General features: G+C 38.7%; 2 protein-coding genes and 1 non-coding gene across 3 annotated transcripts; 1 reads left to right on the forward strand and 2 right to left on the reverse strand.

Moving 5' to 3' along the window:
• Window positions 1-1,342: 1,342 nt before the first annotated feature.
• On the reverse strand, window positions 1,343-3,003 carry LOC126965200 (ATP synthase-coupling factor 6, mitochondrial). Its single transcript, XM_050808641.1, has 3 exons — window positions 2,862-3,003; window positions 2,583-2,728; window positions 1,343-1,580 (listed from the first exon to the last, which is right to left on the reverse strand). The coding sequence occupies exons 2-3, from the start codon at window positions 2,726-2,728 to the stop codon at window positions 1,403-1,405; spliced, it is 324 nt and encodes a 107-aa protein (XP_050664598.1). The 5' UTR covers window positions 2,862-3,003; the 3' UTR covers window positions 1,343-1,402.
• A 2,135-nt stretch (window positions 3,004-5,138) lies between these two features.
• On the forward strand, window positions 5,139-114,676 carry LOC126965201 (integrator complex subunit 1). The gene is made up of 37 exons (XM_050808642.1): window positions 5,139-5,458; window positions 6,335-6,507; window positions 6,860-7,129; window positions 7,610-7,745; window positions 8,202-8,295; window positions 8,633-8,768; window positions 10,385-10,590; window positions 11,947-12,109; window positions 14,463-14,609; window positions 15,191-15,388; window positions 16,045-16,191; window positions 17,868-18,049; window positions 21,542-21,694; window positions 22,129-22,282; window positions 23,833-24,038; window positions 27,486-27,672; window positions 41,744-41,814; window positions 45,483-45,657; window positions 51,603-51,740; window positions 52,987-53,161; window positions 57,345-57,436; window positions 58,636-58,778; window positions 58,914-59,080; window positions 63,787-63,968; window positions 70,264-70,443; window positions 72,660-72,813; window positions 73,367-73,506; window positions 73,682-73,792; window positions 74,300-74,427; window positions 75,106-75,241; window positions 87,870-88,076; window positions 90,064-90,269; window positions 90,564-90,740; window positions 99,440-99,613; window positions 100,158-100,284; window positions 104,252-104,423; window positions 112,905-114,676. Exons 1-37 carry the CDS (start codon window positions 5,308-5,310, stop codon window positions 113,114-113,116), a joined length of 5,970 nt encoding a protein of 1,989 aa, XP_050664599.1. The 5' UTR covers window positions 5,139-5,307; the 3' UTR covers window positions 113,117-114,676.
• Window positions 42,948-43,019, reverse strand: Trnaw-cca (transfer RNA tryptophan (anticodon CCA)). The gene has a single exon. It is a non-coding gene; the product is annotated as a tRNA-Trp (tRNA).
• Window positions 114,677-144,179: the final 29,503 nt, after the last annotated feature.

Genomic DNA, 144,179 nt, shown 5'->3' on the forward strand with positions numbered 1-144,179 from the left:
GTATATTGAAACGGGTTTGTAACCCACACAAATGCAGTAGCAGTTTTTTTTATCAGAGGTCAATTCGGAATGAATCACCTCTGCCGACGAGAGAACTTGCAGGTCAATCTCACCAGTTTTGAGAAGAGATTTCCGTTTTGGGTATCTATTCTTATACGAGTATATCAGCACGTGTTCAGGCCATTAATACAGTTACAGTTTAAAAAAACAATAATATCGTTAAATGTCAAACAGGTCATAGGTACTAATCTAATATATATAAATTACGTGACACGTTGTTTGTCTGCGATGGACTCGTAAAGTAATGAAAGGATTTTAATGGGGATTACTCCATGGAGAGCAGTTTGGCCCAACTTGATAAGATGATAGGATGGTTTTTATTTCGATTTGGGACCCACAATTATTCTTATTTTCAATATTTGTTTTGTATGGACATATTTTCTATCAGAGAATTTAGTGACGCACGGTTTGACAGTACCGCTGTGAAACATTTCATTATAACAACAGGAAGCATTTTTTACGAAATAATTCTTGATGTGTTGAAATATTATTGGCAAATTCCTATAAAATAGTATTTTTTTATTATTTACAGTACAACGTCTGTCGGGTCAGCTAGTATATGATAATATAAGTAACGCTGTGATCAGCGTGAATACTTACAAGTCTTCTATAGAGTCCTCTCTGTAAAAGGTTGCGGAAAGGGGTAAAATGAACCTTGTCAAAATTAACCCTAAGAAGACTTAAAGTTAAGTTTGTGCGTTTCCCACAAAAAAAAACATTTTGCGCACCCCAGGCCCAACCCGAACCATTCGACCGCACTCAAATATGAAAACAAAATTTATGAGAGATGCTGGACTCGAACCCGCGACCTCTCACGCGCTCTTACAACTGAGCCGACCATTCGAGTGACGTATCGTTGATAAATCTTGTATGTTTTGTTCAACCCTCAGGTTGTGGCTTCATCTACAGGATCTACTTTACAGTTGATAAACTGCTCAACCTCAATTATTGCATATTAGGAAATTGACTTGAGATGTCGCTCTTTAAAATCTAAACAATTTTTATAGTTATTTTTTCAAGTGATAACCCTTGCTACTGGGATCAACTATACAAAATTTTATAAACAAAATTTATGAATGATGCGCGACTGTAATCTGCGACCTCTCGCGTTCCGCGCGAGCGCTCTTTCCACTGAGCCAACCGTTCGAGCGACGTATTGTTGAGAAATCTTAATTGATCAGTGTTGAACAAGATATAGACTTATCATTGATATATCACTCCGATGATGTTTATCAATTAATACTATATATTATTTTTAATTAGAAAAATAAACAATAGAACAACCACTTTACAATTTATTTATGATTTAACAGATTACACATTACTATAATACACTATTTATTCACTTTTTGGCTGGTGCTTGTTCATTGATAGGGTCTAGCTTGGGTTCTTCAAATTTGAATGTTGGAAATGCTGTCATGTCCACACCCTGTCCTCCTCCAAACTGACGCTCCAACTTCTCAAGCTCTGACTTCAGTTCCTTTTCAACAGTGGGGCTGGCACCAACAAGTTTACCCCCACTGTTAACATTGTTATTTATTTATATGACCATAAGTAATAAAATTCCTACAACTATTCACAATAATTTATGTATTATGCCTGTAGCATGAATCAGTTTAGACATTAATATTAATGAAGCTTAATAATTATGTAATTTACTTCAAAATGTATAAATTTCTTAACATTATAATATTTCTTTGATTTAAGCATTTTCTAGTTTAAGCATCATTTTTAAAGTGATTATTTTTTAAATTGTTTTTGTCAAAAATATAAGAACATAGTTTGCATATAGTGACTATTTTTAATTTAATTTAATTACAATGCCAAACTACCAGCTCCATCACCAAATCCGATTGATGAAACTATTTCCATTAAATTTTGATATATCACTTATATATCTTGTTACCACATAAGAAAAACCTTAACATTAAAACTTTCAGTAGCCAATTTGTGGTCTTCTTCATCAGTTCCACTTTCCCAATAAATTATACATTTGCCTGTTTTGCTGTTTAAAAAGAGGACAAATGCAAAAAATATATTTACTATTTTAGGATTCCCTCAATTATTTTTTATAGATTCCATCATTACAAATAAATACAATTTCTTTAACAAAAAAGGAGTGAACAAACTAATCAATATAATATTTTAGTAAATTATTTATGTCAGCTATCGACTGTTAACCATTAAGCTGATTGGATCTTGGATAATCGCAGACACATGGCAAGCCCAGTATTTAATCTAAACGTCTTTATCATTTTTTTTTTATTCTTTTTTTTGGAACAAATTGTGACTGTATTGTCCCAATAAACTAGCAGTCCAACTGTACCAAAACTACAGCAATCATCTCAAAGTTAGGAAATATGTTATACAGAAGAGAAGCAGTTCTCACTTGAGAAAGCTCTTCCTCAAGAAATGGATCTGATAACACATCAGATTATATTCTTAATAGACTGATGGAGATGTAAAAAATCTAGCATTTTCTCAAGATCATAAAAGACCCTAAGGAGATTTATTATACTTACGCGCTCTGTTGCTTGTATTCCCTAATTTTGTCTAGGAATAATTGTTGAATTGGGTCTGAAGCCTTAGAAGCTGCTGCTACATTTCTAGTAGCAATGACAGATACACGGGCAGCACGCAAACCACATAAAACCTTTGGGTTAATCATCTGAAAATGGGAAAACATAACCTTCATTATATTATATAACAATATTGTATGTCTAAAATATTATAAATCCAGGAGCTGAATCCAAAATCTCTAGTACCCTATTTTATTCATGACATAAAACATTTCACATTACCTTTATGTTTCAGCTATGTACTTAATTAATTTTTTTATTTATTCAAATCAATCTTCAACACCTAAGTTTAGGAATCAGAATTTGACCCAATCAAACCTGTCAACTGCCATATTTTCAGTAGTTTCGAACGTCAATGTCAAAACGGTTTTATATTTCATATATCTTGAGCATTGGTAACAAGACGATCAGCTCAAACCGAAATATAGAATACGGAGAACATTTAGGCACTTATAAGATCGACTCTACATCTATGAGTCTCCTATTATAATAATTATACTGAAGTAAAAGATCGGCAATGCGAAAGAGTCAGCCTGCAATGACCTGATGTTTGTTTTTAGCTAGTAGTAGTAGTAGTAGTAGCAGAGTAGAAGCGGTTGGAAATGGTTACGTGTGCTGTACCTGGAACTCATCCAAGAAATCAATTCCTCAGAATTACACATTGCACACGTAAGTACGATTTCAAATATTTAGCTGTTGAATGCAATATTGTAGAATATCGTATTGGATCGATTCGGGGTAAAAGCAGCCGGCAGATAAGTCAACAAAGTGGCTGTACGTGGTTAGAAGTTTCTAGTAAAACGCGCGGTAGTGGAATGCCAGGCATCAACGTGATGCGGGTGAAATATCGCATTATGATGTAATGTCCGTTGGTAAAATTTGACATTAACCTGAACAACTTCTATGAACAGTCCCCATGATATATGCTGTAGAAGATGCAGAGAGACTCCAAATTCCACGTAAAGCCAAATAATCAAGCCGATCGGCGATAACTTGATCGTCAATTATTCAGTAATTTCGAATCTCTACGTGATTAATTTAACATCCTTGCTTTCTGACCTTGTACATAATAGAATTAATGTGCCTAGGTGTTTTTAATTTTTGGTCTTATCCTATTAAATTGCCGGTCCGCATCAGTAGTATATTAATTCCGGGCGTGCGTTGGGTTATTGATTGTTTGTCTATTTATATCCAATATTCGGTAAGTTACTTTTGTTATATCACAATTTTATTGTATAAGACATCATATTATAAAATAATAATACTATGGATATATACTATTTGTTGATATAAATTAGACTTGAAATAGGGTACATTCAAATCGAATAACGATTGAATTTGAAGCCGACGACTTTGAAGCGTCGCTACAAAGTTTCTCCTTTCCTTTGTTTCTTTGTCTGTTATTTTCTGTTCATTTAGTTTGGAATATGTTAAAATTTGTTTACTTTACCTGGAAAATTATCGTAAAATATAAGTCAGTAATTATTTTTTCCAAATTATATTGTATATCAAATTTTCGAATTTGTTTCGTGAAATTCCTACTTTACCCAATATTTTGCGTATTTGGTTTGATAAATTAACCAAAGTAATATTATTCAATGAAAAGAATATTAAATTTCCTATCGTTCAGTAGATAAATATAAAGTCTAGATACTGAAAATCTATTCCCAAAAAGGTTTTCAATGTACGGTCACTAACGCGTGCAATCTCTGTTCATTGTCAATTTCGCGGGTGTCGGAATCTGCAGGAATATCTCAAATTATTACTATGAAGCATGTAAATTTCAATTTGGTGAAAAGAAAGAACTAATAAAGTTGATTATAAAACCATAACCACTTATATACAAAACCAATTGTTTTCCATCCTCGTTTATTCCAATTTATGTATATATGTATACTGTTTTTCAACTTTTGTCGAAAGAAAGGTCTGTTTGTTGAAAGTGAGTTTGTTGCGTCCGTTCTTCTCAGGTCTGAGGCATTCATTTTGGAATGGGTGGTAGTTTTTGACTTTCAATAAGTGATGTCACTTCCTATTTTGAATAAAAATATTTGAATTTCAAAAATCCACCATCGCACGATACGCGACAAATTAAGAGCGGCGGTACTCCACAGTGCGGTTTACAAGGAACTTTCTTACATGTACTTCTAAGATGTGGAATGAGCTTCCTGGTGCGGTGTTTCCCGGACGATACGAGACCTACGAGGTACCTTCAGAAAAAGTGCGTACGTCTTTCTTAAAGGCCGGCAGCGCCCCTGTGATTCCTCTGTTGTCGCAAGAGAATGTGGACGGCGGTGATTACATAACACAGGTGACTCGTACGCTCGTTTGTCTCCTTTTCAATAAAAAAAAAAGTTTAACAAGATAGGAATGAATGACCATAGCCGAATATTATTGTTAAATAGTAGGCTACGCTATTGCCAAAAGAAGAGAAAAAAAAAAATAGTAGGCTATCTATGGAAGGACCCATAGTTGACAGTGCACACTTGACAAATGTGAAATGTCAAATGACACTGGATTTCGGTATTCAAAACCGTGTGTTTAGTTGTTTACTGTTTACATACGTTCCGTGAATCGTGATTCGTATACAAGAAGTAATTTGTATAATAAAGAAAAGTTGAAGTATGAATTACTCTAATTGTTTCAACAAATGATAATTTAGGTTATTATAATGGAACGTGGTAAAATGTCTTCAAGCGGCCGAGGAGGCAAGAGTAAAGCACCGCAGCATCCTCAAGATATATTCGCTCTGGGCAGCAAGTCCACTGTTGTTGTCTCCAGAGACTCGGAGAAACGAAATATTCACAAACCTTCGACGAGTGGTAAGTCAGGTCTTTACGTTGCAAAATAATACAAGTCGAATAATTTATCACTACAAATTTATAGGAATAACTTATTATAAATATCATAATACTTTTGATTGGAGATGCTCCTTGCAAAGCTTTGATTGGAGCAATGAATAGTATAGAACTGAAAAAAAAAATTAATAAAACAATAGATAAAAATATCTTAAAGAAAATAAAAACAATTCACTACTTAAATTTTAAAAGAATAGGTACTATATGCCAATGATTGTGACCAAATATATTTAACTCAGTATTTCGATACTGTAATTCAATTATAGATGTACTGGTGTGATACCATTTGTGGTGGTTTTCAGTAGCCCTTACAGTTGAGTCCTGGAGTAGCAGCTGATAGTCATTTATTAAATTATTGATATTATATTTATAGATGATACTTTACTGAATAAAATCATTAAATAACTCCCAACAGTAATAAAAAATAAATTATATTGTTTTTATTTTAAGATCATAAAAGACTAAAAACAAGGTATAGTCTAAATTTCAGACATAACTACTCAAATAATATTTTATAAGCCTGTTATATATGTTTTAGTTTTTGATCTGAAATTTTTGATGCTACTATAGGTAGTGTGTCTTAATGTAGATGGAGTTTGGTGAAACTGAAAATATTTTTAATTTCTTGTTCGTTATTTTAAGTATACTCATCAGTCAACAATTTGACAAAAGAAACTGTAATCATTTTATGCCAGTATAAATATGTATAAATTTAATGCCAGTGCATTAAGCATAATTTCATTTAATTCATACTAATAATGAAGGTATTTTATAATCTCTAGATGATAAATAAAATGAAACACAAATAAGAACCTGTAATGATATGATTTTAAATCCAAGGTGTTGCAGAAAGAAAACGAGATGGTACAACTTTTGGTAGCCAGCCTCCAACAAAGAGATCTAGGATAGGTTCGCCAGCAGAGTCTGTGAGTGGGACATCTTTAGAAATAGATCCAGTAGATCTAGTTCCAAATGTATTGCAAGCTCTTGATACTCACAATTCAGACAAACTTGTAAGTAAAAATCTATTTAGTATTAAGTAAAGTATTTATCTATTTAGTATTAAGTAAAGTATTTATTAATTATCTTTTACTTGAATAGTTACCACATATATAGTGGCAAATCTATTTGCCACCGAAGAGAGACCACCCACAGCTTTTCCTATGTAGATTTTTAGGTATTATTCTAACAAATGAAATATATTTTTATTTGTCATAGAAAATACAATGTTATAGGCAGTTTGGCAAAATACATCAATAACCCAAAATTAAAATATAAATGAGTAAAGAATTAATATATATTATATATATTTAATATATATTTACTATTAATCTATATAAATAATAATGTTTAACAAACTTTCAGCTCGGTCTACTAACTGGTTCCATTCGCCTATTAAAGTCTCAGCGTTCAAAACCAGACCCAATACTGTGTATGAGCATGTTGTATTTAACTAAAATTAGGCCAAATATGTTTGCTCATGAGACTGTGACACAAACATTATGTACTTTGCTGAAGAGAGAACAAGGTGTGGCCTTCAAGAGTAAAGGCAATCCCTTGGTGTTTGTACTGGCTTGTAATATGCTGTATGCTGCTCATAAAGATAGTAATAATTGGCCCGACACATTCATAAAGGTAACTTGGTTTTATTACTTTAGATTGTTATATAAGTGTATCATTTTCAGTAATAATTTATACAGGTGCTTAAGAATTCTCTTACTAAATCTGTAAATAACCAAATAGTAAGAGTGAGGTGTGCTGGTCTAGCTCTAGTCGTAATAAGGTTGCAATTTCATGTTTCATAGTATATTTTATGATAATTTTTAACATAAAATATATAATACAACAACTTGTATTGCCAACTATCTCACACTTACAGCATAATTCTATAAAGACATTAGATCCTCTCTAAGGGTCCTTTCAGGGAGATATGTATGAAACTTCATTCAAAAAGGATTGTTAGATATACATGACTACTTCATATCTTTGAGATATATTTGCTCACAAAGGGAAATGTAATAATTTGGCTTATTGAAGTTAAAACTATAGGAGTGGGCTGCTGCATAAGATTATTTATGGTTTTTGTGATTTTTTTTTTTTAAATTTGTATTTCAGGTTTATATAGAGGATGCCTTAAATGAGAGATGGTGGGTTGACTGCACTTGGTGCAAGTGCTTAGTTGAGAATATTGTCACAGCATTCGGCACTAAACAACCTCCCTCACATCTCATACCCACAGATAGTGCTCTAGGTGAGAATTTAAACTGTAGTAACTGAAATATTAGTAGATGCTGATGATTTCCTTTAAAAATAATTAAAAATTAAGTATAAAGTTGAAACATAGCATAAAGGTTTGTTATGGTTTTAAAGTGATAACCCTCACTTCTAGGATTAATACACAAATAAAATTTGAAAAACAAAATTTTATGAACAATGCAGGACTCACACCCACGACCTTTGGTGTTCCATGCCAGTGCTCTAACCACTGAGCTAACCGTTCGAGTGACATATTGTCACAAAATCTATGCTTTGTTCAAGTCTCAGGTTGTGGCTTCATCTACAGGATCTACTTTACAGTTGATAACCTGCTAGTTCATAAAACTCCTATCATTCATAAAATTTATTTTTCAAATTTTATTTGTATAGCATAAAGATGTCTATGATAACTGAGGTTACCACCAGTGACAAAATTAATTATTTATTCTAGGAACCATGTCCCCATCAGGTTCTGGGTCACCTCTTATGGGAACAACTGAGGATGAGGTTGATACTACAGATTTGGAGTACAGTGTATTTCCGAGGTATTCGAATGAGTTTTTTTTTTATATTTCATTCCAAATTCAAATAGAACGTAGTGACCCCAGGTTCAAATTGTGGTAGGTGCTATCTGACTTTCTTATTCGCTCGCAATATGTGTTATCATAATCCTTAGTAGCCAAAACGTTAAAATGGCGATTTCTAAATTAAATTTGTTGGCGGCTTTTAGCGTGGGAGTATGCCCTTAGCTTTATACCGAATTTTTACAGCCAGTTGATGATTCCACAATGTGTCTGTGCGAGACAGATTTCTACTATTTATATTGTATTGTGGAAGTCGTCAATACTTCGGTTGATTCAACTTAATTTTATTTGTTGACAGGTACTCAAGTAGCTACGAGACAGTAGAAGCCCTGGTGCTGGAGGCTATAAAGGAGCAAATACAACGTCGCGCTGCGCCTGACGCGCTCGGGAAAGGGTTCCTCAAGTTGCTGTCGGCTACTTGCGGATTTCCTGAGGTTTCTAAATTTTGACTTTTTCAGACTTAGTTCTTAGACCAGTGGGAGGCTCCTTTGCACAGAAAGCCGGCTAGATTATGGGCCTATTTCTGCCGTGAAGCAGTAATGTGTAAACATTACTGTGTTTCGGTCAGAAGGGCACCGTAGCTAGTGAATTTACTGGGCAAATGAGACTTAAAATCTTATGTCTCAAGGTGACTAGCGCAATTGTAGTGCCGCTCAGAATTTTTGAGTTTTTCAAGAATCCTGAGCGGCACTGCATTGTAGGGTTGGTACACGTATCAATTACCATCAGCTGAACGTCTTGCTCGTCTCATCCCTTATTTAAATAAAAAAAAAATACTTAAAACTTGAGAAGGAAATAAACTCGTTAGATAATCCGGCGAGAGCAATCGGTGTCTAACCAGCCTGCTGAGCGGCACTGCAGTCTTAGACGAAGGCGTAAAAAAAATTATATAGTTTTATCTACTCATTTGTGAAGTTAAATAGTAGATGGACTATGATATCAAGAAGTTTCTCTTGTTGACTTGACGGATTAACCAAATTAAGCAATTGCCTAGGGCATCACGTCTGAGGGGGTACTGGCAGAAGCACAAAACAAATCCGTCTTTAGGGCATCACGTCTCACTCTCACGTCACCAAAACTCAACACCAAAAAAGCTTCTAGGATCAATTTGAAAATTTGCGCGTTTTAAGTTGACATAGAGTCCTAACCCCACTCCCGCTTGTCCACTAGCTGCCCGTTATATAATATAATATAAATAAGTATAATATATAATAATATAAATGCATATAAATATAATATAATATATTAAAAAATGAAAACAGGACAAAGATAATACAAGAAAGCGTTTGAAGTTGACATACAGTCCTAAGCCCACTCTCGCTTGTCCACTAGCTGCCCGCTTGTATAATATAAATGAATATAAATATAATATAATATATTAAAAATGAAAACAGGACAAAGATAATACAAGAAAGGCTCGATAATTTATCGATATTGTACATAGAGTCCGATATATTGAAAACCTTAGACGTTAATACTATCTTGCGTGAATGCAATGCTCGGAAAAGACGCAAGGCGCATTTCATTGAATTAATAAATTATGCTTTGGTTTTAATTGTTGTCGCCTACTCCACTTTTAAAGTACGTTACATCTTATTATCTTATTTTACAAAAATCTAATAATTTTAGGCGGAAACGGTTAAAAGACCGATTCTAGTTGACATACGGATAGGGGGGCCTACAGGCAAGGATGCCCTAACATCAAGTAGTTTTACGGCCGTTCCAAATATACTTTCGACAGATAGATATAAATTACTACCTTCTACTGTCAGTAATTAGCTGTCCCAATATACCCGATAAATCATTCTTATCGCCTTATATCGGGACGCGTGAATTGCAATTTCCATACAAACTTCTATCGCTGGGGAGCTATACGTCGTCCTATCGACAGACAGCGTGGACGGATAAGGTGATTTACCGTCGATAAGTTTATTGGGAAAGAAAAGTCAACGATGGTTACGATTTTATCTCAAGTAAGAGATAGACTGAATATTGGAAACGGCCGTTAATCCTTCACTGCCGGTACACATACATATTTTTTGTTGTTCAGATTCGCATGATAGCGGCTAATCGACTGGAGGGCTGGCTGCACTCCGGGAAGGTGTGGCGCGCGGCGCAGGAGTTGCTGGCCCACGTGTGTGTGAACGCGGCCGCCGCCGGCGCTAGCGCGGCGCGCGACCACGAGGTGCTGGCGCAGCTGGCTCGCATGAGGCTCAAGACCAAGCCGCTGCAGACCGCCTACCAGGCCTGTCTGAGGTACGGTCATTAGGAACTGCTGTTTAACACACACAATTTGTTATGTTTTTAAAGGGATAACCCTCAATTCTAGGATTAATACACAAATAAAATTTGAAAACAAAACATTATGACGATGCAGGACTCGAACCCTGAATCTGTTTAGAACGATTGTTGAGATTAACAACAGCGACATCTCGAGTCCTAATATGCAAATATTGGGGTTGAACAGTTTATCAACTGTAGATGAACTTGATCCTGTAGATGAAGCCACAACCTGAGAATTGAACAAAGAATACAAAATTTTATGACGAAACATCACTCGAACGGTTAGCTCAGTTGGCAGAGCGCTGGCACGGAACGCTAGAGATTGTGGGTTCGAGTCCCGCATCATTCATAAAAAAAATTCAAATTTTTATTTCAACACACTCACACATACTCACGCCTTGTTCCCATCAGAGTAGGCAGAGACAATAGAATGCCACTTGCTTGCAAACCTCACGCGCTTCCTCTACATTAATTGCTTCTTTCATACATGCTCTCCGGTTGCAGGCGCTTCGAATCTTTCCTCTTCTCAAAACTGACGACGAATGTTCTACGAGGTCTCCTGCGACCGACTTGCCCACACACACTTGCCTTATATATTTGATGCGTCATTATTTCTTCACTCATTCGCTCCACGTCTCCAAACTATCTCAGCATTCCTTTCACTTATCTTGTCACAACATCTTCTCTCAGACCACAGCTCGCTCGTATCACAGGGGCGTGCATACTACTTCGTATATTGGCAATTAGGCAGTGTCTACCTCGTTAAGAACCTACATAAAATATATGTAGCTCTAGTGTTAAAGTTTCTAAAGTTCGTTTAATTTGGTTTCGTTATTTTATAACCAAACTTTTATTGAGCGACCACTCAAAAAATTTTACCGTACGCTAGATACTAAATACCCACCGTAGGCAGTCCAAGATTGCATATTCGATATACAACTTCAATATTTAGACCTCAAAATTTAGTACTGTTGGACTAAAGCGCAACTACGATTAGTTAGATCTACAGTGCCTACCTTGCTAGAAAACCAATGCACGTCCCTGACTGTAACCATATCACATACCCTGGCCAATCACAAAACTTTCCTTGAGCTGCGTGCATGGTTTTAGGGAGCTCCGGAAATGTCAGCACTTCCCAAGAACTACATACTCTGACCTTTCGTCCGACACTGAATAGGGCAGCTAATACACTTAAGTATCAAAAAGGGGTTCTACACAGGTAAAGCAGCGCAGTTCTTTAGACCTGCTTATGAGAAATCAACGAATAGCGCTTTCTCTACCTCTGTAGGCCGTACTACCACCGACTTACACGCTATCGTAACGTTGCAGGGAGATGGTGTCGGAGAGTCCCGGCCTGCTACGTAGCGTGGTGACACACATCATCTACAACGAGCTGTCAACAGTGCGGTCGCCAAACAACATGGCCGTCCTCGCCGCGCTCATACACGCGCAGCCTCACCTCGTGCCGGCAGCCATGGCCGACACCTACCAGGTATCTATATTGACGACCCTACCTACAGAGCTAGCGATCCCGGGTTCGAATCCCGGTAGGTGCAAACATTTATATGATGAATATGGATGTTTGTTTCCGAGTCATGGATGTTTATTTGTATCTTTGTATGTTTAATCGTTATCGTATTAAATATATCGTTGTCTTGCACCCATAGTACAGGCTATGGCTAGTTTGGCACAAGATAATTTGTGTAAAAGTGTGTCAATATTATTATATTATATGTTCACGGTACCAGTCTAGAGAAAATTCAAAATAAATTATTGAAACAACTTGATTACCGCTCGAGAAATGTATTCAAAGACTCTTATGTTTCTGCTAAACGTAATATCTCATCACTAAACAGCCGGCGTAGACATTCAGACACTATATTTTCTTATATAAAACATTAAATAACATAACTTTCTAATAAATAAAATAAGTTTTAGATTTTATTTATTTATTTAAGCTGTAGTATATGTTTTACTTTTATACACATATGCACACACTCATCTCTCCAAATAGTATATAAGCAGTTGCATACTCTAATAAAGGGGCTTATTATCGCAGTCAGACTTATAAACATTTGAATATGGCGACCCTGCCAGGATTCGAACCTGGAATCTTCTGATTGAATAACCGAACCTCCAACATCGCAAAGGAAAACCAACATCTAATACAATTTCTATAGTTTAACAGACAGTCAATTACATGTTTTCATTATTTTTAACCGACTTCAAAAAAGGAGGAGGTTCTTAATTCGTCGGTATGTTTTTTTGCACAAATTCATGCTAATAACAAAAAACAATACCTAATGAAAAAAGTTGAGCGTTATGCACTGCCTTGCCTTGGAAATGCTTGTGGCAAATATGTCAACATCCAATAATCTACTTTCATCATTCACTTTTCTAAACGCCCGCACCATGTATGAGTTTTGCCTATAATTGCTACTAGCTGTAAGAACACCAAGTGAATATATCTAAGAGATTTTTGTGGTACACTAAAATTAACTTTATGTAGCAGAACGAATAATTTTTAACATAAATAGAAAGTCAGTTATATCTCGCCGTTTCCTTACTGGTAAGAAGCGAAACTATTTACACATTGTTAGATACCTTAAGTCTAAAACAAAAATATCACGGACTAGTAAAAAAATAAGGACTCCGTGTCACCTTACATAACAGTGTAGCACCAAAATAAGCCGATTAACGTGTAAATACATAGCCCCACGCACACACTTATACTACTACAGGCCGATAGGTGGCCACTATGAGAATTGTCATCGCTTGTGACAGAACAGTTTGCGTCTCAATAAAATATTTTAAAAAGCCGTCGTGCGTTGTGAAAAAGTGTAAAAACGATACTACATAAGTATTTGTGCCTATATATGATTATTTAAGGGAGTAAAAATTGTGTAACTAGTATCCCTCGTAACCGCACATATACTAGCATAACGGTGTTTCGCTTGCTAATATCACGGCGCTGAGTCTTTCTTTTTTTTACTCGTCCGTGCAAAGATATCTTAAAAATCACCGCTGAAGACTTTCTATATCCACTGTTCAAAACTAGAATTCAAAACAAATCATCTCGTTCGCGAATTTTTTTGCATATGTGCATATGTAGCATATCAATTATGCAAAGAATACTTATATTACTTCTAAAATTTCTTCAACTATTAACTTTAACAACAATACTCTTTTATAAGTTGGTATATTTCATCTTTCAATCGATAAATGTAAGATAAGTAGAATAAAAGAATAGTACTCATTTTAGATAATTTTTAAAATTGTAATAACCATAAGTTGCCCCTATATTTCAAAATTTTCTTTTGATTAAATTGTATGGGACTCATTGTAGATAATATTTTTACTTATAATATTATGTATACCATTTGTTAAAGAGTGTGTGTCCCCTGAAAATAAAAGAAGGTGCAGTTTTAGTAAACTGTGTATACAATTGCGTTAATACACTTTATTAAATGAAACACAACACTTTTTCACAGCAAACTTCTCATATTTAGTAGAAAATTTATTTATTTTTTATGGAAAAGGAGGACAAGCGAGCGGACGGGTCACCTAGGTAAGTGATCACCGCCGCCCACATTCTCTTGCCACACCAGAGGAATCACTGGAGCGTTGCCGGCCTTTAAGGAAGGTGTACGCGCTTTTTTTGAAGGTATCTATGTCGTATCTTCCCGGAAACATCGCACAAGGAAGCTCATTCCACAGCTTTGTAGTACGTGGAAGAAAGCTCCTTGAAAACCGCACTGTGGAGGACCCCCACACATCCAGATGGTGGGGATGATGTCGTAACTTGTGGCGTGTGTACGAATGTTGATAGCGGATGTTCTGGACAGGAGCTGCTGCTGCGCACGGAGGACTTCCTTCGACCGTTGCGTGCGCTCACCCGCGAGTGTATCCGCGCGGCGCGCTCCGACACGCAGGCGCTGCTGCCGCTGGCGCGCTCGCTGGCGCACCCGCCGCCGCACGAGCCGCCCGCCGAGGTCATTGTTATATATGCAACTGCTGTCTAATAAGGGGCATATTAATACCTAATTATCAACAGTTGCATACGACACTTTATCTACATCCATGCTTTAAATCGTCTATTAGAGTTTCTAAAACAGTTAACTCACTGCTAACACTAAAAAAGCCAGTCCTAGTATCCATTACATCATCCAGACATGTGTTGTAATGTTGTGCTGAATTTTATTACAACACTCGTTTGGATGATGTAATGGTTATTAGGACATTGGGTGTTTTAATGTTCGCATATTGCCAACTGTTTGAGAATCTTTAATAGAGGATTTAAAGCATGGGTGTATATTATAATAGTATATTACAACACACTTGCTCGTAAACTGAGCCTTATTACATCGTTCTTGGATCCATAAACCAAACTACAATACACACGTGAATAATAATATGTATTACACACTAGTGCATAACAGGATTAACCCTACAAAGTTAGTACCTAACTGCAAATTATATGAGAGTAAACAGATATTTTCAATTTAACGGGGTAATACAGTTTTTTGTAACAACAAAAAGGTTTTACATTTTCGGAACATCTGATTTCGTTTAGATTCGCGAGCGAGCATTCTCGTCAATAGCGGACCTGTTCTGCTGCTGCTGCCTGGTGACGGCGGCGCACCGTGCCCACTGCGCCGACTACCGCGCCCACCTGTGTGCTCTGCAGCAGCAGGCGCTGGCCTGGATGTTGGACACGGCCGTGCCGGTCTACCGCCCGCAGCGACACGAGTACCAGCTCGCGCTCAACAAGGTGACGTGCTAATCTACATACTTATCGAGCAATGATGCTAAACCATTACCACCCAATTAGTCGCAAGTAAGGCCTCCCCTCTTGCGGATGAAATAATGAAAACCTCGTTACACAAAGACACAGTCGCGAACCTACACACATTCTTACAAATGAATTACTAAATTAAATAGAAGATTACAGACCTAATAGTTTCCTTAATTACCAAGTTTAATAGCGAACAGTCTATTATAATTAAACAAACATATAAAATACATTATATATTTGTATATTATAATTTTCACCACTATAATCGTGGTGAAAATTATTATTGTAAAATTTACTGGCACGACGAACAAAACTATTTCCTACAACTAGAACAAGAATTTACCTACATGAAATAATTCGTTTGAATGACATGTGCGTTTTTGAGGGCGAGGTATTTTGTTCCTTTCTTACTTTCAGTACTGATGCTAAAAGAAAAATTACATTAACATTATTGTTGCTTTAACAAAAGATAAAACAAATGCCTATTATTTATTTACATGGTTAATAATAATTTTATTTTGAGTGTCAAATAGCAATGGTGCTGACGATCTGAGACATTATCAGTATCAGAGAACTTGGAAAAATGAGTGGTCCTTCTATACTGTTAATAATTGTTGCACGTTTGGGCACAGATAATGTTCCTGGAGCCCGCGGAGACGTACAGCAAGGTGGACAACTGGCCGCCCGAGTCGGAGCGGGCACTCACGTACCGCCTGTGCTGCGAGGCGCCGCTGCCGCAGAACACGCTGCTCAGGCTGATCTTCATCGGCATCTCCAAGGTAACCGAGTGTTAGTTGTGCCGGCAGCACTACCGCTAGGTACCGATATGCACCCACTAGTTGTGTTTCGGTCTGAAGAGCGCATAGCTAGTGAAATTACTGGGTTATTGAGACTTAACATCTTCTGTCTCAAATATTATGTGGAAATATTAGTTTTAAGCGTTAATCTTAATCGTTCATACACCGAAATATAATTTAATATAATGTAGATAAAATTTATTTTATAGTATAAAATACTATTTATATATCGAAATGACTCAGCCAATCAACTTGAGTAGTTGAGTTGAGTGTTTTTCCCAAAAACATTCGTATTGTCATTTCTGGTCAGCTAGTATACATTGAGTTTCATGCCAACAGAGTAATGAGAGATGTCTCCCCATGCTCCATGATTGACTATTACAGTTTGGAGAAAGATCGACTGGTCTGTAGATAATAGATTATTTATATTATGTATTTATCGTAATAAGAATAAATGCATTTTAAAAATTATTATATATTTTAATTAATTAAAGTTATCCTTCTTTAGGCGCGTAATGAAGAAATTATGAGGATGAAATTTTAAGATGCGCGCGCATCACTGTATCACAAAAGTAACAGGTTGAAGTTGCTTCCTAAAATTTTCTGACGTTTGCGTCATTCGTTATTTTTTTTCTTTGTCCATTACAGCACAGGCAAAGGGTTTCAGCCCATACAGCCATATTCATTATTTAATAATTAATTGTTAAAGCCATCTGCATGATTTTCACAAAACTGTTGTTTCTAAAAACGTAGAATAGTACGAGGAATAAATCATTTTAATGATTTTTGCTTTGTTATACCGCAGAAGCATATAACTTGTGGCGTGCATACATGAGTACACACACACTTTTTTATATTAATTATTTATTTGACGCGTAGGTTTGAGCATATTCCTTTTTTATCTTAATTCGTACCGCTGACCACTGTCGCTACTTTTTTCTTATTTATCGTAGTTTCATTCATAATAATTATGGAAGCTGTATCTCTGTTTACACGTAAGTATCTATCGTACTCTGTAGTATTGTTATTTCATTTAACAATATTTAGGACTAGCCGGTTCCGCCCGCTTCGCCTGGCAAATTTTAAAAGGAAATAAATTAATGAAGGAACGTTGAAATTCGAAAAATAGGTAAAAAGAAGAAGTATACCATAAACCATCTACGATAAATTTCGCATCGAATGGTGGTAGTTTCATGTCGATACGATCAGTGGTTAGGCGTAAAAGAGCCTCAAATAAAGAGCATTTTCATTATATATATTCAAATTCAAATATTTTTATTCAAAATAGGATGTGACATCACTTATTGAAAGTAAAAAAAAAACTACCACCCATTCCAAAATGAATGCCTCAGGCCTGAGAAGAATGGGCGCAACAAACTCAGCGGGCTTGTTTTTCATCAAAAATATTTTTTTTTTCGTTTGTATTGTATTTATATTATTAAATTGTGTATTTATAAGTTAATATTAATATTTATTGTAGGCGATAATAGTATTTCTTCTAACATGCCTCTGTGGACAAACCTCTGTGGTTTTTGGCCTGTTATATAATAATAAATTGTGATTCTATTTTTCATAATAAATAAAATAAAAAAAAATATATGTTGCGGCGATGGTTCAAAGTAGCAACATGTAAATTAGTACGGCGAGTGTACCAGCAGGACACGCCGGTGTCGGGCGCCGAGGTGTTCGAGCTGCTGGAGCAGCTGGTGCGGCGGGCGAGCGCGCTGCCGCCCGACGACTCGCCGCTGGGCCCGCTGCACCTCGACAAGCTGGAGATGCCCGACTACATCTTCCAGCTGTGCCAGTTCCACCCGCCCGACAACATCGCGCTGCCGCCCGGGTTAGTCACTCACACGTCCAGTTGTCCTTACACTTGTAAAGGCATAATAGGCATTTATTTTCTTAAAATTGATTCCTTTAGAATTCTTTTTGATGTCATTTCTAATATACTAGATACTACTACCGCTTCGGAAAAAAAAGACGCTCTGAGAGAGAAGAGGCGGCGCAAGAAACTCTCCCAGCATTATTTTTTTGCACTCTTTTCAATAAAATTATACAGTATTGTACAGTCATTTCTATCGCTATAAAATAATCATAATCTAGTCCCAGGCTGTCCGATCACTTAGATATTCAGCTGTGGAGTAATAGGATTTACGACTGACATTTATTATAAAAGTATATACATTTACCCTTAAAGTTATTATGTATCTAATGAAGAAGATCATTCATCTTATGTAGAATTGGTTGGTAATTTAAACGCACACAATAAAACTGTTACATCTGTATTTTAAAGTTTCCACACTTACAATTACAATACGTATATATTTACCATGAGTTCTATCTGCACTTGCTTATAAGGCACAAACGACTAGCTCTCGTCTAGCCCAGATCTGAACCCTCTACAAATTAGTCAGTTTTATAAGACATGACGTCTTAACCACACGACGACATCGAGTCGGTTGAAATCTCTATATACATGGGATTCAGGGGCAACAAATCGTTCTAGCTAGGTTTCAATTAAAAAAATGTAGTTTTATCCGTGTATTAATAAGAAACAGCTACAATAACATTAAAATACAGAGGTAAATTTCGCTGCTTTATACAAGACTAATAGCTCAGATAGGACCTTGGGTGATCCGGAAAGCAGATTAGTTGTTTTTCTTCAAGTTTTGTACATTCTTAAGAATCCGAGCAAGGCTTCAATTTATCGTCCGGATATTTTATGGATAGAAACCGATCATCTCATGGGCTGCGTTCAAGCGGCAATTGACGACGTGCTTGCACAGATCCCCTCCGCTGAAATCGTAGTCTTGGGTGATTTCAACGGGCACAATGTCAAATGGCTTAGATCACGCACCACAGACTACGCAAGGCGATCTGTGCATAATTTTACATTGGCGTATGGTCTGTCCCAATTGGTTGAGTCGCCAACGCGGCTCCCGGATGTGGATAGCCACATGCCGTCCTTATTAGATCTTCTGCTGACTACGTGCCACATCCCGATAGTTACCAGGTCTCTGTCGACGCCCCTCTCAGAACGTCCGACCATTGCCTGGTCAGGAGTATAGTGCCCATCCGACGCCAACGTCGCAGACCATCAGCGACCCGCCGCGTTTGGCACTACAAGTCAGTAGATTGGGATAAGATGCGTTCCTTTTTGCATGCTACACTTGGGGCAAGGTTTGTTTCCCTTTGGATGATCCTAGTGCCTGCGCCGTTGCAGTAGAGGATGTGATGCTGCAGGGCATGGATATTTTTATACCAAGCTCTGCTGTACCGATCGGTGACAGATCACAGCCCTGCTTCGATGCGTCAGTTAAAGCAGCATCTGACTGCAAAAACAGGCGTATCGAACTTGGGTTGCGGTGCTGGGTACAAAGGATCCGAACTGCAAAGTTCTTAAGAGGAAATAAACCCGTGCCTCCAGATTTTTGAAGCGGCAAATCGCCCGTGCGAAGTCTTAGCACGTCGTCAAAGTCGGCGAGCAGCTTTCCAGTTACCCGACCGGAACACGCAAGTTCTGGTCGTTGTCGAAAGCTCTTGGTAACTTCAACCAGCCGTCCATGCCGCCGATGCACATGAGGAATGGGTGTCCCTGGCCCATGCGGCAAAAGAGAAAGTCCTGTGCGCTCTTTTCGCCTCCAACTCGACTCTTGACGACAACGGAAAAACACCGCCGACCATCCCGCGGTGTCAGAGCTCTATGCCTGAAGTACAGTTCAGACAGAAAACTGTTAGGAGAACTCTGTTTTCGTTGGACGTCAGGAAGTCGAGCGGGCCGGATGGCCTTTCTCCAATCGTGCTTAGAACGTGTGCCCTGAGTTGTCGCCGGTGCTAACGCGTTTATTCCGGCACTCTTATTCAAAAGGCGTAGTCCCTGACTCATGGAAGACAGCCCTTGTCCATCCGATCCAAAAAAAAGGAGACAGTTCGGACCCGGTAAACTACAGGCCTATTGCTATTACCTCTCTGCTCTCCAAAATCATGGAGAGCATAATTAGCCGCCAGCTTTTGGTATACCTAGAGGGTCACCAGTTGATCAACGACCGACAATACGGCTTTCGCCATGGTCGGTTGGCAGGTGATCTTCTGGTATACCTAACACATAGATGGGCGGCGGCTATTGAAAGCAAGGGGAAGGCCTGGCAGTTAGCCTGGATATAGCTAAGGCCTTTGATCGTGTATGGCACAAGGCGCTCCTCTCAAAACTTCCATCATTTGGGCTTCCCGAGAGCTTATGCAAGTGGACCTCCAGCTTCCTCACTGGGCGCAGCATACAAGTCGTTGTCGACGGTTTTTGCTCGACTCCCAAGCCCGTGAACGCTGGCGTGCCCCAAGGCTGTGTGCTATCTCCCACGCTGTTTCTTCTGCATATCAATGATATGTTGGACACCGCCAACATACATTGCTATGCAGAAAACAACACTGGTGATGCCGTATACACGGGCTATACAGGTCTCTCTTGGGAAAACGTCGACCAGCGCCGGGAGGAACTTGTGTCTTCTATCGAGTCCTCTCTCGAGAAGGTCGCGGAATGGGGTCAATTGAACCTTGTCCAATTCAACCCCCAGAAGACTGTCGTATCACCGCTCTTCGACAACACTTCCCTTAAAGCCTCGCCTAGTATCGGAATACTGGGTCTCGAAATCTCGAGCTATTGCCAATTCCGTGGCCAGCTGGAGAAGCCGCGGCTTCGAAGAAGCTGGGCGTCATCAATGGAGCACGGCAATACTTCAAGCCGGCCCACATTCTAACGCTCTACAAAGCGCAGGTCCGGCCACACATGGAGTATTGCTGTCATCTCTGGTCTGGCGCACCCCAGTATCTGCTCGATCCATTAGACCGCGTGCAATGCAGAGCAGCTCGAATTGTCGGTGACCCAGTGCCCTGTGAACGGCTGGATCACTTGGCGTTTCGTAGAGACGTCGCTTCATTGTGTGTCTTCTACCGCATTTATCACGGGGAGTGTTCCGAAGAGCTGTTTAACCTGATTCCTGCCGCCGAATTCCACCTTCGCACGACACGCCACAAGTTAGGATATTATCCCCACTATATGGATGTGTGGCGGTCCTCCACAGTGCGGTTTTCAAGGAGCTTTCTTCCACGTACTACAAAGCTGTGGAATGAGCTTCCTTGTGCGGTGTTTCCGGGACGATACGACATGGGTACCTTCAATAAAAGCGCGTTCACCTTCCGTAAAGGCCGGCAACGCTCTTGTGATTCCTCTGGTGTTGCAAGAGAATGTGGGCGGCGGTGGTCACTTAACACCAGGTGACCCGTACGCTTATTTGTCCTATTCCATAAAAAAATACCCAAGATATGCAATGTGCAGGTACAGCCCGCCGGCGCTGGCCATCACGTCGCTGTACTGGCGCGGCTGGCTGGTGCTCACCATGCTTGCGGCGCACAACCCGCACACTTTCGCCGAGCGTGCCGCAAATGCGTACCCCACGCTTCGTGCGCTCATCGAGTGCTGCATCACCGGGTGAGTGGGAGGGGTGGGGAGGGGAATTGACGCGGCTGGCTGATCCTACTTAAAGCCTCAACCTGAGAGTTGAACTCGCTCAGTTGGCAGAGCTCTGGCACGGAACGCCAGAGGGCGTGGGTTCGAGTCCCGCATCGTTCATAAAATTTTGTTTTCATATTTTATTTGTCTACTTCTAGTTGTTACATTTTAAGTAATCGTTTGTATTTCTAGTTTTATATATATCTTCATTACGTTTATGTAATGTTCGCATTTACAATGTGTGTGGTTTGATACTCTCTTGTTTTTTTATATAATTATTTCACATAATTTATTTTTTCCTAATTGAGACTCTTATAAATTTCACGCTGTTTCTCATACTTTGGATTTGGTCATTCATGCTCATTTTTGGATTCATTTTGTACTTGTTTTAATATAGTGAAATATATTTGTAGCAAGCCTTCCATAGAGTGGAGCACGGTGCCCGCGGAGACGGAGCGCAGCGAGGCGGAACGTGCCGCCATCTTGCAGCTGGAGACACACCTGGCCGCTGCCAGCACCAGTGCCAAGCTGCCGGTCACCGAGCACTCCTCGCGCCTCCTCAGCCAGGTGTGGCCGCAGCTTACACTATCTATTAACTACTATAATATAGTTTCTGGCGCCGTTTCTATTGTATCAGTGCGCTATTGTTTCCGAAGCGATGATAAGACTTTCACTGACATCAAAACACTTCCAAAGGAATCAATTTTGAAATTATAAATACCTTATATGACCTTGACTCTAGAAAACAGATATCGTCACAGGTATAATATTTCAATATAATCTATTCATTCACTTATAAAGAATCAGTTTGTAACTTGTCGGTGCCACTGCCTGGACCGAGACATACGGGTTTAAGCATTTACTGGTATAGTACTGTTTCTTTATGCGAGCCAACACTGTACCGATCGGTACCGACTCGTACAGATTTGTCTGTACCGGAAACCTGTTTCTTTATGTCAGCATCCTTATAATAAGTAGGTACAGTTTTAGGTTTCTATGCCTACAACAACTATACCGACAACCCAAATGTCATCAGAAGAGGTAAGGGTCACGCGTTAGAAAGAGAGGGAACATCTAGGTGAATAACAATATAGGTTAATAGCGCTGTGCGATCTGAATTACACCTTATTGTATGGCAGCAAGAGTTCCTATTTCTTTCATTGATTTTGCGGAGTAAGACTTCTGTACTGTACATGTTCTTTGGTATGACTTAACTAACTTAACCGAGATTCTCGTAAACGACTTCACTGCATTTCCTCGAGGTTGGCCATTTTACCTGTATTTTCGGTGGTCGACACGTAAGCGCGCCTTAAGTTGGCTAGGATCAGAAATGACAAAGAGAAATTTTCCCGAGCGGGCTATTTTTTATTTATTTTTATTTATTTATCTTAGCGGAACACTTATTTATTCTTTATAACATTTAGATTATTATGGATTTCCGCGATAAAGGAAATCAGATACGAATATTATGTTCACCAGTGAGAGACTCCTTTGCACAGGATGCCGGCTAAATTATGGGTACCACAACGGCGCCTATTTCTACCGTGAAGCAGTAATGGGCAAGCATTATTATGATTTGATCGGAAGGGCGCCATAGCTAGTGAAATTACTGGGCAAATGAGACTTAGCATCTTATGTCTCAAGGTGACGAGCGGAATTGTAGAGCCGCTCAGAATATTTGGGTTTCCCAAGAATCCTGAACGTCTTGCTCGTCTCGTCCCTTACTGTCATAAAAAAAATATTTATCAGTTTAACTATTATTTCACCATATTCACAAGTTTAAACTACCACGTGATTGGATCGTGGCTAACGTATTCGTACGAGGTAACGGATAATTGGACGTAGTTCCTGAAAAACGTTCCAAGCCACAAACATCACATTTTAAGGAATTCCTGTTTAAAGTTTAAAACATATCAGTATTTTCCATACATGTGGGTCGGGCTACTAAGTCTAAGCTATGAAGTCATTTAAAGAGTGACAGTAGGGCTGCCATTTTTTGTCAGTCCGTTAATATAAATCACGTGACCAGTTTTGTGTTCTTAACTCAATTTCGACATGATTGTGGTTTGGAACGATTTTCTGGAATTACGTCCAATCGATGTCTGGTTTTGATGCAGCTGACACTGATGGAGCCGCTGGGCCCGGCGCGGCGGCCGCCGGCGGGTGTTCTGGACGCACTTCAAACGCTGAGCTCGCAGCTGCGCCTGGGCCGCCTGCTGTGTCGCCAGCCCGCGCTGCTGCTGCAGCTGGTGGAGCGACACGGCACGCGCCGCGCCATGCCCTGGCTGCACCAGCTGCTGCGCCACGAGCGGCTCGAGCTCAGGTATCATTATTGGTATTTGCAGAGGGTGGTTATAGAGCTAGTCCTGATTGAGTCCCGATAACACCGCGTCCAGAATTGAACCATTGTGTTCGCCACTCATAGCTCGTCGTCAAGCCCTGTCGCGTTTTCGAACCGCAGTATCTTCTTGACTTATTGCAAACAGCATTTGGGAGTATCAGCATCTGGGGTATAGTCGCCCAGGACGGTGTTACGCTTATGCATTAGTGCACCGCAATTGCAGAGGAGATGAAGAGACTTTTCATTGGCCTCAAGGCAAAATCTGCAAGTTCTTTCGTTTTTCATTCCGACCACTGAAGGTGCTTATTATCATACGCACCAGTATACAGCTGACCACGACTGACACTGTCAAATGAAGCACAACCTGAGAGTTGAACAAAGCATAGAAGATTTTATGACGATACGTCACTCGATTAGCTCAGTTGACGACGGTTAGCTCAGTTGGTTAGAGCACTGGCACGGAATGCCAGAGGTCGTGGGTTCGAGTCCCGTATCGTTCATAAAATAATGTTTTCCAAATTTTATTTACTGTCAAATCAAATCAAAATCTCTTTATTCATGTAGGTAACAAAAATTACAGTTATGAATGTAAAAAAAAAATATTTATGAATTGAACTACTGCTACTTCGTAAAGGGTTGAGCTAATGAGAAAAAGTGGCAAGAAACTCATAGCCACTCTTTTAAATCAACTTTTTCATCACATACAAATTTACATTAGCATTGTTTTCGCAAATTATTTCAATATAATAATAATACGTAAAGTGATACAGCAAACATACTCTAACGTCCAATAGTCAATGCCTTACACAAGTAAGTTAAAAAAGTAAATGTAAATTAATACAAAACAAAAGTTATTCAGGTATCCTGTGAGCATTTTATGAGCGATTATATATATAAAAAAATATATGTGAGCTATGTAGTCTTAGGCTTCTTGTACATGACCAATAGCCGCATCATAAAGTAAACATTTATAATAATGGCCCAACACCGCAACTGTGTTCGCATGTCATTAATGGCGAATTATAGAAATTGTGCACGCCTCATGCGTTTAATATTTATTTATTTTATTTATTTATTTAAGGAAAACCAACAGCTAATACAATTTCTGTAGAAACTTAAATAGTAACAGATAGCCAATTACAGGTTTTCACTAATAGAATTAATATTAAATATATACGTGAACACTATTTTTCGGCTCAAATTCATGACAATAAAGATACTTTTAAACAGATAACAAAAAACAATACTTAATTAAAAAAGTTGAGGGTTATGCACTGCTTTGCCTTGGAAATGCTTGTAGCAAATATGTCAATATCTAATAATCTACTAACATCATTCACTGTTTTACACGCTCGCACCATATATGAGTTTTTCCTATAGTTGCTACTAACAGCAGGAACACAAAGTGGAGGGCTATATCTAAGAGTTTTTTGAGGTGCATTAAAATTAACTTTATGCAGCAGATCTGGGCAATCGACATGATTGCTTATAATTTTTAACATAAATAAAAAGTCTGTTATATTTCGCCGTTCTTTCAGTGGTAAGAAGTTAAACTTTTTACACAAATCAATATAGCTATTAGAATCGTAAGATACCTTAAATCTAAAACAAAGATATCTTAAAAATCGCCTCTGAACACTTTCTAGACGGTCAACATACGTACTATATATAGGATTCCAAATTTGTGAAGCATATTCCAGATTACTTATAACAAAAGTACAATATAGTATCTTAATAGTCCTAATATTATTAAAATTCTTTGAAATTCGCTTAATAAAACCTAATGCCTTTGAAGCCTTGTTAACTATTTTATCAATGTGATCATTGAATAGCAACTTAGAGTCATGGTAAACGCTGAGATCCCTCGTACCATTGCATCTAGAGAGCACCTGACCTCTTAATGTGTAATTTGTTTGTAGGATGTTAATCTTACGGGTATATGTGACTACTGAACATTTTGATGTATTAAGTTCTAGTTTATTAGTAAGACAATACTCCTCTAGGCGGTTGAGATCCTCTTGAAGGGCAATCATGTCAAGGTTTGATGTTATTGAAGATAATATTTTCATATCATCAGCAAAGGAAAGTAAATTGGAAGACTTAAAACAGGAATCTATATCACCTACATAGATAATAAAAAGAAGTGGACCAAATAGTAATCCCTGGGGAACACCACTAGGAACTGGAACCCAACTAGAAATGTAGTTATTTAGTACAACAGCTTGTGAACGATTATCTATGTATGACGAGAACCACCGTAACAAGTCACCCCGTATTCCCGACTGAGATAGCTTACATATTAATGTATTGTGGTCGATTTTATCAAACGCCTTACTATAGTCGGTGTAGATTACATCGACTTGCATACCATTATCCATAGCGTCAGTAATAAAATTGTTGAGAAGTAAAAGATTAGAAACAGTAGATCTATAAATAATAAAAATAAAAATATATATATTTTTTTTATTTTATTTTATTATTTATTTGAAATTGGCGCGAAGAAGTAACTAAAACAGAAAAATTTTAAATTATCAGTTAGATAATTAGAATCATTTTGAAGGCATACATAAAATTAGAATCATTTTGAGGGCATAAATAAATTAATTATAAGTATGTGCAGTAAGGAAAAATATATGTCCCAATATATAGTAATAATACCTAAGCATAACATAGATAGAGAGAAGAAAATCTCTAACGGACATACAACAAAATAGAAAAGGTCAGCGAATCTATTGTAATGTAACCGATTTTGATTGTCAAGTTGTAAACGTTTCAGATTTCCATGCACACGCACACTTGAAACTTTGTACGCAAAAACTTACATATTATGTGCGCTTTCTAGTCAAGGTTACCAAGGATTTGCTAGTGTAGATTAGTAATACAGCTGTATGGTTAGGGCAGCTGCAGTAGAGGTTCACTTCAATACCACTTTTTATTTTCCCGTTAGATCAGTATTGCAAACAGTTTTTAAATTGTAAAGTAAAATAAGACTTTCACATTTCTAGTTTGACAGTGCAGTCGGCAGCACGATAGCTCTTGTGATGTGTTTTTGTTGTTTGTTTTATCGCTGAACATGAAATGGGTCACCTCCTGCGTCACTTGTGAAAACAAGATGGTCAACTCGAATCGGATTCGTAAAAGCATAACATAAATATTAATGATACATATAGTATTGGTATTAAAATAACACACTTGTCAAAACTTCGGCTGTATACATAAGCCCGCTGGCACATATACCGACGGACATGAGAAACTTAGTGCGTGCCGCTTGCTCGCTCCCGGCACAAAATCAAAGAATAATGAGACATCTCCTCTCCTCTCTGCTTGATCCATGAAGCTAAGCGGTATCTGATTAATTGTCAAAACGCATCTCCTCTCCTCTCGGCTTTGGTGGGAACCGGGCTTAACGCGGGCGTGTGGTGTCGGCAGTGTGCTGCCGGTGCAGTGCCTGTGCGAGTTCCTGTGTGCGGGCGGCGGCGACGGCAGCAAGGCGGGCGAGCTGAGCGCGCACGTGCGGCGCACGCTGCAGTCGGAGGAGGGCGCGCGCGCCGTGCTGCACTACTACCTGCAGCGGCTGGCGCACGCGCACAGGCCCACGCGGGCCGCCGCCGCCAGGGTGCGTGTACTCATTATATATTACTATCAGTTCCTGTGACGGCAGCAAGGCGGGCGAGCTGAGCGCGCACGTGCGGCGCACGCTGCAGTCGGAGGAGGGCGCGCGCGCCGTGCTGCACTACTACCTGCAGCGGCTGGCGCACGCGCACAGGCCCACGCGGGCCGCCGCCGCCAGGGTGCGTGTACTCATTATATATTACTATCAGTTCCTGTGACGGCAGCAAGGCGGGCGAGCTGAGCGCGCACGTGCGGCGCACGCTGCAGTCGGAGGAGGGCGCGCGCGCCGTGCTGCACTACTACCTGCAGCGGCTGGCGCACGCGCACAGGCCCACGCGGGCCGCCGCCGCCAGGGTGCGTGTACTCATTATATATTACTATCAGTTCCTGTGACGGCAGCAAGGCGGGCGAGCTGAGCGCGCACGTGCGGCGCACGCTGCAGTCGGAGGAGGGCGCGCGCGCCGTGCTGCACTACTACCTGCAGCGGCTGGCGCACGCGCACAGGCCCACGCGGGCCGCCGCCGCCAGGGTGCGTGTACTCATTATATATTACTATCAGTTCCTGTGACGGCAGCAAGGCGGGCGAGCTGAGCGCGCACGTGCGGCGCACGCTGCAGTCGGAGGAGGGCGCGCGCGCCGTGCTGCACTACTACCTGCAGCGGCTGGCGCACGCGCACAGGCCCACGCGGGCCGCCGCCGCCAGGGTGCGTGTACTCATTATATATTACTATCAGTTCCTGTGACGGCAGCAAGGCGGGCGAGCTGAGCGCGCACGTGCGGCGCACGCTGCAGTCGGAGGAGGGCGCGCGCGCCGTGCTGCACTACTACCTGCAGCGGCTGGCGCACGCGCACAGGCCCACGCGGGCCGCCGCCGCCAGGGTGCGTGTACTCATTATATATTACTATCAGTTCCTGTGACGGCAGCAAGGCGGGCGAGCTGAGCGCGCACGTGCGGCGCACGCTGCAGTCGGAGGAGGGCGCGCGCGCCGTGCTGCACTACTACCTGCAGCGGCTCCATCAGCTGAACATCCTGCTCGTCTCTTCCTTATTTTCATAAAAACAAAATTGCGCTGATGATTGCGAAACTGAAGTGGCAGTGGGCAGGTCACATTCGGACAGATGGCCGTTCGTGGAGTAAAGTCTTCAAATGGCGACCACGTACCGGAAGACGTTGGAAGTGTTGATAAGCCCCACACAAGATGGACCGACGACCTGGTGAAGATCGCCGGAATACGTTGGATGAGGGCAGCGCACTGTTATACCCCAGTTATGTAGGTATTAATGCTGACTTAATTGCTATTCCATCTCAACCAGCATTATTGGATCAGTAATATAAGCCCTAGCTGCGCGCGGGCAGCCAGTTCGTGCTCGCTTCTCATAAGTTACGGTTCTGCCCAAGGGTCTCTAAAACTATTATTGTATAATCAAGTCTTCATATTCCTTATAATATATTATATTTCTTTGTGTTAAATAAATGTTTTTTTTAAAAAGCGAACTCAAAAGAGACCCATAACATTTTTGGTGGCAGCGGTGGGATACGGAAATCCCCAGTGACCTTAAATTATTCATAAACCAATAAAAATCATTACTCATAAAAGTGTGAATCTGTGATCGTGAAAAGTGTTATTCATCGTGTAATCAAAAAATCCCCAGTGATCTTAAACTCAATAAATCAAAAATCGCTATTCATAAAACCGTGAACCTGTGATTGTGAAAAGTGTTATTCATTGTGTAATCAAAATCTCCAGTAATCTTAAATCATATACAATCCAATAAATCAAAAAGTCTCTATCCACAAAATCGTGAACCTGTGATCGTGCAGTGTCGTTCATCGTGCAACTTGCAACACAATCGTCGTGAAGGACTGAAGAGTCAGCATTTCGGGAATCACGTCTTATCGCATCAATGCTCGAGGCATTCGCCGTATTAGCCGCCTTATCGTAAGTCTTTTGTCATTGTTTTGTCTAGAGCTGTTTATTAGGGTCCCTCCAGACTATTTGTTAAAATTATTATAATCAATTAGTTTGTTAATTATTTTACAAGATCTTATATATTTTATGTCAAGCATCATTACACCTGCGACGTGTCGCGTGACGTAATATGCCCAAAGTCTCCAAGGTTGAAGATACTAAATTAAATATTAACATCCCCGAAGTGGACGAGGCCTCCACCGATCTAACTAAATCACCAATACATTCGCCAAGAATCACTAGAGCCACTCTCGCAGCAACAGTCATGGCTGAATTAGACCTAAATACCCTATTTAAATTTATTAAACCTTACGACGGCAGCCGAGAATCAGTCAATTCATTTATAATTAATTCTAATAACGCATATGAGCTAGCTTCCGACTCACAAAGACCAGTTCTTTTTAAATATATTCTTAGCCAGTTGCATGGAAAGGCAGAAATTGCTTGCTCTATAAAGGAATTCACATCCTGGGATCAACTCAGAGAATTTCTTAAAACCCAGTTTTGTGAACGCAAACATTATTCCCATCTTCTTACGGACTTACAAGAAAGTAGGCAAAACCCACAGGAAAACGTTAGCCAGTATTCGCTTCGAGTGGAAACTTGCCTCTCACAATTATTAACCGAAATTTCCTTGTCTAACACTAAAGCTAAAGAGTTACCTGGTCGTACAGCCGCTATGGAGGATCTTGCCCTCCACCATTTCCTTATGGGCCTTCAACCACGGGTCTCGAACATTGTGAGATGCAGGTCGCCTAAGAATCTTAACGAGGCCATAAACCTCGCGATATCTGAAGAGAGAATTCAACAAAGTATTTTCAAGAGAAATCCTAATAATGAGCACAAACCAAAACCTTTGAATCAGTATCGGCAACCACAAAGGTCACCAAATCCAAACACCAATTCACAGCCTTCAACTTCTAATTTTCGGGGATCAACAATCCCATCATCAAGTATCATTTGCCGATACTGTAAAATACCGGGTCACGATATATCAGTGTGTCGGAAACGCGACTATAACAATCGTTTCCGTAACCAACAAAATACCTTTCAGAAACAAGGGCCTCTCAGACCACCCTCACGTGTCAATTTCCTTCAAAACACATCTAGTGAAGCCTATGGCCAAGACGAGGTTGATGATGCTCAACCCGGTCAAGGTCAGGATTTAAACTAAGGCCTGGCCCGCGCTTGTGCCGTCCGGGCCGGAGATCTTCCAAAATCGACACAACACTCAAAAATCACAAATTCCTACCATGTACTAACCGACAGGGTAGCCAGCCCCAAACCGACAGTACTATTCACCTTAAATCCAACACTAACCGACAGGGTAACCAGCCCCAAACTGACAGTGTTACTACCATCTTACTATGTACTAACCGACAGGGTAGCCAGCCCCAAACTGACAGTACTACTCACCTTAAATCCAACACTAACCGACAGGGTAACCAGCCCCAAACTGACAGTGTTACTACCATCTTACCATGTACTAACCGACAGGGTAGCCAGCCCCAAACTGACAGTACTACTCACCTTAAATCCAACACTAACCGACAGGGTAACCAGCCCCAAACTGACAGTGTTACTACTATCTTACCATGTACTAACCGACAGGGTAACCAGCCCCAAATTGACAGTACTACTCACCCTAAAACCAACATCAACCGACTGGGTAGCCAGCCCCAAACCGACGATGTCTCCAATTTCATGTCTAGCCCAAATCAAGGAAACACTCACAATCAAAATATTTACGAAGTAAATATAGACACAACTAAAAGGTTGTTACCACACGTTCTTTTAAACGCGCAAGTTTCACATGTTCCCCTTACGCTCTTAGTTGACTCAGGATCAGCTATATCACTAATAAAACAGTCCAGTATATTATATAAACAACATCTAAAACGGGAATCGATTAATATTAAAGGAATTGATCCAGGTGAGGAAACTACACCAACACTTGGCCATTTTGGTCTAAAATTACAGCTGGCCGAAAAGAAAACGATTTGTCATAGGTTTCATGTCATATCGAATATAAATTTACCATATGATGGCATTATAGGTACCGACCTCCTTACATCATTCAGCTGTAACATCGACTATGACACAGACATTTTGAAAATAGGTAATTTTAAAATACCACTTCATTTTTATGATCCATACTATGTAATTCCACCTCGTACAGAGACTGTGATCGAGTGTTCAATTCAAAACACTGACCTTAAAGAAGGCCTAATCCTGGATCAACATCTTTCCCATAACCTACTTCTATCCAACTGCATAGTAAGAGTCAAAGATAACAAACGTGTTAACGTAACGGTCGCAAACATATCGGAATCCCCTATAACCATTAATCCAAACTTGAAACTTAATCTTGAACCCCTATATCCCTCAGCCTTGCAAATTAACAGTACCTTCACCGAGCTCGTTGACCGAACTACAGAAGTAATAAACTCTTTAAGGACTGGTCATTTAAATCATGAGGAATCCCAAGCTCTAATTGAACTCTGCTCACAGTACTCCGACATATTCCATCTACCCAATGATCAGCTCACTTATACTACTGCACTTAATCATCGAATCAAAACGAGCTCCGATGTTCCAGTTCACACAAAATCATATAGGTTCCCTGAATGTCATAAGAAGGAAGTCGAAACCCAAATTGATAAAATGCTTAACCAAAATATTATAAAACCATCATCATCACCCTGGAGCTCACCGATCTGGATCGTACCTAAAAAAGCCGATTCCCAGGGGCAACGCAAATGGAGAATTGTAATTGATTATAGGAAACTAAACGACATTACAATTGGGGAAACATATCCAATTCCCCAAATTTCAGAAATCCTGGACCAGTTAGGGAAAAGTAAGTACTTTACTACTCTCGACTTGGCTTCGGGCTTTCATCAGATCCTCATTTCCCCAGATGACGCACCCAAAACAGCCTTTTCAGTGCCTCAGGGCCATTTTCAATTTACTAGGATGCCATTCGGCCTTAAAAATGCGCCTTCAACTTTCCAAAAATTGATGAATAATTGTCTCTCTGGTCTCCAAGGTACTAGATGCTTCGTATACCTGGATGATATAGTTATCTACTCTTATGATCTAGCTTCACATATAAAAAACCTTACATCTGTTTTTGATAGACTCCGAAATTTCAATTTAAAATTACAACCTGAAAAATGTGAGTTTCTCCGTAAAGAAGTTGCCTATTTGGGGCACATCATTAGTGAAGAAGGCGTTAAACCGAATCCCGAAAAGACTAGATCAGTCTCCGAATTCCCAACTCCAAAATCCCCCAAGGATATAAAATCCTTTCTTGGGTTAGTATCGTATTACCGAAGGTTCATTCCCGATTTCGCTAAATTGGCCAAACCACTAACTTCTCTCCTAAAAAAGGACACTTCTTTCAGCTGGAATAATGAACAGCAATTGGCTTTTGAGTCACTCAAAAACAAATTGATTACTGCACCGATACTAGCTTACCCGGATTTCACAGAGCCATTTCTTTTAACTTGCGACGCCTCAAACTTTGCTATCTCTGCTATCCTATCCCAAGGTAACGTAGGACAGGACCGTCCAATTGCCTATGCATCTCGTACACTTAATAAAGCAGAGTGTAATTATAGTGTCACCGAGAAGGAGTGTCTAGCCATAATTTTTGGCACAAAAGTCTTTAGACCGTATCTGTATGGTCATCGTTTCAAAATTTTAACCGACCATAAACCACTACAATGGCTATTTAATTGTAAAGATCCGGGATCTAGACTCATCCGTTGGCGACTAAAACTCGAAGAATTCGAGTACGATATTCAGTATAAAAAAGGCAGAACCAATTCCAATGCAGACGCTCTCTCTCGTTTTCCTGTGAATCCAATTCAATCGACAAACCCCACAACAACTTACCCGAACGCCGAACAAAGATCACAAAATCTCGATAGAGATTTAATGGACCTACTCATCTCTCCACCCTCATTTAATCCTGAGGAAGATTTATTAAATCCACCTTCCAATATTCCTGACACCTTAAGGGATGAAATTGAACACGAACTACTTGACTTACCTCTTCAAAACTTAACTGACTTACCTCAACAAGAATCAGCTGACTTACCCCAATTAAACTTAGACGATCTACCCGACTGTTTAATAGAACAAGGTACACCTGAAATCCAGGTACATGATCCTATACCATCCACTAGTACATCCCCGGATGTGCCAATTGACGATTACTCAACTTTCCTAAAATCAATATCAAATAAGGATAAGACCTTCGACACTTGTATCGAAGAACGCAATGAAAGTTTGTTGAAAAGCCCATCAAAAATAATCCTAATCCCCACTTCAATTGACTTGGATGAATCAAACCCGTACATCTCAGAAATCCTAGGCAACTCAGAAAATTCCGATACTATTACTAGCAGTGAAAAGGAATTATTCAAATTTATAAAAATAAATAACGGCAACAAAATTTATTACCTCTTATTCACCAGAGTTCATCACTTTGATAATGCTACATATCCTGAAATCTATGAAACATTTAAACATATTAGAAACGAATTACTAGTAATTGAAAATATCTCCGAAATTAGCATTTCTGATTTGAAAAACCCATTTGAAAAACATTCCTTTATTAAAATCTATAATATGTTGAGTTATTTATTCCATGAAACAAACATAAAAATAGTTATCTATCATAATAATATTATATATCCTTCCCCATCCGAAATAAAGAAAATTATGTATGAAAACCACGACATCCCCGCGGCAGGTCATTTGGGATCCGTCCGTATGCTCAATAGGATTAAAGAAACGTACTATTGGAAAGGTATGCGTAGTGACATCGAAACATATGTCAAACAATGTAAATCATGTCAGGAAAATAAAGCTTTAAGGAAAATAAATAGAGCCCCAATGCAGATCACAAGCACTTCAACTGCTCCATTCCAACGCATATCTCTCGATGTCGTAGGTCCACTGCCTGAGGCTGGCACTGCAAGGTTAAAGTATATCCTTACTGTCCAAGATGACCTCACGAAGTTCTCTTCTGCATATCCCATGCGGAGTACCACAGCCGAAGAAACAAGCGAATGCTTGTTACACTTCATATCTATATTTGGTATACCCAAGATGATTCTCACTGATCAGGGTACCAATTTCACGTCAGACCTATTCAAAAAGACATGTGAGTTCCTTAAAATAAAAAATTTATGGTCTTCACCTTACCACCCTCAGACTCAAGGTGCTCTTGAACGAAGTCACTCAACCTTAAAAGAATACCTAAAATCATACATAAATAACGAACAGACAAATTGGCCCCGATACGTTTATACAGCCATGCTCGCGTACAACACATCCGTACACTCCACGACGCATTATTCACCATTTGAGTTAATGTTTGGCTGTAAGCCATTCATCCCTAACTCAATTTATAATGACGCCCCAGGAGCTACATACCCAGACTATGTCCGCATGCTCCAAAATCGCCTCAAGCACTCACGTGATAAAGCGTTAGAATTTATAAGGAGTTCAAAAGAGTCATCTAAAACCTACTACGACTCTCACACTCGTCCGGTCCAATATAAAAGTGGTCAATACGTCTACTTGAAAAATCACCTTAGACTCAGACGGGCACTCTCCCCGGTGTGGAAGGGCCCTTACAAAATAGTTAAAGTAAACGGAAATAACACTCTCACATTACTCATCAACCGGCGTCATGTTACACACCATGTAGATCAAGTGAAACCGGCAAATGTCGAACTTGACCCGTAGTGTAAGGATTACATAGTTGCATTATTTAAAATTAATCATATACTCACTATTATAATTTGTTTTTGTTTCTTTTTATTAGATACGATATTCACCTTTACCTAATCATACCGTTAGGAATAAGAAACACAAGTTAGCCTCTAGGTTTATTAGAATAATGTTTTATGTTTAAAATAATTACTAGTATACACCCATTACATTAAGTATATATATATATATATATATATATATATTATAATTTACAGAATACCATGTCAGGCTCGAAACCAACAAGACTATTACATACAACAGATAGATTCAAGCCCCGGACTTTATTTCGACTATCTTGGTTACCTGAAAATCAACAGCGGACAACTAAACGTCATAATGCCGTTTGACTTATCCCATTTCAACTCACATATTGAAAACATAAACTCAGCCCTGACCATAGCTCAAGATTTATGTAAAAAGACTGGATTGGCTCAAGTCGAAATAAGCTGTCATAATATGATAAGTCCTTTGGTTGCGCGATATTCAGATATGTATAAGGAATTTTCGTCCATTTCACATTTATTAGAGAAAAGATCAAAACGAGCTTTGATAGGTGGAGCAGGAACAATAATAAAACAAATATTCGGAAATTTAGATGAAACCGACGGTCTCCGGTTTAATGATGCCATTACTTCTCTACATGAAAATCAAATTAAATTGGCTTCACTGATGAAAAACAATATTTTATTAACTACATCAACAATCTCATCATATAATGATACAGTAAACAAAATAAGGGTCAATGAAATCAATTTAAATAAGGCTATCGACAAACTCTCAATAAAACTAGCAAACGTCACTAATGCAACAAATCAAATGTTGTTACATTTTAATATGTATCAAATTCTTAATAATTTAGAAACCTCAATCTTAACTTTATCATTCCAACTGGAAGATTTAACAAATGCAGTTCTATTTGGCGACCGAAATATTCTGCATCCATCAGTAATTACCCCGCAACAATTATTTAAAGAGCTCGTCGATAACCATCAATATTTGCCTAACGATCTGAAATTACCTGGAAAATTAGATTTAAGTTCCATTAATGTTATTGTAAATGTATCTAGGCTAATTTATCACTATACTAACAATAAGATATTTTTTATATTACAGATACCTTTAGTCTCTATCACTGAATATGTTTTATTTCACAGTGTTGCTCTACCAACGCCACATAATCTAGATAAGCCCAATACTTTTAGTCTCATATTACCCAGCTCTAAATACATAGCAATGACAAAAGACAAAACACATTATTGTACCTTAAATGATCTAGATATTTGTAAGAATATTGTCCCTGGAAACTATATTTGTGATATAACAAACATTTACTCCTCAGGAATGAAACCCATTTGTGAAAGTGAATTTATGACGAAAGTGATAAGTGAAACACCCAAAAATTGTGAATACCAATTTATTTACGGTCATTTAGATATTTGGAAATCCATAGAGAACAACAAATGGTTATTCATACAATCTGCATCGAACAAAGTTTCCATAGATTGTCGAAACTCAAAAATTTTCGAATTTGACATTTTAGGTACCGGCATACTCACGCTACCCAGTAATTGTATTGGATATTGTAAAAGTACTACTTTAATTCCTAAGTATAATTCGTTAAATGTTTCTGTACCCATTGGTTATCCAAGTTTTAATTTGTTAAGTGATAACTGTTGTAACATAACTAAATTTAATCAACTCAGTTATAATGTATCCCCTATTGAACTACAGAACATAGATTTAGATGATTTTAAATTAAATAAACACATTTTCTTAAACCAACTTCAGAACATAGACAAAATTATAGAAAGTCCACACATTATTAAATACGGGATACATTATTCTGTTCTAACTATATTCATTTGTGTAATAATATTATTTTATGTTTCGTATAAATTTTATAAATGTGTAAGACCTGGCAGCAGACCTAAAGTAACGATACCAAAAGTAATATTTAAAACAAAATCAGAAGATATAGAAAGTAATAATTCCGGACTTCACGAAATTCCATCACCTTCTATTAGAACGAAAATTTAAGATGATGTAACTTCGGATTCTCCCCGAAGTTCCTTCTAAGGGGGGAGGTGTTATACCCCAGTTATGTAGGTATTAATGCTGACTTAATTGCTATTCCATCTCAACCAGCATTATTGGATCAGTAATATAAGCCCTAGCTGCGCGCGGGCAGCCAGTTCGTGCTCGCTTCTCATAAGTTACGGTTCTGCCCAAGGGTCTCTAAAACTATTATTGTATAATCAAGTCTTCATATTCCTTATAATATATTATATTTCTTTGTGTTAAATAAATGTTTTTTTTAAAAAGCGAACTCAAAAGAGACCCATAACAGCACGACCGATCGTCGTGGAAATCTTTGGGGGAGGCCTTTGCCCAGCAGTGGACGTCTTCCGGCTCATGATGATGATACTTATAACTAAACTTACTACTTTAATAGTTGAGGAAAAAGTCTTTTTGCATATAATATTGTTGCGTAGCAACGCTGCAACGTAAATGACGAGAGTGTCGAACTTCAAGACATTGCTAATTTCAACAGCTCCGTCAGCAATACTCGTAGCTCAGCGGAAAAGTGTTTGCTTTAGACGCTGTAGACCCGGGTTCGATACACCTACCAGTGTATGGAATTTTTTGGGTTTTGTTAAGATTAATGGAAATTTCTAGTAAGTTCAGGATCAAATCGAACAGAAAAAAGGGATATAAAATGTGTAAGCAGGATAAAAATATTAAAAGAATTTTCTAGTACAATTTAAATTTAAAGATGGAATGGGGGAATCATTTTGAAAATGGAACAGATCCGGGGGTATATAAGCCGTACTAAGCCTACGGCAGTTCTAGTTCTGACTCGAAAGTGTAAAGAAGAAGAAGAAGAAAAGAAGAAGTAGTGAAAAGTGGAAGTGTTCCAAGAAGAAAAAGATAGAAGAGACTTAGTGTTCGGTGCAGTGTGACGCGTTGAAGTTACTGCCGCCCACAAGAGGAACAGCGGCAGACCGGCAAGTGTTAGTTCAGAAAAAGTGAACGCAAATAAGACGCGAATATAACGCGAGCCTTGCAGGAAGAGCAAGCACGTCGACAAGAGGAGCAGCTGCGAGGTCTGCATGAAGGCCTCTCCAAGGGAATTTTATCAGTGGTGCAGAAAAACTCCGCCCGGATTGACGCTGTAGAAAAAGAGATCGCCCGGATTGACACTGTAGAAAAGGAGATCGCCCGGATTGACACTGTGGAAAGGAAGATGGGGGAGTTGGAAGCAACCATTCATCAGCTCAATAGGGGTCCTTCAGCCAACTCAGGAGTCTCCTGCGGAATCACATCGACAAGAAGCTTGAAAGTACCCCCCTACGACGGCAAGTCTTCCTGGGCCGCCTTCAAGCTACAATTAGAGACGGTCAGAAGAGCAAGTGGTTGGAGTGACCAAGAAGCACACTCTGCTCTCACACTAGCGCTCCGTGACGAAGCACTTTCCGTATTGGAAGCACTCGGCGCTGGGAAGGAGGAAGTAACCTACACGGACCTTCTTGACGCGTTGGACGCACGTTATGGCGATAAACACTTTGAGCATGTGTATCGGGCGCAGCTTAAGGACGCAGTCAAAGGGCCAACGCAACTCTGCAGCAGTGGTCCGTGGAAGCTGAGAAGCTAGTGCGTAAAGCATACCACTCGTCGCCAGCTGCAATAGAAGAAATGTTGCTTCAAGTGTTCATCCATGGAATACGGGACGCCGAAGTAAGAGCAGCCGTACGACTGAGTCACCATACTATCTTGAAGGAAGCGGTAGCACGTGCGTTGGAAGTGGAAGCGGTTCGCCAGGATTCTCGGGCGTTGAGACTCCGCAAAATTGTACCAGCAGATTCCAGCCGAAAGCAAGCATATAGCCCAGTTTGCTATGGGTGTGGGGAGCGAGGACACATTAAGAGCACTTGCCCAAGGCGTGAGAGCATAACGCAAGGTAGGAAGGATGCAGCGGTCTCAACATCACCGCTGGAGCAGCAGGAAAAGGCCAGGGCAGTGGGGTGGGTGCTGGCCGGTAGAAGCAAAGCCCCAAGGATCTTCGTTAAGCAGACATGTGACGGAAACACTTTAGTTATAGAAGGAATGATAAATGGAAAATCTTGCCGTTTCACTTTGGATACAGGAGCCTCACGTACAGTCGTTAGCCAAAGAAGACTAGAGAGCATCGGAAGACGACATATGCGAGAAAATGCAAACTTAACACTCACAACAGCTACCGGCCAGCGCATACCAGTCCAGGGAGAGAAGATCGTGGCTATGAAAATCGGGAATACGTTGTTCTGGCAAAAGGTGGTAATCGCGGATACCACAGATGACTGCATCATTGGGTTGGATTTTCTTCGAAATCATCAGTGTACGATTAACATGAAACATGGTGTATTGAAGCATGGATGTGAAGAAATTCCAATAAAAGGCGGAACTTTTGGGAAAGTGTTGTGTTTACGAGACACTACTTCATATCCGAGATCGCAGACCCTAGTCCCGGTAGTCCTGCCAAGGGATGACAGAGGAAGACCTTGTAAATGCGCTATAACAGAAAGAGAGACATCGGACACGACATGGATCCCAGCCAGGACTGTTGTGGGAAACTCCCAAATTGCGATGGTTCCCGTGTTTAATCCTCATAAGGATAAGAAAATCATTAGGAAAGGAACAGTGATACGAGCTTGTGAGGAGATAGCTTGGTTAAGAAAGTGTGAAGAAGGGAGGAAGCCAGGATGTGAACATACAGAAACATCTGGATGGCTGTAAGGATAATCTTACCAAGCTACAGATAATAAAAGCGAGAAATTTCCTGCTACGCTACGCCGGCATGTTCTCGAAGAACGACGGGGACATCGGAAGAACTGGTTTGGTGAAACACAAGATCGACACAGGAGATACTGTTCCTATACGGCAAAGACCAAGACGTATTCCGTTTGCACGTGAACAAGAAGTGGAAGACATGATTCGGGATATGAAAGAAAATGGTGTGATAGAACCGTCATCGAGTCCATGGTGTTCTCCAGTGGTTCTGGTGAAAAAGAAGGATGGATCAACTAAATTTTGTGTGGACTATCGGCGTTTGAACGATGTAACTAAGAAAGACAGTTATCTATTGCGAAGAATCGATGACACATTAGATTCACTTTGTGGCATGACGTGGTTCTCTACTCTTGATTTGAAAAGTGGCTACTGGCAAGTCGATCTGGACCCCAAAGATAAGGAGAAGACGGCTTTTTCAACCGGAAAAGGGTTATGGCAGTTCAAAACAATGCCCTTCGGATTATGCAACGCCCCAGCTACTTTCGAAAGGTTGATGGAGCATGTGCTGGCAGGTATGTTGGGAGAAACCTGCCTTGTCTACTTGGATGACATAATCATTATGGGAAGAAATTTTGAAGATCATCTTAAGAAGCTCGAAAAAGTCATCGCAAAACTGCAGGGTGCCAACTTGAAGTTGAGTCCAAAGAAATGTTCCTTCTTTCAACGTCAGGTGAATTACTTGGGGCACGTTATCTCGGAGCAAGGCGTTGCGACGGATCCTGCCAAGATAAGTGCTGTCAAGGACTGGCCGACGCCGACAGAAAAGACACATGTGAGAGCATTCCTTGGACTATGCTCTTATTATCGACGCTTTGTGAAAGTGTTTTCCGATTTTGCTAAGCCCTTACATCGACTGACGGAGGAGAAAAGAGCCTTTTCCTGGGATGAAGAATGCGAACGAGCTTTCTTAGAGTTGAAGAAACGACTATGTGAATCACCTATCCTTGGATATCCTGACACGGAGGGAAGATTCATAGTAGATACTGATGCTAGCAATTCTGGAATTGGTGGAGTGTTATCTCAGAAGAGGGGAGATCAAGAAGTTGTAATTGCATACTTTAACAAATCTTTATCGAAGCCGGAGAGAAACTACTGTGTAACTCGTAGGGACTAACTTGCCGTGGTGAAGACATTACAACATTTTAAAAAGTACTTGTTGGGTCGCAAATTACTCGTAAGGACTGATCATGCCGCCTTGAAGTGGTTACTAGAATTCAAGAATCCGGAAGGACAAGTGGCCAGATGGATTGAGCAACTATTACTGTCTCCTTCAAATTTTGTAAAAAATATTTATCCTAAATAGTTTTACTATTCCTTTGAAGTTAGGCCGTACCTACTAATCAATGTGATTTTTTGAGAAAATCCAAATATTTACGTGGAATTGGTTGACGACTTATTGATTACTTCCATAAAACACTACCATTTACCATTTACGTCATTCATTACTAGTATGGTAGATTGTGAAATTAATTTATGCCTTTATTTTAGGGTTTGAAGTTGGTGTTGTCGCCGTCGGACGACGCAAGTGATTTGGACTACAATGCCGAAGTTAGCCCAGAGTACGTAATACATTTAATTACAAGAAAATTAATACACTAAAAATACAATTGATATTTTCTTTAGACTTAATGATGAAGACTAGGTGGGAACCACAACTGCTCAGCATTATTTGTATTTTCGTAAGTTATCAGCTTCGTGAGACGTAACATCTTATGTCTCAATGTGACACAGTTGCAATGCCGCTCATAATTTTTCGCGTATCATTCATCATCAGGTCTTGGTAGTCCTGTCACTTTTTCTCATAAAAAAAAGCGGCCAAGTTCGATTAGGAATCGCCCATAAAGGGTTCCGTAGCAGCAAGTAACAGAAAATAAAAGTTCTTGTAGTTCGTTGTAACTTTGATCGATGTTTTAATAATAGTGTATTTTATTTTTCAATTAAGTTATTGATAATACGACTTATGACGTATTAAAAAAAACTACTAACTGATCTCGTTCAAACCAATTTTCGGTGGAAGTTTACATGGTAATGTACATCATATATTTTTTTAGTTTTGCACCACGTTGGAAGTGTCTCTCGCTATTCAGTTTAGAAAAAAATATATTAGAAAGCTCAATATCATTTTTGAAGACCCTTCCAAATTTTAAGTTTCAGTTCTACACTCTAAAATTTATTGTTTTTTTTTTAAATTTCTTTTTGTGAAAATGTTAATGCGGTTCACAGAATACATATTCTACTCACTAAGTTTCAACCGTAAAGTTCTTATAGTTTTGGAAAAAACGCCGTTTGGCTACGGAATCTTATAAAAAAACATAGACATACACAAACAAGCGAAAATCTGTCTTTAGTTATATAAATCTTGACCACGCCTCTTGTAAGTCGAGTGCTCGACTCTAAACAACCGCCCTATGGTCGCCAAATCAAAATGGACACCTTTTCAGAGATGTTTTGTTAATAAAAGGGCTTTTTATAAACGGAACAACAGTTGTTAATAATTATTTAATATGCAGGTTTCACCGGTTTTTTGTTAAAATGCAATTATAAACGAAAGTAAAAAATATACTTCTAATAATATATGTTTGATTTACTAAAATTATAAAACTTTGTTAATATTTTTTTCTACAAAAAAGGAATAATAATATAAATTTATTTAATTAATATTTATTTTAATAATAAAAATAAAAATATTGTATGACCCCGACGTGATTTGAACACGCAACCTTCTGATCTGGAGTCAGACGCGCTACCGTTGCGCCACGGAGCCGATGAGTATCAAACGGAAATTAGTGATCTTGTTCACTGTACGGTACTTTGATGCAGTTGGTATCATCACGAATGCAACATAATTTAAACTGTTTTTAAAGTTAAATTTAACTTTTTGTATACAAGTATTAAGCCGATTATACTGAATAAGAAAAAAAGTAAAATCGCAACTAGTATCAGTCAAATTGATCAATAATGAGTTAAAGCAAGTCAATCTGAAATTAAAGGTTTGTTTGAGTTAGAAGTTAGGAAACGTTGGGATATTTATTGGAATAACTTAGAAAAGACAAGAAATCTCATGCAGATACGAAATTCTATTTTTGAAAAACCACGTACCTACTTCCTTCTCATGTAGAAATGACCAAGTAGCCATTACTATTTTTTTTTATGAAAATAAGGGACGGGACGAGCAAGATTCAACTAATGGTAATTGATACGCCCTGCCCATTGCAATACAATGCCGCTCAGGATTCTTGAAAAACCCAAAAATTCTGAGCGGCACTACATGGTAAGATCATGTTAAGTCTCACAATATAGCCGACATACTGTGCAAAGGAGCCTCCCACTGGTGAAGTATTGAGATTTCGTTTTGGGCGTACAAATAGAACTCACATTCATTTAATTACGAATTCTGAAAGAAACAAATTTGACTAGACTTAACAGTGTTACACCTGTTAGTTGAATGTAATTCTTATTCTAATGTAAAGATTAATTGCTATCTTCCAATAAATATATAAGATTGTTTAAAGCAAGATGGTATAAGAACGGATGTATAAGAACACTAGAATTTTTGAAAATTATAGATTTAAATAAATATTTGTAAAACACCGTGAAACCGTGTGAAATGACCTTGTTGTTAAGAAGCGACCTTAAATAAACGAAAAAAAAGTCTAACTTCCAGGTATTAAACTTACACGATGCATTTCAATCTGGTGATTGGGACTTATCTTAAAATATACAATCGGATATATTTACGTATAGAAACAAAATGATCGAGGACTGATTCAACTCAACAAAATAGCGTGGAGATAAGATATAATTTTATTTATCTTGGAATTAAATACATTTAATTGTAATTAATTAGTTATACACTATGTATATAATCAAATCTAAATTAAGTTTCCATAAACCCGCTGTTTCTGGTGTTTGCTGATTCTCCCGGCTTACGTCATTTTAGTGTCAAGCTCATAGGGCACTGATGACGTAAGCCTATCTCTTGTTTTTCTATTTATACCAACGAGTCTGGGGCTGCATTGATCGTGATTATCACCGATCAGTGTTGCTGTATCATCAATATCTAATTTAATATCTAAGTTTAAAAGAGGTTCAATAATTATCACCTGTATTGTGTCGATTAATGATTAGTGGTAATAATCAAGTACCTGCTATTTTGTAACTACTTAATTAAAATATACTCACTTAATATGTTTTTTTTTAATGAATTACACATTAAATGGCGAACTGGTTAATATTAATAATAATAATATATTTTATTTGGCACATGAAACATTACATTGCTACAAATATAATGTGGGGACAGCTGTCGACGTGTGCAAATGACGAGTCGCGAGGCAGTTGTCTCTGGGCCCCGTTGCGTATTAGACGAGTGTTTATTAATAAATAATGGACGTGTGATTACTTGTTTGATTTAATCATGGCCCATGAGGAGATGACTCCATATTGGTGACCCCTACGTGATCTGAACTCTGACTCAATAATTACAATAAAAAAGAAAAATGATAACTAAAACTAACCTAGGACATATTTTACAAAGAATAAATAAATAACTTTTATAAGATTTTATAATATAGCAGCGTGTGTGGCAGTGTGTGTTAAAAAAGATGCTACTCCGGTTACCTGTGACAATTATTGGTCAATATTACGATATTTGACTAAGCTTTCGCTTAGACTAGTGCCGTGATGCTGAGACGCAGGCTTCAGTTCAAAACATACACACGTCGCGCAGATGTTTTTATCAAAATACGGGACGAGACGAGCAGGACATTCAGCTGATTGATTGATTACAATGCAGCGCCGCTCAGGATTCTTGAAAAGCCCAAAAATTCTGAGCGGCTCTACAATTGCGCTCGTCACCTTGAGACATAAGATGTTAAATATTTGCCCAGTAATTTCACTAGTTAGGGTGCCTTTCAGACCGAAACACAGTAATGTTTACACATTACTGCTTCACGGCGGAAATACTCGCCGTTATTACCACTAATAATTGATCGACACAAAACAAGTAGTAATTATTGAACCTCGTTTGTACTTACAACTGTCGAGCGCGTTAGTTGTGAACCATTCATTATTAAATATCGAAGATACAGCGCACCCATCGGTGATCATCACGACCAAAGAAGCCCCAGACTCGTCACCTATGACTCATGAATGTCTGTACCGGCATCTCAACGCCACACTTACGTCGTGTTGGTGACAGCGGCGCTAAGCCCCTTGTGTGTGGTAGGACGTGGCTGCCGCTGCTGCCGTCGCTGCTGCACTGGGAGGCGCTGCGGAGTGAAGCGCTGCGGCGTATCCGCGCGGCGCTGCTGGTGGAGTGCATCCCGGCGCACCTGGCCGCCTACCTGGCCTTCCTGGCGGAGCACGCGCCGCAAGAGCCCGACCTGACGGACACCGTGCTCGTGAGTCACCCGCACCCGCCGAACAGGCTTCATCGCAACCCAATTAAAATAATACTTCCATTAGGGACCATCCATAAATTACGTCACACGGATTGTATGATTTTTTGACCCCTGCCTCGTCCTTGTTATAGGTGTTAACCATATTTTTAAGTGATAAGCCCTGCCCGTTACAATGCATATATAAAATATATGATGTTTTGAAAAAATGTGATGTCACAACGTTTGGGACCCCTCCCCGCCTCATTATTGTGTGGAGTATTTTATGGATGCCCCCTTAAAAAAGTTTTTAAAAAGTACATAAGTGTCATAGAACATAAAGTCCGAGTTGCACTTGACTAGTTTGTACTGTTCTTGTACGTAAACTTTACCTACCAACCTGTGGAATGAGTTTTCATGCGAAATCCAAATCAAATGAAGTGGGGTAGTTTTAAACTGTTTTGCTAGAGAGTATAGACGGCGGTGAGGGATGGACATCCGCAACAGCATGTGTATGCTCTTAACTTGGAGGCCCCTAAGTCGTTCCTGTTTGGGAACTAAGAAACCTTAAACAACTAAATTCTTTTTCGTTTCTCATACTCGGAAAGTAATGTTGTTTTGATCTGATTATTGGGTGTAAAATGCTGCTTCCCTGCATAGAGAGGGAAAAACTCATACAAATTACTTCCCACCTAAGAGCCGGAATGAACTTTGAAAATAGAACTGTTGTCAGACTTAAAGACTAACAAACTTATTAAAAAATATGGTGCGGCCATGTGACTTTCTAAACAGCCAGTGTGAACATAGCGTAAACTTCTTTGAGCGGAATAAGCCGCAACAATTACGCGGTGAATTCCATATTTAAAATTTAAAAAGTCGACATAAATTGTCCTAATTTGACAATTAATTTTAAATAGGTACTACTAATATTATTGTATATTATCAATGACTATTTCAGATAAACAACTACTTTTATCTTCCTCATATTCGAAATGAAAAGTAAAGAAGCACACGGGTAAAATATTCAATTCCTACTCGGACTATAGCCGCCCTTGCTGCGTTCGGGCGTCTAAATAGGTACCTCGGGAATTGATTCTTTCTACCCTAGGTTAACAATCTACTATTTTGTGACGTAGGTAATATTTTTCAAATTAGTTATTACATTCAAAATAGAGATAGGGTATTTATTAAATGCAAAATATGTTAGTAATCAAAATACGGGCGGCACAACAATGGTCTTTTATCATCGTTGCTTTGTCTGAAAATAAATATAAAATATAGGTTATATTTTATATTTATTTAATGTGTGAGCTTAATAAGTAATAAATTTACCAAATATATTTGCGTGCGTTCAGTGAAGCTTTATGGGCATAAAAATTGCCATCACACGTTGTTTGCAAAAGTGATTTAGTATTTTGTCTGCTTATTGCTGAAAATAAAATACATTTATTTTGATGATGGGGTAGAGAGTTTTAGGTACCCTCAGTTTATTTTTCCAAAATTTTACATTTCCACTTTTTTGCCGTAATTATGTGTATACCTAGGAAAACAGATCTTTTTTTTTTATTTCCATATAAGTCGAATGTCAACTACAAGATACTACCTAAAACCGATAAATCTATGTAATTTATTAATATACATGCATGAGACGTTTAAAAAATTAAAATATTATTCGTTTTCGTCCGAAATAGTGAAATGGAAACAAAAATTTTTTTGCACAAACGACATTTGAGCCAGGTGTCATCTTGATTCGCCCAAGTTGTACCTACATTTAATAAACATATTTTTCAAACATTAAAGGAAAGCATGTAATTTTTACTTTAAAAGTATTTAAACTCAACTTCTAATTGGAGATATGTAATTGTCTATAACTCGTCTGAGTCAGATCAATAATAATAATAATATTGACACACTTTTACACAAACCATCTTGCCCCAAATTAGGCGTAGCCTGTGCTATGGGTTGTAAGACCATATATTTAATACGATATTCTAACTTAAACATACATAAATACACATAAACATCCATGACTTGGAAACAAACATCCATATTCATCATATAAATGTTTGCACCTACCGGGATTCGAATCCGGGACCTCTAGCTTAGTATGTAGGCTCGTAACCACTGAGCTATGTAGGTATGTAATCAATATAATATATTATGACCAAACTGTATCGAATTTCTGGAATGTTTAATATGTGCCCATCGTAAAGTCTCAACGTAGACGGCCGATTTTGATAAATATGAGTTTATGCTTTAATTATTGCGATCAATGCCAAATCCCAACGGTATTTTCTCTTGCGAAAAATTTTCATGTTTTTTTTCTCTAATTATTAAATAGGCATAGGTCATAAATAAGGTAATAAATTTATTGCGTAATTTCAGCTTTATATTTGCGAAAAATTCTATCAAAAAGTAAAGTTTTGCCAATCATTACAATTTGAAAGACATACTTCATATTGCATTCCAAAAAGTTTCAATCACCACGGACGCTGTGGTATATCAATTGTGATTCATATTCAAAAGCGGTCGCTAACCTTGAATCGATTGCGGTGACGTCATATCGCAAGATTATGAGCTTGTTTCAACCAACGTTTTCCGGCTCGTTAGCTCAGCGGTTAGAGCGCCCGCTTAAATTCAAATAACAGAGGTGGTCGGGGGTTCAAATCCCTCACGAGCTGATTTTTTTTTAATTATCAATATTTTTATAACTTTAGATTCTAAAGCTAAACAATGGTCTCTTGTATTTTTATTGGTGTCGCGAGCCACGAACAACACACTTAAATAAGGTGTCTTCGTTTTTTGTGGTAGAGCAAAGATTTTACTCCTATCACATTTAAACATAGCCGTTGTAGTAGAAAAAAAAATATTTGGGTGAAGCTCTTATAGTGACAGAAGTAATTTTTTTAAGTTGAACACTCTCTATAACTGAAGAAATAATTTAGGTTTAGTTTTCTTATATAAATTAATAAACGGTATTATTTCTTGTACAAAATTATTACAAGCTGTTAAAATATACATCCCTCACAGCATGCCTCGTCAATCTAATTCGTGTATTTTTGATATACCGCGCTATCGAACAATCTTAGGGTTATTTCACCAGTACCACGACTGCTTAGGCAGTACAATGAGTTAAAAAAAAAATCGAGAACTTAGACATATTTGCCAATAGTCTACAGGAATTTAATCGTAATCTTCGGAAACATTACAATAAATAAAAACCACTCGGTATTTATTTTTTATCTTTTATCCTTTTTATATCTTATAGTTGAACTTATGTAACTTAAAGTCTATAATCAACTTTAAAATGTTATTAAATTTTATTTTATTCTATTAATTAGTTCATAGTTAGTAATAATAAGTATGTAATAGTTAATAATTGTCACAGCAGCAACTGTGAATGTTGTGTACATCTGATATTGGCACTCGCATCAGTAATGTAATTTCGTAGATAGTGTTATGTAATTGTTATATGTGTGTACTGTTGATGTATCATTAAGGATAAATAAATAAATATTGTCCTTTGATAACACTCGCAAATCAGCTTTCGGGTACCACGTTGCTTGTCGCGATTGAATGATCTATTCTTTTCTATCGTCAGATTGTAAGTTGGATCGAAGAGTGCCATTGGCAAAAATGTGTATCTATCACAAAAAGTACTCCAACTCTAGTCTCCGTACTCTTCTATCTTAGTGATAGGATTCTTAAGACAAACTCAATGACGTTCTATACATATGGACATATCATTTGCAGTCTAACAGCGGAACGGTAAAAGTGTGCTTAAAGCCAATGTAAGCACACTTTTCTCCTTAGTGCCTACCTCGTTATGAACCTAAATAAATATAGCACTAGTGTTAAAGTTAATTTAGTTTAAATTGGTTCCGATTATTTATAACCAAACTTCTATCTAACATCCACTCATTAAATTTTACTTAACCCAAAGGTATTTAGTATCTAGATACTAAATACCTTTGGGTTAAGTAAAATGCACGCACCTGGTGTCAACTATGTGTCAAACAACAAGCCTAAGTGTGCTATAAGAAGTGCTTAAATATTATTAATGACTCAAAAAAAGGTGGTGTGTCATCAATCATCGGTAAGGTTATTTCATTTATATAAGCTTCCGCTTAATACTTCATATTCTTTAAATAATCTTTTGTTAGATGAAGTGGATGAAATCAGAGACCTTGGAATTATTTTAGACAAGAAATTATCCTTCAATACACACATAGATGTAACAATCAATAAATGTTACAAATTATTAGGCTTTGTTTGGCGTAATTGCAAAACGTTTAAATCATGTTTAGCTCTTAAAATGGTTTATTTTGCTCTAATTCGTAGTTTATTAGAATACTGCCCCACCGTTTGGAATCCATTCTGTAAGGATCCTATCAAAAGAATCGAAAGAATCCAGAAACGCTTTCTTTTTTTGTTGTCAGTACATGAAAAAAAAAACAGTTCGAGTTAACCTCTTATAACGATAGATTGCATTTCTTTAATATAACGTCACTAGAAAATCGTCGCTGGGTGAATGATCAAATGTTTCTATACAAAATTTTAAATCACAAATTAGACTGTCCCACTATCCTAGCCAAAATTAAATTTTCAGTGCCACGCGAAAGTGCACGTTTCACAAATTTCAAACCTTTTATTAGAAATTTATATAGAACTGAATTCGATGCTAATAGTGTTTTAGAAAGGATCTGCCAGGAGCACAATAATCTTTTCAAAACTACTCGTGTTGACATCCACTCCTCCCCTACGCATTACAAAAAAATATTGCAGCAATTTATCAGTGCAGAAACCATATAACTTATGCTTTGTTTTGATTTATATCCAAAATTTAATTTTTATATTTTTTTTTTTCACTTGTTACTTCTACGTTATAATAGTACAATACAATATTTTTTCTTTGTAAACTTGCAACCCCGCACTTATGCAACCCAAAATTGCATGCTGGTTTGCCTGTAATTGGATTTACACCATAATTTATACTTATTTTGTTATTTTTATATGCTAGTAATAGTGTATAATCTGTTGGTGAACCTAAATAAATAAATAAATAAGATTGATGTGCAAAAAGCAGAGACAAGACCCGCTTGTCAGAATGGGACAGATGAAAGGACACAATCAGGAATGAAAACAATAGAGTCGCTCTTTTTAACCGACTTCCAAAAAAGAGGTGGTTCTCAATTTACCTTACCTCAGAACTTTCGACTGGGTGAACCGATTTTGATAATCCTTTTTTTTATTTGAAAGCTGGTGCTTCCCGTGTGGTCCCTTGATTTGGTCCAGATCTGACAATGAGCATGTCCGACTGAACAGATCTTCATCAGAAAATAGGGTCAGACTGACGAACGTAAAACTTATAAGAACGCTCTTTTTCTTCTGGGTTTAATAAAATACCTAACAGCTACTCCACTGATGTCATCGTCCAAATCGGGTTCAAAATGCGCAGCTCAAACTGAAATAGTGTTTACATTGCTGCCTATTGACAAATAATATTTTAAACAACTGGAGTAAACTCAGAAATGTATAGACATAGCAGTCGAAGCTTATTATGGTGTCATTTGTGGCATGTGCCATATTTCAGCTTTGATTTTGTATGAGGTGCATTGTCTATATTGTATACTATATTATTATTATCTATATTATTGGACAAACTCAAAATTCTTAGATGACCATCTTTAGTTAATTAATAAAAAAATTTCAAGTTCCATAAAAAGAAACAAAATCTATTATACTGATTCTTACAATATACTCGTATTAGATTTGTATTGTCTGATCACTGATATTTATATAATAAAGTTATTTAAAAAAGATCTTATCCTAATTCTCAATTTTTCGCGTCCATAATCCATAACTCACGATACTGACATTCGTGATCCTCGGGCAGTATTATTATTTTACATTATATTTTATTGTAACAAGTATTTGATTTACTTACCATTGTTATGTTTCGTTGTAAGGACCTCAGTCAAGTGCTGATGGAGCGTACGACCGTGATGGGCCACGTACTGCCGGCGAGTGACGCCCGCGGCGACCAGAGCTCGCAGCATCGCGCGCTTTACGCCGCCACACTCATCTTGCACACGCATCTCAAGCAGGTGACATACCCCCACCAAATTATGACACCTATACAACAGTAGATATATATGTCTCAGTATGGAAACTACCTACAAGCGTTCGCTTAGCTGAGCTTAGTTTAGATGAGTCTATGTGCTAGTTGAACAATATGTGGACCCCACTGAAGCTTTTTATCTAACGTGATACCCAAGGAGACTGTAGTGTTCACAAGTTGCAATCTCTGGTCATTTATAAGTATGTTGGTTTGTACCTCCACTGTGTTTGGTGTAATGAAAACTTTGTTTTTTTACTGTTTTAGTGCAGATAATTCGTCTCAAACTAACGCACTATCCTTGCGAGTGCATTGTTTATCTTGTTATCAATATCTGCACGTCGCTTTATTTTTAAAATAAGTGAAGTATCATTAGCAAACGAAACAATCTTCTCTAAGCTACTCCTAACACCTATTCCTACAGGTTTACTCGATTACCATTTGCCATTTACATCAAATATCTAAACTCTTTCGCTTAAATATGATTTTAACAGATTTAGGGCTCTTTTTTTTACTCCATAATGCTTGAGTTTTAATAATAAAGTTTTATGGTGGACGCAGTCGAATGCTTTGGACAAATCACAAAAAATGCCGAATGAATCCTGTGACTCTTCCCAGGCGTTTAAGATGTGCGCAATGAGTCTAGTACCCGCATTAATTGTTGATAAGCTCGTAGTGAAACTAAATTGATTTTTGTTCAATAAGTTTCAAAAAAGCATTTGTAGCTGAAGTAAAAGTTTTTCAAAAATTTTACAAAAACAGGCGGCACTCAAATAGGCCTGAAATCAGCCGGGTCAAAAGAACTGCCCGATTTAAACAAAAGTATAACCTATCGCTACCTTTAACATACTTAAATTTCAAATCAATAGAAATTATTTAAGCATATCATGTGCTCTTTTTGGTGAAGAGCTTAGGTCTTTGGTCGTGATAATTGGGATTTCGGAAAAGTATTTATCAAATTCATTTGCAATTTCTATTTCCGAATTTACAACGCGAATATTACTATTTGAACACACAGAGGTGTTACGGCAATTCGATCTACCAGTTTCATTGTTAATTACATTCCAAGTCGCTTTTACTTTATTATTGCTGTTTTTTATTTTATCTGCAATGAAACGTGTCTCCGCTTGACGACAAGCTAAAGTGCTGGGAGTATTTTTTACATATATTTTTGTATATTGGATACCCAACCATGCAGAGATATTAACGAGCGAATGTGTATCGTGTTCGTACAGGTGCTGGCGGTCGGGGAGGTGGCGGGGGCGGCGGGGGGCGAGGAGGGCGAGGCGGGTGCGTGGGGCGCGGGCGGTGAGCGCGTGTCGCTGGCGTGGCGCAGTGGCCGCCGCGCCACCGTGCACGTGGTGGTGGCGCACGCGCACCTCAAGCTGCTCTGCTACGGGCCGTCCGTGTGTGAGTGACAACACGCTCAATACACCCTCCTCCGCGTCACCTGTGCCTAGGAATAGGGCCGGATGACAAAGAAGAAGAAGATAAGAAGACAAGTTTTTTGCGTTCACTGCTAAAATTTCTCCCTTTGTCGTATCTCTTCGATTCGTGATCACTCCTCTAACTGCCATATGTATCGTAGTTCATAAAGCGGGCGGAGTTCATTTTCATGGTCACTTCGATGAGATGGTTAAATTGGCCTCTAAAAGCTTTGAGTACTCAATAAGGCAAGACAGTACTTCAATTCATGCTACCGCCTGCAATTATCATATAAGGCGCAAATTTGTGCCGACAGAGAGGCGCTTCCGAGTACCGGCTTCTTCTATTTAACCACTTACACCGAATTCTTCTGGTACCATAACCCCTTAAGAGATGTTGGTGATCATTCCCCTATACTTCTTTTGCTTCCCTCTAGGTTACCCTCAATGATACTGATTAAATCATATTTCTTGCATTTGTATAGGTGGTAATAGTACGCAGATTCCCTTCTCTTTACGATTTTGAAAACTTCCATCTTTTTTCTTATTTTGTAATCACTATTCGTTATGTTTTTTATCAATTCCTTTGAATTTCGTAATTTTTTTTGAACAGATTCTGGGATTTACTAACTTGACTTAGTCGAGTAGTAGAAAATTACTTGTATAAGAATATATCATATTCTTTAATCTCTCAAGCTAACCGAGGTGTTTATATTATTTTTTAACCGACTTCGAAAAGGAGTAGGTTCTCAATTCGATTGGTATTTTTTTTACATATGTACACCGATTACGCTAAAATTTATGATCCGATTTTTATGATTCTTCTTCAATTTGATGCGGAATGTTTGCTATTTGGTACCTTAAAAAATTTACATAGTTTGTCTCAGTAGTTTTCATTTTATGAATATTTTTGTTTACGAGGATGATGTTATTATAGTTTTTGTAATGCTTTTTTAAGACTTTTCTATTGGATTGATTATATATTAATATTAACCCGTTTGCCAATATCAGGGTCTTAGGCTATCGAAAACTTCCGTAGACCTACCCATAATTCTCAGCTAACAAATTTTACAGATAAACAATCCGTAGTAATTGATCTGTCCTGGTGATATTTTTACTATTGCGGTAGATTTCAATATGAAAGATATCCAATGGACTACGTACCATTATGATGATCACCCCGATCCCACAGGTATTAAGGGAGACGCACAAATATATTTTATTGATATTTTACTAGAAGCAAGCTTGCGGCAGTTCAATTGTTCTTATAATATCAACAACCGAGTACTAGATTGGATTCTAAGTAATAATACCTTATCTGTTAAAACCAGTCTAGACCCCTTAGTACCGGAAGATGCTCATCACAAGTCTGTCCTTATATCATTAACTCCTAGTGAAGTTGATTTACTTAAGGTTAGCCCTAGGTTTAAATATCTGTACCGATCAGGTGATTATGTAAATATCAATTCGTCACTTAGAGAGATTGATTGGGATAAATGTCTAAATTGTGGGACCGTGGATGAAGCTGTGGACTGTGTATATAATCACTTATATTACTTAATTAATAACTATATACCCAAAAAATATATTAATGCGAAATCTTTTCCACTGTGATACACTATACCTCTGAAAAAAATACTTAAAGAAAAATTTAAATATATAAATAAATATTACACATATGGCAACACCGATGATTATGTTTCCTTTTCTATCCTACGGAAAAGAGCTAAGGAATTGGAGGATGAATGTCATAGGAACTACATTAAAACTATGGAAACTTCTTTGCTGCGAATCTTAAACTATTTTGGTAAAATCAAATAAAAAAGGCTCCAATTCTCTACCATCCACATTAACATTAAAGTGATAAAATATGTAATCTCTTTTCTCAATACTTTCAGCCTAATTTCCTCATTCCCACGTCACAGCCTCATCAAAGCTCACATACAGTTAATCATTGCCCTTCTGTTTATAGCAGCACTATCAGCACCGTACTGTATATTGATGATTCTACAGTTATGAAACACCTTAAGTCAGTTGATCTTACAAAAGGATCGGGACCAGATCATATCGACCCATTATTTATATCCTCTTGTTCCAATAGCCTTGTTAAACCATTGACAATACTCTTTATCAGATCAATTAATGAAGGTATAGTACCTAAAAAATGGAAATCCGCTTTCGTTACTCCTGTATACCAAAATGGAAATAAAAATGACATTAAAAATTACAGGCCTATCTCGAAGCTATGTATATTTTCCAAAATCTTTGAACGTATTATTTACAGTCAGGTTTACAGCTGTCTAAAATCTACGTTCAAACCTGAACAATATGGTTTCATGCAGAATCGGTCGACCACCACTAATCTGTTATCATTTATTGATTACACGACTACAGGTATGGACGGAGGTGGGCAAGTAGATGCTGTTTTCACCGATTTTAGTAAAGCATTTGACCAAATTGATCACTGCATACTGTTACAGAAATTTCAATTTGCTGGAATACATGGAAATCTATTCAGATGGTTCACCTCTTACATTGAAAATAGGTCTTAACAAGTTCTTGTAAAAGGCTATGTCTCTTTTTGGATTACTGTTTGTTCTGGAGTGCCACAACGCTCATTACTAGGCCCTCTATTATTTAATATATTTATTAATGATGTACGCGGTTGCTTTGAAACATCAAATTTTTTGCTGTATGCTGATGATATGAAAATATTCTCAAATATCACCAGAGATTCAGATTGTCAGCTTCTTCAAGCGGATCTGGAAAGATTTGAGGCATACTGTCTTCTTAATAAACTAGACCTAAACGCGTTAAAATGTCATTCATTACTTTTTCTCGTAAGTATAATATAATAGAATACAAATATAAAATAAAGGGCGTTGTTCTTAATTCTGTTAAAGAAATTAGAGACCTCGGTGTAACACATGACAGTAAACTTACATATGAAACACACATCGATAGTATAGTTAAAAAGGCCAAGAAATCTTCTGGTTTCATCAAACGGATATGTTCTCAATTTTCTAGCATAAAACTCATTAAAATACTATACTGTTCATATGTTCGAAGCACCCTTGAATATTGTTCTCAGGTTTGGAACCCTCAATATGAAGTTCACATTAATAGACTTGAAAAAATTCAAACAAGTTTTTTAAGATATTTACAATATAAGTGTAATACATATGATGCAGATTATATAATAAGATGTAAAAGGCATCACATACTTCCATTACAAATAAGACGTCAAATAGCTGATACTGTTTTTTACTCTAAGTTACTTCACTCTAAGATAGATTCTTCTAAATTGACATCACAAATTGGTATCAAAGCGCCCAATAACTACACCAGGACCAAATGAACTATATAGGTTCTTCATTGCATTACTAATTACAGGCAACATTCATATTTTATAAGGTGTCCACAAGCAATAAATCAGATATCAGTAGACTTGCCTGATTTCGATATATTCAATACGTCACCAAACGCGTTAAGAGGTACATTGACGAGGCGTTGGATGAGTGTGTGTTCTCTTGATTGCTGAATACCTGAATACTATAATATCCATTCAGTTTGTCTTCGTGTATTTATATCTATATACTTTTTTGTATTACTTCTTGTTTTTATTTTTATTTTTGTTTTTTTGTTTTTTTTTGTATTTTTGTTCATTATTTGTACACGCTTATATATGATGCGAAAACTGTAAATGGTTTATAGATGTATACTTTTTTGTAACCTATTTATGTCATGTTTACAATACTGTTTGTTTTCCTAATAAAATAAATTAAATAGCTACTTAAAAAATACTATTTAATATATGACAATAATTAAAAAGCAACGAAATCTTATAGTTTACCTTATTAATGACGCTAATAAGTAAAATTTAAATTATTCAAAATTTCATAATTAATGCCAGATAACTTCATACATAAGTAAAGCAAACTCTTTCTAATTTATATATTATATTGTTTCTAGTTTTTACCCATTATATAGTAGCAATTCAGTACCATATATACTTGGCGGGATCGAAGTATGCCTGCAGCTTTAAAATTAACCTTCTTTTACACTTGATGTAGATAAAAAGATAATTCTCTTTATGTGGAAATTTTGTTATTAGTTTAAATGGAATTATTCGCCATAATTTACTAAAATTAAATAATATGAATTTCCAGATGATACAAACCAGGAGATGTACTCTTGGCTGCAGAGCACGTGGCTCGGACCCGATGCTCCCGAAACGCTCGCCACCGAGTCTGCCGAGGAGGTCAGCCATCTTCTACACTTTGACTTTAACACAGACATTGGAACACATAACGTTATCGCAAGCATTCCCAACTCGAGTCACACCAGTGCGACTACGAGTAACTTTTTTCCTCGTCGTCACACCAAGGGTTTTACGACACCCTGTTGGTAATTGATATAAGTGATGTGTCAATTTCTATTCTCATGATCTCGACATTCTCGATAGTTTAGATAACGAATGCTACACCTTTTATATCTCAACATTAGTGGTGTGATAAGTACAATCTGTCAAATTAGTCAAAGATGTAAGTATTATAGTAGTAATCTCCACCACCTTGTTTTCAAAGTCTAAATAATAACATCTACGAAATTAAAAGTGTTGTTGGCAGGAGCGTGTATTTGTTTTCTAGCAAGGTACGCACTGAGTATCTGACTAGTCTTAGTTGCACTTGAGTCCGACAGTACTAGGTTTTAAGGTCTAATTGTTGAAGTTGCATATTAAATATGCAATCTGGAGACCGCCTACGGTATGTATTTAGTATCTAGCGTAAGGAAAAATTTAATTAGTGGGTGTTTCATAAAAGTTTCGTTTTAGAACCAAATTTAACTATAATTATCAACCTTAACACTAGTACTATATATATTTTATCTAGGTTCTTCGCAATGTAGGCACTGCCTTATTGCCTATATAGTATGCACGCCCCTGGATGTCGGCCTAGAAATAGAGAAAGCGCTGTTCGTTGTTTTTTCATAAGCAGGTTTAAAGAACTGCGCTGCTTTACCTGTGTACAACTGCTTTTTGATACTTATGTGTATTAGGGCCTATAGGGGCATTAGCCCCTATAGGGCACCTAATACACTTAACACACACAATACCATCCATACATATGGTATAAAATGATAAATGATAAAGTGGAACGATGAGTTATGATAATTAAAACCGTTCCTATTGAATGATAAATGATGACTAACTTCATTTCATTAGGAAAATTAAATGTACGCGTTTATGAATCGCGGCAAATGTCAATGAAAATGCCTACAACAATATTATGTATGGTTTACAACTCGTACATGCCCTATTCAGTGTAGGAAGAAAGATCAGAGGCTAGCTCTTGGGAAGCGCTGATATTGTCGGAGCTCTAAAACCATGCACGCAGCACAAGGAAAGTTTTACGATCGGTCAGGATACGTGATATGGCTACAGTAGTTGTGTGTCGGCAGGGCGTGCTGCTCCCTGATTGGCTGCGGCTGCACCTGGTGCGGTCGGCGCGGCCCGCGCTGCTGGAGGCGGGGCTGCGCTCTCTGCCCGCGCACAAGCTGGCGCTCTTCATACAGACCTTCGGGATGCCCGTGCCTGCGATGAGGTACACGCATTGCTGTTGCTGGAATAATCTAAGATGTTTTGCGAATACAATTGTATACATTTTATGAGATATAAATATTTTGTTGTGAACTTGATATTTTAATTTGTCAATACCGCGTGTCTTGTCACGTGTCAGCGCGCTGCTCAACGCGCTGGACGCGTGCCCGGCGGGCGCCGTAGTGCGGCTGGGCGTGGAGCGCGGCTACATGGCGCAGCTCCTGCGCGTGCAGCGAGCGCGCGGCGCCACCGGCGGACACGCCTTCGCCGCAGCGCTCCGTCTGCAGCGACCGCCTGCGCCGCCAGGTAACGGACGTGTGGCTTACCGCACAGATTGTGTTGTCACTTGTCAGCGCGCTGCTCAACGCGCTGGACGCGTGCCCGGCGGGCGCCGTAGTGCGGCTGGGCGTGGAGCGCGGCTACATGGCGCAGCTCCTGCGCGTGCAGCGAGCGCGCGGCGCCACCGGCGGACACGCCTTCGCCGCAGCGCTCCGTCTGCAGCGACCGCCTGCGCCGCCAGGTAACGGACGTGTGGCTTACCGCACAGATTGTGTTGTCACTTGTCAGCGCGCTGCTCAACGTGCCCGGCGGGCGCCGTAGTGCGGCTGGGCGTGGAGCGCGGCTACATGGCGCAGCTCCTGCGCGTGCAGCGAGCGCGCGGCGCCACCGGCGGACACGCCTTCGCCGCAGCGCTCCGTCTGCAGCGACCGCCTGCGCCGCCAGGTAACGGACGTGTGGCTTACCGCACAGATTGTGTTGTCACTTGTCAGCGCGCTGCTCAACGCGCTGGACGCGTGCCCGGCGGGCGCCGTAGTGCGGCTGGGCGTGGAGCGCGGCTACATGGCGCAGCTCCTGCGCGTGCAGCGAGCGCGCGGCGCCACCGGCGGACACGCCTTCGCCGCAGCGCTCCGTCTGCAGCGACCGCCTGCGCCGCCAGGTAACGGACGTGTGGCTTACCGCACAGATTGTGTTGTCACTTGTCAGCGCGCTGCTCAACGTGCCCGGCGGGCGCCGTAGTGCGGCTGGGCGTGGAGCGCGGCTACATGGCGCAGCTCCTGCGCGTGCAGCGAGCGCGCGGCGCCACCGGCGGACACGCCTTCGCCGCAGCGCTCCGTCTGCAGCGACCGCCTGCGCCGCCAGGTAACGGACGTGTGGCTTACCGCACAGATTGTGTTGTCACTTGTCAGCGCGCTGCTCAACGTGCCCGGCGGGCGCCGTAGTGCGGCTGGGCGTGGAGCGCGGCTACATGGCGCAGCTCCTGCGCGTGCAGCGAGCGCGCGGCGCCACCGGCGGACACGCCTTCGCCGCAGCGCTCCGTCTGCAGCGACCGCCTGCGCCGCCAGGTAACGGACGTGTGGCTTACCGCACAGATTGTGTTGTCACTTGTCAGCGCGCTGCTCAACGTGCCCGGCGGGCGCCGTAGTGCGGCTGGGCGTGGAGCGCGGCTACATGGCGCAGCTCCTGCGCGTGCAGCGAGCGCGCGGCGCCACCGGCGGACACGCCTTCGCCGCAGCGCTCCGTCTGCAGCGACCGCCTGCGCCGCCAGGTAACGGACGTGTGGCTTACCGCACAGATTGTGTTGTCACTTGTCAGCGCGCTGCTCAACGTGCCCGGCGGGCGCCGTAGTGCGGCTGGGCGTGGAGCGCGGCTACATGGCGCAGCTCCTGCGCGTGCAGCGAGCGCGCGGCGCCACCGGCGGACACGCCTTCGCCGCAGCGCTCCGTCTGCAGCGACCGCCTGCGCCGCCAGGTAACGGACGTGTGGCTTACCGCACAGATTGTGTTGTCACTTGTCAGCGCGCTGCTCAACGTGCCCGGCGGGCGCCGTAGTGCGGCTGGGCGTGGAGCGCGGCTACATGGCGCAGCTCCTGCGCGTGCAGCGAGCGCGCGGCGCCACCGGCGGACACGCCTTCGCCGCAGCGCTCCGTCTGCAGCGACCGCCTGCGCCGCCAGGTAACGGACGTGTGGCTTACCGCACAGATTGTGTTGTCACTTGTCAGCGCGCTGCTCAACGTGCCCGGCGGGCGCCGTAGTGCGGCTGGGCGTGGAGCGCGGCTACATGGCGCAGCTCCTGCGCGTGCAGCGAGCGCGCGGCGCCACCGGCGGACACGCCTTCGCCGCAGCGCTCCGTCTGCAGCGACCGCCTGCGCCGCCAGGTAACGGACGTGTGGCTTACCGCACAGATTGTGTTGTCACTTGTCAGCGCGCTGCTCAACGTGCCCGGCGGGCGCCGTAGTGCGGCTGGGCGTGGAGCGCGGCTACATGGCGCAGCTCCTGCGCGTGCAGCGAGCGCGCGGCGCCACCGGCGGACACGCCTTCGCCGCAGCGCTCCGTCTGCAGCGACCGCCTGCGCCGCCAGGTAACGGACGTGTGGCTTACCGCACAGATTGTGTTGTCACTTGTCAGCGCGCTGCTCAACGCGCTGGACGCGTGCCCGGCGGGCGCCGTAGTGCGGCTGGGCGTGGAGCGCGGCTACATGGCGCAGCTCCTGCGCGTGCAGCGAGCGCGCGGCGCCACCGGCGGACACGCCTTCGCCGCAGCGCTCCGTCTGCAGCGACCGCCTGCGCCGCCAGGTAACGGACGTGTGGCTTACCGCACAGATTGTGTTGTCACTTGTCAGCGCGCTGCTCAACGTGCCCGGCGGGCGCCGTAGTGCGGCTGGGCGTGGAGCGCGGCTACATGGCGCAGCTCCTGCGCGTGCAGCGAGCGCGCGGCGCCACCGGCGGACACGCCTTCGCCGCAGCGCTCCGTCTGCAGCGACCGCCTGCGCCGCCAGGTAACGGACGTGTGGCTTACCGCACAGATTGTGTTGTCACTTGTCAGCGCGCTGCTCAACGTGCCCGGCGGGCGCCGTAGTGCGGCTGGGCGTGGAGCGCGGCTACATGGCGCAGCTCCTGCGCGTGCAGCGAGCGCGCGGCGCCACCGGCGGACACGCCTTCGCCGCAGCGCTCCGTCTGCAGCGACCGCCTGCGCCGCCAGGTAACGGACGTGTGGCTTACCGCACAGATTGTGTTGTCACTTGTCAGCGCGCTGCTCAACGTGCCCGGCGGGCGCCGTAGTGCGGCTGGGCGTGGAGCGCGGCTACATGGCGCAGCTCCTGCGCGTGCAGCGAGCGCGCGGCGCCACCGGCGGACACGCCTTCGCCGCAGCGCTCCGTCTGCAGCGACCGCCTGCGCCGCCAGGTAACGGACGTGTGGCTTACCGCACAGATTGTGTTGTCACTTGTCAGCGCGCTGCTCAACGTGCCCGGCGGGCGCCGTAGTGCGGCTGGGCGTGGAGCGCGGCTACATGGCGCAGCTCCTGCGCGTGCAGCGAGCGCGCGGCGCCACCGGCGGACACGCCTTCGCCGCAGCGCTCCGTCTGCAGCGACCGCCTGCGCCGCCAGGTAACGGACGTGTGGCTTACCGCACAGATTGTGTTGTCACTTGTCAGCGCGCTGCTCAACGTGCCCGGCGGGCGCCGTAGTGCGGCTGGGCGTGGAGCGCGGCTACATGGCGCAGCTCCTGCGCGTAATAATCTCAACCAGCAATAGCTAACAATGTCATCCAGCAAAATCTAACAATCTTACCCAGCAAAAGCTAACAATCTCAACCAGCAATAGCTAACAATGTCATCCATTAATAACTAACAATGTCATCCAGCAATAGCTAACAATCTTACCTAGCAATAGCTTACAATGTCATCCAGCAATAGCTAACAATCTCACCCAGGAATAGCTAACAATCTCAACCAGCAATAGCTTACAATGTCACCCAGAAATACCCAATAATCTCAACCAACAATAGCTAACAATGTCATCCAGCAAAAGCTAACAATCTCACCCAGCAATAGCTAACAATGTCGACCAGAATTAGCTAACATCTCAACCAGCTATAGCTAACAATCTCAACCAGCAATAGCTGAAAATGTCACCCAGCAATAGCTAACAATCTCACCCAGCAATATTTATTTATTTATTTATTTCAAGGAATATCAACAGCTATTTACACAAAATAAAAATACAATAGAAACTTAGAGCTAATCACAGATATTCACTAATAGACAATAGAAGTAGTAAGAAGCAAAATTATAAAGAGTAAACATGTAAAATTATAATCTAATAATAAGCACACTTGATATTCACAGGTTAGGATTCAAAAAACGTTTTCATGATACATTGTTTCATTGCTTATATATGCATAGCTAACAATCTCAACCAGCAATAGCTAACAATGTCACCAAGCAATAGCTAACAATGTCAACCAGAAATAGCTTACATCTTAATCAGCTATAGCTAACAATAAATAGCGTGAGGACCTTACATTGGCTTTTTGCCACTATTAGATTTTATTTAAAACTGTTGTACGCTGTTGATCTTCCTATATGAATTAAATAATATAAATACAAGTACTACAAAATTATTATTATTAATTAAAGTCATTACTGATGACTGACAGTTATGACTTACGGTACGCAGACGTGATCGCTAACTGTGGGCCTTATGAGAAACTCCATGGTCGCTCAGGGGGCAACGGAGAGGGCTATGCTCGGAGTTTCCCTGCGAGATCGAATCAGAAATGAGGAGATCTGTAGGAGAACCAAACTCACCAACATAGCCCAACTGATTGTGAAACTGAAGTGGCAGTGGAAAGGGCACATTGTTCGACGGACAGATGGCCGTTAGGGCAGTAACGTCCTCGAATGGCGACCACGTACCGGAAGACACAGTGTGGGTAGGCAAAGACAAAATGGACCGACGATCTGGTCAAGATCGTCGGAATACGTTGGATGAGGGCAGTGCAGGACCGATCGTCGTGGAAATCTTTGGGAGAGGCCTTTGTCCAGCAGTGAACGTCTTTCGGCTGTTGATGATGATGACAACAAAATTGTACGTATGAGTAAGTAAAATGCTTAGTAGTAAATGTTCTAATTGAGTGAGATGATGTTGCTATTCTTTCTCGAACTACGAACAGTTATTTTAACTTTGCGTCATCAATTGTATCTTTTAATATACTTCTTTTGTTTTCAATATAGATGACACATTATTTGACGATGAGCCATTGCCAGAGGAGATGTCAGAGGCATGGGAGTGGTCGGAACAGAGCGTAGTTCAGCGTTTGGACGGCGCCTCCACTAAGGCTTTGCTAGACGCTGCGTTCCACGTGGACCATATATACACTGGCGACTATGATACCAGCTTTACACAGCTATATTCTGTAAGAATAAGTTGATGACTCAATATTTCTGACCAAAGTTTATTATTTATTTTTATTTTATTATTTTATTTTATTTGGAAAACTTACAGTGTTACAATAACTTAATTACTAAATAATAGTGTGAACATTTTACACCATTTAATAGTTTTCGCATATTGTTTCTAATAACACATAGCGTAATATAGGTACATCCTTTTTTTTTTTTTTTTTTTTTTTATACAAGTATTATATATAATATGTTAATAGTTACATAGGTATTACATTTATTATGTTCAGAGAGAATTTAAACACTACGTTAAATTATGTTTATAGTAACAGTTAGGGAAACACATTAAACCAGTTTTTAGTAATTTTTGATCTGATAGAATTTGTGGATGAATTAAACAGGTCAAAATCAGGAAAGCCTTTAAGATTATTTATGCAGTGAGATGCTCTTGAGAAGAATGAGTTTTGTTTGTAATTTGACGCACAGTGGGGTATATGTAAATATTTAGGATGTCTTGCAGAGATTCTGGGAATATTTAAATTTATATTCGAGAGAAGATGGGGTGCGTCAATGTAACATTGTGCTATTTTTGTTAAGAATAGAATATCAGCTATTTTGCGTCTATCGTGGAGTTGTAATATATGATATCTCCTGCATCTTGAATCATAATCATTGTCGTATGTCTTGCACTTATATTCAAGGTATTTAACAAATCTGCGTTGGATTGATTCTATTCTGTTAATATATATATCATACTGAGGGTTCCAAATTTGTGTACAATGCTCGAGTATGCTACGAACATATGTACAATACAACGTTTTTATATTATAACCTTGATACTTGAGAATTGGGAACAGGATCTCTTGATAAATCCCATACACTGGTTGGCTCTATTAGCGATGTTTTCAATGTGTTTATCATATGAAAGCTTAGAGTCGTGAATTACGCCTAGATCACGTATCTCATTTACAATTTTGAGTGGATGAAAATTAAGTGAATATTGAAATTTAATAAAATTAGGCTTACGGGTAAATGTTATAGCGTAACATTTCGGAACGTTCAGGTCTAGTTTGTTGATGCTACAGTATTTTTCAAACCTGTGCATGTCTTGTTGTTATAAAAGACAGTCATCTACGTCACGAATTTGTTTAAATATTTTCATAGCATCTGCGTATAGTAGGAATTTGGAATGTTGAAAACAAGCAGCGATATCGTTAATGAAGATATTAAACAACAATGGAGCCAACAAGGATCCTTGAGGGCACGAAGTTCCATTCTGATGAGTATCCGTTGAGAACCACAGCCTGTGATCTGTTCTCAATGTACGGGGTAAACCACCTATATAAATTATTTCTGCCGAAAGAATTTTCTGGAGTAATATTTTATGGTCAATTCGATCGAATGCCTTGCGAAAATCTATACTAATATTATAAAGCTGCAGTGTTTGTTTGTTTGTTTGAGCGCGCTAATCTCTGGTACTATTGGTCCGATTTGAATGATTCTTTCAGTGTTGGGTAGTCCATTTATCGAGGAAGGCTATAGGCTAACGTTTTTTTTTCAAAATTAGGGATCCGTAATAAAATTGCTATTTTGTAACACAAGGTGTAAAATCGAAAACCTATTTTTGCGTGCGCTGCAAAAACTATTGACAATAGAACAAAATGATGTACAGGCTATAATATAGACTATATTTTATTACTTATAAAACTATCGCGTGAATTATACTTTATATGGCAAAACAACGTTTGCCGGGTCAGCTAGTCTGTGAATATAGAGTCTACTTGACCCCCAGAATCCATGTTAAATGTTGTGTAATTTAGGAATGATAGTAGATTAGACGTAGTTGAGCGATTTCTAATAAATCCATGCTGTTCGGGGATAAATAAGGTTGATACACTATTATAGACTTGGGTGTAGACTAATTTTTCAAAAACTTTAGCGAAAATGCATAACTTTGAAATTGGCCTGTAATTTTTAATGTCATTTCTGCTGCCATTTTTGTGTATGGGGGTGATAAAGGCAGACTTCCAGATTTTCGGAACTACTCCTTCCCGTAATGAACGTTTGAATAATATAGTAAGAGGTTCCGTTAGTACATCTGCGCATTTTTGTATAAATAATGGGGGAATTCGATCAGGTCCTGCTCCCTTAGTAAGGTCTACAGATTTGAGTAGTTTATTAAGCTCATCTGGTATTATTTCTATTTCACTTATTGAGAAACTAGAGTCTGGCTGAGTCCTGTTCTGATCGCTATGGTTAGTAGTGGGTGAAAGAAACGTCGATTGAAAATAATCTGAGAAGAGACGACAAACTTCATCTCCTGTGTCTGCCGATTGATTTTCATAAAAGAGACGGGAGGGAGGAATGTTAGAATTGTTTTTTATAGATTTTGTGAATGACTAGAATAATTTGGGATTTTTTGTTGTTGATTCCTCGCATCTTTCTATATAGGTTTTATAGCATTGGGCTTCTAGAACCTTCGCTCTTTTGCGCAGTATAGAAAATGTATTGTAATCAGATGTATTGCCGTAAGTATTGTATTTCTGAAGAAATTTGAATTTTTCTTTGAGGACTTTTTTTAGTGATGCGGTGTACCATGGTGGAAAGTTATTGGGCGAGTAAAATTTGTGAGGAATATATTTGTTTATAGTATCATATAGATTTTTGTAGAATACTTCTATTGCTTCTTCTATGGGATTGATTAGTAGATAGTCGTCCCAAGCCATTTTACCTAATATTATTTTGATGTTATCGTAATCACCTTGTTCATACATGTATTTCTGTCTTTCGTTTGTCTTTAGGTGATTACGATTTTCTACATTTAAGATTAGTCTTAAAGATTTATGGTGGGAGTCCTCTGGTATTAAGGGGTCATCACAAGAAGAAACTGCAAGGTAAGCTTTACTTAGTACTAAATCTAGGACTCTGTTATTAATATTATGGCATAAGTTATATTGTGTGAGGTTACATTCAGACATGCTATCAACAAATAATATCTGTGCTTCACCTGAGGCACCTGAGTGTTCCGGATGATCATGAGAGCCAGGTGACCATTGTATGTTACTCAAATTAAAGTCTCCCATTATAATAAATATATCATTTGGACAAGAATTGATAATGAGAGATAGGTTTGCTGTAAAATTATTTAATTGTGAGTTAAAGGAATGACCAAGTCTTTCACTACATAAATATATACAACAAAGATGTATTTTAGGCGTTGTTCTATTATTTTTGTAGCTGACCGTAACCCATATATCCTCGGCAGAGGTGCGCCACTCCAAGCGTTCTTCTGCGATAAGTCCGCGTTTTATGGCCAAAAGTACTCCCATACCTTTCACGTGTAGCTAAATAATTTCTGTCCCTTCGCCAAATAATGTATCGGTCATCGAATAATTCAGAATCATTTATACTGCTAAGCAACCAGGTTTCCGTCAATGAGATAACATCATATGAATTTAGTTGTATGTTTCTTTTAAATAAGTGTGTTTTTGTTCGTAGCCCTCGAGTATTTTGATAGTAGATATTAAGATTATTAGGCGCCATTATTATCAGCTGATAACAAAAGTCTCAAGCAAATCTTTATATAAAAATAGTATTTTAAATTACAACAATTTGTTTAGTTAGCATCTCGTAAGGAACGATAAAATATTGACCCATTTAAATTAATTGTGATTGTAGGTGAATTAATACAACATCTTAGTCTGTTTTTGTTTACCAGTAATAGTTGGGAGAATAAATGTATTTTAATTTTGTAATTTATATAATAAGAGCTAGTTTTAGTAATGTTTCCCAAACTGTCAAGTTTAAGTTTATACAGTTGAAAAGGTATTTTAGTTTTAATTGGCCTAATAACTATGTTATTTTTGTGAGATCGCTTTCGCATTTTATAAAAAATATTGGCGAGGTGTCTGATCGTCTAGCCATTATTTTGCAATGCTTGACCCATATATACTGGAAATTCTTCTCCCTAGCTAGAGCTCTCGCTTTACTCAAAAGATTTTTATTGCGCTGCGTCAAATGGTCGTTAATATAGAAGCTGCCTGCAGTACTGAAGCCGAGACTGGTTAGATTTAGTTTCTTGTTCTTAACAGAAGCTGCTTCTTAGAGTAACGGCAGTTGAATGCGATCACTATAGGTTTTTCTGTGTTAGGTGCTCGTGTTGATATGCGTGCAATATAATTTATTTCTTCCTTTTTTATATGAACATCACAAATTTTACCTATTTTCTCTGCAATCTCATATAGGTTCTCGTTTTTATTCTGGGGAATCCATCTTATCTCCACATTATTTGCTCTTGCCCATTGGTCTCGATCTTGTAGCTCTCGATTGATTCGGGCGATTTCCGATTTAAGAGCAGGTACCTCCAGCGTTATTTTTTCTGCCGTTATCAGTCGAGGTTCTAGGTCTTTGACCTTTTCTGATTGAACGCCAATGAGGTGGAAGGCCTCCAGTTCTGGTCTGGAATCTCCAGTGATTCCTTCATACTAGTTACCTCGTTCTTTATTGTTTTTATGTCTTCCGCTAGGGAAGTCAGCGGAGTCAATTGGAACATAACTTTATTAAGTTGTTCATGAATTTTTTCCAGCTGAAGGGGTTGCGGTGATGTGGTGGCTGGGGTTGCCGATTGGCTGGTTTTGCATTTGGGACACTTCCAGGAGTTCTTCTTGTCACCCAGTTTGCGGTAGCCCACCTCGGAAACACCTGAGCATTGGTAGTCATATCGCTGCTTACAGACGCTGCATACCGTTCCGTCAGAGTGTTGTGCTCCACAGCTAGCACACGCAAACATATTGATGACAGTCTTTGAACAACTATATGTGTAGCAAATTTACGTGAGATGCTCAATAGGGCTGAAATACGCCAATGTGTTACAAATCTCTATTATAAGAAAAACGATAGAAAAAAAAAAGTCTTAGATTACTGGGATGCGAACTCAGTCCGTCGCATTTGAGTAGAACCTCAAATATACCTGCAACGCCGCTCATGCTTTTCTATCCAAATTGAAAATAGTAAATGATAGTAGTGATGGATGTCTCTGTTATACCTATTTTTCTGTCTCGTGGCTGGACCGGTTTGTACACTGTGACGCCGACACTGCTAATCACTTGGATTCTTTTTGCACATTGAACCTTACAAATTACGTTTACTTAATCACAGCACTTCACTTTTCGTTATAGATTTGCTTTTTAGGTGTTGGTGTATTTCTTAACTGACAAACTGTGTAGTATTTCTGAGAAAAAATACGCTTTATCCCACTTTTTGCGAATTTAATTCGAAAAGATTACGAGTATGTGTCTTAACTGTTCCGCGGTGTGCGGGGGTATGTGATGACATACATATTATGACATGATTATGGTTACAATTTAAAATCGTACAATAAAACTTATTATTTAATAGCCTGTGGGCGGTTGCTTAATACCGAATCAGTCGTATTATTAAGAAAGTCATTTATGTTATAGTAAACTTACCACACAAACGTTTCTTAACAATTCTTTTGAATTTCGTAATACATTTGTTTTGAACATTATCTGGGAGCTTGTTGTAAAAGCATATACAACGCCCCACAAAAGACTTATAAGATACGCCCTGCCCATTACAATGCAGGGCCGCTTGGGATTCTTAAAAAACCCAATAATTTTGAGCGGCGTTACAATAGTGCTCGTCACCTTGAGACATAAGTTGTTAAGTCTGATTTGCCCAGTAATTTCACTAGATACGGCGCCCTTCAGACCGAAACACAGTAATGCTTACACATTATGCTTCACGGCAAAAATAGGCGCCATTCGAAATGGTACCCATAATCTAGCCGGCATCCTGTGCAAAGGAGCCTCCCATTGGTAACTTTGTTTCAATATTACCATTTCAGGCTATAGTAACGTTCTATATATACGTTCCTCTATACATACCTAGATAATAGAATTGAGTAACTAATGCTTTATGAAAATTATGAGAGTGAAATTTTAAGATGCGCGCGCATCACTGTAACACAGAAGTGACATGGTGAAGTTGGTTCCTAAAATTTTCTGAGGTTTGTGACACACGTTATTTTTTTTTGGTTTATCGTCCATTATTAGGATAGGCAACGGGTTCAAGCCCGTACAGCCGAATTCGTTATTTAATAATTAATTGTCAAAGCCATCGATGCAAGATTTTTACAATATTGTTCTTTCTACAAACGTAGAATAGCACGAGGAATAAATAATTTTAAGAATTTTTGCTTTGTAAGGCCAAAGAAGTATAACTTCTTGCGTGCATACTTATATACACACACACACTTTTTATAATATGAACGTATTTTATTTCCTTCAGCAAATAGCTGAAGAGAGCAGGTCTGGCGGAGGAGCATGCATCCGCAGCGCACTAGAGTTCCTCCGCGGTGTTTGCGTCGCTGCGGACAGCGGGCTAGCGGCGCGGCTCTGCGCGCGACCCGCACGTGTTGCGCCGCTCTTACGAGCGCTCGCTCTAGCGGCGCCCCGACTGTTCGCGGAGGTATGTTGGAGGTACTCTTCCTCTGGTAGGCCTTGTTAGGTCTCCTTTCCATTCGTTCAACCCCGAAAATTGTACGCTCACTTTCCTTCGCTATTTCATTTTATATGCAATAAGACCTGTAGCTATAGCAATAATTACTGAAACCGATTTTTTTTTCTTTTATTTGGAAAACAAACAGCTTTATATTATACATAGTTTTAGCCTTAATTTAGAAAAATAGAATAAGCCAGCAAAGTTTTCACAAACGTGTAGATTCATAATCGCTAGATTAATTACTCGATCGGGTACAACTAGGCTCGCATACAACACTAAAGTTATAGATAAAAGTAAGGGTTGCAGCTGCAATCAGGGAACGAGTTAGAAACATTTCCTGATCTCAGATACAAACCTCCCGTATTTATGAAAGAAAATAACAATTTGTTGGTATTTATTGTTATACCTATCGCATGACCTTTGGAGAAATTTATTTCTGCAGTAGTTACTATTAACTCGCGGAAGATGAAATGTGTACTACTGCCGACTATTTCGCTTTAAAGGTTTTCGTGCTATATATTTGATTTTATTCAATAAATAAGGACTATCGATCAACCTATTGACTAATTTATATAAAAAAAATTGATCCTTATATACTCTTACTCGTCTTAATTCTAAGGAAGTTAAACTATTAGCCGATAAACCAAATCTTTTATAGATGCACTTAAGAAACTTACGCTGGATTCCCTCAATCATATCTACGTGACAGGCATACTGTTGGTTCCAAGCGGTGGAAGCGTATTCCAACTGGGAGTTATAAAGTAAAATAAGGGATTTTGGGTTTTTAAAATCAGTTGTTTGGCGAAGGACAAATCCAAGCATCTTGTAGGCTTTGTTTTTAATTTTATTAATGTGTGATTCAAAATATAGTTGTTTGTCCAACATTATACCAAGGTCTCTCACCTCGTCAACTCTGCGGAGTTTATTACCCAATAAATAATAATTATGCGTTGACACTGTCTTCTTTCTTGTAAATGATATGGTGCAACATTTGTCAGCGTTCAAGTGTAAACCATTATTTGAGCAATAGTCAGTGAGACTATCTAAAATCTTCCTGCAAACTGTTACAATCTAATTCCGTTTTAATAACTTTTAATAATTTAGTATTATCAGCATACATTAATAACTGAGATTTTTTTATACAGTTGACCACATCGTTGATGAATATATCAAAGAGTAATGGTCCGAGGTGGGAGCCTTGTGGTACGCCAGATGTTATGGGTACAAATGATGTAGTGTACCCCTTGACAGTTATAGCTTGGGTCCGATCACGCAGATACGATGTGAGCCATCTCAAGAGGTCACCGTGAATACCTATTGCTTCCATTTTTGCAGTTAACAATCTGTGGGAAATTTTGTCGGACGCCTTCGAGTAATCGGTATACACGGCATCAACGCAAAACCCCTTGTCCATAGCATCGAAAATCATATCTAGCATCTCACAAATATTTGTTTCCGTGGAACGCTTATTAATAAAGCCATGTTGAAACGGTGTTAATAATGGTCGCACTGCTAGCAATAAGGCATCATGTACAATTTTTTCAAACAGTTTTGGAATGACTGATGCTGCCATATGTGCTGTAAGTACGTCTCGAACTCAAATTGTTAAATTCAAATTGAAACGATATCTATCTATCGACTCAAACCAGCGACCTCTCGCTTTCCGTGCGAGTGCTCTCCCAATTGAGCCAACCGTTCGAGTGACGTATCGTTGATAAAATCTTGTATGCTTTGTTCAACTCTGTTCAACTTTCAGGCTGAGTCCCGCATCGTTCATAAAATTTTGTTTTCAAATTTTATTTGCGTAATTAATCCAAAAAGTGAGGGTTATCACTTTGAAATATAACAAATTGTTTAAAACTAAACTGTAAAAGTAGTGATTGTTGTTATTTTTGGTACTAACTTTTATTACTTAACTGACTTACGTACTAACTACGTAACTTGTTTCCTAAATCTGCACACGTCGGTCGTATGGAAAAACGTTGCAATATAATTAGATCATATGGAACTTTTAATAACTTTCATTTTATGGAATCCGCGAACAAAATGGCTCGTATGTTACTGGATGGAGACCAACAAATGAAACTTCAAATTGTTCTTTTAAACATTTTCTTTTTGAAATTCAGAATCTACACCCATTCTGAAAAGTAATACCGCCACCAACGTATCCAAAATGCATACAGATAAGCGGGCCTCTCTTGTCACGTGTGGGACACATCGGCGGGCCCGTATGCGACACGCTGCGGGCTCTGACGCAACCCGACGCGCTCAGGACGGGACACGACTGTACTCTGCCCGTGCTGCCTCCCAAGGCTACCAAACAGCAGATCATTGCAGGTAATCATTTTTCATAATAATTGTTTGAAGGAATTCCATGTTCAAAATACGAAATATACACATACCCGGCTTCTGAGGTGCAGCTAATGCCTACACGGAAAGCCCGATTTATTGCTTTTGCCTGCTCTGGAAACGGTTCGCTGTTTGCATTGTCTGAAGTGAGCCGTCACTTCACATATATTACAATAACATATAATAACTCATGCATGTGTAAAAGGTGGTATCGTAAAATTTATGATCGGAAAAAGGCTAAAAAAGCAAAAAGCTACGTTGTTTTATTTTTTAAGGACAGCAGAAGAAGTGTTGTCGGCCTTCTGTGAAGGTGTACGCTTTTTGAAGTGAAAACTTCTTTAGCAGCTCTGTGATTTGAAATTCGATGAAACGAAAAAGCGACAGTACACATAAATTTAATAGATTTAACGTGGGAGAAAATGAGATAGGAAGCATTATACAGTGAATTGGTACCGGGCGATCATATTAAAGAAGAGATTGACTTATCTCAGAACTTGGCGTATCTTCACAGTTCACACACATTGTATATTGTATTTCATAGCGTTCGAGTCGGCGACGTCCCGCACGCTCGAGGTGATCGGGAACCGCGTGATAGAGACGCAGGACACACACGTGATCGTGGACGCGATCTCCGAGCTGCTGCACCGCAATCAGCGCTCCAAGCCGGCCGTCCTCGTGAAGGTATGTCACACCACACTGTTCTTTTCGACCTATTATCAGTGGTTCTTTCTTTCAACTGAATTCTTCAAGGGCTAAGTACTCTATTCGTGTGAATTTTGTTGCTAGGTTCAATACCAATATTCATATGTGGTGCTAATATGTTTTAAATTAAAGACTATACTGTCGTTGGCTCCAGGTGAAGGAAGAGGAGAGCGGAATAAGAGACGACGTGTGGGAGGGGTCGCTGGGGTGTGGCCTGCTGCTGGACTGGCTGGCAGAGTTGCACACCGACGCCGCGCACAGACTGGTAGGGGAGAGACAAGTGTTTCATTTACCCGTGTATATTTTTGTGTCTAAGTTACTTTTTAAACGTTTTTACACCCATGCTTTAAATTCTCTATTAAAGATTCTGAAACAGTTTGCTTATTGCCATAATTAAAACACCCAATGTCGCAATAACCATTACATCATCCAAACGAGTGTTGTAATGAAAGTTAGTACAACATTATATCATCCGTTTGCATAATAACACTCCTTTGGATGATATTGTGGTTACAAGGAGTAGCATTTTTAATGTTAGTAGTACGCTAACTGTTTCAGAATCTTTTATAGAGGATTCATATTATGGGTGTAGATAGTTTTGTATGCAACTGTTGATAATTAGGTATTAAAACACTCGTCTGATTGCACAGTTACATAAATAACTATTAAAAAGTCTATAATTTGTGTATTAATTGAGTAACGTCATGCGTTATATTTGAATATATTTAATTATAATCTAATTTAATATCTCTTTCATATACTTCCTCTACAGATGCGGGTGATGTTCGTCCACGGAGGCTGCGCCTGGCGGCCGCAGCTGGTGGGCATGCTGGTGCAGCGTGCGTCGTGGCCCACGCTGCACCGCTGTCTGGAGGAGCTGCTGGGGAGCGGCCCGCAGGGGTACCTCACTTGCTGTCCCGTACACTGTGTGCTTTAAAAAATAACAGTTTCATGAGTGATGGAAAAACAAATATTTCGTTGTTTTGCCAATATCCAAAGAACGAATAATCTCGCCACACAGAATAGATCACTATCGTCGAGCTACTGATCATAAGTTCGGTGGAGGCTCCTTTGCACAGGAAGCCGGCTAGATTATGGGTACCACAACGGCGGCTCTTTCTTCCGTGAAGCAGTTATCTGTAAACATTACTGTGTTGCTGGCTGAAGGGCGCCGTAGCTTGTGAAATAATAAGTACTGGGCAAATGAGACTTAACATCTTACGTCTCAAGGTGACGATCGCTATTGTAGTGTTGCTCAGTTTTTTTGGGTTTTCAAAAATTCTGAGCGGTACTGCATTTTAATGGATAGTACGTATCAATTACCATGAGCTGAACGTCTCGCTCGTCTCGTCCCTTATTTTCATATAGAAGAAAATCAAATACTTTCGTGACATTGCGATAGTACAGAAGTATTCCGGAACGGTAAAACTGGAAGAGTTATGACCCTTGCGGATGAAGTGTTTTCCTATCTATAGAAGGAATATAGGAAAATACATTAATAAATGTTGAGTCATGATATATTTGCAAGGCTGAATGCAGTAGGTACATTCAGGCGTGTGACAGGGCTGTCGCCCGCAGGTGGTCGTGGTCGGCGAGCGCCGTGCTGCAGTTCGCCGAGACCCTGGTGGGCAGCCCTCGCATCAGCCAGGGCCGCGACCGCAGCGCGCCCGCCGCCCGCGTGCCGCGCGACACGCTCGCACTCACGCATGCGCAGGTACGTGCCCGACTCCTGCCATTACCACCCACCTCCTGGGTCTGCAGCAATATTTTATTTATTTATTTCAGGTAAAAAAAGTCATATTCGAACATATAATAATAATAATAAGCATATTTATTCAAGAGTTATAGATTACATATTTTAATGTGTTAGTAACTTAAAAATATACCTTAAACTAATGTTATTACTTAAACTATAATCTTGATCCCATCCGGGTATATGCCTCCTCCATCTTCTTCCACTCCATCTCATTTTGGGTCTGCCTTGGTATCTGTTACCTGAGGGACCACTCCATACGGGTAGCCGTCTTGAGAGGTTTAGAAATAATTTGGTAAATACGATACCATTTTTACACTGTGGCGAAACTGCAAATTTTCACTACAACTTAGTCTTCAATTCCTTCTGTGAGGAATTTGACAGGATTTTTACTCCAGTAACGGTGACAGTAAACAACAAACATAGTTTTAATGATTGGGCAACAATGGGTATCCACAAAAGTCGTAAACGCTTATATGACCTTTATGAGAAACATTACAATAATAGTGAAGAATTTAAAATATATGTAAAAAAATACTCCAAGCTCTTTAAAATAGTTTGTCATGAAGCGAAAACACGTTTCATTGCAGATAAAATTAAAAACAGTAATAATAAAGTAAAAGCGACTTGAGAGTGTAATTAATGAAACGAAACAGGTAGATCGAATTGCCGTAACACCTCTATTTGTTTAAATATTAATAATCGCGTTATAAATTCGGAAATAGAAATTGCAAATGAATTTGATAAATACTTCTCCGAAATCCCGATTGTCACGACCAAATACCTTAACTCTTCGCCAAAAGCAGCATATGATATGCTTAAATTACACATACCAGTATCTTCTACTGATTTGAAATTTAAGTATGTTACAGGTAACGATATAATAAAAATCTTCAAATTAATTAACCTAAAAAATACAAAAGACCTATGGGGCCATTCGACTAATATTGTTAAATACATACTTGACATTATAGCACCTGAATTAGCAATAATATTTAATGAATGCATAGATGAGGGTGTGTTCCCTGACCTCATGAAATAAAGCAAAGTTATACCTTTGTTTAAATCGGGCAGTTCTTTTGACCCTGCTAATTTCAGACCTATTTCAGTGCTGCCTGTTTTTAGTAAAATTTTTGAAAAACTTTTGCTTCAACAGCTACAAATGCATTTTTGTAAATTAATGAACAAAAATCAGTTTGGTTTCACTAGGGGCTTATCAACAATTAATGCGGGTACTAGACTCATTGAGCACATCTTTGACGCCTGGGAAGAGTCACAGGATGCATAGGGCATTTTTTGTGATTTGTCAAAAGCATTTGACTGCGTCCACCATGAAACTTTACTCCTAAAACTAAAGCATTATGTAGTGAAAAATAGAGCCCTAAATCTGCTGAAATCATATTTAAGCGAAAGAGTTCAGATAGTCGATGTAAATGGCAAACGGTCTTCGGGTAAACCTGTGGGAATAGGTTTTCGACAGGGTTCTATTCTCGGTCCTTTCTTGTTTCTTATATATATTAACGATCTACCGTTTGTGTTAGATGATAGCCATGAGATTGTATTGTTTGCTGATGATACTTCACTTTTTTTTAAAGTGAAGCGACGTGCGGATATTGATGACGAGGTAAGCAATGCACTCTCAAAGATAGTGCGTTGGTTTGAGACGAATAATCTGCACTTAAACAGTAAAAAAACAAAGTGTTTACGGTTCATTACACCAAACACAGCGGAGGTACAAACCAACGTACTTATAAATGACCAGAGATTGGAACTTGTGGACACTACGGTCTTCTTGGGTATCACGTTAGATAAAAAGCTTCAGTGGGGTCCACATATTACCCATCTAGCAGTTAGACTCAGCTCTGCGGCATATGCAGTTAGAAAGATTAGAGAGTACACGAATGTTGCGACCGCTAGATTAGTGTACTTTAGTTATTTTCACAGCATCATGACGTACGGTATATTACTATGGGGTCATGCTGACATTGATATAGTGTTTGCACTGCAAAAGAGAGCTGTTCGTGCTATATATCAGCTTGGTTATAGACAGTCTCTCAAAGAAAAATTTAAAGAAATAAATATTATGACTGTTTATTGTCAGTACATTTATGAAAATTTAATATATGTTCACAAAAATCGTCACCTTTTTGCTCTCAATAGTGATTTTCATTATTATAACACTAGAAATAAGGGATTGCTTGTAACTAATTCTAGTAGGCTTCATAAGATACATAATAGCTTTAAGGGTAAATGTATACACTTCTACAATAAAGTCCCAGCCACTGTTCAGGCATTATCTATAAATAAATTTAAATGTTTTATAAAAAAATGGCTCTGTCGTAAATCCTATTACTCCACTGCTGAATATCTAAATGATCGGACAGCCTGGGACTAGATTGTGATTATTTTATAGCGACTGTACAATATTGTATATTTTTATTGAAAAGAGCGCATAAAAAAAGAATGCTGGGAGAGTTTCTTGCGCCGCTTCTTCTCTATCAGAGCGCCATTTGTTTCCGAAGCGGTAGTAGTATCTAGTAGTATAAGAAATGACATCAAAAAGAATTCTAAAGGAATCAATTTTGAGAAAATAAATGCCTTTTATGCCATGTTGTCGCTTTTAGAGTCCATCTTTGGTCTGGGACCCTAGCCACATGTCCTGCCCATTGCCATTTCATTTTTAATGCATGTTCAAGGACATCTGTCAGGTTTGTTTTTTTCCTGATGGTTTTGTTGCGGATTTTATGTATCTTTCTGAGCCTCAAGATACTTCTCTCCATGGCATGTTGTGTTGTTAGTAACCGATGTTAATTTTCTTTGTGTGCACCCATGTTTGGCTTGCGTATGTGAGGCATGGTAAGATACATGTATCCATTACCACCTTTTTTAACTCTAAGCTGAAGGATCCTTTTAATATTTCTTTATGTGACCAGAACTTGTTCCAAGAGTTTTTGATCCTTCTTTCTACTTCTTCTTCATTACTATTAGAGTTAAAAGATATTTGTTTCCCAAGATATACATAATTTTCTACAAATTGTATCTGATTTGAGTCTATTTCTATCGGCTTATGATGGTAAATCGTTAAGATTTTCGTTTTACTAGTGTTCATATGTAGGCCAACTTTTTTGCGAGCATTATTCAAAGCTTGCATCATTTGCTCGAGTTCTGAAGCCGAGTTACCAAAGAGTGCTATGTCATCTGCAAATCTTAAGTGACTTAGGTACTTATTGCCAATCCATATGCCGTTGGCCTTCCAGTCCAATTGTTTAAAGACATTCTCCAATACTGCTATGAACAATTTCGGTGAAAGAGGGTCTCCTTGTCTTACGCCTCTTTCTATTTTTATTTCTTCTCCTCTAGTTTCGAGGCGTATTGTACTCGTACTTTGTAAGTAAATATTTTTAATCACTAAAGCAGTATTCTATGTTGCATGATGTCAATGCCTCCCATATAGAGCCACGAATAATACTATCAAATGCTTTAAAGTAATCTACAAACCCTATATAGAGTGGTTGATTATATTCTTTGAATTTCTCTATCAGTTGTTCTATTGTTTGAATATCATCGTGGAGAAACTGGAACGGAACCCGGCTTGTTCTACTAGTTGCATTTTGTCTATTTTATCTGTTATTCTGCCCAAAAGCAATGATGAAAAAAGCTTATATAAACTGGATAGAAGACTAATTGGCCTATAGTTGCCAATGTCTCTTGGATCTCCTTTCTTACAGAGCAGTATAATTTCTGACTTACACCATTGATGTGGAACTGTTCCCGATTCTACCACCATATTGAATAACCTCGTTAGGAAAATGATAAGTAATGGAGCTCCTATCTTCAGAGCTTCATTACTGATTCTATCTGGGCCAGAGCTCTTTTCCAATTCTAATTTTTGAATATGTTTCAATATTTATTTTTCTGTTATTTCTTCAGTTAGAGTTGAAGTTCTTTTTTCGTGCTTACTCTCAGTGGTAGTTTCATTTAACATATAACAATATGATGGTTTTTTATAAAGTTCTCTGTAGTAGGACGTTGCGCAATTTATTGTGTCTTGTCTTGTTTGAATTTTCTTTTGATTCTGTTTGAGATCTTGAATCCAACTTTTATGTGAGTTTAATTGTTTGTTGGCTCTTTTAGCACTTCTATAATTCAGCAAACTTTTCTCTAAGGTTATCCGTCTGTAATTTTGATAGTCTTCTCTGATGGCTTTGTGGGTCTTTTTATATACCAATTTCAGTTCTTCTTTTAATTCTTTTGTTTTGATATTAGCCGCCTTTAGTTCTGTTCTCTTCTTTATTAGTTCTAAGGTACTATTTTTGAATATTTTATGTTCTTTGATTGTTTTTTCCTTTGTAGTTTTGAGACTAGATATGATTTCTTCTGCTTTATTATGCTTCTTCCAATTTATTATAGTAGTTCTGAACATCGTTATTTTTTTTTAGTGTTCTTCTGTAGTTTACTGTTTCTATTTCAGATTTTAGTGGATTTGTGAATTGTTTGAAGTTTTTTCTGCTCAGATTTTGTGTTTTTAGAGTGACTGAAGCTCGCACAAGTCTATGATCAGATGAGAAGTTAACTTTATTTAGTATTTATAAGTTAGTAATATTCTTTGGTTTGTTGCTCAGTATGAAGTCTACTTCATTTTTTATCTTGTCTCCTGGATAAATCCAGGTCCATTTACGGCTAGGCTTTCTTTTAAAGAATGAATTCATTATTGATAGCTTATACTCATAGGCATATTGTAGAAGTCTTTCTTCTCTTTCATTTCTGGTACCATAACCATGTTGTCCCATTATTAGGCGATCGTGATTCTGAGCGTGTCCAATCTTCGCTTTAAAATCTCCCATAACTAGCAGATTTTTGTCTACTAGATCGTGGGCTTTTCCAAGATCTTTATAGAATTTGCTGATATCGTCGTTGCTTGCCTTTGCAGTAACTTGTATCGGTGTATAAACACAAGTTTATGCACCGATACAACTTACCTAATTATATCTAATACAAATTAGCGATAATACTTGCTCTCGAGTCTTTTTCGGATATACCATTAAATTTAATTATATTCTGTTTTAAATGTTTCTTTATTAAGAAGCCCACTCCGTGAAGACCTTTTGTTTCGCCTTTAAAACAGAAGATATGATTTGTGTGTTCTTCAATCTCGCATCCTAATCTTCTGACTTCAGCAAGGCCTATAATATCATGATTTACATTTTCTAGTGCGTTGATCAGTTCTAGAAAGCGTGTAGTTGAAGCTAGTGACTTTACATTATACGTGCAAATTTTTAATGAACTTTGGCTTTTTATGGTTGATCTATGTGATGGAGGGTTTTGGTCACTTAAAATCCCACGGTGACCAGCCGGTTTGGGATGATCCTGTCTACGGTTGGTAGTGTTTAATTGCTACTTAGTTTGAGATGAGTTAGAAGTATTTGTTTGTAATTTTGATTTCTCTCTTATAATATCGAATGCGTTTTTTCTGTTTTCTTTTGATAATGAAGCGTTTGTTGGCTTTTTGGGCTTAGTCTGCTTTCCTGGCGAAGTTGATTGATCTCTTTTCCTTTTTTCGTTACTTGGGTTTCCGTCCTTTATCACTAACTGATCATATTTTATGAATGCAATCTTTCCTTTTGCACGTTCTTCCAAGAGTTTCGGTTTCAATTCTTTCCTTCTTTCTAACACTTCCCTAGGAAAATCCTCTGTAACTTGGATATTTTTAGGCCTTTTTTAGCTTTCAGTATCTCGCTTCTCTTCCAGCTGTTTGTAAACGCAAACAGAACGGGTCTACCTTGACTTTTTTTATACTACTATAAGTAGATAAATAAATTCATACATAGGAGCAAATTTTGTGAACGGGCTGTAAATCTTTTAATTTTTATGTTTTATAATAATACATTTTTTTTTAAATAATATCTTATAGTTAGAAACCGTATACAAATTTTTAATCTAATTAATTTTTAAGTATTTTTTCCGTATCTTCATAGTTGAGTGTTTTTAGCCATTTAATAACATTAATTTTACATTCCCTAAATGTAAGTGAATAAATATTAAGGGATCTGTTAATTTTATTATTCATATTGGTGGATTGTGCGACAAATTGTTTTGAGGCAAATTCTGTTCTTACGATTTTGTGTTTTAGGACAGTATAGGGGTTTCTTTTCAAAGCAACGGAAGAGTCAATGATTCTATGTTTCTGAATTTTTAATATACATTGCAGAATATATAACTGGCGGACTGTAAGTAGTGATGTTTCATGGTAAAGTTTGCTAGTATTATAGAATTTACTTTTGGAATATATGATTTTTATTATTATTCGTTGTGCACGTTCAATATGTAGAAATTTTGTTTTACAGGTACCACCCCATACACTTATACAGTATAGGAGAACGGATTCCACTAGAGTTTTATAAATATAAGTTAGCAGCGCTCTATTACATACATTTCGCAGGCGTTTAAATATCCATATCATTTTCCGAGCTCTGTTAGCAACAAGTTCTAACTGGTGATACCATGACAAATTTTGATCAATAATCACACCCAAGTACTTTGTGGTATTTACTCTTTCTATTTGAGAACATTTACAATTAATAGGACTTATAAAGTTGCAACAGTGAGCAGTTAATCTCATGCTCTTATTAGGCTGTGTAGAATTACGAATGGCAAAAGTAATATAATTTGTTTTAGTTTAAATTAAGAGATAAGAGATTTAATTGTAACCATTTAAGCACTGAGTTTAATCCCAACTCGGCTGTGGAAAATACTTCTGCCCAACTGCTTCCATGAAAGAGTAACGCGGTGTCGTCAGCGTAGGAAAATACCCTTCCATTTTTTAATTTAAAGTTAGATAAATCATTTATGTATATTAAAAATAAAGTTGGCCCTAATACACTACCCTGCGGTATTCCGAATTGTAGTATAGGTGCATCAGACCTAATTATATCATCACTAATTTTCGTTCTTTGTGTGCGATTTTGTAGATAATCCGTTATTAAACTTAAAAAATTTCCCCTTATACCTATATTTTCAAGTTTTTTCAAGAGGATGGGGACTGAGATGGTGTCAAATGCCTTTTTTAAATCGAGGAAAATACAAAGAGCTTTGTTTCTATTATCAAGTTGATTTGTAATATTCTGAGTTAAGTCTTGTATAGCGTCTTCAGTGCTTACACCTTTACGGAAGCCATACTGAGATGGTGACAGTATGTTATATGTCTCTAAATATTTTAGTAAACGTTTGTTAATAATTTTCTCTAGTATTTTAGATATAGTTGAAAGAACAGAAATTGGGCGGTAATTGTTTACATTGTCTTTAGGCCCACTTTTGTGCACTGGATGTATTATTGATTTTTTCAGTTCATATGGAAATACTCCTTGTTGTAAAGAGATCTTGCTTAGGTGTGTAATAATTGGGATCAAAACGGATTTAGCTGATTTCAAAAATTTTGTAGGGATATTGTCGTATCCAGTGGCTGATTCAGATTTTCTAGAGGTTCTATTATGCCAATGCTATTAATCTGTGATGGAAGTTGTTTAAAATATGCGGAAGTTGAATGATTAGTACTTACAGGTATATCTTCAGCAAGTAATTTACCCACATTTCTGAAGTGGTTATTCACGTAATTTGCTGATTCGATGGCTGTCGGTTTTATATTAATAAGTTCTATATTCTTACTTTTTGTATTATTTAAATTTGTAATACTTTTTAAACATTTCCATAATGATTTGTTATTTGTCTTTGATTTTTCAAGTAGTTGTCTTTCATGAGTATTTTTCAGTTTTTTAATTAAGTTATTACAATAATTTCGGTACCTCTTATATGTTATTCTTAATATTTCATTAGTGTCATCATTTTTAAGTTTGTATTGCAGAAGATTTCTATTTTTTATACATTTAAGAAGACCAGGAGTTAGCCAAGGTTTAATTATTCTTTTATTGGAGGGTATTTTTACAGTTTTAGTATTTATATTAAGTGAATCTACTATTAAGGTTATTATTTTCTTGGTAAGTGTGTTGGGATCTTCTTCCTTTAATAAGTTAGGATCATAATTGGCTTGTAATGTATCTAATGCACCCTTGTAATTTGTAACCTCTTTTGTTTTTGGAGGTTGACTGGATATAGTTGTGTGGTACAAATATATTGCCGTCATTTTGTGGTCGGTTACAGTAGTATCTAATACCCCAAGATAAGTTGTGAATTTGGTATTATCTATGTTTGTAATTACATGATCTATACAACTATTTATACGTGTGTCAAATTTATGACCTGGTAGTAAGTTATGTGCAGCTAGCATTTCAAGATAAGAGTCCGAGTGTTTATCATTATTTCCATCTATTATGTTTATATTAATATCTCCGGTTATTAATGTGTTATTATTAAGATAAGGTTGGTCTAAATATTTTTCAAGGGAGTTCACAAACATTTCTGCATTTCCCGAAGGAGGACGATATATACATATTAGCTTAAGCCGAGTAAAACCATCTGTAAAACCTACTTCAAGACATGAAGCACCTTCTATTTTTATTTCTTTGACTGTGTGTTTTAAATTTTCATTTATAAATACGACAACTCCATCATTTTGATTAATTTTATTTGTGGTACTGTAAGTCACATAATTACTTTTTTGAGGGAGGGGTTTATCAAGGTTTACTCGGCATTCAGTTAGAATGATCACATCAATGTTTATGTTTAGCAAACTAATATTAATGTCTAAGTCATCTAAGTTAGAGTTTTTATGTATACTGCGAATATTTTGATTAACTAATGTAAATGCAGGGACTTTTTTTTAAAGCGTTTTTATGAAATGTATCAATTGAACCTTGATGTGTAATTATATTAGTGAGATTGTCTAATTCATGCAAAACAGTGTTTGTATTATCCATTACAATATATTTTATGAATCGCTAAAATTCTATTTTCATGTTTTAAGTAATGACCCGTTATGTTATGTGTTTGGTAGATAATTAATGTTATAATTATTGATATAAATGAGTGTGTGTAGTTGGCCTTGTACAATATGTTGATATAATAATTGCAAAAATATAGTAATGATAAAATATATAAATAAATTATTTTAGTTAAAATAAAAATATTTTTACCTAAGTTTAGTCATTGGTTTCTTAGTTTAATAATTTGGTCTTCACCCGTCACCATAATAATAGGTGAACTGTCTTCTCTCCGCAAATATACTCGGCCGAATGAAGTCCAGCAGTATTTGTAATTCTTCAATCGTTTCAGATCTCTAGCTAAATAAAATAGTCTCGATGCATTTTGGGTCAAATGCTCTGATACAAAGATATGTGTATCTGTATTAGTTGTAATTCCAAGATTTTTGGCACATAGCTTATTATTTTTTTCTTTTTATTGTAGGTTTTCACCGACCTTAATATGTTTTCTTTCGCTAATACTGTTGTAAACTCTACCACCATTGGTTTTTTTTTCGTTATTTGACTTAATCTTAAAAATGTCCACTATGTCTGACCTTTAAGTTTCAAGTTTCATTTCTTGAGTCAGATTTTCGACTATTTTGATAAGTCCTTCTTTGGTTTCACTGGCATTCAATGGAACATTTTTTATTTCTAGACTCTTATTACGATTCATTCGCATCATATCTTCTATTTTATTTTCAAGTATAATAATTTGTTGATCTTTAATTTTTAGTTTTTGCTCCAAGTTCTCAATCGTCTTTATTAAGTCATCATTCTGCTTTGCAAGAAAAGCAACTGATGACTCAATATTTGTGTTACTAGTTTTTATACTATCTAAAATAGGATAAAGCTTTGTCATTTGTTCATTATTTTTTTTGCCCATTTATCAAATAATTCTAATACTTCTTCTTTAAATTCTGCAAGATCTTCGCTATTTGTTTTTTCTATTCTCTTCCTTTTACATATTATGGATGGTTCAGGTGCAGACAAATCTTCAGACAAAACTGGTGTTACCAAGTTAGTTTTATTTGATGCAGACGCTGACTCCATATTGTATTTGTGTAGGTATAGAAAATTGATGTAGTCCAAAGTTTATGTGGTCGCTACCGGTAGTTACCAGTATCCGTAAGAATTATTTTATATTATTAAAACTGCAACAAATAACACGTCTCGACACTGTGAGCGATCCAAGGCAAGGAACAATTGAAGCAAAGTCTAGTTTTACGGCACTTACTGCACCTCGATTTATATCACTTTATTAAAAAACTAAATGTCTATATATTTTAAACACAATTTAAAACCGGAGCTACACTACTATACTGTTTTTGTTTTGACAGCCCGATGACAGCATAATTACATATAAATAAAACACTTTTAAATGATTAAAACGCTAACTATTTTTACATTAGTTTTTGCGGATGTTAGATAATCTTAGACTAGAAATTTTTATTTTTGTTTTTTAATTCGATGGCTTCACGTACCGGTCTTGGGAGATATCTATACTCCCTTTAGCAAAACTTTTTGTTAGTCGAACCGGATGTAGTGGTAAGAACGGTCTGTTATGTGTTCACATAACACACCGACGACTGACTTAGAGCGCCGTCTGTGTTTGATATCATATATATAGATATCATAAATAAAAATTTAAATTCCTACTTGTAGCGAGTGAGCAGTAACTTTAATAAAATCGATAAGCGAGTAGGCTTATACCTATTCTGCACAAGCGTAGCATCGGCTAGACACATGTTGAGTAACGAATTATTTCATTGAATTGTTACAGCATAAGTATAAGTATGTAATTTATTACATAAGTATATCTATCACTATCGTTGACAGTATTGACTTAAGTGTTCGTAACTATTATAAACTAATATGTCGCTATCCGTGAGGATCTTTCATTGGCTTTTTGTCACTATTCGATTTTATTTAAAACTATTGTACGCTGTTGGTCTTCCTATATGAAATAAATAAATAAATAAAAACATGTACAATGTGACGATAATTGAAAATAATTATAAATAAAAAAAAAAGTAGCGAACTAAGACTCACTGCAGTCTGTACAATTTATGCTACTGCATAATACCATCCCATAAAAAGGATATTATTGATGTATGTATAATGTCTGCACGACTTTACGATGTATGAAGGCATTTTGAACTAACAAACCTTATTTTATCTGTTTTATTGATCCATGTTTTGTATCCTTTCACTGAGACTTAACATTATATCTGAACTCGATATTTTTTCTTCACTGATATGATATTCATTACTACACTTATTTCTTTTTGAAGTTATACTTCTTTAGGCGCGTTATGAAAAAAAGTGTGTGCGTGTAATCTTTACGCGCGATTGAAGTAAAACTTAATTAATAATAATTATCTTTAGGAATAATTAATAGACGCATTAATATATCACGTTAAATTTACATTAAATAAAGCCGTGTTACCAACTAAGCACTCACGTATACTCGAAGAGCTAGGAGCATTGTTAGATGTTTTTGCTACTTTTTTTCTCGGAAAAGCAGCCGATAAAAATTCATCTTTTGAGCAAAGTTGGCATTTTCTCTACCTAAAATAAAAAAAATGCCTTTATTAATATATAATATGATTACATAATATTATTTTATCAAGTGAGATTTTATATATTTTACAAAGAATAGAATATATAATAGAAGATATATTTTGGTATTATTATTCATCAGAACATAAACACCTACACTTTTTACAGGTTAGGTCATTCATTATCAGGTTCTTGATTTTCTCTTTTATTCTTATTAATTGATGAAAGAGTAAAATGTTTCTGGCATTCCGCTATTTTATTTGACTGTTTTATTATTATTTTCATTATATATTCTATTTATAATTCAGTTCATTGTCCATTCGCCCATTTAAAATATTCACTCATTAATAAAATAATTGATAATAAGAAATTGAAGGTAAAATTATTATTAGCACATATCAATATGACGTTGTTATTGAATATTAACATATAATGCTGTATTGGTTCGAACCCTTTGCCTTTCTTAATAATGGAAACGAAAAACAAAAACCAAGACCAAATTAACGAATGTCAGAAAATTTCTGAAAACTTATATATTAATTATTTATTGCAATAGTAGTAATAAATAAACAATAAAAACACTTGGAGATTAAATTATAACGGCTTAAAAAATATTTCAATTGGCTTTTGTACTGAGCGTTACTTCCGTCAGAAAAACATTCTGAGTTACCCCCAAGTTCGCCTAAAGAAGTTTAACTTCAAAAAATCAAAAATGATGAGAGTGAAATTTTAAGCAGCACTCGCATCACTGTAACACAAAAGTAAACAAAAACAGGTTGAAGTTGGTCCCTAAAATTTTCTGACGTTTGCGTCATGTTTTGCTTTCTTAGTCCATTATTAGGACAGGCAAAGGGTTCAAGCCCATACAGCCGTATTCATTATTGAATAGTTAATTGTCAGAGCCATCTTTGCAAGATTTTTACAAATTTGTTCTTTCTAAAAACGTAGAATAGCACGAGGAATATATCATTTTAATGATTTTTGCTTTAGGCCAAAGAAGTATAACTTCTTGCGTGCATACATAAGTACACACACACTTTTTTTTTCTCGAAATAGCCTTATACTTAGCGCCCGCTTTGGTGAACGAGTTAAATGTGATGTATAATAATGTTAAGTTGGAACGGCTGGTGCGGTACGTGGGCGAGGAAGCGTGGGAGGCGCAGGGCGGGCCGGGCGGCGAGCAGCTGCAGGCGGCGCGGCGCCACATCGAGGCGCGCCTGCCGCTGGTGCTGCGCTGCTGCAGCTCGTCGCACGCGCTGCTGGCGGCCGCGCTGGCCGCCGCCGACTCGCACCCGCTGCTGCTGCTGCTGCTGTACATGAAGGTGAGTCGTGACACAACAGACAGCACGTGCAAGTGTATGCTCATAGCTCTAAACAAGCTCCGCAACTTTACCAATGGGAGGCTCTTTTGCACCGGGTGCCGGCTAGATTATGCGTACCACAACGGCCCCTATATCTACCGTGAAGCAGTAATGTGTAAGCATTACTGTGTTTCGGTCTGAAGGGCGCCGTAGTTAATGAAATTACTGGGCAAATGAGACTATAGAACTTATGTCTTTTTCAATAAATTTTTAGCTTTTTCAAAAATCCTGAGTGACACTGCATTGTAATGGGCAGGGAGTATCAATTACCAGCAGCTGAGCGTCCTGCTCGTCTCGTCCCTTATTTTGATTTAAAAAAAAGTGGTTTGAAAGGTGCAGCACAGTAATTCGTGAGGGTCATTTATTGAGTAGTCACGCACCTTATGGCAAAAAAAGATTGAATAGAGACCTTATAAGATCGTTTTGTGAATCCTGTCAACAATATTCTTTTTTATTTGAGAGGGGCAAACCGGCAATAATTAGCATAAAATACCTTTAATGGTTCCTAATTATAGTAAATGAATAAACGTATATGCTTATCCATAAGTTCCAGTTCCAAGTTTTCTCATAGATAATAAAAAGTAGAATCCACTTCTAGAGTTGACCACTGTCATAACGTTCATAAAAAAACTTAGTCTACTGCAGAACCGTTCCCATTTTTTTTATGGGATAGAAGGACAAACAAGCGTACGGATCACCTGGTGTTAAGTGATCACCGCCGCCCACATTCTCTTGCAACACCAGAGGAATCACAGGAGCGTTGCCGGCTTTTAAGGAAGGAGTTTGCGCTTTTTTAAAAAGTACCCATGTCGTATCGTCGCGGAAACACCGCATAAGGAAGCTCATTCTACAGCTTTGTAGTTCGTGGAAGAAAGCTCCTTGAAAACCGCACTGTGGAGGACCGCCACACATCCAGATGGTGGGGACGACATCCTAACTTGTGGCGTGTCGTGCGAAGGTAGAATTCGGCGGCAGGAATCAGGTTAAACAGGTCTTCGGAACACTCCCCGTGATAAATGCGGTAGAAGCCACACAATGAAGCGACGTCTCTACGCAAAGCCAAGTGATCGAGCTGCTCTGCGTTGCACGCGGTCAAATGGATCGAGCTGATACTGGGGTACGCCAGACCAGAGGTGACAGCAATACTCCATGCGTGGCCGGACCTGCGCTTTGTAGAGAGCTAGAATGTGGGCCGGCTTGAAGTATTGCCGTGCTCTATTGATGACGCCCAGCTCCTTCGAAGCCAATTTGGCTTTGCCCTCCAGATGGCCACGGAATTGGCAATCGCTCGAGATTTCGAGACCCAGTATTCCGATACTAGGCGAGGCTTTAAGGAAAGTGTTGTCGAAGAGCGGTGATACGGCAAATGGGGTTTTTTTAGTGGGAAACGCGCAAACTTGAGTCTTCTGGGCGTTAAATTGGACAAGGTTCAATTTACCCCATTTCCGCGACCTTCTCGAGAGAGGACTCGATAGAAGACACAAGTTTCTCCCGGCACTGGTCGACGTTTTCCCGAGAGAGACCTGCATGGCCCGTGTGGTGAGGTGTCCAACATATCATTTATATGCAAAAGAAACAGCGTGGGAGATAGCATTCGGCATTGTGCCCGTTAAAATCACCTAAGACTACGATTTCAGCGGAGGGGATCTGTGCAAGCACGTCGTCAATTGCAGCTTGAACGCAGATGATCGGTTTCTGCGTTACCACTATGGGATCTGTAGACACATGCATAGATGTGGACGCAGTCCTCTAAATCTACGCGGAGCCAGATAGTAGACAGGTCCCTACCCTCAAAATTTTAAATTTAAAGCTCGAGTGAAGTATTTTGAATTCGTCGAAGTTAAGGACAATACTTTGTGTTTTATAAAAACCATGTACTATTTTATGTCTTTTTGAAAGAAGATTAGATGTATAACAAATGCGTGTTCGTGACGCGTGGTGGTGGCAGGTGCCCCGCGTGGTGCAGCTACTGCGCGAGTGCGAGGGGCGCGCGGCGCGGGGCGGCGCGGCCGACGCGGTGGCGCGCGCGGCGGACGAGCGCGGGCGGGCGGCGGCGCGGGCCTCCACCAGCGCCACGGACCGCGTGTCGCACACGCTGCTCACGGCGCTGGCGGCCAGTGCCGACGCGCACCACTCCAAGGACCACGGCAACAAGTACGTCCGCCCGTTATACCAGGATGCCGGAGCGTATTGCTGCCGTGAAGCAGTGATGTGCAAGCATTACTGTGTTACGGTCTGAAGGAAGCCGTAGCTAGTGAAATTACTGGGCAAACGAGACTTAACATCTTATGTCTCGAACGCAATTTGCAGTGCCGCTCAGAGATTAAGGGTTTTTCACGAATCCTGAGGGGCACTGCATTGTAATGGGCAGGTTACATCAATTACCCTCAGTTGAACGTGCTGCTCGTCTCGTCCGTTATTGTCATAACGAACGTCCGTATGCTGCAGGATGTGGCGGATAGAGAGCGCGGTGCGCGCGGTGTGGTCGCGCCAGGTGGGCGCGGGCGAGCGCGCTCTGCCGCTGGCGGGCGCGCTGCTCCGCGGCGTGCGCGTGCGGCACCGCCACCAGCTGCTGGCCGCGCTCGAGATGCTGCCCGACAACGAGCTCTTCGCCGCGCCCGCCAGGTATGTTCACACTCATGATAGAGAGCGCGGTGTGGTCGCGCCAGGTGGGCGCGGGCGAGCGCGCTCTGCCGCTGGCGGGCGCGCTGCTCCGCGGCGTGCGCGTGCGGCACCGCCACCAGCTGCTGGCCGCGCTCGAGATGCTGCCCGACAACGAGCTCTTCGCCGCGCCCGCCAGGTATGTTCACACTCATGATAGAGAGCGCGGTGTGGTCGCGCCAGGTGGGCGCGGGCGAGCGCGCTCTGCCGCTGGCGGGCGCGCTGCTCCGCGGCGTGCGCGTGCGGCACCGCCACCAGCTGCTGGCCGCGCTCGAGATGCTGCCCGACAACGAGCTCTTCGCCGCGCCCGCCAGGTATGTTCACACTCATGATAGAGAGCGCGGTGTGGTCGCGCCAGGTGGGCGCGGGCGAGCGCGCTCTGCCGCTGGCGGGCGCGCTGCTCCGCGGCGTGCGCGTGCGGCACCGCCACCAGCTGCTGGCCGCGCTCGAGATGCTGCCCGACAACGAGCTCTTCGCCGCGCCCGCCAGGTATGTTCACACTCATGATAGAGAGCGCGGTGTGGTCGCGCCAGGTGGGCGCGGGCGAGCGCGCTCTGCCGCTGGCGGGCGCGCTGCTCCGCGGCGTGCGCGTGCGGCACCGCCACCAGCTGCTGGCCGCGCTCGAGATGCTGCCCGACAACGAGCTCTTCGCCGCGCCCGCCAGGTATGTTCACACTCATGATAGAGAGCGCGGTGTGGTCGCGCCAGGTGGGCGCGGGCGAGCGCGCTCTGCCGCTGGCGGGCGCGCTGCTCCGCGGCGTGCGCGTGCGGCACCGCCACCAGCTGCTGGCCGCGCTCGAGATGCTGCCCGACAACGAGCTCTTCGCCGCGCCCGCCAGGTATGTTCACACTCATGATAGAGAGCGCGGTGTGGTCGCGCCAGGTGGGCGCGGGCGAGCGCGCTCTGCCGCTGGCGGGCGCGCTGCTCCGCGGCGTGCGCGTGCGGCACCGCCACCAGCTGCTGGCCGCGCTCGAGATGCTGCCCGACAACGAGCTCTTCGCCGCGCCCGCCAGGTATGTTCACACTCATGATAGAGAGCGCGGTGTGGTCGCGCCAGGTGGGCGCGGGCGGGCGCGCTGCTCCGCGGCGTGCGCGTGCGGCACCGCCACCAGCTGCTGGCCGCGCTCGAGATGCTGCCCGACAACGAGCTCTTCGCCGCGCCCGCCAGGTATGTTCACACTCATGATAGAGAGCGCGGTGTGGTCGCGCCAGGTGGGCGCGGGCGAGCGCGCTCTGCCGCTGGCGGGCGCGCTGCTCCGCGGCGTGCGCGTGCGGCACCGCCACCAGCTGCTGGCCGCGCTCGAGATGCTGCCCGACAACGAGCTCTTCGCCGCGCCCGCCAGGTATGTTCACACTCATGATAGAGAGCGCGGTGTGGTCGCGCCAGGTGGGCGCGGGCGAGCGCGCTCTGCCGCTGGCGGGCGCGCTGCTCCGCGGCGTGCGCGTGCGGCACCGCCACCAGCTGCTGGCCGCGCTCGAGATGCTGCCCGACAACGAGCTCTTCGCCGCGCCCGCCAGGTATGTTCACACTCATGATAGAGAGCGCGGTGTGGTCGCGCCAGGTGGGCGCGGGCGAGCGCGCTCTGCCGCTGGCGGGCGCGCTGCTCCGCGGCGTGCGCGTGCGGCACCGCCACCAGCTGCTGGCCGCGCTCGAGATGCTGCCCGACAACGAGCTCTTCGCCGCGCCCGCCAGGTATGTTCACACTCATGATAGAGAGCGCGGTGTGGTCGCGCCAGGTGGGCGCGGGCGAGCGCGCTCTGCCGCTGGCGGGCGCGCTGCTCCGCGGCGTGCGCGTGCGGCACCGCCACCAGCTGCTGGCCGCGCTCGAGATGCTGCCCGACAACGAGCTCTTCGCCGCGCCCGCCAGGTATGTTCACACTCATGATAGAGAGCGCGGTGTGGTCGCGCCAGGTGGGCGCGGGCGAGCGCGCTCTGCCGCTGGCGGGCGCGCTGCTCCGCGGCGTGCGCGTGCGGCACCGCCACCAGCTGCTGGCCGCGCTCGAGATGCTGCCCGACAACGAGCTCTTCGCCGCGCCCGCCAGGTATGTTCACACTCATGATAGAGAGCGCGGTGTGGTCGCGCCAGGTGGGCGCGGGCGAGCGCGCTCTGCCGCTGGCGGGCGCGCTGCTCCGCGGCGTGCGCGTGCGGCACCGCCACCAGCTGCTGGCCGCGCTCGAGATGCTGCCCGACAACGAGCTCTTCGCCGCGCCCGCCAGGTATGTTCACACTCATGATAGAGAGCGCGGTGTGGTCGCGCCAGGTGGGCGCGGGCGAGCGCGCTCTGCCGCTGGCGGGCGCGCTGCTCCGCGGCGTGCGCGTGCGGCACCGCCACCAGCTGCTGGCCGCGCTCGAGATGCTGCCCGACAACGAGCTCTTCGCCGCGCCCGCCAGGTATGTTCACACTCATGATAGAGAGCGCGGTGTGGTCGCGCCAGGTGGGCGCGGGCGAGCGCGCTCTGCCGCTGGCGGGCGCGCTGCTCCGCGGCGTGCGCGTGCGGCACCGCCACCAGCTGCTGGCCGCGCTCGAGATGCTGCCCGACAACGACTTTCAATAAGTGATGTCACATCCTATTTTAAATAAGTGGATTTATCAATGATAATAGTATCACATGAGTGTTTTAATACCTAATTATCAACACTGTTGTATTCAAGGCTTTATCTACACCCATAATATGAATCCTCCATGAAATATTCTGAAATAATTAACTGACTGCTAACATTAAAAAAGCCTAGTAACCATTACATCATCCAAACGAGTGTTGTAATGTTGTACTGAATTTCATTACAACACTCGTTTGGATGATGTAATGGTTATTAGGACATTGGGTGTTTTTTGTCATTAATGCAACTGTTGTGTAATAATGGGTATTAAAACACGAATGTGGATTTATCAATGATAATAGTATCACACGAGTGTTTTAATACTTAATTATCAACACTGTTGCATTCAAGACTTTATCTACACCCATAATATGAATCCTCCATGAAATATGCTGAAACAATAAACTGACTGCTAACATTAAAAAAGCCTAGTAACCATTACATCATCCAAACGAGTGTTATAATGTTGTACTGAATTTCATTACAACGCTCGTTTGGATGATGTAATGGTTATTAGTACATTGGGTGTTTTTTTTTCATTTATGCAACTGTTCTGTAATAAGGGGTTCTGTTCTGTAATCAGTTACAAACCATCCGTGTTGCTTATACCACGCATTTTATTTCGTTTGTACTGAGTTCTTAAAAGTGTACCAAATCTACACCTTATTACTATCAATATAGTGTCGCAATTCCCGCGTTAATCACTTTGTTTGTGCAATTCTTTAATCTTAAATACTACTTCATTTCAATTTATATCTTTATTAAGCATAAACTTTTTAAGATATTGTGATGAAGTGTGATATGTGTAAAAATGAGGTCAATGACGGAGTACAGTGTACGGGATGTAAGCGGAATTTGGATTACAGCTGTGCGGGTATATCCGAGACTGGATACCGCAAACTTGGACCAGAGCGTCGGGCTGTCTGGAAGTGCCCACAATGCAAGGTCAGTCCAATATCCAACCCTATTACTACCAATACTACTGATTCGGGTACGTTGGCTACTATACTAGAGGAAATACGTAAGATGAAACAACAGCTGAACTATCTTCCTGACCTGGTTCGCGATGTTAAGTGTATTAAAACCGAGATTGCTGACCTCAAGGCTGCCTGTGACTTCAATTGTGCTAAGCTGGACGAGTATGGCTTACGGCTGTCAGAAGTTGAACGTAATTGTTCTAAGTACGAAACATTAGCGGACAGCATAAACTCACTAACTCTAAATGTGCAACACTTTAGCGAAGAGTTGAGTACTCAAGAACAAAGGTCCCGATTAAATAACGTAGAAATAAAAGGAATTCCGGTCAGGACTACTGAAAATCTCTTTAATATTGTAGAAAAACTAAGCAAAGTGGTAGAACACAAAATTGATATATCCCAAATAAATTACATCGCAAGAGTCCCTTCATATAACTCAAAGGATAAATCGATAGTCATGGGATTTATTAATCGGTACGTAAAGGAGGAGTTCTTAGCGGCCGCAAGAGCGAAGAAGACTATCATGGCTGATTCCATTGGTTTCGTAGGTAGTACGCAGCGAGTGTTTATCAATGACCACCTTACTCCAAGTTCAAAAAAACTTCTTACACAAGCTAAGACCATTGCAAAAGAAAAAAAGTACCGTTATACCTGGGTGAAGTTCGGGAAAATACATTTAAGAAAAAATGACTCATCTCATGTAATAATTATAGCAAAAGAAAGTGATTTAAACAAAATAATTTAGGCTGTTGTGTACTATTCACTTCTACTTTAATGCCCCTAACATTTTTAATGTTTATTTTAATTCTTAGATATTTTAGAGTAACTGATAAGTTGCTATTGACTTGTGTTTTCTATTACATTCACTTATTAATGATCCAGTTTATAAATATGTCATATGCTCGCTTATTGTATATTTTGTTCTTAGTATATGTATTGTTGAGTTATGAAACTAAGAAGTGTGGTTGCAATTTGATGTTATTTGTTAAATTAGATAGTAATATTATGTATAATTTGCTAATGTACCAATTAATAATTATATGTGCTCGCTTATTATATTTGTACGTAGTGATATTGTTGGCTTATGAAACTATAAGGTCTCTTTGTATTTTGATCTGTTGTGTGGTAATAGATACTTATTTTTATGGAATTTATGTACATATTATTATGTACATGGGTTCCATAAAAGTGAGTCTATTCCTTGTAACCAATATAGTACGTTTTAGTGTTTGTTACACATCGTTTGAATTGTTATTCAGTCAAATAATGCTTTTGTTTATAAATGGCTACTTCTCATATAAGTGATATAAATTACCTCAATATTTACTATCAAAATACAAGGGGTTTACGCACTAAAACAAATGTCTTCAAACGCAATGTAACCTTATTTGATTATGATGTAATTGTATTGACTGAAACTTGGCTGTTAGACGGAATCACAGATGCCGAGCTTTTTGACAATCGGTATATGGTGTGGCGTCGGGATCGTAATTACGTTACTACTGGTCTAAGTCGAGGGAGTGGAGTGCTCATTGCAACTCGTAGATCACTTTCAGTGATTCCAAAGCCATACTATAACTCTAGTGCTGAAGATTTGTGGGTGACGGTTACTATTAACTGTCATAGAACTAAACTCCTGACAAATCTGCACATATGCGTTATCTATCTATGTGCTGAAAACCAGGGTTACTCCTTCTCACAGCAACTACATAATTTCCTAAGCCGAACACAGGATATAATAATCGAGAATCCTACTGATAAATTTCTTATAATCGGTGATTTTAATATGAGCAATATAATATGGAATCTCTGTAATGACAGTGATAAATCATTTAGCAAATTTATTGAATTAGGCGTTACTTTGCGGAAATCCATAATTATACAAATTATTTAAGTTTTCTTCAGTGTTAATTCCGCCAATATTTGTCTTTAAAACAATTCGACACGTGTTTCGCCTCTACACGAGGCATCCCCAGGACGTGTTGTCTCGCCAAAATCTGGCACGAGACTGCTTGTTAATGTTAAATCCAAAAAAATTAGAGATTGGTTTGATTCGAATATCTCGTGCCAGATTTTGGCGAGACAACACGTCCTGGGGATGCCTCGTGTAGAGGCGAAACACGTGTCGAATTGTTTTAAAGACAAATATTGGCGGAATTAACACTGAAGAAAACTTAAATAATTTGTAAAATCATTTAGCGCTTGTAATTGTCAATCACAGGATGAAATTTTTTTCACGGATGAATTGGCATTTCTTGGTCTGAAGCAATTCAATGGAATCCGAAATCTATACAATAAAACTCTAGATTTAGTGCTGTCCAATGGCGTGGTGACAGTCAGCGATGTTAGTAATGATACGCTTGTTCCTATTGACGCCCACCATGGAGCCTTATCTTTGATAGTTAAATTCACCGCGAAAAGTTTTCTCCAGTCGGCCCCTAGGCGTAGATACATGTTTAACTGCGGTGATTATGAGGCCATAAATGCTGAAATACAAAGCATTAATTGGCATGTCGTTCTGTCGGATTTATCCCTTGATGAGTCGGTCACATTTTTCTATGAGTTTTTTGAAAAATTGAAAACAAGATATATACCATCTAAATTTATTAAACCTAATCACTATCCAGTGTGGTACTCTATCCATCTTAAAAAAGCTATTAAAGAAAAATATAAATATTTACGTAAATACAATACTTATGGTAATATGTCGGATATGGTTTCTTATAAAATGATACGTGCGAGAATAAAAAATCTTGAAAAATCCTGTTACAATAACTATATACGTTCTATTGAAAATTCTATAAACCTGAATCCAAAATACTTTTGGTCGTATATGAAGTCTAAACAAAATCTAAACTCTATGCCTAGTTGCATGTACCTTGCTGACAAAACCTTCAATACCGGCACCACTATTTGTAATGCCTTTTCTGATTTTTTTTGTAATAACTTTACCGATCCTCCGGTCAATAAAAATGTCATCTCTTTATCATCACTACCAGTGTGTGATATCTCGCAAATACACGTAGACGTTACTGAAGTAAAGAAACTACTCCATGGTATTGACCCATCAAAATCCGATGGTCCGGATCATTTACCTGGAATATTCTTAGTGAAATGTTCTGATTCCATATGTGTACCCATTACTATTTTATTCAACAAATCTCTCTATGCGGGTGTTATGCCAGATTTATGGAAAATGGCTTATATTACTCCAGTGCATAAAAAGGGGGCTAAGACTAATATATCAAATTACCGTCCAATTTCTAAGCTTTGTATTATATCTAAGGTTTTTGAGAAAATCATTTATAGTCAGGTTTATCCTGCACTAAGGCAAGCCTTTAGCCCCAGTCAGCATGGTTTTCTTAGAGGTCGCTCGTCTGTCTCTAATCTTGCACTTCTTAATAATTATCTAACTGAAACAATGCAGCAAGGTGTCCAAGCTGATGTAATTTACACCGACTTCAGTAAGGCATTCGACCGAATACGGCATGACATCCTTCTTAATAAGCTCTATAATATTGGTATCAGCGGTGACTTGTTAAGATGGTTTTCCTCCTATATTCATAATCGCACTCAAGCTGTTGTTGTCAGTAATTATATATCAGGGTGGGTACCCATATCGAGTGGCGTTCCTCAGGGTTCCTTGCTTGGCCCTCTATTGTTCGCAATATTTTTATATGATGTTGATACTTGCTTACGTACCGCCAAAATATTGTGCTTTGCTGACGATATCAAAATTTACAACAAGGTATCGTCACTAGATGATGCAATAGCTCTACAAGAAGACCTACACCGATTGCAAAATTATTGTGACGATCATAGCCTAGAGCTAAACCCATCAAAATGTAGCGTAATGACATTCACGCGTAAGCGGCATCCTGTAATTTTCAATTACCAGTTGAAATGTGAGAATGTGCAGAGAAGTAGTACAATACGAGACCTTGGTGTTTTACTTGATTCGAAACTATTATTTGACCAACATATAAATTTAACTATATCTAAAGCTATGAAAGCCCTTGGATTTATTATAAGAAGCTCGCGTGATTTACGTCAAGTCAAGACACTGAAGATATTGTACTGCACCTTCGTTCGTGGTCACTTAGAATATGCCTCTCAAATCTGGAATCCTTTGTATTCTACATATATTTCTCGAATAGAAAATATTCAAAAAAAATTCTTACGCTTTCTATGCTACCGTACTAACGACGGATACAATTCAAAGTCTTACGAACAGCATTGTAAAAACCAACATTTACTACCGCTTGAGAAACGACGTATGATCTCTAACATTGCTTTCCTCTTGAAAATAGCTCAAAATAAGGTTGATTGTCCAGATCTTCTTTCGACAATTTCATTGAGAACTTCGTCAACTGCACTACGCTATAGCCGTTTATTGTATATACCTCAATCATCTACTAACTACCGGAGCAATAGTTATATCTTGCGAGCTAGCACCACCTGTAATAAACTAAGCAGTGAAATAATTAATTTTGATATTTTTAATACATCTGTCAAAGCAATGAAACAATGTATCATGAAAACGTTCTTTGAATCCTGTGAATATCAAGTGTGCTTATTATTAGATTATAATTTTACATGTTTACTCTTTTTAATTTTGGTTCTTACTACTTCTATTGTCTATTAGTGAATATCTGTGATTAGCTCTAAGTTTCTATTGTATTTTTATTTTGTGTAAATAGCTGTTGATATTCCTTGAAATAAATAAATAAATAAATAAAACACGAATGTGTATTTATCAATGATATCAGTATCACATGAGTGCTTTCATACCTAATTATCAACACTGTTGCATTCAAGACTTTATCTACACCCATAATATGAATCCTCCATGAAATATGCTGAAACAATAAACTGACTGCTAACATTAAAAAAGCCTAGTAACCATTACATCATCCAAACGAGTGTTATAATGTTGTACTGAATTTCATTACAACACTCGTTTGGATAATGTAATGGTTATTAGGACATTGGGTGTGTTCATTTTGGAAATGAGCTAACTGTTTTAGAATCTTTAAGAGAAGATTTAAAGCATGAGTGTGGATAAAATAATAAACTGTACAGTGACGAGATCCACGGCATCCTGGAGTGTTTCCTGACGCTGGTGTGCGGCGCGGGGGAGTCCCGCGGCGGCAGCGGCGCGCTCCCGCACCGCGTGGCCGCGCTGCTGCGGCGCTACCTGGCCGCCCGGCCGCAGCGTGCGGCCTCGCTGCTGCACAAGCACCGCGACATCATAGCGTGAGTCACACACACACACAGTAACGGTCGTGGTTCACTTTCATATTCACCTCAAGTATGTTTTCAACATGATTTTATATTTTTAGAGCAACTAAGATTGCTTAATAGACATAAATTAATGACTTATTATAGATAGTTTGTGTATAGTCTCCGACCGGCTACAATAGCCTCAGTGCTTCAATTCAACAGTAATATTAACTGATACTCTTTTTTTATGTGCCTGAAGACCTAAAAATAATGAAAAATTGGATAACAGACGTAAAAAGAGTTGACAGTCGCACCACTGTGAAGACTGTATCGAAGAACTTGTTGTAAGTAACACAGTGGTATGGTTTTGACCGCACCTTGTGTTCAGGAATTATTCGGCACTTTTGTCAAAAAGTTAAATTTCGAATTCTTGTAACACAAATTGATTTGGGCAGGGCCCAATTATCAATATAAAATCCATCGTGGAAATCGGCGTATAAACATAGCCGTAATGATGTTGGATAAGAAACTTAGTTTGTATCATTGTTTAATGTAATGCTTGATTCATTTCGAATAGGTCGCAGCCTGCTCTGAGCGCCGTGTTGTCGGGCGACACGAGTGCGTCGGTAGCTCCGCCCCCGCTGGCACTGGAGGCGCTACAACGCCGAACCGCGCCGCCGCACGAATTGCTGGCGCACACCCAGGTATCGGCCTGAGTGTCTGTTGTTTTTTTTTCTTTCTTTCTTCTTTCTTTACTGTCGGTAACTCACCTTATTCATGAACGCTGTTTGTTAATGGGAGGACGTATAGCTTACCAGCGATAGAAGGTTGTATGGAAATTGCAATTCATGCGTCTTATCGTCACAAGGCGATAAGAACGACTTATCGGGTATATTGGGACAGCTTCAGATTATTGACAGCTAATTACTGACAGTAGAAGGTAGTAATTTATCTCTATGTGTAGATAGTATATTGGGAACGGCCGTAAATGGACTCCAAACCGTAATGTATTAATTTAATTGCAATGGTATGAGCTTATCCGTTTTTTTTAATAAACTGAGAATGTGCAACTTTCTATATACTGAAACATATATAATAAATGTACAACATACATTTTTTAATACAGGATATCTGGTATCAGTGTCGGAATTGAGAAGCTTGCGATATATTAGCTCTAATTTTCTACATTGCAGGGTTACCAACTTAGACACATAGCACGCCCTGTACAGGTGCGTTCGCGAGGAGGTGGTGTAGGGTTCTATACCAAAAAAATGTAAATGTACATATCCTCCGTCACCTAATAGATCCTTCTCATAGTTCAGTTGAACAAATGTGACTCACCATGGCCCTTAATGGAAAGAAGTTGGTGATTGGCACTGCATACCGGCCACCTTGGATGAACATGGATTAATTTTTTAATGCATTAACAGACACAATTAGCTCTTTTTTTATTTATGATAATTTAATTTTGCTTGGAGATTTTAATATTAATATGCTCAGAACAAATCACACTGACACATGTAAATTAAATACCTTCATTACATGTTTTAACCTGACACAAGTTGTTACAGAACCAACTCATTTCACAACATCTAGTGAAACTCTTATTGATGTTGTATATACTGATTTACACACTAAGAATATTATAGTAGAACTTTTAGGCTCTTTATTTGGACATTGTCTTGTTGTCTGTGAATTTAATGTTAAGCAAAATAAGCCCACACCTAAGACAATAATATACAGGCCTATTAACAAGATATGTGCAGAAGTTTTTGATAATGACTTGAGATCTGTTAAATGGGACATGATATCATCACTTCAAAATGTTAATGAAATGGTCAGGGCACTGAACCATGGTATTTTAACTATATTTAATGTTCATGCCCCTATTAAAAACATTGTTGTCAAAGAACCCAGGCACCCATGGATAACTTTAAACAATTAAAACCATGATGCAGCTGAGGAATAAGGCGTTGAAGGATTTTCATAAGACAAAGCTACCTTCAAAAAAAGACATATTATTATAAAATATTAAAATCTTCTGTAAATAGAGCACTTTACTTTGAGAAATCTGCATAGTTTAAACATAATATAAATAATAAAATAAATCAACCAAAAATTCTCTGGAAAAACCTTAGAAATGTTTTATTACCTAAAAATAATATTGAACTGCCCATGTATTTCAGTGACCCGAACAAGATAAATAACCATTTTTTAGACATACCAGGTCCCTCTTTTGTTAGTATCTCGCAGCTAACATACTATGAATATCATAAATACAGTGATGCTGTGTTTCACGTTAAGATGGTTGATTTTGATAAAATTTCGAAATTATAAAGAGTCTTAAGTCAAATGCTGTGGGTTGTGATAACATTACTCTGGACATGCTTATTATGACATTTCCATATACACTAGAGGTAATAAAAACATTATAAATATGTCTTTTAGCACATCCACATGCCCTGACATATGGAAAACAGCAATTGTGAAGCCTTTACAAAAAAATTCAAACCCTTGTTAGATTAAAGATCTCAGGCCTATAAGTGTATTGCCATGTTTATCAAAGGTGTTAGAGAAAGCTGTTTGTACACAATTTACAAAATATCTTGAAGAGAATAATATTTTGCCTGAACTACAGTCGGGATTCAGAAAGGGTCGAAGTACAGTGACAGCTTTGCTTGATGTTACAGACAATATACTACATGCATAAGACAATGGGATGTGTACGTTACTAGTATTGCTAGATTTTTCTAGAGCATTTGACTCAATTAACGTTACTTTGCTGTTATCCAAACTCAGATATTATGGTGTTGATAACAATGCTTTAAAATGGTTTAATAGTTACTTAAGCAATCGCTCTCAATATGTGAAATTACAGAAAAATGATGGGACTACATTATTATCAAATAAGGTAAATATAAAAAGGGGAGTACCCCAGGGTTCTATTTTGGGTCCCATTCTTTTCATTTTATATGCTGCTGATATTAAAAGCAATATACAGTACTGCAATTTTCAGATTTATGCAGATGATATACAGGTATATATCTCTTGCTTGCCTGCTGACATTTATGAAACTATACAAAAGCTAAATGTAGACCTGGCTAGAATAGCCATGTGGTCCGAGAAAAATTACCTGTTACTCAACCCAGATAAAACCAAGTTCATGATATTATGTGGTAGTAAGCATCAAGTTAGTAAAATCAGTACAGTAGAGAAAGTGAGGCTTAAAGATAAAACCATTGACCAAATATATGAAGTACGGAATTTAGGGTTGATAATAGACAGTGAATTGCGATTTGAGAAGCATGTTGCACACTCAGTTAAGAACTGCTTCTATAAGCTGAAAATATTGTATCGTTTAAGACCCTACATTAATGACAGTTTACGAGTTCAGTTAGCTGGGTCACTAATTCTCTCAAAACTCAACTACATGGACACAGTCTTTGGTCCTCGCTTCTTAAAAAAAACCCAGAATCTTATCCAGCGTGTTCAAAATGCATGTTCTCGTTTTTGCTTTAAGATTCCATTAAGGGCCCATGTGACACCATTCCTAAATAAACATTGCATCCTAAAAATAAGACATAGACGTAAGGATAGCACTTAGCCTGCCTGCTTTTTGACGTTATAAAATACAAGGTTCCTACTTACTTCTATAAAAAGCTTTTCTGGTTTTCGAGTCGTAGGTCCTGTGATACTCGAAAAGCTGCTATGCAAATCACAATACCTCAACACAGTTCAGCAGCCTTTAGAGGAAGTTTTCGTTATGCTGCGTCCAAGTGTTGGAACAATATTCCACCACCAATGCAAAAAACAAAGTTAATTTAAAATTAAAATTAAACAGTTTTTGTTAAATCATTAGAAACAAGAGGAAACACTGAGACATGACAGCAGTACTCTATAAAAGTATTTTACCTAATATATTTTTACTTATTACAATGTACAAGAATAGGTACTCACCAAATATTGTTTTCTCCATTATCTTTTCAATTCAAAACATAAACTCTCAATTCTAATTTGATCTTTAAATATATAATTTAGGCAGTTGTCATTTATTTATACTTGTCTGTTAGCAGTTTTATATGTATTATATAGTTGTAATGTATAACAATCAACATTTAGTTTTAGAACTATAATGTTGATTGTTAGTTATAATTGACAGTTGACGTAACAAGCAACAAACAGAAATTATCTATTTATTTACATGCGGCCACTGAGTATACAAGTAGAACGTTCTAACTCATTCATTGCCCATCGTTAATAATTATAATCAGATCGAAATACTTAAGAAATTAATTTTAATTTAGGTAACCGTGCGTTTATAAGATTTAGTTTTTATACCACGTCACTTTTAGTTTCCTACCAGTAAAAAGTTTTCCTTTTATTTTATACCAAAACATTTTTCGTGACGTCACAAAATGACCCAACGGAAGACCAGCGTTGGTTTTCAAATCAGCAACATGCTGAGTTGGGACCATTTTTTCGTTTTAATCGTATATAAATAATAGAAATGTTTCATTTTTTGCTTGTTTATCAATCTTAAGTTTATATTTATTTTTTATGTTATGTCTTTGTGTAAAACTACTTACTTATACGTTTCAAAATAAAAAAAATTATTTCTTTTCTCTGTTTATTTCGAATGAGAGGTCAAGACGTTGCCGTGGTTGTTGCCAGGAGTTGGAGGCGTGGGGCGTGCGACGTGGCGGCGCGTGGGGCGGGCGACGCAGCGCGGACGCCATCTTGCGGGCCGTGGCGCCGCTGGCCGCCGCCCCGCTCCCCGCGCTCAGGCAGGCCGCGCTCTCGCTGCTCGCCAAGCTGCTGCCGGCCGCCTGCGACACGCAGCCAGGTACCCGCCTGTTGCTTGTTGATAATGTAATGTATGTTCATAGGCACAGAAGTGAATTTGCCAGAAACTGTCATAACCATAATGTTAACACCAGGAACAGACATAAACTTATGATGCCTACTACTCGGCTAAGTCGAGTTAGTAAGTCTTTTGTGGGGCGATGTGTATGCTCTAACAACAAGATCCCAGAAAATGTTCAAAACAAAAGTATTACGTTATTCAATAGAATTGTTAAAAAACGTTTGGGTGGTAAAGGTTACTATAACATAAATGACTATCTTAATGATACCACAGATTGGGAATGGAGTGACTCAGGCTATTAAATAATAAGTTTAATTGTACAATATTACTTTGTAAACATACTTATTCGCTGAATAAAGAAAAAACTGAGTTTGTTGCGCCCATTCTTCTCAGGTCTAAAGCATTCATTTTGGAATGGGTGGTAGTTTTTTTGACTTTCAATAAGTGATGTCACATCCTATTTTGAATAAAAATATTTGAATTTTAATACCTAATTATCAACAATTGCATACAAGACTTTATCTACACCCAGAAAAAGAATCCTTTAAAAGATTCTGAAACAGTTAGCTTACTGCTAACATTAAAACAGCCAGTCCTAGTAGTAACCTAATATCATCCATTAATGATTGTATATAAATAAACTAAGTATTAGTGAAATAATTATTTATTTTAGTAGTGATTTACATTCTGTGTAGTGCAATTATTAAAATTCACTTGAATGTTGTTTTTAGCAGCGTTTAAAATATCCGGCGGTCAAAACTTGATTCGCTCATTTTTTCAAGAAAAATGGTGATTCGATAACCTACTTTTATTTACGGTAGTGTACTTTTTGGTAGTGGGGAACGCGCGTAAACGAAAATATTCTTTTTTTGAAATTCATACAGATACCACGCATCAAGCAATTATAATATGGCTGTCTGTTGAAACTCTTTGGGCATGAAGGGATCGAAAAAAAAAACAAAGGAGTGTTGTTATGAAATTCAGTACAACATTACAACACTCGTTTGGATTATGTAATGGTTATTAGAACATTGGGTGTTTTAATGTTGACAATAAGTTAACTTTTACAGAATCTTTAATAGAAGATTTAAAGCGTTGGTGTAGATAAAAATATCAGTACCTTTTCATACGGTCCGGTTGCCAGGTATCTCCGGCGGCAGTGTAGGGCCAAGTATGATAGCTTTCACACGTACCGACATAAATTACCGGGAAGGCGACTGCCGGATCTACCACTATGCGTTCGGTGGCCGGATATCGGTTAGCCTGCGGCCGGACCCACAGTGGTGTATAAAAAGTCTGGCGGTCTGTCGCCCAGGTACAATCTCGTCGTTTTGTCTCACAGCCTCGTGTCGTCGTAATTTAATGTATATAGAAACGCTGTAAGTAAATGGTTTTTCAAACTGTAATTGATTAAAAGAGACATTATTGACATTAAAGTACCTGAAAAACCTGTTTTCATCATTTAGTAGGTCTGGAAATATGGTGTAGAATGCCCCAAAGTGTTCTCTTTTCATGTTAATCGGATGAACCCAATAATTTCTTGACTTTCTTTTCCGGCGATAGTCTAATAGATAATCTTCGGTACAAAATCCACATGGCAATTAATTAATGACGTTCCATTTTTAGAGATGATTGAAAATTAAATTGTGAATGTGTTCAAGTTGATTTGATATGTGGTTTTGATTGGATTCCAATAGATGGCGCTATAAATATAGAAGCAATTATTTTACCTTTATGTTTATTTAGATAATCGTATTATTTGTCAATCATTTGTAGTAGTGAGTTCAAAACAAATATACAGTGAATATCAGTTCGGTTTTATTTTAACAGTGTAGTAGTGAAGTGTCTCCGTGAAAATTAGGGTTCCCTGGTGCTGGCTACAACATTGGTCCTTGAGTCGGACTTAGGCCGAGACTGTGTTTTTGGAGCACCACGCAGTGTGTTGGTTAGGTGGTGATAGTGAAGTGAAAGTAGTATAGGTAGTGGTATAGTGAAGTGGCCAATATATTGTATTGCTTTTGGATGGGTATGACGCTTGCTTTTGTGGACTTTGTTAATGGTTGAACTTTGTACTTTTGAGTCAGTTAATATGAAAGACTAATTTTTCGTAAATTTTGGAACACTAGTTTATTAGACTTTGAAAAAAAAATATAATTTTTTGGTGAATTTGAACTTTGTTAAATTTTAAGATCTTTTCTTTATGAATTTTGTGCTTTTCAAACTTCAATAACTTTTGAATAATTTGAACACTTTGAAATTTTACGATTTAAAATTAAATCTTTGGACTTAGAAAATTAATGCAAATTTGGGACACAGTGCAACCAGTGTTTCCATTAACTTAGAATATTTTTGATCAAATGTGGACCTAGTGATTTTGTTGTATACATTAAGATCTTCATTAAAATTTAACTTTCTTTTGGACTTTATATATCTTGGGGTTAAAGTGTTGATATTATAAAGAACAATGGAAACGTTGTGTGTCATGCAAGGGAAGAACTTGTCGACTATTTGGAAAACATTAATCAATTTTAAGAAGACACCAAAAGCAAGATTAAAAGCCAACTATGTGAAAATTAGGCTTGAGAGCTTGGAAAAATATTGGGAAACGTTTCGAGAAACACATAATGAAATTCTAAAGGTTGCAACGTTAGAACAACGGAGAAGGCATGAATATTTCGATGATGATTTTTTTTTTCTAAAGGCGAAGAAGGGTATATTATGGCTAAATGTGAGTTAACTGACGTGTTAGACAAAATGCAACCACAGCATGCTATACAAAAGTCCCAAAATCCAAACAGTGTAAAGAGCACTCAAGAAGTGAAGTTGCCCAAAATAAGCATTCCACAATTTAATGGAAATTATAATGAATAGAATACATTCCAAGATTTGTATATGTCGCTTATACATTCCAACACATCACTTAGTGACATACAGAAAATGCATTATTTAAAAACGAGCTTATCCGGGGAAGCTGAACAACTTCTAAAGCACATATCCATAACAGATAAAAATTATGAAGTCGCATGGGACACTCTGAAAGAAAGATACAACAATAGAAGAGTTATTGTCAATACCATATTCAATAGATTACTATCACAAAGAAAACTTATCAATGCAAGCGCCAAAGGAATTAAAGATTTGTTGAATACCACAACTCAATGTCTCAACAACCTAAAAAACAATGATGTTAATATAGATAGATAATTGGGATCCAATAATGATACATATTATTGTGAATAAATTAGATCCAGAATCACACAAGGAATGGGAAGAAGAGTTGAAAAACCTACCCGTACAAGAACTTCCAACATGGAAGAAGTTTCAAGACTTCCTTGGAGGAAAATTCAGAGTATTAGAGATGATACAACCAGCACAGTCTAAGGAAAGGCCTAATATAAGAACAAAAACTTTTCACACCTCTGCACCAGAAACAAGTTCTTCAGAAACTTCTTGCGCTTACTGCGAGGGGAATCATATTATTTACAAATGCGATGAGTTTATACGATTAGACCCAACTACGAGATCGGAGTTTGTGGGGAAAGAGGGATTATTCTTTAATTGCTTATGGCCAGGACATTGCGTTAGCTACTGCAGAAGAAATACTACCTGCCATAAGTGTCGAAGGAAACACCACACATTGCTACACACAAAGAAGCCAAAGAATACAGACCAAACCGATACTGAAAAAAGAAAAAACGAAAGAGAACACAACTAGTACTCCGAACATTTTATCCCATGTATCTACACAGAGCAATGTAACATTGTTAGCTACAGCCTTAGTTAACATTCATACAAGCAGAGGAGAACAAACAGTCAGAGCTCTTATAGATCCATGTTCTCAAGAATAGTTTATATCAGAGTCAACAGCCCAACGATTACAATTGAGAAAGAGAGAAGTGGAAGGACAAGTCACTGGAGTTGGTAAAATGTCTACTTCTATTAAGCATGCGGTGGAGCTAGAAATCACATCAAGATTTAACCATGAATTTAGATTGAGATGTACCGCATTTGTTATAAAACAAGTGACTGAAATAATGCCAGCTACGAAAATAAATAATGAAAAATGGGTTCATTTAACGGGACTACGTCTTGCTGATCCAAATTACAACACTCCAGGGCCCATTGATGTATTACTCGGAGTCAATGTATATACTGAGATTTTGATGAACGGCATTATTAAAGATAAATCAGGAGTACTGAGTGCGGTCGCTCAAGAAACACAACTTGGGTGGATAATTTCTGGAGGAGCAAAATCGGAAAATTCTATGAGCCGTGGAATCGTCAGCTTGCACTTAAATATGAATTTAGAACACATGCTGCAACGATTCTGGGAATCAGAGACTTTGGAGACTAGCACAGATGCCCTTACTTCACTTGGAGAAAGAGCTGAGGAGATTTATGAGAAAACGTTAGCTAGACAAGAAGATGGAAGATACATTGTTAGTTTACCAATTCGTACAGACAACCCAAGTTTACCAAAAGATTCCAGAGCAATTGCACTTAAGAGATTCAAGAGCTTAGAGAAGAGATTAAACAGCAATAAGTCACTTAGAGAAGAATATAACAAGGTTTTTGAAGAGTATTTAACATTAAATCATATGGAACTTGTTACAACAGAACAGATAAAAAATAAATCAGTCTACCTTCCTCATCACCCAGTGATAAGAGAAGATAAAGAAACGAGTAAAGTTAGGATCGTGTTTGATGCTTCTTGTCGAGGGAGTAATTTAATTTCACTAAATGAAGAATTATTGATCGGGCCCTCGCTACAAGAGGAATTAAGAAATATAATCATGCGATGGAGAACACACAAAATATGCTTTGTGGCAGACATTGTCAAAATGTATCGCCAAATACGGATACGCCCTGCGGACAGAGACTTTCTGCGTATATTATATAGATTTAACCTGAAGTGCAAGATTATAGATTACTAACCGTGACGTTCGGTACAGCTTGTGCGCCATATCTAGCAATGAAGACCTTAAAACAAGTTGCAAAAGATGAATCGCAAGATGGCAGATTTCCCCTGGCTAAGAAAATTGTGTTAAATGATTTTTACATGGATGATGTTTTATCGGAGAGTAATGACGTTGAAACAGCAATAGAAATGCAGAAACAACTCACAAAATTACTAACATTAGGAGGTTTTGAGTTACAGAAATGGTCTTCGAATAGTGAAAGATTTCTGGAAACACTCGAGCCAGATAAAAGAGCTAAGTTGCAAGAAGTAGATATGAATAGGAAAGCAAGTATAAAAACACTGGGAATAATTTGGGAAATTCATGAAGATAACTTAAAAATAGCACAAAAGAATTTTTTCACTGAAGTGTTTACGAAAAGAAACGTATTGAGTCATATAGCTTCTCTGTTTGATCCTATGGGATGGCTCGCACCTGCAATTATTACAGCAAAAATATTTATGCAAAAGCTATGGCTAAGAAAGTTAGACTGGGACGAAGAACTGCCAGATGATCTAAAAAATGAATGGATCACATATCAAAATAACCTTATCTCTCTGATATTAGAATACCTAGAGGATATGGTTACTTTAACAACTGTTCAGTTGAACTACACGGGTTTTCAGACGCATCCTTGGCTGGGTATGCTGCAGTTGTATACCTAAGAATTCTAAGTTCAGATGGTATACCGAAAAAGATCTCACTAATAACTGCGAAGACTAAAGTTGCTCCTGTCAAAGCCCTAACACTACCACGATTGGAATTATGTGGAGCCGCATTGCTAGCAAAATTTGTAAAGCATGTTATGAAGACTCTTCGAATTGAGTTAAATAGAACATATGCTTGGACTGATTCTAAAATAGTACTTGCATGGATTCAAGGTGACCCAAACAGATGGTCTCCTTTTGTGAAAAATAGAGTGATTCAAATACGTAATGAACTCGATACCCACTTGTCATATGTCAACACAAAGGATAATCCCGCCGATCCAGCATCTAGAGGCATATGCCCAAGTAAATTGAAGACTTGTGAATTGTGGTGGCAATGACCACAGTTTCTAAAAGGCAATTGTGTGCCACTTTCTACAGAAGTCATGCCTGAAACAGAAGAAAAACGTATTTCAGCAAAATGTGCAGTGACTAATGTAACTACAAATGAAATGGAATCAAAACTTACCTTGCTGAAGAAATTTTCGTCCTTAGAGAAACTGCTAAATGTAGTCGCATACTGTCGAAGATGGAAGAACCTTAAAGGAAAAGAAAAATTACCTAATCATATTACATGTATAGAAAGGGAAGAAGCACTTTCCATATGTTTAAAGATGGCGCAGTAGATAGAATTCCCTGATGACATACTTCACCTGAAGAAAGGAAAGGCTATTAATGCGACCAGTAGATTATTACCATTAAACCCTTACCTTGATGATAATGGAGTAGTACGAGTAGGAGGTAGATTGAAGCAGGCAAATCTAAAATTTAATAGAAAACATCCCATTATACTTACAAAAGATAATGTCCTATTACCAGTCCTGTTACAAAGTCCTGTTTTAAAACTTTACACGGTGGTCCCCAATTGATGACCATTTACCTACGAAGTAAATATTGGATCATTAAAGCAGCACAAAGTATTAAAAGATACTACAGACAATGTAAATTGTGTGCTAGATACAATGCTACATCCGGTACACAAATGATGGGAGATTTACCAGATGTCCGAGTGAATGCATCGCGTCCTTTTACCATTAGTGGTGTCGATTTTGCAGGGCCCATTTCGTCAAGAATAAGTAAAGGTCGAGGAGTGAAAACATACAAATCATACATCTGCCTTTTTATCTGTATGGCTACTAAAGCCATTCATTTGGAACTGATTAGCGACATGACTACGGACGCCTTTATTGCTTCATTCAAAAGATTTGTTTCGAGACGATGTCATTGCAAGGAACTGTGGAGCGATCATGGTACAACTTTTGTGGCTTCAGGGAAAGCACTATTGGAAATGTGGAGACAAGGAAGAAATGAACTTCCCGCAGAATTTCAAAAAATTTTAGATAGCAGAGGAACCAGATGGAAATACATACCTCCAGGAGCTCTTAACTTCGGTGGTTTATGGGAAGCCGGTGTGAAATCCACAAAATACCACTTAAAACGTATTTTAAAAAACTCAACACTAACACTTGAAGAATTTAAAACCGTTCTTACCCAAATTGAAGCTTGTTTAAACTCCCGGCCATTAACACCTTTAGGCGAAGATCTAGATTATTTGACACCTGCTCATTTTCTTATTGGAGAGCCAACGGTTACGATACCAGACAGCAGTTACGAGAAGGTTGCAATCTGTCATTTGAATCGGTGGCAATACTTACAGAGAATGTTAAGAGATTTTTGGACCCATTGGCAATCAGAATACTTATCCCGTCTTCAACAACGTCCAAAGTAGTTGAAACCTAAATTTGAGATAGGCCTTGGACAGCTGGTGCTGATTAAAGATTCAAGATTGTCGCCTGGAGATTGGCAATTGGGACGTATTGAGAAAATGTATCCAGTGAAAGACGGTCTCACTCGAGCTTACGATGTCCGTACCAGCACTGGAATAAAGCAGCGTGCAATCTCAAAATTGTGTCACTTGCCAGGTTAAAACAAGAACAAGACTGCCCTTGGCGGTGGAGGATGTTCAAGTTGATTTGATATGTGGTTTTGATTGGATTCCAATAGATGGCGCTATAAATATAGAAGCAATTATTTTACCTTGCGCTATTAATGTTTATTTAGATAATCGTATTATTTGTCAATCATTTGTAGTAGTTAGTTCAAAACAAATATACAGTGAATATCAGTTCGGTTTGATTTTAACAGTGTAGTAGTGAAGTGTATCCGTGAAAATTAGGGTTCCCTGGTGCTGGGTACAACAGAATGCGTAGTCACTAGCGTCGATGGTAAGAACGCTACTGGATACAACATCGGGTCGTGTGAAAGGTAAATGTGTTACTGGACAGTCGCCGGCTACCCGGCAATCGGGACGTATGAAAATGCCCTTAATATGAACCTAGTTCAAATTATATTACTACTACTTACATCGTGAGTGTGTCGGGTTTGATGCGATTCTCACATTTATAGAGGAAGGATTTTACTGAAAATTTATTGAAGTAGGCGTTACTTTGCGGAAATCTATAATTATCCAATAAGACTGATTGAGTCTCGTGCCAGATTTTGGCGATTCAACACGTCCCGAGGATGCCTCGTGTAGAGGCGAAACACGTGTCGAATTGTTTAAAGACAAATAAATATTGGCGGAATTAATACTAAAGAAAACTCAAATTATTCGGATTTTACTGAAAACCATGATATTTAGTTACACGGTAACAATGTGGAGCAAATCATACGAAAATTTGAAATGTATTCGCATTACATGTCTCGGTAGTAACGGCGGTCCGTATTCAACTTGTGTGGTTAATGTACGCAAATACATAGTCTCGCCCTAAATATGTTGTTCGTCTTCTCGGCAGGCATGGACGCTATCTTGGAGTGCCTGGAGTCGCAGCAGCCCGAGGTGGTGGCGGGGGCCCTGGAGCGGCTGCCCGAGCTGCTGGCGGGCCTGCCGGAGCGCGGCGCCGGCCTGCTGGCGCGCGTGTTCGAGCTGGGCCTGCGCTCGCGGGCGGCCGCCGACGTGTGCCTCGCCAAGTGTGTGGCCACCATCAACCTGCACCGCGCCTGCTGACCTGCTCCTCCACTGTCCACTGTCTGCGCGCACAAGAGAATGTGGGTGGCGGTGATTACTTAACACCGGTTGACCGGTACGCTGGATTGCCCTCCTTTTTCCATAAAAAAACACTTCATTGTTCAATCTTTTATAATAATTTAGAGTTTATTTGTCTCAAGGTGACGAGCGCTATTATATTGCCGCTTAGAATTTTTGTGTTTCCAAGAATCATGAGCGGCACTGCATTGTAATTGGCAGTGCGTGTCAATTACCATCAGCTGAACGTCCCGCTCGTCTCGTCCCTTATTTTCATAAAAAAAACTTTTAAATCCTACTTTTCCAATTTCATTCAGTAAAATTATATTATGGAACTAATAAATAAGCAAGAAATTGTATCCCTGATGTACATTTACGTAATATTAATCATCCAAGAGTTTGTGTATAATATTGATGTACCTATTTGAAATATTTTAACACGACACAATAAATCTATTACACATTGTAAGTAAAGAACTAATTATTGATCTAAAAGATTGATAAAAACCTAATTGAAAACAATTTAAATGTTAAACTAGAGTTAAATAGTCATAACTTTATAAATTGTAATTAACACATATGTTGCAAAATTATACCTATTGTATAATAATTTATAAATATTTTTTCTATAATATCGACTGATCACAAATGTCTACTGTTTTATAAGAATCATAAAAATTCAACTTCTTTGTTTCTTTTCTATTCAAGAATAATGTGAACATAGTATACTTGCTGCAGTTGAATGTTTCCGTCTCATTGTGAAGTAGATAAACAAATGAAATAGAGCTAACAATCTAGATATGTTTTAAGATCTCCATCTTTAGTAAAAAATAAAGTTGAAGCAAATAGTTGTCTTATTCGTAAATCTATACAAACCTAGGAGAGACGGGGCATAATAAGGATGTTAAGGAAAATCTATATCAATAAAATAATAGAGGTTTTAATTTGCGAATCACGGAAAAACTTCTGGATAGATGTCATTGATGAGTTCTAAGTTTTATTGTTATGAGTATAATAATAATTATAATATATTTATTTGCAAAAAACATAGTATACAATGGTGTTTATATATTATAATAATGAGCTTTTATGTTTTGCCAGCACTATTCCTAGCATGCAAATATTTAACCACAATGAATATCAGAATTTCATTTCCATAAACTCCTTAACACTATAAAAATTATAACCATTTAGCCAATATAGTATATAAGACACTTGGCCCTATCTAAGAAATAGTGTGATATTTTCATATAATATAAAGTTTTTTGGGGACTCATCTTTAGGAAATTTTAAAAATATGCACATATATGTGATCAACAAAGGTCAAACCTTTTCTACCAAGTTGTCTGTAAAATTTGTCAAGCTCTAGTATAATAATATTTTACCTTTTAGCACTGCCTAGCCTCAATAACAAAAAATAATACCAAAATGTTGGCAAATGAGAAATTAAGAATTTGGTGTGCAGTAAGAACATGTGATTGTGTAAATTATAAATATATTGTCATCGTGTCACTAATAAAAAAATAAAGTTTTTTGATAAATGCCTATTGTTTGTCTGCCATTATCATAACATTACTGTCAAGCCACAAATAATTAACAGTAAAATTAAAGTGATTTTGTGTCGAAAATTATCAGGAGCGACAAGGATCATTGTCATTTAATTAATGCTTATGCCAACAAGCCAATCGCACCCCTTAATAATATTCGACAAGAATGAGAAGGGTTATCACCGGAAATCATGTAACGTAACCTGTTACCACTACAAATTCGTTGAACTTATCACCAGACTCCGCTCTTTCACTATTGAAAGACAACATTTTTGAATTTGATAAAATCTTTAAATTTGATCATGTTTCTGGCTCTGATGTTATAAAAGCTTTTAAATCTATTAAAAATAAGGCGACAAATGATGCCCCAAAGCATATCAGTTAAACTTGTCCAGTCTTTGATTGATATTATTGCTCCAGATTTAGCTATAATATTTAACAATTGTATAGAATATGGTGAATTTCCTGACCTATTGAAACATAGTAAAGTAGTTCCACTGTTTAAATCAGGTTGTACCAGTGACCCTACTAATTATAGACCAATATCTGTACTACCCACTTTTAGTAAAAATTTTGAAAAGTTAATTTTAAATCAATTGCTTCGTCATTTTTTCCATAATAATTTATTGCACTCCAAACAGTTTGGTTTCACCCAGGTTCGTTCAACTACCGATGCTGGTATTAACTTGATACATAATATATTTGAAGCCTGGGAAGAGTCTCGTGATGCACTTGGCGTCTTTAGTGACTTATCCAAGGCGTTCGATTGTGTTGACCCCAAAATATTAGTTAGAAAAATTCACCATTACGGTATTAAAAATAAAGCATTGGACTTAATGACATCCTATTTAAATTGTAGAATACAAAAGGATATCACTGGAAAGAGGTCCTCTGGATCAACAGTTAAAATGTGGGTTCCACAAGGCTCGATTTTAGGACCTTTTCTATTCCTTATTTATATAAATGATCTCCTTTATATTGCAAAGGATAAATATCAAATTGTGTTGTTTGCTGATGATACATCACTCATGTTTAAAATACACCGCTGCATACCAAATTTTGATGTTGTTAACAATGCTTTAACTAAAGTTGTGCATTGGTTTGAAGCTAATAACTTGTTACTTAATGGTAATAAAACGAAATGCCTTAAATTTACTTTACCTAATGTTAAGCAAGTGTCAATCGATATACACCTTAAAAACGAGAAATTAGATATAGTTGAAACCGCTGTTTTTCTTGGAATAACGCTAGATGCCAAACTCCAATGGGGCCCTCATATAGAAAATTTATCAAGTAGACTAAGTTCTGCTGCATACGCAGTAAAAAGGTTCGTTCCTTAACAGACATTGAAACTGCAAGATTGGTTTATTTTAGTTACTTGCACTAGCATTATGTCATATGGTATATTATTATGGGGTAATGCTGTTGATATTGACTCTATTTTCGTGCTGCAGAAAAGAGCTGTTCGAGCAATTTATGGTATGGGACCAAGAGAGTCGCTTAGATCTAAATTTTAAAATTATGACTGTTTTTAACCAATATATATATGAAAATTTAGTGTATGTTCATAAAAATGGCAATAAATTTCAAAAGGTATATGAAAAACATAATATTAATACTAGAAACAAAAATAAACTGTTAATGCCCACAGAGGCTTAGTAAACTCGATAAGTCATTCATCGGTAATTGCGTTAGATTTTATAATAAGCTTCCTGAGAACATAAAGGAAACGTCTCTCAACAAGTTCAAAGCTTATATTAAACATACACTTACGGAAAAATCGTATTACAATTTAAAGGATTATTTAGATGATAAGAAAGCATGGGTATGAATTGCTCGAAAAGATTTGAGCTTTAGTTACCCTTAATTAAATATAATATTTATAATTATGAATAATTTTTGTAATTATGAATAATAGTATTTATAATTGTGAATAATTTTTGAATAATTAATAATTTATACTAAAAGCAAAATGGTCAAATTTTAGGTAGAGGTGTTTAGTGAGTGTTGTTGAATATATTTTAGATGAACATTCTTGTTTTTTGTTATTTGGTTGAGTTCTTGTGACAGTTTTCATCATGCTCGCTTAAGAGTCCTATTACGAATCGTCAACGCTCGGTTATAGTGTCCGAGCGCTAGTGTTCGTTTGCAATACACGAAATTACGTTGGTGTGCGTTGGGAGTACAACTATGGTTCACAAAACAATTTTGATACAAAATTAAAATTTTCGTAAGACATTTTTAACTTTATTTATTAAAGCGGCTTGAGGTATGAGATAGGACAAAATTGCGAACCCACTACACTCACCCTGACCTGCAAATGGTCCGAAACTAGTCGGCACCCAAAACGATAAACCGTGATTAAAGCCGTAATTCCAGCTTCTCAATCGCAGTTGGTTTACGCCTGGGTATCCCTAGAACAGTTCCCCATATGTGCCGCTGCGGAGGCAATGTAGACAGCCTTGGTCACCATGGCTTATCTTGCCGCCGCAGTGCGGGCCGTCTCTCACGCCATGCCGCCTTAAACGACGTCTTGCGTCGGGCCTTTACTACCGTCAACGTGCCGGCTATCCTAGAGTCGAATGGAATTTCACGTGATGGTAAGAGGCCTGATGGCATGACGTTGATTCCTTGGAGTCGTGGAAAGCCACTGGTGTGGGATGCGACTTGTGTGAACACGCTAGCCCCCTCTCATATTGAACATTCATCGAGAGCGGGAGGTGCAGCGGCGTAATCTGCCGAAAATCTAAAGCGGAGAAAATATACATCACTCGGTGATGGATACATATTTGTTCCCTTTGGGGTGGAGACGATGGGTCCTTGGGGTTCATCGGCACAAAAACTCGTAAAGAGCTATCCAGGCGTCTAACCGATTTAACAGGTGACCCAAGATCTGGTACGTACCTCTGTCAAAGGATAAGTTTGGCTATACAAAGAGGTAACGTTGCCAGCTTCATGGGCACCTTACCTGCCGATAGCGATCTTAATGATATTTTCTATTTGTAATTAATTAATTTTGTTAGATTATATAAGTTTTATTTTATTATTATTTATATAAATAGCGTTATTAATTATTAAGTCATATGTAAATCATTTGAAATAAACATTTTTGACGCAGTTATAATACATCTACGCAATTCTAGCCATAAAGCAGTTTCATCCTGCAAAATAGTGCTCCTTTCTACACTGGCCTTCAGAAGTAAGTATCACACTTTTCAAATTGGGATAACGTTTTAAGTTCACAAGATATACTTTCGAAATAAAAAGGACTCCAAAGAGAATTTAATTTTGTACATAAAAACTTTATAGTCGGTAACCTTCTTTTAAGAATTGGCTGAAAAAAAACTTCAAAAACAAAACCATTCCTTTTTCAAAGTGGATGTTTCCGAATTACAATTTTACCATTCACATTTTTCTTTCTGTTTTAAATTTTTTTCAAGATCGATGGGTCTTGTTTTAAGAATTTATGCTAAAAAGCACATAACATTTATTTATCATGCCTCTTTCAGTTGAAGAATGTGCTAGGATCATGGCTTTTCTGGAACTAGGCATCAGTATGCGTCGCACTGCAAGAATGGTGGGTGTGACGGTACGAACGGTCCAGAAGGTAAAGCGAAGGTACGAAGAGACTGGACACCATCTAAGGAGACCTTGTAATGGCAGACCCAGGTGTACCAGTGCCCGAGAAGATCGTTATATTATTTCCACTCTGTTAAGAAATCGCCACCAAAATGCAGTTGAAGTCCAGCAACATCTACTTCAGACCCGGAGGGACTACATTAGTGACAGTACAGTGAGAAGAAGCCTTGCTGAAGGAAATTTTAAACCCCGAAGACCAGCGAGTGGCCCAAAACTCGAGAGACAACATCGAGTAGCGAGACTGCGATACGCCCGTGAACACGTGCAGTGGGATGAAGAAGAATGGTCAAGAATTTTGTTTGCAGATGAGTCTCGATTCTCCCTTTACACTTCTGATGGAAGGCGAAGTGTTTACAGGCGACCTGGTGAGCGATACCTTCAAGTCTGCATCTCAGAAAGAGTTTAATACGGTGGAGGCAGTGTACATGTATGAGCTGGCATATCTTCAGAAGGTCGCACAGAGCTAGCAGCCTTAGAAAATGGCACCCTCACTGGGCAAAGATATGCTCAAGAGATTCTCAATGAGTATGCAGGGCCGTATTTAGCAAATAAGGGTGATGGATCGATGCTGATGCATGATAATGCCCGGCCACACACGGCTCATATCGTACAAGAGTATATTCAGGAGGTCGGTATCAGCGTGATGGCTTGGCCATCAAGAAGTCCTGATCTCAACCCGATTGAACACGCCTGGGATGAGCTTGGAAGGCTAGTCAGAAATCGTAGACCACCACCTACTACCCTCAGGGCACTAAAGCAGGCCCTGGTAGAAGAATGGGAGAATATTCCCCAACATCGGCTCCGAAACCTAGTGTTCAGTATGCCAAACCGGCTCGAAGCTGTAATCAGAGCTCGAGGAGGCAATACCAGTTATTAAAAATTAAATAACGTCATCTAATACATTTTAGTTGAATTTTAATACACTAAACTAAAAATGTCTATTTTCATTGTTTTATCTTTTTTAAGTTAAAAATGTTACTAATGTATAATTTTAGTTTCTAAGAATTAAAGCCTATAAAATTTTCAACAAAACGTTTTTAATCTTAAATCTCTACCTTCTATAGTTAAGAAAAAAAATTAATTTGAAAAGTGTGATACTTACTTTTGCAGGCCAGTGTATTTCTTGCCGGTTCAAAGCTTGTTGTTTCAAATGATCTAAGAAAATCCTTTTTGCTAGTTCATATTGGTCACTGTCCATATCTGGACGTTCACAGTTTTGACCGTAGTTTGAGACTCTGCTAGCAAAATTAATCTTTCTGCGATGATATGTCAGGTGTTTTAAATTTTGAGGATGTCTTGCTTCTTCAACGCATTTCAGATACTCTCCTGGACTTTGGTCGAAGACAGACTTATATAATGTGTACTGTGGTTTCCTAGTGTTGAAGGCTACTACTGCTGCATAACATCTCACACTATAGGAGTCTTTAAGAGAAAAATTTACTCTTTTGCCACGCACCATTTTGGCCACGACACTGTTGAACTGTTCAGCACGATTATTTGTGAAGGTGTGTAAAAGGCTTCATGAGTGGAAGGCAAGTTGAGAGACATTCTTTTGCAACTTTAACATCAAAGTCACTGCCGTCGAGACATAATTGGGTTCTTGTTTTCGCTCTTGCTTGGTCTCCAAACACACGCCGTGGACTGTTTAAAATGTCTTCTTGTAATTCTATAAAGTATCTATGATATATCTGATAAAGTGCCAACTTCCGATTTCCTATATTTTATAGCAGATCTTATTGCAGTTCGTAGCCTGGTCAGACGCTCTCCCGTCAACAGTTTGCGATCAGATAGTGGAACAGTCGTATCCTTCTGTAGCTGCAAATTCCTGCCATTATAATTTCATAGGAGATCGTTACTGCATTCTATTTTCTGATCGGGAATATCTGGATATGGCCTATTTTCTAAAATATTTTAATAAGTACTAGCGTCCCCATCAGTAATCAATGTGTTATATATCAGACCTCTTTTTTCCACCGACTGCTTAAAACCTTCTACTAATATAGCCTGTTCCATAGAAGTCGACGAACCCGTATGATTTTACCTGTATGTTCGCCACTTCTTGCCTCAACACCAGAAAGAGCCGAATAATTACTTTTATCTCTCTTGCTCCAACAAGCATCTGCTTCCACAGGTATCATGGGAATGCCCGCGTTGCTGACATCACCCCGTAATATGGCTGCATCCTTCTCTTCTTTGGCAGCGTCTTTCATCGTTTTTTCGGCAGCATATTTCCACATTTCAGAAAGAGAATCATGTGTGTTGCTGTATATACGAAATGGTACTGTGGGCCTATATAATTTTTTTTTTATATTTATTCGTTTCCAATCAACATGTATTAAACTTTACAAAATTAATCTACTTAAAGTATATCATGATTAACATATACAGCAATTAAATGGAAACGCTTATGATGGCGTGATATATAACTTAAATATATGTAGAATTCTACAATGAAAAAGTAGATTATTTTATGTTACTCTCACGACTAGGCAAATACATGTAAGCGTGTTAACTAATAAAAAATATATTCAAAAATTTAAAACACACTTAAGATTATATCCTAAATATTATAACATAAAATGAGCCAAAACATTTATTTCATATGATGTGAAAAGATACTTAGAGGATCAAATTATTTCGATCGGCGTACACTAGTCGATAATAAAAGCGATCTCCGGACGACTGCGCGCGAAAATTTCGTGGGTCCCAAGTCCCCCCTCGACAAGCGCTCGCGCCAGACTGAGGAGCTAATTGAATTGATGCAGAATATATAGTACTTTAATTTTATTTATTGTAATTTTGTCTTATTATATTGTCAAACGAAAACCAATTAAATGTATTCAATGGAGATCGAAGTTTTATATAATATTAGTTTATTTGATAAAATTGTGTTTATTTGGAATATAATAGACGCTGAATCAAGACATTTATGGCCTAAATTAGTTTTTCTTTATGATTATTTCCTAGAAAACTCAGGGATTTTAAAGAAATTATAGAACTCTAATAAACAAGTAAAACATTCAACTTATCGTATAGTAATTATAGTTTTATTAAGAATTAAATGTTACAATGTGAATTAAGAGCTTCAAAGTTCCATCGGCGGTGGTTTTTCTTGCAAACTGAGTTCTTAAAATATTTATAGTAGATTACATGAAAAGAAAAATGAAAATGTGTAACTCCAACTTACAAGAAGAAGAATCGTATTATCGTTATTCATAATCATATAATAAAAATTTCTTACTGCTGCTGAGAATTACAGCGTCAAAAATCACGAATTTGCATAAAAAATGTAATAGGACTCTTAGGGACACGTTCTCAAAACAGAGGTATCGAATCGCCCTACTACACTGACACCGCTCAAAAACATACACGAACTTAAAGTTAATTGCGAGAATCAATTTGATACTAAATGAATTTGATACTTTAGCAAGTTTGAATTGTGTTTTTTTAATACCTGTGTATTTTTGATAATTGTTTGATGTATTCGTTTAGTAGTTAAATATTAGCCCCCTTATTTATAATGATCCGCTAACTTTAAACAGCCGCTTAGGAGTGTTTTTTCTCATTCTGACTTAGGTCAATAGAAGAAGACAAAGTGAGAATAACAAATGCTTTAAGTTAGCAGACTTTTATGAATAAGGGGGTAAAACTTTAGATGGCAATTCTGCCAATGGCCACCGCGCAAAATTATGATTTCAGCAATATGGTATCGTATCCGAGGGTCTCGAGGGTGCAGAGAACGATTTTGGGATCATTTTTGAAATCCAAGATGGCCGCCGCGCAAAAATATGATTTCCACAATATGGGTATCGTATCCGAAGATCTCGAGGGTGCAGAGAACGATTGTGGGATCATTTTTGAAATCCAAGATGGCCGCCGCGCAAAAATATGATTTTCACAATATGGGTCCATTATACGAGGTTCTCGAGGGTGCAGAGAACGATTTTGGGATCATTTTTGAAATCCAAGATGCCCGCCGCGCAAAATTATGATCGTAACAATATTGATATCGTATTCGAGGTTCTCGAGGGTGCAGAGAACGAATTTGGGATCATTTTTTTTAATCCAAATTGGCTGCCGCGCAAAATTATGATTTCAACAATATGGATATCGTATTCTAGGTTCTCGACGGTGCAGAGAACGAATTTGGGATCATTTTTGAAGTGAAACTTCTTGCCCGCATGAGGGTAAATTTTTTACGGATGAAACAGAAAAAAGTGTCACGAAAATGAAGGACGTTTTTATCCAAGAAGAGGGGAGGGAGATTGAGTCTGATTGAGATAGAGTGAGAAAATTCGAATGTAGCATGAAGCACACGGTACCGCTATGAAGTAAAATAACTTCACTACTAGCTTTGTATCATGCAGGTTTAGCACGCGGCCGCGGGTTTTTTAGAACATCTTCCCTACTAGCTTTGTATCGTGCAGGTTTAATGAGTAATAATAATTAGTAAAACATATAATAATTTCTAATATTGACAAAAATCAATTGGTTTAGAGAACAGATTAGGATAATTATTAATATAAACGAGATTTAAAAATTGGTTTTCATAAATAAGTTTCACTTCTGACATGTGTACTTCGTACGCACGCCATTTTTTCCGCCACCTCCCCTAAAAGTGGAGTTGAAAAAAATACTGTGGGGTATCGTTGGATAGGTCTTTGAAAGTTAGATTCAGGTTTGATACATGACATTTCCTTTGTTCTTTTGAAAATAATGCGGGATTAAGGAAGATATACGTTACATTTATGTAATATATAGGTATCATTAGATAGGTCTTTCAAAATCAAATTTTGAGATTTTTTAATTAGATTGGTAACGGAATGTGTTTTGTAAATATTGTGGATGAAAAGTCGAAACGTAAATATTTCTATATTTAGGGAATGAAGAATTAATTTAGCATGTGGGATATCGTTAGACAGGCCTTTTATAATATAATTTAAGTTAAGTTAATCTGGTCAGGAAGCTATGCCACTATGGTATAAGAGGATCTGCACTCGATCTTCTGATCTCATATTTAAATAATAGGATTCAGAGGGTCAAGGTGAATGGCAGGAGATGCCCTGGGACTCCTCTCGGTATGGGGGTACCACAAAGGTCTATTCTAGGACCCTTCCTCTTCCTAATTTATATAAATGATCTACCTAACCTTGTAGAAAAAAAACTTAAGGTGGTATTGTTTGCGGATGACACTTCACTTATATTCAAAGTGAAACGAAGCCAAGTTTTTGTATGACGTAGTAAACAATGCTCTATCTGACATCGTGTACTTTTTTAGCGCCAATAACTTATTGTTAAATAATCATAAAACCAAATATATTAAATTCACCGCGCCAAATGTCAAAAATGTAGATGCGAATATTTTATTAAATGGAGAGGTGGTAAAACCAGTGGAATCTGCTATATTGCTTGGCATTACTCTTGATTCCAAATTGCAGTGGGGCCCCCATATTGAAGGATTGGCGAATAGGCTTAGTTCTGCAGCATATGCGGTTAAGAAAATCAGAAGGTTAACTGACATAGATACGGCGAGATTAGTATACTTTAGTTATTTTCATAGTATTATGTCCTATGGTATATTGATATGGGGCAGTGCAGCCGATATTAATACTATCTTTGTGCTGCAGAAGAGGGCTATTCGCGCGATTTATAACCTAGGTCCTAAAGAATCATTAAGAGAAAAATTTTAAGAAATATACATTTTGACTTGCTTCTCAATACATTTTCGATAATGTTTTGTATGTTCATAAGCACATAGAGGAATTTTCTAGAAACTGTGACATTCATAATGTTAACACGAGGAACAAACATAAACTTGTTATGCCTACTACTCGGTTGGGTCGAGTTAGTAAGTCTTTTGTTGGGCGATGTATATGCTTCTACAATATGATCCCAGAAAATGTACAAAACAAATGTGTTACGAAATTTAAAAGAATTGTTAAAAAACGTTTGTGTGGGAAAGGTTATTATAGCATAAACGATTTTCTTAATGACACCACGGACTGGGAATAAAGCGAACACCCTCAGGCTCTTTAATGATAAATGTTTATTGTACGATATTACATTGTAATCCATATTTTATATTAAAAAAAAAAGCCCGCTGAGTTTCTGGCGCCCATTCTTCTCAGGTCTGAGGCAGTCTCTTTTGAATGGGTGGTAGATTTTGACGTTCAATAAGTGATTTTAAATCCTAATTTGAATAAAAATATTTGAATTACAACTTCTCGTACAGGAGCAACATGGATTCACTCAATCCCGTTCAACGAGCACTAACTTGGTTGTATACCATAATGAAATAGTAAATGCAGTTGATGCTGGTGTACAAGTAAGCGCTATTTACATGGACTTTGCAAAAGCCTTCGATAGAGTTAGCCATATTATTTTATTGCAAAAAATAAAGTTATATGGAATAGGCGGGACGCTTTTGGAATGGTTTAATTCCTACTTATCGAACAGAACTCAATACGTAGCGGTGAAGGGCTTCAAATCCGACAATTACGCAGTGATGTCAGGAGTACCTCAGGGTTCTCATTTGGGGCCATGGCTGTTCAATTTATTTATTAATGATATTGTATCTCACATCCAACACAGTAGCGCTTATCTCTTTGCAGATGACCTGAAGCTATGCAGAACTATAACAAGCCCTTTAGATTACGATTTATTACAAGAAGATCTTAATGCAATATACAAATGGTGTACTAGTAATAAAATGACATTGAACACAAGTAAATGTTACTCTATCACATTCACTCGCAACCGCGATATACTCAGAACTCAATATAGCATTAATGGTTTAATTCTAGAGGATAAAACTGATATTAGAGACTTAGGGGTTTTTTTTTGATAACAAATTAACGTTTCTGCCTCATATTGATAATGTTATTAACAAATCTTCAAAAATGCTAGGCTTCATCATCCGTAACTGTAAATAATTCCGCAATCCAACAACTAAAATAACCCTGTATAATGCTTATGTGCGCAGTAATCTAGAATACTGTAGCATCGTTTGGTCTCCTCAATACAACATTCACCAATTAAGGCGCTATAGTCCTAAAAAGTAACATTTTTAAAAATCTATTTAAAATACTTCTACAAATACTAAGGTTCCAATTTTTTGACATGTTTATCTTCATTTCTTTATCTAAATTATCGCTGTTTCGAAAACACGATGACGAAAAAAAATCTCGATAGATTTATTTTTTGAAAAATAGTCTTTTTTATTTGAATTGTTTATATTATCATAAAATTATGATAGCTATAAACACAAAACTTATTTTATTCGATAGTTTATTAGTATTTATAAGTTTTCACTGTGGGATTTATCAATACGCTTTGTGAATTATTTTATATTAATTTTTTTCGTAATAAACCAAACGCGACGCCTTGGATGCATGCTCGCTCAAGCCAGCAGTACGCCCGTGACCACTGTCAAGGAAGGTACTGTGTTCGTGTCTCTCGGGCTCACATTACGTAAGATTTTAGCAAACAAGTACAAAGCGGGAATCATAGTAAAAAAATAATGATGATGCGACAGCGTTTTTGTTGAAATATATAGGTAAATGTAAGTCGGAAAGTACTAAAATAAAATTTACGTAATATTATTTTGAATATTCTGCCACGCGGGACTTTTATATATATGTACTTTAGGGAAGTTAGATAAATCCAAGGTGGCCGCCGCACAAAATTATGATTTCAGCAATATGGATATCGTGTCCGAGGTTCTCGAGGGTGCAGAGAACGATTTTGTGATCATTTTTGAAATCCAAGATGGCCGCCGCACAAAATTATGTTTTCAGCAATATGGATATCGTGTCCGAGGTTCTCGAGGGTGCAGATAACGATTTTGTGATCATTTTTGAAATCCAAGATGGCCGCCGCACAAAATAATGATTTCAGCAATATGGATATCATGTCCGAAGTTCTCGAGGGCGCAGAGAACGATTCTGGGATCATTTTTGAAATCCAAGATGGCCGCCTCACAAAATTATGATTTCAGCAATATGGATATCATGAGCGAGATTCTCGAGGGTGCAGAGAACGATTCTGGGATCATTTTTGAAATCCAAGATGGCCGCCCCACAAAATTATGATTTCAGCAATATGGATATCGTGTCCGAGGTTCTCGAGGGTGCAGAGAACGATTTTGTGATCATTTTTGAAATCCAAGATGGCCGCCGCACAAAATTAAGATTTCAGCAAAATGGATATCGTGTCCGAGGTTCTCGAGGGTGCAGAGAACGCCTTTGGGTTCATTTTTGAAATCCAAGATGGCCGCCGCACAAAATTATGATTTCATCAATATGGACATCGTGTCCGAGATTTTCGAGGGTGCAGAGAACGATTTTTGAAATCCAAGATGGCCGCCCCATATAATTATGATTTCACCAATATGGATATCGTGTCCGAGGTTCTCGAGGGTACAGAGAACGATTTTGTGATCATTTTTGAAATCCAAGATGGCCGCCGCACAAAATTAAGATTTCAGCAATATGGATATCGTGTCCGAGGTTCTCGAGGGTGCAGAGAACGATTTTGTGATCATTTTTGAAATCCAAGATGGCCGCCGCACAAAATTATGATTTCAGCAATATGGATATCGTGTCTGAGGTTCTCGAGGGTGCAGATAACGATTTTGTGATCATTTTTGAAATCCAAGATGGCCGCCGCACAAAATTATGATTTCAGCAATATGGATATCGTGTCCGAGGTTCTCGAGGGTGCAGAGAACGATTTTGTGATCATTTTTGAAATCCAAGATGGCCGCCGCACAAAATTATGTTTTCAGCAATATGGATATCGTGTCCGAGGTTCTCAAGGGTGCAGATAACGATTTTGTGATCATTTTTGAAATCCAAGATGGCCGCCGCACAAAATTATTATTTCAGCAATATGGATATCATGTCCGAGGTTCTCGAGGGTGCAGAGAACGATTCTGGGATCATTTTTGAAATCCAAGATGGCCGTCCCACAAAATTATGATTTCAGCAATATGGATATCATGTCCGAGATTCTCGAGGGTGCAGAGAACGATTCTGGGATCATTTTTGAAATCCAAGATGGCCGCCCCACAAAATTATGATTTCAGCAATATGGATGTCGTGTCCGAGGTTCTCGAGGGTGCAGAGAACGATTTTGTGATCATTTTTGAAATCCAAGATGGCCGCCGCACAAAATTAAGATTTCAGCAAAATGGATATCGTGTCCGAGGTTCTCGAGGGTGCAGAGAACGCCTTTGGGTTCATTTTTGAAATCCAAGATGGCCGCCGCACAAAATTATGATTTCATCAATATGGACATCGTGTCCGAGATTTTCGAGGGTGCAGAGAACGATTTTTGAAATCCAAGATGGCCGCCCCATATAATTATGATTTCACCAATATGGATATCGTGTCCGAGGTTCTCGAGGGTACAGAGAACGATTTTGTGATCATTTATGAAATCCAAGATGGCCGCCGCACAAAATTAAGATTTCAGCAATATGGATATCGTGTCCGAGGTTCTCGAGGGTGCAGAGAACGATTTTGTGATCATTTTTGAAATCCAAGATGGCCGCCGCACAAAATTATGATTTCAGCAATATGGATATCGTGTCTGAGGTTCTCGAGGGTGCAGATAACGATTTTGTGATCATTTTTGAAATCCAAGATGGCCGCCGCACAAAATTATCATTTCAGCAATATGGATATCGTGTCCGAGGTTCTCGAGGGTGCAGAGAACGATATTGTGATCGTTTTCGAAATACAAGATGGCCGCCGCACAAAATTATGATTTCATCAATATGGATATCGTGTCCGAGGTTCTCGAGGGTGCAGAGAACGATTTTGGGATCATTTTTGAAATCCAAGATGGCCGCCCCACATTATTATGATTTCAGCAATATGGATATCGTGTCCGAGGTTCTCGAGGGTGCAGATAACGATTTTGTGGTCATTTTTGAAATCCAAGATGGCCGCCGCACAAAATGAATATTTCAGCAATATGGATATCGTGTCCGAGGTTCTCGAGGGTGCAGAGAACGATTTTGTGATCATTTTTGAAATCCAAGATGGCCGCCGCACAAAATTATGAGTTCAGCAATATGGATATCGTGTCCGAGGTTCTCGAGGGTGCAGATAACGATTTTGTGATCATTTTTGAAATCCAAAATGGCCGCCGCACAAAATTATGATTTCAGCAATATGGATATCATGTCCGAGGTTCTCGAGGGTGCAGAGAACGATTCGAGGATCTTTTTTGATATCCAAGATGGCCGCCCCACAAAATTATGATTTCAGCAATATGGATATCGTGTCCGAGGTTCTCGAGGGTGCAGAGAACGATTTTGTGATCATTTTTGAAATCCAAGATGGCCGCCGCACAATATTATGATTTCAGCAATATGGATATCATGTCCGAGGTTCTCGAGGGTGCAGATAACGATTTTGTGATCATTTTTGAAATCCAAGATGGCCGCCGCACAAAATTATGATTTCAGCAATATGGATATCATGTCCGAGGTTCTCGAGGGTGCAGAGAACGATTGTGGGATCATTTTTACAAAATTATGGGTATCGTATACGAGGTTCTCGTACGTGCAGAGAACGAATCCGAGGGTGTAATCATAATTTTGCGCGGCGGCCATCTTGGATTTCAAAAATGATCCCAAAATCGTTCTCTGCACCCTCGAGAACCTCGGATACGATACCCATATTGTTGAAATCATAATATTGCGCAGCGGCCATCTTGGATTTTAAAAATGATCCTAAATTAGTTCTCTGCACCTTCGAGAATCTCGGATACGATATCCATAATGTTGAAATCATAATTTTGCGCGTAATATAACTTTGCTCTCATACGTCGATAAAAAATATTTACTTCAAAAATGCATAAAAAATATTATCACAGTAATTCCGTACTCTAGCACAACTGTAAGGTTAAAAAATATTACGCTGTCCTCCTGGGACCGGCAGTCGTTGACCCGCATCGCTCGGTTCGTTCTCAACCATGCCCGACGCCCGTGTCCATGCGCACCCTAGAATCTAACGTTCGCGCAATTTTTACCTAAAGTGTTGGGAAAACCTCGCCTTAAGAGTTGAACGCATTCAAAAACGGTTCTTATGGCACCTTGCTTTTTCTTGTGGGGTACATAAGCAATTGCCATCGTACTGCGATAAGTTGAGACACTTTAACTTGAAAAGTCTTTCTGTTCGACGACAAATGCTAGATCTAATATTTTTATACAAAATAATTAGAAATCAGTTCGACAGTCCATCACTCGTGCACTCCATCAGCTTACGAGTTCCCCGCCGAGTACCAAGGCGTGCGCAGGTCGGAGCTGGCCTGATTTGTGAGTGATTGCCACAAAGAGTTTCTTGCCACTTCTTATTAAAGCTCAACCCTCAAAGGAGGTGGATATAAACAGAAAAGTCATTTTCTTGACCTGCCTGAATAAGGTGATTTTGATTTGATTACCCTAAAGTATTGAGCATTTGATTACTGTTAGTAAAAATATAATATTAATTACAAGTTTAAGCAGAATTTTCAAATTGTAAGTATAGGTATTTGGTGAGTATTGCATGATACGTAAATTAGGATTATTTTATTGTTGTTTGCTGAGTTCTCGTAACAGGTTTCATCATGCTCGCTTAAATGTCACTGCTTGTGGTGGCGACATGGGACGGGTCGTCCCCTTCCCTAAAATATGGTTGAGGGAGGCGATGGCTGGCTCATGCGTCATGCTCGTGAACGGGCGCTGCTTGTGGTGGCAGGATGATCCTGTTGCCGGAGACTCGGTTACAGATTCTTAAAAGTTATTGTGTATATATATATATATATATGTATGGATATATACATGTTTATTTATTTATAATCGCTTATAAAATGCTCACAGAATACCTTTATTGATTTATGGTGTATGTGGATGGTGTAGCTACTGTACTCAATAACTTTTGTATTAATTTACATTAACTTTTTTGACTTACTAGTATAAGACATTGACTATTTGACGTTTGAGTGTGTTTGTTGCATCATTTTACATTTTACATATTATATTGTAATTGAAATTTTCTGTAAATCTTGATATGAAAGAGTGGCAATGAGTTTCTTGCTACTTCTTCTCATTAGCTCAACCCTTTACGAAGTAGCGGTAGATTCAATATTCATAAGTGTCATTTCCGCGACCTACGTGAATAAACTGATTTTGTTTTGATTTAACTTATACAAATGATTTAAGTTTTCCTTAGTGTTAATTTCGCCAATATTTGTTTTTAAAACAATTCGACACGTGTTTCGCCTCTACACGAGGCATCCTCAGGACGTGTTGTCTCGCCAAAATCTGGCACGAGACTGAATCAAATCTCTGGTGGGTCTTCCGCGTAGGTCCTTACGGGCCTCGGGGTAACTGTTCGGGGCGATGGCCCCTTTCAGTAGTATAAACGCCGCCTGCAACTACAGACGGGGCACTGGGTGGGACCGGTTGGTCCGTGGTGTCATGTCCGGTGGTATCTTGCTACAGTGCGATCAAGCCCGCGTAGTGTCGCGAGCGATCTGCGGACTGCAGCCGGTTTGTAGGTCCGTAGTTAGCTTGCGCCCGCCGCTCAGCGAGGTCGAGCCCGCCGGTAGTGTACCGGTGAGCGCCCATCAGCCAGCGGCGAGGAAGCAGTCGTGTCCTAGGAGACTAGGTCACGTAGTAGTCCTCTTCTGTCCGGCGGTCGTCGATGGAATGGCGCGATGCCACGCAAATGCTGGGATCGCGCTCCATCGGCGCGCGCGAACATAGAGGTGCTCAGGTGCGAACGAAGTCGTCCAGGCTCTCCATGCGCAGGTCTCTGGAGATGACCTGATTTCGTACGAAGCGTGGTGCTCCGGAGATGGTGCGGAGCGTCAGCGACTTGCGACCCGTCTCGCTTGTCAGCGCAAACCAGGCGGGGGCAGCGTAGGTGAGTCGCGTGCGAACGTACGCCTTGTATACGCACAACTTCGTACGGAGAGGCAGGTGGGACGCCAGCACGGGGCGGAGAACGTTCCGTGCGGCGCGCGTCTGGGCAACCACGTTCTTAACATGGGGCCGCATCGAGAGTGTCCTGTCGATGGTCACGCCGAGGTATTTGGCCTTCGGGGACCATACGACGGTCTCACCCATGAGTGACACCGGGGGCGGCAATAGGCGCGCCCGCCCGATGGATATCGCCTGAGTCTTCGCCTTATTGACCTTGAGTCTCCAGTCCTTCAGCCAGGTGGGAATCGCGTCCAGTGCTCGCTGCATCTTCAGCGCTGCATGCGGGGCATTGAGCGAGGTGGTAATGAACGCCGCGTCGTCGGCATACAGCGCTAAAATGGCGCCGTCGGCGACTGGAATGTCGTCCGTGTATCTGCTGTAGCAGACGGGCGACAGGCAGCTTCCCTGGGGCACACCAGCTCGGATGGGGCGCTCCATGGACAGAGCGTCTTCAACCGCCACTTGAAAACGTCTGTCTTCCAAAAAGGTGGCCACAGTCTTAACTACTCGGCGAGGAGTAGTAGACGTGGACAGCTTGTACACGAGGCCGGCGTGCCAGACGCGATTGAACGCCTTCTCCATATCGAGGAATACTGCAACAGACTGCTCTCGCTTGTTGTAGGCGGTAGCGAGATGGTGCAGTACCCTCGTCACTTGTAAATGAAATGAAATGAAATGAAATGAAATTTTATTTGCAGGAAACATTGTACTTAAGGTGTTAACAATATAATGGATAATCCAATATGTTTCGTCAATTGACATGCAAAATATGTTACAAAATTGTCTAAACACTAATCGTACTGTTATATTGAAACATGTCGGATTTCACAATGATATCAATAATATTTATAAAATGAAATTTTAAGATATTATAATATGAGACGTAAATAACTTAATAATTCATATAGTACCTATGTATAATATTAACAAATTCAATGTCATAAAAGTATATTAATTTACATATATTATTATCAAATAGACTAATTCATTTTGTATTGAAAAATTCATTTAAACTATAGAAGCACTTATTTGTTAACCACTGATGCAGTCTTCTTTTAAAAACTTTGAACGGTAAATCTTTCAATTCATTGGGCAATTTATTATATATTTTCACAGACATGCTGAAACAATTTCTACTAAAAGATGCAGTTCTACAGAAGGGCATTATGAGTTTATTTAGATACCTTGTGTTTAAAACCTTCTGGCTTTTTTTTGTATAGAAATCACACATATGTTTTTGAACAAATAGGCTTATTTCATAAATGTATAGGCATGGCAGCGATAGAATTTTCAATTTTTTAAATAGCGGTCGACAAGAATCTAGGGGGCCGGCTCCACAAACCGCCCTGATACACTTCTTCTGTCCAATAAATAAATGCCCTATGCTCACCGAGTTGCCCCATATGACCAATCCATATCTTAAAGCTGAAACCACGAATGCATGATATGCCATTAGCGCTGTTTTTTCACCTATTGTTTTTGATACGCGTTTGAGGACAAATACATGTTGGTTAATTTTTTTGCTAATTTTGTCAACATGTGACTTGAAGGACAAGTTGCTGTCTAAAGAAATACCAGGAAGATTGACAAGTTGTGCTTCTTTAATATTCTCATTATGATAATTAACATTAATACCTTTTCCTTTCCCATTCTTATTATAATACTGCATATAGATTGTTTTTTTTATATTTACAGTCAGGTTATTTTCAGTAAGCCATTCAATTGTGTCCTTTATTGTTTTATTAATTTCTATATCATATGTCAATTCATTGTTACATTTAATTACAATAGAGATGTCATCAGCAAAAAGAGTACAGTTATTAGTAGTAATGCTAGGTAAGTCGTTTATGTAGATTATGAATAGAAGTGGACCCAATATACTTCCTTGTGGTACACCTTTTGTTTTAAGTCTAAGTTCTGATCGATAAGGTATTACTTCTTGTTTATTATTTAATTTAGCAATTTCAACGTATTGAGTACGGTTTGAAAGATAACTTTTAAGCCAGTCATTTGCTAGACCTCGACATGCATTCCGATAATAATAATAATAATAATAATAATATATTTATTTGCAAAAAACATAGTATACAATGGTGTTTAAATTTAAATAAATAATAAGAGCTTACATGTTTTGCCAGCACTATTCCTAGCATGCAAATATTTAAACACAATGAATATAATCAGAATTTCATTTCCATAAAGTCCTTAATACTATAAAAATTATAATCATTTAGCCAACTATATAGCTTATTCTTGAATAATCTAGAATTTAAATTTTTTATGGTACTCGGTAACTTATTATAAATACGAACACAATTACATACACAACTTTTATTATATTTGGTAATTTTTGGAACATCATGAAGAACGAGTCTTTGTGGATCACGTCGTTTCCGCGGATTTAGATCATTAGCTGATTTAAACAATTCTTTATTTTTTTTTACAAACATACATATCTCGAAGATGTAAAGCGACGGCAAAGGTAACAATCCTAGTTTTTTAAATATGGGTTGACACGATTGCTCAGGATGCATCCCGTACATTGCCCTAATACACTTTTTTTGAGCAATAAATGCTCTCTTGATATCTGTGCTGTGTCCCCATAATATAAGCCCGTAGCGCAGTACCGATTCTACATGTGCGTGATAAGTCATTATAGCAGTTTTTAAGCTTGTTACTCTTTTGACTTGCTTAAGCGCATATACGAACTTATTTATTCTCTTACATATATTATCTACTTGCTCTTTCCAATTGAAGTTCTCATCTATTATTACTCCTAGAAACTTTGTATGTGCTTCTTCTTTAATTGTCGTTATTTTTAGTTGTATATTGTATTTAGGATTATAACATTATATATATTATAATATAAAAGGATATTTCTTTTATTAGCGAAAAACACGCTAAAGTTGTTGATTTTCCTTTTTGGAAACCATTTTGTTCCTCCAAAATGATATTATGTTTAGTTAAAAAAGATGTTAATCGCTTGTGCAGTATCTTTTCAAAAATTTTTGAGATAACAGATTCGAGTGTGTGTACAGTAGTCTCAAAAAGGTCTCCTTTGTTGGTGTATGAATACTATGAAATCAAACACGCTATAAGGATCTGAATCTCAGTCTGATGGTCGAGTCTGAGTCAGTCATTTAATCATTTTTTTTTTTTTTTTTTTTTGAGAGGAGGAAATACTGTTACGTATTTACGCCCCGGAACGGGGCGTAATATGTCGGACTCGAGTGTCCGCGTAAGCGGACACCCCATACCGACTAAAACCTCCTCTGTGCTGTTAGCAGCTCTGGCTTTCACAGCGAAGTAGGACGTGGGCCGTGGAGGCCGCAAAGACTACGCAACAACAGTCGCGGGGCGTCTCCTAAGGAGACTCGAACCTCAGACCGGCTGTGTGCTTGTGGGAAATCATTTAATCAAAATAAATTGGCTGACCTAACTAAATACAATAAAATAGTGTTAGCGCGTTTTATAATATCAAGCCTCATAGTGAGCACCATCTCTTGAGAGTTTTATGAACTAAAGTTCATAAAACTCTCAAGAGATGGTGCGGAATGTTTAGAGTTTACTCTAAACATTCCGCCCACCATGGACATAGGTAATAATGTCCATTACTTTAGTAAGAATCAAATACTTAAAACACTAGACAATATACTAGACCCTTAGAATAAAAAATGCCTTAACTAGTATGCAGTATTTGCAATAACATATAAACCGCCCACCATGATATAATGTGAGGGTTGTCTAAATAAATAATAACGCATATAACAAAAACCAAATTAAAAGGCGAAACCAAAAAAAAAAAAAAAAAAAAAAACATAGTACTTAACAACTTACAACTAAAAATCCGTTAACAAAAAAAACATATGTAATTCAAAGTCTACATAGTAGTGTGGGTATATACTGGCAATACAATTAACTTAGAAACTGGTCTTTTGATTTCAGTATTTTTACATTTTAAAGTGACTACACGGGTAAGGTTGTCCTAACCAGGATGTGTGTTAGTAATTAAACCATATAACCATTTACCCGGAGGAAGACCATCCTCCTTCACAAGCACAATGTCTCCAAGTTTGGGCTCAGGAGAACAGTGGCTCCACTTTTACCTATGCTGCATTTGACTAAGATATTCTAAAGACCACCGACGCCAAAAATCCTGTAACATCCTTTGAGTGAGTTGCCAACGTTTAAGCGAATTTATGGAAGAGTGTTCATAATTTAAGTCTGGCACAGCCACTAGCGGTTCACCCACCAGAAAATGTCCAGGTGTCAATGGAACAGCGTCTTCTGGATTGCAAGAAATTCGGGAAATAGGCCTTGAATTCAGGCACGATTCAATTTGACACAACACAGTTGTCATTTCCTCAAATGTAAATGTGCTGTTGCCAACGACCCTTTTCAGATGGTGCTTAGTAGATTTCACACCTGCCTCCCATAATCCTCCAAAATTTGGAGAATGGGGAGGTATGAAATGCCAATTCGTGTCGTTTGTCACAAGAAAGTCAACTATCTCTGGAGCTATGCTCGACCTTTCCGTATCAAATAGTTGTTTAAGTTCTTTAGCACTGCCTACAAAGGTGGTTCCATTATCGCTCCACAAATCACGAATATGACCTCTCCTGGATACAAATCGCTAGAAGGCCGCCAAAAAACTTTGAGCTGTCATGTCGCTTACAGCCTCCAAATGGACTGCTCGAGTGGCCATACATACAAAGAGGCAAATATAGCCCTTAGTTGCATGATGGCCTCGGCCCTTAGTTGTCCGAATATTTATAGAGCCAGCATAATCGACTCCGCTGGACTGAAAGGATTTTTGAGCAGTAACTCGAGCTTCTGGTAGCTGTCCCATCATTTGCTGACTTCCACGTGCCGCAAAACGAATACAAATAATACATGTTCTTACGTGATTTCTAATGATAGTATTTGCATTAACAATCCAATATCTTGATCTAAGATAATTTAACATTAGTTGCGGCCCACCGTGCAAGGTTCGTTCGTGTGCATCTGTAATCAAAAGATTAGTAAAATGTGACTTGTGCGGAATCAAAATAGGATGTTTCATATTTTCGCACAAGTGAGCTTGTTGTAGGCGCCCCCCAACACGCAGTATTCCAGCCTCATCGATGAATGGATTCAGAGAGGTAAGTTTGCTTTTTTTGTTTAAGTTTTCCTTCCTTTTCAGGGATTCTATTTCATCTTTAAAACACTGGTTTTGACATATCTTAATACAGGTTAGTAGAGCATCATTTAATTCCATTGTAGTTAGCCATTTAGCGTAAGATTCTTTATTCTTTTTCATATTTATAAATCGTTTACAAAAAGCTATAACTCTTAATAGTTTATTTAGTTTAGAAAATCTTAATCATCATCCATTTTATCTGTAGTTGTATAACATTTTATTTTAGTTTCTCTTTCCTCTAGGTTAATATCTTCTATTTTTCTATCCTTATAATCTATTGTTTTATTTCGCAACCAATTAGGTCCCTCTTTCCAGAGCTGCACTTGTGTGCATTGTGACGGTTTTACTCCACGTGAGGCACGATCAGCTGGATTTTCTTTGCTTGATACGTGTACCCACTGTTTTCCGTCCATTAATGTGAGTATTGTGGAAACCCTATTCGCAACAAATGTCTTCCAGCGACTTGGATGACTATGAATCCAGGCCAACACCACAGAAGAGGCCGTCCAAGTGTGAAGATTCTGTCTGGGTATTTTAAGAACAGAAGCAACCTCGTTAATTAACTTTGCTAGTAAGACTGCTCCACATAGCTCGAGACGAGGTATGGAGACTTGATGAATTGGAGCAACCTTAGTCTTTGAAGCAACTAAATTCACATGAACCTTATTATCACTCGGACATAAATAACTGCGGAATATGCAATATTTGACGCATCTGAAAAGCCATGCAACTCCACGACTTTATCTACAGAACTTGAATGAATCCAACGTGGCAATCGAAAATCGGTAAGTTTGCAAAGTTCTTCTCGATAATCAATCCATTCTCTCAATAAAGAATCTGGCAATACCTCATCCCAATCGATACCTACTAGCCATAGTCTTTGAATGAAAACCTTTGCTGTAATTATGACTGGAGCCAACCAACCGAGAGGATCATAGAGCTTTGCGATATCCGATATTACCTTACGTTTTGTGACTGGAGGTTCCAATGTTTTCCTGAAGTTGACCAGAGATAATCCAACCAAGTTTAGTGTTTTGTGCAACTAAACAACCTGACGGATCCTTCACAATACCCTCTAACAATACTTGGCCATACACTTCAGCTCCTAATAGCAAATCAATCTTATTTGGAGTGTCATAAGAAGGATCTGCTTAGGCCATAGACGTAATAGAATTCAAAAGATGAGTTTTAACCTTTCTTTCAGGTAAAAGTGTAGTTAATTTTTTCATAACATATGCCTTGACATTAATATTAAAATTGGAATCTACGCGGGATTGAATATTAGTCGAAACCATTGCATTGCACTTCGCTGAAGCACGGGGATCTCCGCCTAGACCTGAAATAGTACTTTTACTGGGTACTCTTTTTAACCCTAATAACTGAACCGCAGATTCAGTAATAAAAGAAGCCTGGGAGCCTTGATCAACCAGGTATCTTAAATCAAACAGGGTTCCATTTCTTGATTCTGCTTTTATTAATGCAGTAGCAAGCAACACTGGATTGTTATTAATCGAGAAACAACTCATGACTTTAGTGGACTCATCACAGGAGGATGTACTAGCGACAGCTGCAGTCTCGACGTGGTGGGCTGAGCTATCCTCACTGTTTGAAGTGGAGACATTTTTGAGATGAAGGAGAGTGTGGTGTTTCTTTTTACAAAACCGACATCGACTTGTTTGCCGACATGAAAAGACAGAGTGATTGGCGCATAAACAATTAAAACACAAACTTTTCGTTTGGACAAACTTACGACGTGCATCGATTTCTTGCTGCGCAAATTTCTTACAGTTTGCCATTTTATGATTATCACGGCAAAAAATACAAGAATGTGTGGATACATAGTGAAATTTAACAGACGTTACGTTTATGATACGATTTGAGACATTATGACGTTGACTTTTATTATATAAATATTCGAGAGACCTGAATCTTTGCTCAAGAAAGTCATGAAACGTCTTCCACGTAGGCAAATTGTCAGAAGTATCACAAGTCTTAGCCTCGCATTGTTTACGTGACTCGTTGTCTAATTTTAAACATAAAATATAAATGATCATAATATCCCATATATCTACATTAATGCCCAAATTTTTTAAGGCATGTAAACATTCATTAGAAGTATCAAGAAGCTCTTTAATTGCACTAGAGGACTCTGATTGAATATTTCTCTGACACATAAACCTTTTCAAAATACAGTTTGCCAAATATTTTTTATTATTGTATCTAGATGTTAACATAGACCAACATTTAGAATAATTGTCACTACTTATAGCAAAATGTTTCAATAGACTTTCAGCTTCACCGGTTAAATGAGTCTTTAAATAGTGTAACTTTTGAACAGTATTCAAGAGGCTATTGTCATGTATTAAACTAACAAACAAATCTCTGAAACTGACCCACTCTAAATAATTCCCAGAGAAAACTGGCAATTCTATCTTAGGCAGTTTGACTTGAAGATCTTGTGTACCTGAACCCATTGGTTGCTTAACTGAAGTGTTTGTTTCTTTATTCATTTTTCTTAATATTTCCTTAAGATCAGACTTATAATCTATGTACAATTCATTTACGGTTTCGTATACATTTTTAGAAGAATAATCAGTTTTTTCTAAATCTTTAGGTGTTAAGGATGAAACAATTTTCATATGATTATCAGAGAAGTTTGACCATTCAGCTTCTAAATTTTCTAGTCTAGTTTCTACATAGGAAATATTTAATCTATCTTTAGGTGATTTCTTAACGTTTACTTTAGCCTTATTGATAGTGCAATGTAAATTAAGCTGAACGTTACATAACGCTTCCATGTTTATATTAATAAATTTTTCGGAAAAAAATTACAAGTTCAAGTTAAAACCGAAAAATTTTACAAGTGTTTGAACATCTTCTTGTACCGATAGAAAATCGGGCATAGGTTCCCCGTCACACAAATTCTAAGTCCTAAGCACATGCACATTTAAATTTACTAAGTCCAAATCTTTAGTGAATTTTTCTAAGTTGAAATTTTGCAAGTTAATATTAATTTGACTTCTTATTTAATCTTCCTTTAATCATTAATGTAAATAACAAAATGTACTCGTAATAGTCCACAACTTCACACACTAAATTATATGCCAATACCTCTTGCTGACGTCACTGACAGATGCACCTTACCAAGGGGGGTGAAGTAGATGATTCCTCCCAAACCGCTACTGCCGCTTCGTCACTACCGCCGGGCGCCGGTCTCTGCTCGTCCGCACCACACACACAGCTCACTGGTTTCCCGTAGATTTTCCGTCACCGGTGAAACGTCACCAGTTCCTCGTTCTTCACTTGCTGGAAGATCTCACAGGTGGACTAGTTTACACTAGTCCTTATCCACTCTCAAGGACCATGTACAGTAGTCTCATCAAGGTCTCCTTTGTTGGTGTATGAATACTATGAAATCAAACACGCTATAAGGATCTGAATCTCAGTCTGATGGTCGAGTCTGAGTCTGAGTCATTTAATCAAAATAAATTGGCTGACCTAACTAAATACAATAAAATAGTGTTAGCGCGTTTTATAATATCAAGCCTCATAGTGAGCACCATCTCTTGAGAGTTTTATGAACTAAACTCTAAGCAGTGTGATTGGTCGATAGTTGTTAATATCCTTTTTATCACCCGCTTTGAGTAAAGGTGTTACTTTTGCCTTTTTTAAATTTGATGGGAAAGTACCTTCTTCAAAAGATAGATTTATTAAGTAGGCTAGGACTGGAGCTAGTTCCTTTGCACATTCCTTTATTACCTTTGTTGCTATTTCATCGCAGCCCGTGGAATTTGAATTATTAAGTGACTTAATAACGGTTATTATCTCCATTTCATCAGTTGGCATTAAGAAAATATTTGAATTGTTATGTTTTAATTTATATGTAGGTTTTTTATTTTTTACATTTTGACTTTGACTTTGTGTGACTGTATTTATAAAATAATTATTAAAAATAGTAGCAATCTGAGTTGGATTATTTATAATTTTATTTTCATATTTAATTTCATCGATACTTCCTACATTAGAGTTAGTTTTATTTTTAATCACATTCCACGACGCTTTGCATTTATTTTTCGAGTAAAGTATATATTTGTTGTTACTACTTCTCTGAGCTAGGTCTATACACTTGTTGAGAATCTTTGAATAATTATTAAATTTGTTTTTGTTGGCAGGTATTTTATTCTTATAATATTGATACCTTAATTTTCTTTTTGTTGCACATGATTTTTTTATACCTCTGGGCAACCATTTTATTTTTGAATTTGAAACATTAATTTTATACTTAAGAAGAGGAAAACATAATTTATAAAATATGATTAATGTATTGTAAAATTCATCAAAAGATTCGTCCAATTTCTGGGCATCATACACGTCTATCCAGTTAAGACTTTTTATACTGTCCTTAAATTTGTTTATGTTTTGATTACATAAATCTCTTTTGAAAATTAACTTATACGACGGTGTTGAATTATTTATTTTTGTCGGTACTACTAAGAATTGTGCTGTGTCATGATCCGATAGGCCTAACTGACGAATCTCCCCTGTGGCATTTTCTATATTACTAACAAAGAGGTCAATACAGGATTTTTGCCGAGTAGGTTCATTAATATGTTTAAAAAAATTATAATTTCGCAATAAATTTGTAAACTCCAGATTCGTTTTAGTATTTTTTAGAGTGTCGATATTAAAATCACCAACAATCACAATATTACTGGTCTCCCAATATCTTAATTTGTGTAAAAGTAAATCAAGCTTATTCTAAAATTCAGCAACGTTCGAATTCGGCGTCCTGTATAGACATATTACAATTAATTTGTGCTTTGGTATTCTTAAACCACAACATTCGAAAGAATATTCTACACATAGCTCATCCATGACATCAAATTTTACAGCCTCAATATAGTCTCTGACTAGAATGCAGACCCCACCACGCTTTTGCTTAAGTCTACAAAAAGCAGATACCATTGTATATCCATTCAACTTAATATTAGATCTGTTTTCTGCACTCACGAATGTTTCTGATAGACATATAACATCTACTACTTTTCCATTTTCAAAAAGTTCAGTTAGAGCTATGTTTAGTAGATCTTTTTTACTTAAAACGCTTGCTATATTCTGATGCATTATATTAAGATAAAATTTGGACTCAAAAAAATGAATCGCTTTTGAGATCATTATTTTGTTCTTTACTTTTTAGTTTGAAATAATATGGTATAGTACCTTTTATTATTTTACTATTGGTGATAGTTTTGGCAGACTGCGATATTTGAGCTTGATGTTGACTGCCTTTCGCACTACGAGCCATGATAATTTTACTACCGGGTACTAAATATTTTTGCCTATAATACATTGAGTCGATAAGCTTATTTATTCTATAATAAAAATCATGAATGAAGTGTTTCTTGCCAGGGTACGATTTTGCTAAAGTCAAGTATGTACAATTTTTATAATTTTTACAAGTCAGTTCCAATAAATTATTCAGTTTTCTTTCATTAATGTAGTAATTTTGCAGTACACTGGTTACAATAACTGTTGCTTTATTATGACGCTTTAAGAAAAAACCAAGTTCCATTATAAATTTGTAAGGATTACTATCCTGTTCGCCTAAACACAAAATTATTTTATCAATATGTTTAAATTCAGTATTATTAAACGTCGCAACGAGTTCATCGCACGTTGCATGAGGTTTAACGAAAGAAAATATTTGATAGTTTTCGTATTTAGTATTCTGACGTGATTGGATAAGGGATCTTGCTAAATTTACACATTGTTGTCCGCCAAGTATCATAATTCGCATTTTGTCTGAATTCTCTTTTGAATTTTCAGGTTTGGTGTCCGTGTCACTAACCGATGAAGGATTTATTTCTTCTTCCCTTATTTTGAAGGTTTCTCCCTGTGTACTCGTAGTTGGCGTATCCCTCACTCGAACATACTGCTGTCTTCTCATAAGTTTTTTCTAAACAAATGCAGGATGACTCCGATTCTTGTATGAACTCCTTAGTACTTGAATTAGTGGGAATTTCCGATTCTTGATTTGTTTCAGTATAACTCGAATCTAATTGTAAGGTTTGAGCTAATTCCAATAATCTAGGATTATTCCTTTTTTTTAAAGAAGTGTTTATAGGGCTATTGTTTCTTGGACTAAAACACACTTTTTTTAAGGACTTCTATTTGATTTCTCTGTTCCGTTATTAGTTTCTTCAATTCATTAATTTCTCCTGATAGTGTGAAAATCTCCGTGTGTGCACTATTTAGCTGCATGTTAAGACTTGTGATTTCTTCTTTTAAATCAATAATTTCTTCTTGTGTAACTATTGTAGACAAGTCTGGCAGGCTTCTTGCTGTTTCCGAACATAATGAGTCCATTGACTCGTCTTGTTCTAGATAAAATGAAGTGTGAAATTTGGGTTTTCTTTTTCTCAGAGTAATGTTATTAGTCTCCATGGTTTGTAAAATTTAAAAATCTACTGTACCACGCGGTTAATTAAAGAATAATAAAATAAATAATAATAATAATAATTAAAATACTTGAAATAAGAATAAACAAAAGAAAAAAAAACAGAAAAAAAATTATGTCGAAATGGCACCGTGGATAGAACCCTCGACGTTCCGCCGAATCAGTCCACCTCACTACACAATACTCCAACTAGAATTTATTAGTCTGTTAGCACTAGTTAAATTGTCTTCAATGTCGAGCGTACTGTGGAGACAAGGTAATCCGGCACTCGGCTGATTCACACAAATGATTTACAACTACCCTGCACTTTTTAAGTCACAATCATTTCAAAATAATAATTGTTTTGTTTATAAAATATATATTATTGTTTTATTATTGGTGAATTATTATATTTATCAACGTTTTTGATGAATTCAAATGTTCACTTTCTTGTAAAACTTAATGTTCCGATATTTTGTTTGAACTCACGAATTTTAAAAGTTGAATTTCTTAGTATACATGTACAGCACAGATTTAATTACATTAATTCACACTTTACCTGACGATATATAGTCAGATAAAAATTGCACATAAATTTAATATAATACGAAAATAATTATTTTATTTATTCAATTATGTCGGCGATCAGCTCTCGTGTAGGTTTCGGAACTCGCGTCGGAATCTATATAGGTACTTAATTAAATAATCTATATTATTTTCACTACAAAAAATACTTCTCTTTTATTCTCCTTCAATCAGCTGGCGGTAATGTTACGTTAGGTATATTCCAACAAATGACTTAGCTTAGCTTAACGTCGAAGATGATGCAATAGTTCCGACCACAACATCACAAAATTTGAACTGCACTTTTTACTTTATTTAAAGATTATTAAGTTTTGCCAACAATATATATGTTTTATTAGAGTGGAAACTATATTTTAAAACATAATTTACTCATACATGTACACTATTTCTTTTTATTTAAATTTTTAAACACTAAGTCAATGTTTACACTCGCTTAGCGCCACGTCACGTCACGTAAAGTGGTGGAGTGTTCGGCACGGAAACCGAACTGTTCGTCGCGTGGCTGAAGATGCGGCGTGATGTGCAGTGCGTGGTGTACAATAGCTTCTCGAAGACTTTCGAGGTGGTGGACAGAAGAGTGATGGGACGGTAACTCCCAGGCAGCATGATGTTCTTGCCTTGCTTGGGAATCAGGATGACTCGGCCGAGCTTCCACGATGATGGAAAGTGCCCGATACGGAGGA

This window comes from Leptidea sinapis, chromosome 6 (assembly GCF_905404315.1).
Source record: "Leptidea sinapis chromosome 6, ilLepSina1.1, whole genome shotgun sequence".
Taxonomy (NCBI): domain Eukaryota; kingdom Metazoa; phylum Arthropoda; class Insecta; order Lepidoptera; family Pieridae; genus Leptidea; species Leptidea sinapis.

Coding starts and splice junctions, on each gene's coding strand:
- LOC126965201 (XM_050808642.1), top strand. CDS start 5,308: ATGGAACGTGGTAAAATGTCTTCAAGCGGCCGAGGAGGCAAGAGTAAA. Junction 12,110..14,462: donor CCATGGCCGACACCTACCAG/GTATCTATATTG, acceptor TGTTCTGGACAG/GAGCTGCTGCTGCGCACGGA. Junction 24,039..27,485: donor CACGAGCGGCTCGAGCTCAG/GTATCATTATTG, acceptor TGGTGTCGGCAG/TGTGCTGCCGGTGCAGTGCC.
- LOC126965200 (XM_050808641.1), bottom strand. CDS start 2,728: ATGATTAACCCAAAGGTTTTATGTGGTTTGCGTGCTGCCCGTGTATCT. Junction 1,581..2,582: donor GAATACAAGCAACAGAGCGC/GTAAGTATAATA, acceptor CAATGTTAACAG/TGGGGGTAAACTTGTTGGTG.